This window comes from Capsella rubella, unplaced genomic scaffold, assembly GCF_000375325.1.
Source record: "Capsella rubella cultivar Monte Gargano unplaced genomic scaffold, Caprub1_0 scaffold_6, whole genome shotgun sequence".
Taxonomy (NCBI): Eukaryota; Viridiplantae; Streptophyta; class Magnoliopsida; order Brassicales; family Brassicaceae; genus Capsella; species Capsella rubella.
Window position 1 is genome coordinate 7,900,280 of NW_006238918.1, and position 118,470 is coordinate 8,018,749.

Consider the following 118,470-nt stretch of genomic DNA (forward strand, 5'->3'; position numbering starts at 1 on the left):
AGTATGATTTTCTATTAAAAAAAAGGATAGTGTAACTGTAAAATATTTATATGTATTTCCTTCAAAAATTTGGAAATATATTGAATTCATGAAGACTGACTAGACCAATATTAAATATGCAATAATAAGACAATATTGACTGAACTATAATTTTGTTGCCATATATTAAAAAGCTACTTTAATTCATTTAATTTTTCTTGAACTTTGTTTTGTTTGTATTCTCTTTATTAATTTATTTCCCATACTTCTTAAACTCTTAAAATATCTCAAAAATAATTATAAGAAGGAAAAAAAGAGAAAAAAAGAAAACTTCATCAACAAAATAACTGGGAGAAATATGACTAATTTTGAGAGGCTTCTCGAATGTTCGGCTCCACGTGTCCCAGTTCGGTATTATACCGAGGTACAATTATGTTTAGTTGTTTGTTTTAATCCTTTTACTAAAAATTGTTCAAACGAACATTCTCGAATCTAATTTCGAGAGGTTTCTCGAATCTTCATCTCCACGTGTCTTAATTCATTATTATTTTATATTTAATCTTATATTTGTTTGGTTTTTAATCCTTTTTTAGAACAAATATTTGCGAATCTGATTTCGAGAACGTTCATCTTCACATCTCTATGTTTATTATATTATTTAACGTCAAATTTTATTTGTTTTGAATGAACATTCTAAATCACAAAAAATATATATATCTAATTAATTTCACAAACAGAAATATGAAGAATTTTTTTTTATAAAAATCATTTGTTTAAAAGCAATGAACATTTATATCAAAATCTATTAATAGATCGTCATCTTACAGTGAGCTATATGTACATAGATTATGATATGGATTTACATATAAGTTTACAAACAGAATCGTATGATCTACTTTTGGTATCGATCTGTTCTTCAAATGATCTTCTTGGCTCGTCAATTTTATTGTTTATTAGATCTCTCGTTTCATTTCTCTATAAAGGGTTTAGAATTTGATCTATCAATCTACCATGCATGTGTTCTTCTTCTGTTAATTAATTTAGCTAAAATATTATGTGGATTGGTCAAAGACTAATTATATACGTTTAGTCGTTGATTACCATGATAGAAATATTGATTTTTTTTTATATATAATTATGAGATCTTAGCAAATATTGTCTAGGTTTTATTTTATTTGGGTAATTTATGTTAAATTATAAATATCGAGGGATCAGTGTAAACCATAGAAACAATAAGAGGGCTTTTCTAAGAATTGTTTACAATTGCCTTATTCCAACCCGGTTTAAGGATCCGAATAGTGCAAATCGGGTTATAATGTACAAAGACGTTTAAACCTCAATTTCAAAATCTGATTGCAGAGAAAGGGATCGTCGTCGTCTTCGTCAAGTGCTTCAGGAGCCAAAGTAGGTGATGAAGAAGTCCGAAGGCCTTGCATCGTACTTGACGATATCTGGTCTGCCCTTGAGGAGTGGAGCTCTTTTGGTCGCGAAGTTCGCATTTCCGTGGATGGCTTCGACGAAATGGTTAAATACCACCTTGTTCCTTACCTCTCTGCCATTCAGATCTTCACCATCAAACCCTTCAGTGATGATGATCCAAGGTTCGGTTTTTCTTCTCTCTCACCACCATATTGTGTCTTATTGATTCATGGGTATCAAGTTCTGAAATGAAAGTATGTGACTTTACTTGAAATTGGTTATGAGGGTCTTGTTTTGTCAAGTGTTCGTGATGGTTTGAGAGCTATAAAGTTTATGCCTTTTTGGAGTTCCTCAGTTGTCTTGTGTTTTTTTTTTATCTACATTGCCAATGTTTTGTTCTTGTTTATGATTTGAATTTGACTATTGTTATTGTAGTTCTTTCAAGTAGTTTGTTCTGAATGTAGGAGCTCTGCCATTGGAACGGATGGTACAGTGACAGGATCTGCTGAAACTGACTCTTCAAGCAAACCAATTGTGAATGCTGGATCTGCTGAACCTGACTCCTCAAGCAAGGCAATTGTGAATGATGGATCTGCTGAACCTGACTCCTCAAGCAAGCCAATTGTGAATGCTGGATCTGCTGAACCTGACTCCTCAAGCAAGTCAATTGTGAATGCTGGAGCTGCTGAACCTGAATCTTCAAGCAAACCAATTGAGAATGCTGATCACATGGGCTACCTTTATTATCAGTTTAATGAGACAGAAAAGCCATATGACAGGTTTCCACTTACTCTCAAGGTAATCTTATAGTAATATTTGTTTTCCCTTTTGATGTTCGATTGGTTCTCCATAAGCATTGATTAATGGAAAGTATTTTGTTTTCTTGGCAATGTATTTTTTAGTTTACTGATGATCTAGCTGAGAAGCACCCTGGATTGTCTACTCTGAAGAGTTCAGATCTTTCTCCTTATAGCTGGATTGCTATTGCTTGGTATGTCGAATTTTCTATTATCTTGTTCAGTTTTAGCATGTTCTTACTAATTTCGTGAATAGGTTACAGAGTGATTAGTTAATTGTTCACGGTCTCTCTATGAGACATATTACTATATTAGCCTGTCACGTTCGCAACAACTTGTTTCCATATGATTCATGCATTATTCCCATGATTTATGTTTTGATGTTAGTTGATGTCTTATGCCAAATAAGTAATTTATCCGTAAATCCTTACTGTGCTAATATTAAATTGGAATTTCTTTAGGTATCCCATTTATTCAATTCCATCTGTGCCAAATAAAAAGGGTATGGCTGCCGCTTTCCTGACATACCATTCGCTGAAGCCAATGTTTCCAGGTACTATGGTCATTTGAGACTTAACAATTTATACATTTGCTATCAAAATAAACTTCTGATAAACCATCTTGCATGTGCTTTAGAGTATTCAAGTTTTAGATAGATTTAGGCATATAGTTCCTGTACTTTGTTCTTGTTAGGTTGTATGCTACTTTGGAAATGACGATCTGTAATAGTGATATACTGATACTCATTATCTGGAAATCATCTTTTATATAACTGATAGAAATGCAAAAGATTAAGTTATTGAGGTTGATTGATTTATAATAGTACCTTAATCATGGGAGAATTCTCTCTATTGAATTAGCTTTTGAAGAGCAGTAGGGGTTATGCTTTAACGTGAGTGATAATCAGAATCTTCAGATAGATAGGGGATTAGTCTCTTTATGGTATTATACTTGTTATTGATTACAAGAGATAGAGAAGTTGCGTATCTGGCACAAAGTTGTTACCAATCCTAGCCACTCTTTGTCTGCATAAAAGTCTTATCTTCAGTTTCTAAATACGTTTTCCTGTTTTCACAAGACACTTACTTCCTTTTAGTTGATTATATTATTTTCTTAGAGCAGAATCAGTCTTTTAGTAAGTACAACTAGTTAACTTCTAGTGATTGTAATGGTGGTGTTGATATCATAAGCTCTATGTTTTTTTAAACAAGGGTTTGATTGATTACATTTTCCGTGTTTCTTTATCATTATTATCATAGATCTAAACTATTTTTTTTGGCTTGTGATTTCTCAGAAACAACTGATAAAGATGTTAAGGGGAAAGAAGAAGGAGTTTTAGGTGAAAGGGAAGTTGAACTGCCTGCATTTGCTGCAGTGACTTACAGGGCCGTTGGTGATGTGTGGATCATGCCTGGGACACCAGACAAGCTGACGATAGAGATGTATGAACAAGCTGCGTCCTCGTGGCTGAGAACAGTCAGCTTCTTTCACAACGACTTCAACTTCTTTATGTCCCAGAAGTTTTTTCGTGGAAAGCCCAAAAACAAATGATGTGGTCGCCATATGAAAACATTCTGCCGTTAAGGAAGTATCTCTTTCTCTTTCTCACTCTCTCCTTCTCAGACTCTTTCTCAGACTCCTTCTCAGACTCTTTCCCAGTCTCTTTCTCAGACTTTGATGGTTATGTTTTGCTTCTGCTGTTATTTACTTTGAGGATTTTGTTTCTTTGAAATTTTCAAGTGGATATTACTTGCTAATATTTGGGGGTCAACAGGCTCTATTTGATCAGATTTTCATATATTTAGGTCTAAATTGCTTTAACATATAGGAATTAGGAACATACCATTTTTAATTATCGATGGTCAAACTCATCATCATTTTTTCTGTTTTTTTGTTTTGTTTTGCATGTTAAAGTATTTGCATTATAGTTGGACTAGACTTTGATTTTCATTTTTAGGTCTAGATTGTTTTAGCATATACATATTTGGACTAGACCATTTTTTATCGATGGTCGTAGTCAAGTAATATGTAAATCATCGTTTCTCTAGAACTATAATTGTGCTTTGGATTTCATCTTATTGGGATATACAGATATAGTACTAGTGTAGTCTACGATATTATAATAGTGTATTTCTATACAGGCTGACATGCATAAAATAATGTATTTGTATACATGCATATATTTAAACTAATACCTTAATCTAGAAATGATATAACAATAATTAAGTTGCGTCTGCATTAGTATCAATCACAAGAACGTTGACTATATGAAAGAAATGGTTTTTCATTAGGTGTAGTAGTTTCTTCCTTTTCAGTGACTTTGCCAAATGAAGAAGGGATTGTATTTATCGCGTTAAATAACTTTTTACGCAAATTAGTTATTTTTGATGAAACCAATTTGAGCGACTCATATTTCTGAAATAAACCTGAATCTTACTTAAAATGGAGAAGAACAAATACATAATTCTAAAAAGACAAAAGCATGTTGTCTAGAAAGAGAGACAAATGCGAGTGAGAGTGTCATTTCTTCTTCTTCTTGCCATCATCGGGTCTAATGAGTTGAACAGGAGCTGCTGGTACCCTAAACCACCATTCTCTTATCCGCCTCTCTAACCGGTCACTGCTCGCTTTCCTCAACTCAACTTCCCTCGTGAACCACTCAATAAACGCAATCGTTATTAAGTACTTTACTGGAACAAACGCCAATATAACTGCCATAGCCACAAGCGATATAGCCGTTGTATCCGTAGCCTGGAAACATATTACAGAGACAGAGTTATTATTAACCGCAAATCTATAATATATCTCAAACCAGTCATCATGTTTTAATCACATTATATTTATACCTGTGGAAGAATTGCAAGAGTAATGGCTCTTATTTTGAGGAGACCAACGTTAACTGCTTGGATTAGCGACTCAAACTGGCTAATTGCATCTTGTAGCACGAGTAGCTGCTCCACTGCGTTTTTACTTGGTGGAACTTTCACTCGAACGACTTTTGGTTCTTTCCCTTTGTTGAACTGCTTACGCCACAACATCACTATAGCCACTAGGACTAATATTGACGGAAGTATGAAACCAATCCACCCACTGCACAACATAACAAGATTTTGAGTCTCATCAAGAAACAAATCAAAACTTAGCTTCCTGTGATGGCACTGTAATCAATCTTTTCCATCATGTCTTTAAAGGTGAAATCTCACCTGATGATCAAATAGCTGACTAATATCATGAACACTGTTGACTTATAAGGATCTTTCCAAGAGGCTAAGAGATTTATACGCAAGCCTAGTTTGATGAAAGGTAACAATAGCTCCTGCAATGTAACTATCCGTTAATAGTAACTATGAAGCAAAGAAAAAGGAAAAAAGATGAAGAACGAATCATCTCGTGATACCTTCATAACTGCTACGTTAGTGTCAATTCCTTCTACTTTCACTTGATCCACAGTCGCCTGAGCAGCTTCAGCCCTGTCTGTGTCTAGGATTGACTGTTTCAGAGCTATCTCCAATGGACTCGTCTCCCCAACACAGAAATCTCCTACGATTGCCATTTCTTCACCCATATTTGTCCCAATTTCTAGATTCAAGCCAAAATGCTCAAGCAATTTGAGTGAGACTGGAGATAACTTTGAGGGCCATTTCATGTACTGAACAGAACCGACATCAGAAGAAACATCGGTGGTTATGCGAGAGACACGGCTAGATAGAGCTTCTAAGACCATATCTCCACCAGGGAGACTTTCTGCCAGGTTAAATATAAGCAGTGTTTTGTATTGGGAAGAGAAGACATGGAAAGCTTCCTTTATTGCACGGTACCGGAATATGCCAAGGATTGCTCTTGCAAGTATTTCCGATCGTTGAATCCCTTTAAAGTTGTATCTGCGTATGAACCACTGTACACGAAGGATCTCCAGGCATATTCCCAACCAGTAGTCTCGACGAGCATTGCCTTTAAACTCCGTAAATTCAAAATATACCGGCTCTGGCCTGTACAAACAGAACAAGATAAAGCAAATATAAAAATCTATGAGCACTTATTTTGTGAAGGATCATAAATGGGACAGACATAAGACTATAGTCCACGAGCATACTTACACTAGAATTGATTTGTACATGATGGCTTTATCAAAGATACGAGCACCCAATGGCCCTGTCAACTCAGGTTTGATGACCTGTTTCGTATCTTCAGTGAGATCATATCGCATGGGCTTATCACCACCACCCATTGAATCAAAATATAAAGCACAATTGGTAAGTGTCAGTTTACCTACAAAAGGAGATGTTGATAAATATTCAGATGGAAACGAAACCAACCAACTTAAACCACAATTTCCATGTCTCTACTTTTGCTTAAGGTATAATATAATGCCAATGCAGAATGTTAGAATAAATAAAATGACTATTTGCAGAGATTTCTCCAGGAGTTCACCAGGCCATGCTGAGATTCCCACATGTTTAAGAACCGGTAAAACAGGATTTGCACCATCCATATCAAGAACTATTTCTCCCTTGGTAAGCTGTAGATTCGCAGCTGAAGGTCCTAGAGTGCTTTTTGCAGCCTTGAAAATCCTACAAATACAATAAGGGCAAGAAAAAATAAGAGAATAACCAAATATCTTGAGAAAAGAAACATCCGCATGAAAAATTTGGGCAACACTTTTTTCTGTGGATTTATCTCTTTCTAAATCGAAGCCATGATATCCAAAAAATATTCATTCCTGCTTTGTATACCATTAAATGAGCCACAGAAAACTTAAATGATCTTCAACATTAGAATTTAATATTAATTAGCAAACAATACTCTTCTGACGTAATATTTTGCCAGCAAAGGGATCATTAGGTGTGCTTGAGGTAAGAATAAGTAACTAGATACTACAGAAGTAGACTGAAGTATTCGAAGTACCAAAAAAAGAGACCAAAATTACAACATCGCCAACTTGTTATAACACTTCGACGGCGCATCAAGTAAACAAATGCAGAATAACAAATCGAAGGAATGGAAAAGGTAGAGGTAAGTTCATACTTGTCAAGTGTGCGGATGTATTTGTCATATACAAGAAAATGAAGCCTGTGGCCTGACGAGCTAGTCAGTGCATCAAAAAGATTATGTACAGTTATTGCATCTGCAATGGCAGGACAAACCGGAGCAATTCTTGCAAACGCCTCCTGTCCGACAGACTTTTTTTCATCAACCTATTAAGCATATATTTCAGGAGAAAAATCAGTTCAGTCCTTCTGATCATAAATAATGTATAAAGAAAAGAAGTCTAAAACGGTAATAACCTGCATTGCCATATTAGTGGGACTAGAATAGAATAGCGACCAGCCGTCCTCATCCTCTGAGTCCTGCTTGGAGGGAGATGCTGCATCCTAAACTTGGCAAATTTGAGACAAAAACAAGAAGATTAATCCAAACATTTCTGTTTCAATAAAACACCAAAAATGAAGATCAGATAGATAGATTTCTTACTTTGTTCTCCTGCTCACTAGCGACACTTGGGGTCTCCCAAGCAAGCATCATATCAAACATAAGCTGACGGAACTCTGGATCACTTAGGTAATCAGGTTTTTTCATAACTTGATGAAGTGCCTGAAAAGAGCAGAACTCTAAAAAGTTCCTTGCATATGTCAATAGTTGCTTAACACTCTCGGGCAACTCAACATCAAAATGATGTTGCAGGTCTTCTGTGGCTATTTCAAGGATCCTGCAATTGGCCAAAAAAAATGGAGTTCCTAAATAAATTCACAGAACACCAATTCCAAGTTTTTAATATCCTAAATTGCTACACAGATTCCCGTATCAAAGATTATGCAATGGCAAGTAAAGCCCAGGATCCGAAACGTATATGAATCTCGAAACTGATGAAGAATCTGAGAGAGGGTTACAGAGATAGAGTACTTTGAACAACGGGAGACAACGGAATTGGCGAGAAGAGAGAGCTGAGGAATAGGTTTCGGGGAAGCGATAGGTGACGGAGAAGCATCTCCATCACGACCAGAGGACGATTTTTTACGCTGGAATAAAGATTTCAAGGAGCTCTGCTGCGTCCTCATGAAATTCTCCAGCGCTCCCACTTTCGCACCGCCGGCACCGTCTTCTTCCATCGGAAATCACCACAAATTAATCAGATCAGAATTGGTAAAATCGTAATCCTAGATTGCTTCTCGGGTTCACTTTCCGATTTAGATTCCTCTCTTTCCCATTCTGCTTTCTTCTCGTGCAAGCTTCGCAGACTCCTAGTACGCAACAACTCTATTCACAGAGATCTCTCCTTATCCGTGTTTCGCAGTATTTATTTCTTGACAACGAAAACTGATTAATGCGATTTTAATTAACTAAAAGCCATTAATTTCTCAAATCAAACCGAATTAAACCGTTCGGTTATTCTAGTTTCAAACTTGTATCTCTGTAACTTAACCCGTATGGTTTACTACCATGGGTTGAGCTTTGGTTATCACAGTATAATAACGATTTGGTGTCTTGTTTGAACAACTAAAATCTCAACTTTTTTTTTTATATCAAAAATAAAGAACGATGTTGATCTACAAGACCATTGATTATGGTTCTCTTGAACTTTCTTCTGTCTGTTGTCATGTAGAGGAAGAAATAATAGCTTCTAATGCTGACTCCATTGTTGTTTGATCTTCTAAAGCTTGGATTTGTTACTGCGAGGCGGGTCTTTCGCCCAGAGAGGTGGGATGATTCTATGGTCTTGCACAGGCGGCTGCTCTTCCTTTTTCTCGGTTTTTTCTTCTTCGTCCTCTGTAACTGATTTAGAGAATGCATCCGGGTTGGCTTTGATACAGCTTTGCAATGCTACAAATGGATGCACACAGTCTGATCCCTGCAACAACAACAACACACATACAATATCTTTGTGAAGCTTGCCTTCTAAATGGGACAAAAACGTTTTCATAAAAAACACAACTATCACCAATGTTAATGAGTATCTGCGTTGAGGTTACACTATCCTAAACAATCTAAATATTCAGTATGATTCTTGAAATAACAACAGCACATCCAATGTACTAGTGAAGCTTCTCTTCTAAAGGGTAAAAAACGTAAACGAAAGAGAAACAGCTAACATCATCAATGTGTCAATTTCAGGAGCATTTCGGTTGAGTCTGCATAATACATCTCTAGTGTTTCGAATTCGAGCAGTTTCAGCTGAGGTTACATCATACTAAACAATCTAATAAAGTTGAGTTACAAAATTTACCTTTTCATCAGCAGTGCTTTTTAAAAAGCAAAGGAACGCCTCGGAGAACTGAGAGCCGCAAGAGCCATTACGTAAATCTGCTATGCAAGGACAATCGAGAGCTCTCTGTGCCTTTGCTTCAAGCGACTGATGGATTTGGTATTTGTCAGATAAACTCAAAGAAAAGAGAAAAAACTTGTGCACAACTGAATAAAGAAAAAATTTGAAAGAATAACCTCATTCTCATTCTCATCCTCACCATAAGCGGCAGCTTCTGTGTTATTGAAGTGAGAACAATAATGTCAAACAGCGCAGAGACCAAACAACAAAGAATACATATACGTGTTTCTAGGGGATACAAAGATAGAATTGAAAATCTTTCTTGAAAACCAAAACTGGACTAGAAGGATGTATTCTCTAATAGAAACAATTACATAGACAAAGACTTGAGAATCTCCCTATAAGCAAAAAACGCGATTATGAACTGATACTATGGAGAATCGCAAAATTCAAATGCTATGAACATTTTAGCATCAACCGATCAAGCATATAACCAAAACAATCTCCAATTTCACAAAAAAGAAAACTGCCCACGCAACGAATTTGGGTATTCATTCTCTCAAGCGAGATACAGAACACACAAAAAACAAAAAAAAACGAACCTGCGAGGAGAGAATCCATCGATGGAGACGAATTCGTATCACCGCCATGAGAATCCCGCGGCGAATTCGTAGAAGGCGGAGGAGGAGGAGTGTTCGTCGTCGTCGTTGGAATTGAGTTCTCGTCACTCTGAGCTTGACCCATCTTGAGAAATGCTTCTAAAACCTCCGATTAGAAATTTAGTTAGCCGCCGACGAGATCCCCCTCTAAAGAAACAAAATTAAAAAACATGGCCCAGATAGTTGAATGGGCCGGGCTTTAAATTTAGTTTATTGGGCTTAAATATGAAAGTTGTAATAGTCCTTCTCTAATGATGATTTTTCGTTCTTCGTTTATGATTTGTCCTTATTCTCCGAAAGAACCAAAAAAACTCACAAAGAAAGAAAAGTTCAATTTGTTTTTCCTCTAAAAGATAAAAAAACAACACAGCAAAGAAAGAAGTAGAATGATTTGAATCTTAGGTTGTCAAAGTGAACGTAGGGTCTAAAGCTTTTTAATATAAAACCCAGAAAACACACAAAAATGGCTTTGTGAACCTTATCGACATACATGCATACATATTAACAAGTTTTAACGACTCCCACTACCATTATCATCAATTCTGGCTGTCAATATCGAAATCACTTTTTCTCCCGTTCAAATTTTTGAAGACCTTTCGTTGGTTAATTTATAGATTAAGGATTAATGATAACTATTTTATTAACTTTTCTTGGGATTTTAGTTAGAATACTAATGTAAAGGTTCTAGACTTAGTATATAATGTTCTTTCAACTTTCTAATTTTAAAAATTCATTGGTTAATCTCAATAAAAATTGTATTTAAATAGTTTAGTATTTGTTTTCATTTTTTTTTTGAAATTATAACAATAAATTATTAACGATTTTGCATGTTAATTAAACCCAATGAAATTCGATAATTTGAGAGAGTTACAGAAAAAAAATTAGTCTAGATAATCCATGGTTGAAACTTGAAAGTTAGTTAAGTACTACTAAACTATATCATCATACTCAACAAAGAAAGCGAGTTTAAACTTTCGATAATGACATAGAGTGATCGAGTTATGCCATGGATGTCTTTTAGAGAATCAGCTTCTACATGTCATTGATGAGTTAATTTGGTACATTGACAAACTTCTCTAATCATGTGGTTTGTAATAGTAGATATAACTCAAATTCGAAATGACTAGTGTATGAATGTGTAATGTGTGAGTAATACATAAGATAAGAAAAATGGCTTAACTATATTATATGGTTTATTTATGTCCTACATAGACCATTCTTACATCAAGCCGCAATTGACGCTTTTTATAAAAAAAACAAACACTTGAGAGAAAAAGATATCTATAACAAATCGAAATCAAAGCCTTACAGCAAAGAACAGCAAATAAAGTTTTAGAACAATATTGAACTCTCAAGTCTCAACATTAAATTTTATATTTTAATTAAGCTTTACGTTCTCCAGATTTTAATCATATATGTCCTTAAAAAAAGAAAAACAAATACATACCAAATGATTAGGGGCTGATTTTTCAATATTATTGTTAATAGATGTTAACCATGGAAACGAATATCGTGTATTAATTTGAAAAGATAAAAATATGTTATATTAAAATTTGAAAGTACATATTTCTAAATAAAGTTAGTAAAAAAAATGTAATATGATACTAAACTACAATAAAATTTGAAATCAGAGTTACTATATATATGGTAAACGTTACACTGAAAATACATTAAAAAATAATTAGAATAACTTTCTAAAGGTATATCATATTAAGTCTATTGTAAAAAGTAATAATGATGTGTGGCATAATAAATAGTGAATCAAGTTGTTTAATACTACTACTGAGCTATTTGCACTTGAATTATCATTGCTAACATTTTTATTGGTCTATACAAAGTTGTCTTTGGTGACCACATAATTGATGGGGTTGGGAGTTGTGTTATTGTCGATAATAAAACTAAACTTTTGTAGTGTTTTTTTTTTCTTTTTCTTGTCAATGCATTTAGCAGAAATGTTATACTACTATATTAATGAAGATTTGTTTAGAAAAAAAAAGGTCAAAATTTTTGAGAATGATGGATTTAAAATTTACTCTTTTGATATCCCTAAAATTTTCAACGACCCATAGCTAATGTTTTTAAATACCATCTTGATTTGCCTAATAATCAATTATCATATCAAATCAAGCAAGTTGCTAAAATTAGCATCGCTGTAATACTAACTAGATGATGACCCGCACGTACGTGCGGGTGTATTTTCAAAACATAGTTTGCTGGTTTAGTTTTCTTAAATAATGTAACGTGATTTGGCTTTTTATAAAAAATTTTTATCTTCAACTAATGATTGCATTTGTTAACTGGAGTAGTATAATAGAAATTGTTGAATTGGAAAACCAAAGTTTATAATGAGAAAGTCTTGAAGATGTTATTGAAAGAAATGTAACCGAAGTCATACTTGCAAGAAATGAAAAGAAAAACTGGAGAATTATAATTTAAAGATTCTTGAACACTTCTTTGAAGACCACATTGGTTGTCATTAGTTTCTGCCATTTTTTTGATAGAAAAAATGTCTTTATCGCTAATAATCTTTTGGGAGGATTATACACCATCGATGGATTATTCTCTTATTTATATTAATACTAATGGAACTTAGAATATTCTTGGTATTTTTTATTTTCATATATTTATTTGTTAATGTTTGTTATAGTTTTAAATTTCGAAATTGTTAGGTATGATTTTTGGGTTTAGGAAACAAAATTAATCGTGATTTGATGAATCAAAACTAATGAATAAATTGTTTGCTATATATATTAGGAATGTATTTTTATGAGTGATTATATTATTTAATCATCTCTAGCAAAATTTTCGTTGATGATGACTTATTAAATTTTATAATTTTAATTTATTTATATAATTGTTTCTATAATTAAGGGATTTGAAGTAATGAACAAATTGTTTGCTACATTTTAGCATAACACTAAAATTTCCATCGATGTTGGTTCATTTAATTTTATGAGTTTAGTTTTTTTATATAATTGTTTCTATAATTTAGGAATTCGAAGTAATTCATAAACTATTTAAATTTAGCTATTAATGTTTATTATAGTTTTGAATTTTGAATTTTTTCGGTATGATTTTTTGGTTTAGGAAACAAAATTAATATGAATCTAAACTAATGAATAAATTGTTTTCTATGTTTATTTAAAATTAATTTTTAAGAGTGATTATATTATTTAATCACATTTTAAATTAATTAAATTTTATGAGTTTAATTTATTTATATAATTGTTTCTATAATTAATGGATTTGAAGTAATGAAAAAATTGTTTGCTATATTTTAGCATAACACTAAAATTAATTTATGAGTTTATTTTGTTTCTATTATTGTTTCTATAATTTAGGGATTTGAAATAATGAATAAATTGTTTAAATTTAGTTATCAATGTTTATTATACTTTTTAATTTCGAAATTGTTAGTTATGATTTTTTTGTTTAGTTTAAAAATTAAATTGTGATTTAATGAATCTAAACTAATGAATAAATTGTTTGCTATATATTAGGAATATATTTTTGAGAGTGACTATATTATTTAATCATCTTTAGCAAAATTTTAGTTAATATGATTAATTAAATTTTATGAGTTTAATTTGTTATATAATTGTTTTTATAATTAAGGGATTTGAAGTAAAGAACAATTTTTTTCCTATATTTTAGCATAATCACAAAAATTTCCATCGATGCATGTTTATTATTTTATGAGTTTATTTTGTTTCTATTATTGTTTCTATAATTTAGGGATTTGAAATAATGAATAAATTGTTTAAATTTAGTTATCAATGTTTATTATAGTTTTTAATTTCGAAATTGTTAGTTATGATTTTTTTGTTTAGTTTAAAAATTAAATCGTGATTTAATGAATCTAAACTAATGAATAAATTGTTTGCTATATATTAGGAATATATTTTTGAGAGTGACTATATTATTTAATCATCTTTAGCAAAATTTTAGTTGATATGATTAATTAAATTTTATGAGTTTAATTTGTTATATAATTGTTTTTATAATTAAGGGATTTGAAGTAAAGAACAAATTTTTTCCTATATTTTAGCATAATCACAAAAATTTCCATCGATGCATGTTTATTATTTTATGAGTTTATTTTGTTTCTATTATTGTTTCTATAATTTAGGGATTTGATATTATTAGTTTTCATAAATTGTTTATATAATCACATTGGTTTTGTTTTACTTTTTTAATGTATAAACTATGATTGCTTTATTCAAAATGCTTCCCTTTTAATAGTATAGATTTAAAATCGCTTTTGATTATATATAAGTTGCATGCAGCCTATAATATTTCAACAAAACACATTTATAGGCCACAAATCTATTACTTTATTTTTCCATCTTAAATTTGTCTCTATTATAAGACCAAAAATTAGATTTATCTCAAATCAAAAAAAAGTTGGTAAGTTGAAACATCACTATGAATTATATATTCAACGATCAAAATAGTATCCTATCACAACCCCATCCTCAAATGCTAAAATAGGTCTGGTGCCTCACTGGTTAAATTATTCAGATCCTAATCTATAAACGTACCATATTATTGTTCTACTAAATTAACGATAAGAGATTATGATAAATGTGTGATTTGCTAACAAGTATGTGTATTTAATAGACATCGATAGTTCAACCAACATAAAACAAATTATTTAAATAACTACTACAACATGCACATGGTTAACGTCTATTAATTTCCTTTTTTAGGTTTACTTTGATCTTTAGTTTTTGTATTTTTCTATCAATTATCCACAAATGTAAACCTATTCAATTATCACTGTTTACAAATATGAAATTTTAACAACTTTATTTGAATTGAGAGATAAATAGTGGCCAAAAAAATCACGAAACTTCACATGAATTGAATTAATGATGAGAGCTTTGGAATCAAAAGAAGAAGAAGAATGGTTACAGTAATGTAAAAAAAATAAAAAAATATGAAACCAAGTGTAAGTAAAAACAAAAAAATAAAAAAAAGATTCAAACTGAGTTGCGCTCCAACGTTCGAAAACAAAATTGGGATACTCGTGAAACAATCCAACGGTCACAATTCACCATGTGAATATCTTCAAGAGACCTTTTTTGTGTTGTAATATTTTTCAAACTTCTCTTTTTCACCACTGCTATAAGTAAAGGTTGATTATTTTTCAAGATCCAAGCAAAGACTTACATTTCTCACATTTTTAATCTTTTTTTCTTCTTCTTCTTGATTTGATTAAAAGTGAAAAGAAAATAACTTTTTGCAGCTCTCTTTTTTTTTTTTTTTGGATTGATCATTATAATTTTTTTTTTTTTTTATAATACCTTCTTCCTGTATAAGTGAAGGAACAATAATAATAAAACAGTTTCTGTTCACTTCACTTTATCCCAATTCGAGCCAGAGTTAACTCTTTGTCAGATCTCTCTCCCTCTGTCTGAAAAAGAGAACCAACCAAAAAAGAAAAAAACAATCTTATTTTTAACCATTTTTTTTTCCGTTAAACTGATCAAAATGCAGAATCTAAAAGAATGGGTTTTGAATCTCTTGTTTGTGTCTGCTCTTCTTCTTTGTTTTGTTCACTCATCATCATCATCACAAGTAATCTGTTCGAGCCAAGACAGAGCATCACTTCTGAGTTTCAAGTCAAGCATCATCAAAGACACAACCGGAGTTCTAGATTCATGGGTTGGTCTAGATTGCTGCAATGAAGAATGGGAAGGTGTTCAATGCGATCCAGCCACGGGGAGAGTCACCAACTTGGTGTTACAATCCCCCTTGAACGAGCCTACTCTTTACATGAAAGGCACACTCTCACCTTCACTGGGTAATCTCCGATCTCTTGTGGTTTTGTCCATTACTGGAACCAAATTCATCAGTGGTTCAATCCCCAACAGCTTCTATAACCTGACCAGTCTTCGGCAGCTCGTACTCGATGATAATTCTCTCCAAGGCAATGTTCCTTCTGTTTTAGGCCATCTTCCATCGTTGCAGATTCTTTCTTTAGCTGGAAACCGCTTCTCAGGTCTTGTCCCGCCGAGTTTGGGGAACTTGGGAAGACTCACCATTTTGAGTTTGGCTCGAAATTCTTTCTCCGGTCCGATCCCATTGACTTTCAAGAACCTCCTCAAACTTGAGAGTCTTGATCTCAGCTCCAATCTGTTAACTGGACCAATCCCAGATTTCATAGGCCAGTTTCAGAGTTTAACCAATCTTTTTCTCTCCAGCAACAGATTATCCGGTGGGTTACCTGTTTCTGTTTACAGCTTAGGGAAGCTTCAGGGCATGTCTTTGGAGCGTAATGGCCTGACCGGACCACTCTCAGATCGAATCAGCAATTTGAAGTCACTCACTAGCCTTCAGTTAAGCGGCAACAAGTTCATCGGTCACATACCAGCATCCATTACAAGACTGCAGAATCTCTGGTCTCTCAACCTCTCGAGAAACCAGTTCTCCGATCCTCTGCCTGCTGTTGTAGCCAGAGGATTTCCTTCTCTGCTGTCTATTGATCTTTCCTACAACAACCTCAATCTGGGAGCAATCCCAAGCTGGATCAGAGACAAGCAACTCTCAGATATCAACTTGGCTGGTTGCAAACTGAGAGGAACCTTTCCAAAGCTAACAAGACCAACGGCCTTGACCTCGCTAGATTTGTCTGACAACTTTTTGACAGGTGATGTTTCAGCTTTCCTCACAAGCATGACCAATGTTCAGAAAGTGAAGCTCTCAAAGAACCAGCTCAGGTTTGATCTCTCCAAGCTGAAGTTGCCAGAGGGAGTCGCGTCCATTGATCTAAGTTCAAATCTAGTGACGGGTTCGCTTTCAAGCCTGTTAAACAACAAGACAAGCAGCTTCTTGGAAGAGGTTCATCTCACCAACAACCAAATCTCAGGGAGGATCCCTGATTTCACAGAGAGCTTGAACCTGAAAGTTCTCAACATTGGGAGCAACAAAATCAGTGGACAAATCCCAAGTTCAATATCAAACCTTGTTGAACTTGTGAGACTGGACATCTCAAGAAACCACATTACAGGAGGCATACCTCAAGCTCTGGGGCAGCTAGCGCAGCTCAACTGGCTCGACGTCTCCATTAATGCACTTACAGGAAGAATCCCGGACAGCTTATTGAACATCAAGACAATGAAACATGTGAGTTTTAGAGCCAACAAATTGTGCGGGCTGATTCCACAAGGAAGACCATTCAACATCTTTCCTGCAGCTGCTTATCTGCATAACCTTTGCCTGTGTGGCAAGCCATTACCAGCTTGTAGGAAGACAATGAAGTGAAACAAAACACACGTTCTGAAGTGGCCAGTCCAACGCTGACTTTATCTTAGCCCCTATTACTTTTTACGCATTTCTTCCAAATAGATGATATCTTCTATTTGTCTTTTACTCTTTTCTTACAATTCTATTGTTTCAATCTGATTCTGTTTTCAATTTCATCTCAAATAAATTATTACTACTTTTTACTCCACCTGCAGAACACATAACTTAATCAAAGCACAGATTCTAAGCCAAACGATAACTTTCTATAGCATTGGTAAAACGAAAAACATAAGCTTCATTACTTGTCTAAAGTCTAAACAAAAGGAAGTTACCATTTCCGCGACTACAAAAAACCCACTTGCTCGCAACTACCTTCAGATAACCAACTTCGTCATAATAAAAGCTTAATTTACAATGCATCACAACGATTAGATTTCCATTTCAATTCGACTACATCCCCCAAGAACGAGCATAACATGTCTAGTAGTCATCCAAAATCTCTTCTTCCTCTTCTTTACCTTCAGCATCTTTGTTGTCATCATCTGCGCTCTCAACTTCCTTCTCCTCAGCATCATCAGCTTGTTTCTCCTCAGCATCATCAGATTGCTTCTCCTCATCCTCTTCCTGAAATAGTCATCGAATCATGTTAACACTCAAGATTCCATGTAATATACACAGAAAAATAAAGGAAACCATTAATTATAAAAGACATACTTCCTCATCAGCATCATTGTTCTCTAGTGACTTGTTATATTCTGCCTTTAGTTCAGCAGCTTTATCCAGATAAACTTTCTTCTCCTGTATGATAAAGGAACACAAGCAGAGTAAATACACAATAAACAAAACACCATGAAACTAAGAAAGAAACAAAAAGATAAACAACTCACTTCCTCAGTCAAAGACTTCCACTTTTCACCACCATGCTTTGCAACCTAGAATCATATGTAGATACATAACACAGTTCAGTAAACCACATAAACACTAAGCATAGAGCTCAAATGCAATAATAAGACCAGGTAAACATATAGTCTTACATCCTTAACATTACTAGACGGGTTCTCATCTTTATAAGTTTTACGGAAATCATTCCTGCAGAGTGAAAGCTAACATCAGTATCATCCGTAAGAGAATATTAACTAGCAACAAAAGTAAGTATGGGGACAATTAACATTACATGAAGATAAAGAAGGCAGTAAGAGGTCGTTTAGGCTTGTTTGAGGTAGAAGAGCTCTTCTTATCATCCTTAGCCTTTCTAACTCTCTTTGGCTTAGGTTCATCAGACGCTGACTTCTTCCTGAAAAAAACCCCAAACCAATATAGGAAACTCAAGATCACATTCACATATACAAACATTACATTTCCATTCAATACAAAGGCTAACGAGGTTTACCTCTCTGCAGGTTTCTTCTTAGCCTCAGCCTGTGTCTCCACAACTTGAGCTTCTGAACAACAACAACAATCAAATACACGGAGATTATGAGAACACTGAAACACACAAAATACAATTAAGGATGGGAAATAAAAAAAACCCAAAGAGATGATTATACCTAGATTCACTCTGATCTTAGCATCGAGGCTGCAATTGTGCATGCTAATAAGCGCTACCGCAACATTCTTGTTACATCCTTCACTGAAATCGTTTTAAATCACCAAAACAAAACTCGTAAGAAACCCTAAAAGTCCCAATCGCTAAATCTGATAGAGAAAGGAAATTGAAAAGCCCCCAAAATCGATCAAACACGAATCCGATTCAAAAGTAGATTAAAAGAAGAAGAAATCACCAGCGAGCGAAAGCACTGCCATCTTTAGCACGACGTAAGGTGGTAGTAGTAGAGGCGTTGCTACTAGTTTCCGCTTCGACTCTCTTCCTCGGCTTTGGTGCGTTTGTAGTCGACGATGCTCCAGCCATATCTTTTACCTTTTTTTCTCAAGTCTCGTTAGATCGAAATGTGAGAGAAGTCGATTCGATTCGATTCGATGAGAGAAGAAGGGTTTCAGTGACTCTGGTGGAGAAGAAAAAGAGAGTAACAAAAAAAATTGAGAGGGAAACGAAACATTTTTCCTCAAAGTTATGGCGGCAATGGTTTTTTTAGTCATTGACACGGATCGATGAGCTGGCGCTATAATCCACCGTTGATTTAAAATAAACGGTCTAGATCTGTAGATGGTTTTCATGCTAACAATTTTATTCGCGGGTTTCTAATATTTTAATGGGCTTTAAGTTATAAGGCCCATTTATAACAACCTAGATTACCCGCTAATGGTTCGGCCTGATATAAGTTAAATTTCTTTGTTTTTTGGAATAAAAAGTCTTTTTATATATAGAAGAAAAGATAAAAAGAAATGTTTGATGATAAAAGTAATATAAAAAAAAAGGAATAGTAAAAAGTTTTGGTAACGGTAAAAGTGAAAAAAAGGCTATAGGGAAGATAGGCATGTGGAGTGGTGCAGAGAGGTGAGAAGACTTTTGAAAGGGGTGGATGGGGAAGGTGAAATAACAACTTCTTGCTTATTGTGCCACCCAAGTAGCTCAGAGAATCTCTCAGACTCCAACACTAGTCTTCTCTTCTCTCCTATGTCTTTCAAATCTCTTCTACCAAATTTTTTTTTGGGCAAAAAATTACTAAAACTTATGTTATCAATTAGAGTCCAAAGCTAGCTTTAACTAAACAAACTCAACACTAAACAAAACTTGTGATTTTAACTATCTTCTCAAATCCTATGTTATTTAACTTGAAATCTATGTAGTATAGTTATAAGTAGTATCGCTATGTAGTATTATTATACATGTCTTCATTTTCAAAATATGCTAGCATATGGTTTGTATTGTGACTAATTAATGAAAAAAATTATATTCAACACATGAAAATCTAACAAACATCTTGTAATATATTTTGATACTAATATCAGACTTTTAAAACCAGAGAACGAACATGAAGACATGTATAGTTTCTTTTTTCTTTTAGTTAGAGAGAGTCGAAGTTAAGAGAATAGCTAAGAGGGTCGTAGTTGAAACTGATGTGTTTCTTACTCTTGTTGTGTCTTGGTGATGTTCTCGTCTTCTTCTTCATCTTATTAATCCCTGCTCTGACGCTCCATATAATGCTCTTTATCAGCTTCTTCTTCTTCTTCCCAAGCTCCTTTAAGCATTCCATTTCTTCTACTTCTGTGTCGGGACTTGGAGTTGAGAGAGATAGCTGCAAAGGTAAATAGAGTGAATAAAAAAGTCCAAATATGAAAACAAAGTAAATAAAGAAGAGAAGGAAGCAAGAAGACTAGTTATATAATAAAGGCAGTAGTAGTAGTATCTCCTCTGTCTTTGTTCTTACTTGTTGGAGCTTTACCAGAGGAGAGAACTGATGTTGACCTCTCACTTCTATTATATTATTAGGATTATCCTTGTATACGTGCACTCCATAAAATACTTAAACTTTATGTTACCAATTAGAATCTAGCTTAATTAAACAAACTCAACACTAAAGGCTTTTCTTAACTTGTGTGAAAGATGTCAAAATGACATTACTTGTGGGTAAAATTAAAAAAATTAAAAAAGTAGTAGAACCCTGGAATCTTAAATATCTCTCGAAATTTGGTTTTAGAGAACTGAGTTTGATTTGATTTCAGTCGTTGTATCGGTTGATGCTAGTACTAAGGTTTCAGAACAACATCGTCCTTTCTCCAGTTTGTGAATGCTATTATTCCTTTTGGAGTGGGAAAACATCTACTTTGATTCTAAAATCTTTGGCTTCTGGTTCATATGTGCTATAAATAAAAAGTTCTTTTGCATCTTTTTCTCTTTCTTTGGTTATGTTTTAAAACTTTACTTTCACATTAATCCGCAGTTCAAGTAATCTGAGAAGATGCCCTTCCAATAACAGATGAGGTAGTTGCCAACGCAATTGTCAAACTTCCATTGCTTGAAGACCACGTACTGCTCATTTTCAGGAGAGTCTCTGAGTGTTGTTGGTCAGTCATGTCCACATCTGAAGACATCTTGTGGTGAGTGGAATTGAAGGAAGACATGGGTTTGACCAGAGTCTTGTGAGTTGTGGTTGCAGGGCTAGAGCTAAATGATGGTGAGAGGATGATATCATGTTATGTCTGTGAGGTACAAGAAGCTATGACATTGATGATTGAGATACTTTGCCTCCACTTTTTGTGTGTGTTTGAATTGCTGTGAAGAATTTGCACAACAACAGAGGAAATTGTTGCGGCCAAAATATGAGTTTCCAAGTTCAGAGAAAATGATCCTGATTGAATCTGCAGATGATTTCTATGGGGAATAGAGATCTTTTAGTTTGATCTTTTAGTTTGTTTTAGTTTCTTTATTCTTATTGTTAATGCTACTAAGATAAACGTAAGTGATATACTCAGTAATCAGTATATAAAATCTTAGAAGATTTTGGTTTTTCCTGAGAATGACATGTTATTCAACTTGTGATTTTAACTATCTTCTCAAATCCTATGTTATTGAACTAGAAATCTATGTAGAATCATTCAGAATAATACGCAATCACTTGTTGTTCAATCAAAGATTTATAAAATTCAATATCATCATCATCATCATCAGACATATAGACACATAGACACACAGAAAAATAGAAACATAGAAACATATCATCATCATCAGCAAACCACAAGAGGGTTGTAGTTGAAACTGAAGTGTTTCTTGTTCTTGCTGTGTCTTGGTGATGTTCTCGTCTTCTTCTTCATCTTATTAATCCCTGCTCTGATGCTCCATATAATGCTCTTTATCAGCTTCTTCTTCTTCTTCTTCCCAAGCTCCTTTAAACATTCCATTTCTTCTTCTGTGTCGGGACTTGGAGTACTTGAGAGAGATAGCTGCAAAGGTAAACAAAAGTGAATTAAAACTAATGTAAAGAAAAAGGAAAATAATGAGCAGAAGGAAGCAAGAAGACTAGTTATATAAGTGTCTGCCTCGTCCAGTGAAGTTGTTGACGGCGAAAATGACTTAACAGATCCATATATTGAGTCTTCTTGACCCATAAGAAACTTATGAAGCTTATCTTCCTCTTCTTCCATTTCAATTTCTTCCATGGTATTTGCTTGCAGGGCGCTTGATGCAGCTTCAAAAACGACACTAACACCATCAGTTCCTTGTTGTTGTTGTTGTCGACCAAGCGAGTTTGGTTCCTTATCTTGTGAAAGTACAGTGTCTGCCTCGTCCAGTGAAGGCAGTGGAGTTGTTGACAGCGAAGATGACTTAACGGATCCATATAATGAGTCTTCTTGACCCATAAGAAACTTATGAACCTTATCTTCCTCTTCTTCCATTTCAATCTCTTCCATGATATTTGCTTGCAGGGCACTTGATACAGCTTCAAAAACGACACTAACACCATCAGTTCCTTGTTGTTGTTGTAGACCAAGCCAGTTTGGATCCTTCTCTTGTGAAATTACATTGTCTGACTCTGCCTCGTCTAGTGAAGAACGTGGAGTTGTTGATAGCGAAGATGACTTAACGAACCCATAATATGATTCTTGTAGACACATAAGAAACTGATGATAATTATACTGCTCTCCTTCCACTACAACAATTCCCATGGTATTTGCTTCCTCTCCATTTACTGAAATTTCTTCCACGGTATTTGCTTGCAGGGTACATAATGCAGCATCAACAACGAGACTAGCACCACCAGTTCCTTCTTTTTGCTGTCCACCAAACGATTTTGGTTTCTCATATTGTGAAAGTACATTGTCTGCCTCGTCCAGTGAAAGCAGTGGAGTTTTTGACAACAAAGAGGACTTAATGGACCCATATAAGGAGTCTTCTAGACCCATAAGAAAGTGATGCAGCTTATCTTCCAAAAGCATATCTTCTAGACCCACATTGTCTGCCTCTTCAAGTGAAGGCTGTGGAGTTGTTGCCAGCAAAGATGACTTAACAAACCCATAGTATGATTCTGCTAGACACATAAGAAACGGATGGAGCTTATATTCATCTGCTTCTACTAATCCACCAATTTCCATGATATTTTCTTGCAAGGTACTTGATGCAGCTTCAACAACGACACTAACACCACCACTTCATTCCTCTGCTTGTTGTCCACCAATCGAGTTTGATTTCTCATATTGTGAAAGTACGTTGTATGCCTCGTCCAGTGAAGGCAGTGGAGTTGTTGACAACAATGAGGACTGAAGGGACCCGTGTAATGAATCTTCTAGACCCACAAGACACTGATGACGTTTATCTTCCTCTCCTTCTTTTGCAAACTCTCCCATGGTCTTTGCTTTCAGGGCACGTGAGGCAGCTTGAACAACGAAACCAACACCATTCCCAGTTCCTTCTTCTTGTTGTTGACAAAGTGATTTTGATTCCTCATAATCTTCTGAAAGTACATTGTCTGCCTCTTCGAGTGAAGGCAGTGGAGTTGTTGAATTCAATGACGACTTAACGAACCCAGAGTATGTTTCTGCTAGACACATTAGAAACGGATGAAGCTTATATTCATCTCCTTCTACTAAGTCACCTATTTCCATGTTATTTGCTTCCTCTCCTTCTACAGAAACTTCTTCCATGGTATTTGCTTCCTCTCCTTCTACAGAAACTTCTTCCATGGTATTTGCTTCCTCTCCTTCTACAGAAACTTCTTCCATGGTATTTGCTTCCTCTCCTTCTACAGAAACTTCTTCCATGGTATTTGCTTCCTCTCCTTCTACAGAAACTTCTTCCATGGTATTTGCTTCCTCTCCTTCTACAGCAACTTCTTCCATGGTATTTGCTTCCTCTCCTTCTACAGCAACTTCTTCCATGGTATTTGCTTCCTCTCTTTCTACAGCAACTACTTCCATGGTATTTGCTTCCTCTCTTTCTACTACTTCGACAACGACTGTAGCACCACAAGTTCCTTCTTCTTGTTGTACACCAAGAGATTTTGATTCCTCATCACCCTGTGAAAATACATTGTATGCCTCGTCCAGTGAAGGCAGGGGAGATTTTGACAACGAAGACGACTTATACGACCCATAGAATGATTCTTCGAAACACATAAGAAGCTGATGAAGCTTATATTCCTCTGTTTCTAACGCAGTTTCTTCCATGGTCTTTACTTGTTGATGATACTCCGCTAAACTTTCCAACATCTTCTTAACAACAGATACGACACAACAGATACGACGTGGCTTCTAGACGAAGCAACCAGAAACAGCACAACAGACACGACCTGCCTTGTATACGAAGCAACAGGCTCAACAGAAACAGGGCCTCGCAGATGAAGAAACCAGCGACGACCTAACTTGCACCTGCAACAACGAGACTCAACTTAGGCTTTCAGATAACGTCCTGCAGAAGCAACATATTAAAACAACCTAAAAACCAAAGACATGCACAAGTTAGGGTTCCTTACCGAAAAAAATCCAACAGTAATGGATCTCGACGCGAGCGAATGAAGTGAACAACGGTATCTCAGGTGGTGATGACAAAGGGTTGACGTTACGTACGGTCCGTGACGATCAACCTATATCTTCTCCACTTAGCTAGAGATGATCGAAATACTCAACCACATGCAATAAAACGGTGATTGATGATTACTTGCGATCTAGGGTTGCTCCTATTTATGCCGGACCGGTTAAACCATGACCGGTTCATTATTCCGGTTTGGGGTTAGATTTAAAACCGGCGGTGTTATAACAAACCAAAGTAATGTAATTGTTTATAACTTTGTATACGAGTTTTACATATTCATCACCTAAATTACAAAAGAAAGTTTTTAAATTAATAGAATGTCTTTTTTTTTTTATGTTTTGTGAATAATGCAATAGTAAAAAACCAAACCGGGGGAGAGAATCTAAAACTACATAAAAGAAGACAAAACGAAACTGAACAGTTTGGTGTTGGGTGAAAAGAAGAGTTAAGTTTGTATGTACAGAGCAGAAGCTTCTCTGTTTGTGTTTGGTCGTTGTCTCTCTCTCTCTCTCTCTCTACGTAAGATATGTACAGAAGATAGAGTCATGGGATGATGACGCTACTTCACTTTCAATTTCACTTTTTTCATTTTTTTTTTCCTAGCTTCTTGTAAATTATTTACTTCAGAACAATAAAAAAAAGAAATGAGAAAATGTATAAATAATATGTATAGTTTTTATTACTTTACTTCAATTCACTCTCTGCAATTTTCTATGGAAATATATTCAGACTCGAATGACATATGTATTGAGTTGAGTGACCCTAGACTATTGTGTTTTGTACACAAAATCAAACTTGAAGATGTGATCTTTTAAAGATGAAATAGCTTTGCTTATTTAGTAGTAGCTAGTTTTGATTCCTTTTTGCTCTTGTTTGGCTCATGATTAATAAATGTAGAAAAGAAGATTTGAAGATCGAGATGAAATCCAAGAAAACTGCTAAAAGTTTATATTCCTGTGTTGAGAGAACACTGACCATATCTCTTTTCAGAAGAGCAGAAACTCTAAGCAGTATTTCATATAAGAACAATACACAGCCCTAATGGCTCTCTCCCTCTCTCTCTCTCTCTCTTTTTTCTTTCTCTACACACCAAAGTTAGAACACTGCAGACAAAGATTAGTGACCAGAAGCAGCTAACTTGGGAGGATTTTAGCCTTCCAAACTCTTTTGGTTTTACTTAGTAAGGTATCAGCTTATAGTTTTTGTTAGGACTCCCTTCGGAACCAAATCCACATAAAAAAACAGAGGGTTGGGACTTGGGATGATGCGGGTTCTTCCTGGAGGAAGACAGGCTTTGCTTTGCGTTTTTCCAGGGTTGTAAGGCTCAGAGTGATTACGATGATACTTCCTGAAATGCTAGGTTGAGTTCAAGCACAGACTTTGCCACCAAACCTCCTCTTCTACACAAAGTCCGCATGTGAGCCATATAGATTCTTACACAACTAATGACAACTATGGAATCTTCATTACAGCCGCTTACCTTGATAGAGAGGGAAGGCAAGCTTTGACTTTCTCTAGCTCTACAAAGCAACGACTGTAGCGCTCAATCCTACATAGCAGATAAACATATGTTGTTGAGTTTCAAGAGATTATGCTATCACAATTATGACATATGATGGCTTTGATTAGCACATATGGTTGAAATAAGCCAACCTTCGTTCAGCCTCAATATCTACACCAACAGATGCTGGAGCTGACAGTGATGAGTAAATTGGTGACCCATACAGTCTGACCAGCTTAAGCAGCAAATCCAGGGAAACGCTCAAATGCCTATATATACAATATCGTGAAGCAAAAAATTGTGAAAACAAATCAAGAATCGATATTCTAATGTACTGTATCTATGACCGTAAAGATCAAGCCCATTCAGTATATTATTCCATTGCGTCCAGTGACATTTGATAAGTTTAGCAGGATGACTCTGCCAGAGTGTTTTAATAAGAAAAGAGAATGCTGTGAACAAAAAAAAGATTAAAAGAAAAAATAGACAGAAAGCATGCTTACTGATCCATGTCGCTCCCTAGAAGAGCTGTTAGAAGGGGAAGAAGGAAGGTACAATTATCTAGCGTCAAAATCTCATTTCTCTCGGCTATTATACCCAGTACATCCGCTGTAACCTGTTACCAATGAACAAGAAGAATTGCATGAGAGAATAATCTTTCTCATTTATAGAAGATACAAATAGAAGATACTTACAGCATTATCAGCCATCTTCTCTATCGAACCTACAGAGTTTTTTACATCATTCCTTTCCCAATATCTACGAACTACCTGCAAATTTAGTGAAACGATTTAGGATAGATAAACTAGGCAACTTTCAAATCCATAATAATTTTAAGAATCTACTGGCATCTCAACCACCTATAAAATCCATTAACACTAGTAAGCAAAAACCAAAATTTTCAACCAATCTCCCTGATTTGTCAAGAACAGGAAAACCATGTCCAGCCTTGTACTTCCAGCTAAAACATGCCAAATGTTAAAATAGTAAAATTCTAAGCATGCTAAGCGGTATATGCATGAATATATGGAAAACTCCAATAAGTATTACAGCTACTAGTTATATTATGGCCAAGCCAACAACATTGTCACACCTTGACTAGTTTTCATGTTACCTGTAACTTAGCCAAACGAGACTGCATAGAGCTGACAAATTGATCGTGCTTCCCCATTATGTCTACAATGATATTATCTTCACAAGGAGAATCGGGCCCTTGTTCAACTGGCATATGGTTCCCTCTCTGCTTGAACTATATGAAAGGAAATACAATATGTATTATCTCTGGATCTCAGTAGTTGGAAATTACCAATCACAATATATCATGTCTATTAAGATGCTCTGAAGGGTTTGAAATTATATAAATCAAAAGCAGTAGTTTCCTCTTTTTCCGTAACTATTATTTTAATTTCCCTCTTTTGTTGCAATTTACAGTCAGTGTGTTATTGTTGCATCAAGATCTCAAGTTGAAATGATTTCAGGCTACTATACCATATTTGAAGGGCGGATGTTTGGAACAGGCACATTTCCACTTGAAAAATTCGAAACAGGACCGTCAAAGTTTGAAAATCGTCCCCTTCTCTCCCTGTTTATGACGAGTGACTGGAATCTTCCTGATACGGTAAGACACATGAATGAGAACCAATCAACCAATCCATTTGCAAAGCAACAGATGAAAGCTGGGAAAAAAGAATTACCTCCTTTCTGACTTTCAGTGGGACTTGGGTCTCTATTTGATTTGTGGCTTACCACGTCATCTGATACAAAGACGAAAGCTTAGAACTGAGAAGATCATCTATCAAACTCAACGCAGCTACGAAAATTTACAAGGGCCCAACTAAACAAGTGATGTGTTGCACCTAAAAGCAACCTATTTTCTTAAACACAGGATTCTTTACAGTATTTGCATGTTTCACTGGAGTAACCTCATAAAGAAACCCTATAAAACATTTTAGGGGCCAAAATAGTTTAAGAAACTATGACTATCAGGTGGCATTGTCATCGGCACTCAAACAGGTAAATATTAAAAAGGACAAAAACATACAGTTTTCATCGTGGTTCCGTGGAGGTGACCCCATGTGTGACCTTGAATTACTCCTTCCATATCTCTTATATCTAAAATCATTAATGCTTCGCTCAGTTGCACCCCGCATGCCAACCTTTCCACCAGGAAGTGTACCTCCATCCAGTATATTATTTGGTTCAACTGGCTGAGACTCAGACATTTCAAGAACCGAAGTGTTTGGCGGATCAGGGTTATTTCTGCTGCTAGGTGACCTTCGAGAATCAGCTGCCTGCAACGAATAAGGCATGGTTCTTGCAATTATGTCAAGTTCTGCTCTGGATTCAGTAGCCTGCTCTATTCTAGGGTCTGCTCTTGGGACAATTACCGGAGCAAAATCCGCTGCCTTATTGACAGGATTTGCCTTTGGGTTAGCTTTCATAAAATTCCTCCTTGATGTTGCAGCATTAGAGACAGCTGTTGAAACACCCGAAGTAGCTTTTGACACATTGGTCGCACTGACCCTATGAGGAGTGCTTGGTAAACTTCCCGTGGCTTCAAACAGCAGACAAAACAGGAAATAGCATATCATTTAATCAGTGTTGCGATTAAAGTAAGAAGAGAAGAGAAAAGTAATAAAAGTAAGCATACATGACAACGTCCTTGGCTCTTTTGAAACATCTGAATTTTGAGAAACTGACAACCTTCCGAGAGGCTTTGATTCCTTCATCGAAGAATCTGAATTTTGGGATACTGATGCTTTTCCAATGGACTTTGTTTCTTTTGTCGAAGGATCAGAGTTCTGCAAAACAGATAATCTTCCGAGAGACTTTGTTTCCTTCAATAAAGGATCTACATTCTGGGACATGGACAGCTTCCCGAGAATAGTCTTTGAGTTATTATCATTGAGAATTACTGGATCTCTTCCAGAGCAAGATCTTTTCTCCGGATGACCATTTGATTGTGCAGTGTCTCCTGCCATACATGGCTCAGTACGCTGACCATGCATCCAAAATGAGTGGCTTCGTAAAGCTTACAACCAGCTACAGTAAAACAAACAACAAAATGATATGTAAGGAGAGAGAAATACCGAGAGATCTACAACCCACACGCCTACACAACTTTGATTGTACGAGCAACCAAGAAGCTTGCCCTCGTGAACATTCATATCTGACAATCTTGACCATCCAACATCCACTCCATCATGACATCTAATAGGCTCCCACGAGAAAATCTATGATTTGCACAAGATAAAACTAAAGGAATGAGTTAAAAAGAGTAGGCATGTGTATGAAAGTAAAAGAGTAAACATAAGAAAAAATTCTCAAAAGATTAACATATATCTAATCTAAACACCTAACATATAATATCTAATCTAAACACCTACGTACTGCCTATCAAAGTACAAAAGAATTCACCTTGAGACTTTCTTGCAACCCACAAAGAACAGTTTTTCCATCTGGGTTAAAGCTCAGGCAACGGACCCCAGCAGTCTAGCAGAAAAAAGAATGTTAAACGTAGAGTGAAAATAAAATGTCACCAGTTTGACTTAATATAAAACAAGTAGTACCTCAGGTCCACCAGAACCAATTAGCTCGAATGTTTCCAGATCCCAGAATTTAACAGTCCTATCAGCTGAACCTGTAACACAAACAAAAAAAATGACGACAAAAAAAAAAAAACAAAAAAACAAAAAAAAAACAGAATGCGCTAAATAATTGTAATCATACGAATGTAAGATTTTGGTGAATGTTGCCAAATAGGGGAAGAAGGAGCCATATAATCATGTAAAGGGACCAGAAGGCAACAAGTTGAAACGTTGATACTCAATTGTTATCTACTCAATATATAGTATCATTCCAAAGATACTATGTTACAAAACCCTCTATAACATAAAAAGAAATGAAAAACATCTTTGGATGCATATGTTCTCCAAGGTTTGAAATCAAAAAGCTAAATATATAAGATGGCCACAAGAATTTTAATTACGTAAAAAGAAGATGACGCCATGACACAGGTATCTATGTAATTGGTTGTGCAGAGCTGGTTACCGCAACATACATTTGTGATGAGTCACTCTAAGCCTAGTCTATACATTTTTATTTGTGTTGGTACCATGAATGTCATCCCAAAAGTAGAGCGTTGGTATAAGAAAACTTCAACAGTAAAACATACCTGTTGCCAGTAGAAATTCATGAGGATGAAAATCTAGGCTTTGAATTTGCCCTTCATGGCTCTTAAACTCGGTCAACAGTTTTCCAGCTGTTAAATCCCACACCTGGTAAAGACAAACTACATATCAGATCCATTAACACACAGCAAAACGAAAGTACAGGTTCCTTGTAATTTGCTTTTGAAGATAACTATACAGGCGCACTGAGAGAGGAAAAGAAGCAATAACCAAGAGAGATGAAGCATCCAAAATAACTGGTCAGGTGGTTGTGTTCTAGCAAAATGCAAAATAATAGTACGGTTTCAAAACTGTCCTATTCCATACTCAGCTCAAGTGTAGAGAGGTAATATTACATAGACACAATTAAAACAAAAGTGCAGTTTCATTGCTCCAAATTCTCCCAAAGGTACATCTAACTAATCATGTCAACTAAGCAGATGTGTTTCCCTCCATAGTAAACAAAATAAATGCTCATATCCCGGAATGAAAAATGAGTACAGACATGAAAGCAGCTACCAACCTTCACAATGTTGTCCTCTCCTCCAGATACAACCCAGCGACCATCTGGGGTGAATCTGAGTACATTGACACCTCGAGTGTGACCCTTGTAAGTATGGATGCAACCCTTTTTTCTTATATCCCATATCTTAAGATTTGTGTCTAGTGAGCCAGACGCAAAAAACTCACCAAAAGGATGAAAATCCACCGAGATGCAATTCGAGCGGTGACCAGTGAGAGTCCTAACAACTACTCATCATGGCAAATGAAAGAATGCATAAGTAACATAGAAGTCAAATCAAGTCAAATAAGAAGTGCTTTTTTGTAACGACAAAACTTACTCTTTGCCTCCTCTAAATCCCAAAGTTTTATTGTACCACTAGCAGCTCCTGCTGCAACTAAGACCTCGGATGCATCAAACGTCACTGAATCAATTCCGCTCGAGTGCCCATACAAGCTCTGACAACAAACATCCACAATAGATGAGATGCTGATAATAAACAAACACTCAGAACTAGAGAATCTCCTAGACCACTATACTAACTTATAACTAATACATAATGCATGCAGCAAGACAAGCAAGGAAAGAAGCAGTAGACAGAGAACTGACCAGAATGGCATTGGGCTTACCAATAGCCCAAAGATTGACCTTGTGATCTTCCCCACCTGTAACCAGAACCCTAGAAGACTTCCTTCCGATCTTAAGACAATTGACAGCAGCAGAATGTGCCACAAATTCCTCTTTGAAACACACAAAGTCAAGGCAAAGCAATGGTACCAGAGAAAAGACCCTAGTCAAAACTCAAACTTGACTTGATGGTAAGTCTTAAATTCAAACAGACAAGTCTTAAATTTCTCCACGGGGGAAAAAATGCAAACATCAAAAAAAGATGAAAAACAGATCTCGTGCATCAGATAAAAGCAGCAGATCAAGCACGGCACTTTTATTATACCAGAAAAAAATTAATCAAAAAACCAAACCCTAAAAATAGAATCCGGAGCAAAATCATGAAAAAAGAGTAAAAAGGATACGAAGCTTGTAGGCTCGCTTGGTGGTCATGGTGGAAACGAAACACTTGCAATGGAGGAGGACATTCAAATTACACTCTCAACCATACCCAAAAGGAAGATTAAACAAAACAATCTCGGAAAATCCAAGACAGCGGTCCTCAAGATCTCCGCTTTCTCCGCCGCTGACCCAAATCTGAAACGGGAAGCAGATTAAAGAAACCCAGAAATCATAACTGGGGAAGAAACAAGGAGAAGGAGACACACGAGGAAATGACGCCGTACCCAGTTAATAAAGGGCTAAACTTGCTTATTCCAGAAACGCCTATCTCACTCTGCTCCAATGAAAAGATTTCAAAAAAACAAATTTTGGTGAAGTCTGTGAAATGGAACAGGATTTGTAGAAAATGAGAAAAGAGAAGTTTTTTTTTTAATTTTGAATTAAAAAAATCATTACTTTGTAACGTCGTTGTTGGTATCCCTTAGAAAATAAGAAAAATAAAAGAAGATTGAGAGAGTAGAGGGTTGAAAAGTGAGTTCCCTTTCTCTCCAATGGCGAAGTAAGGAGAGAGAGAGAATGACAGAAGAGCAGAGCACAAGGAAGAAGAGAGAGAGAGGAAGAAGCAACAAAAAGGAGGCGGAGAGAGAGAGAGAGAGAGAAGAAGAGAAAGAGAGAGAGAGAGAGTCTTTTTTAACCTTTGGGTTTTTTGGTTTTCTCCCTCTCTCTATTTCAAATTCCAAATAACAATTTAATTGGCTTCCTCGTATTTTTTCCATACTATATCTATCATATGTAACTTCATTTTACATTTACTACAAAGAATACAAATCATTTAATTATTTTATGACCCACAAAAATACAAATCATTAAAAGAAAAAATAACGAAACTAGCACATAAATGTGTGTTAATATCTAGACTAACCCTTCAAAAATTGTTAGAACTAGAATAGCTCAAAAATTTAAGTAAATGACAAAAGGCCATATGGTTTTTTTTTGTATTACATAACTGCCATTATAAATTTTTTTTTACAAAAATTTAAATATAATATTAAAACCCAAGAAAAGAAAAGAAAATAAAACTAAACCTAATTACAATACCAAAAAAAAGATGATTCTTTGCTCTCAAAGTTCAGCCGCCGGGAAAAAAGAGAGAGGTTTGTGTGCTGCCTCCTTCTATGGTGGAGATAACTGAAGAAGAAGAGCAGTTTCGTTTTCACTTTCAGAATCTTCCCAGATATGTTCTTGCTTTTTTTTCTTCTTTTGAAATTATCCAGATTTGGGTTCTTAATTCGATTCGATTATATGAAGATACTGGTACCCAACCCTTCACCACTTTTCTCTTCTCTTTTGGCATTAGAAAAAGCCATTTATTAACGGTAAGAGAAATTTCTGACTAGATTTGTTTTAATCTTCAAAATCTGAGTTTTTGTTGGTTGTTTTATTGCTTTGTTTCCAAATGATTTGAGTGTAGGCAGTATTAAATTCAAGGTTCAACTTGAACATGAGTAGTGTTTCAAAGAGAAAAGACAAATCTGGTGAATATAGCCAAGCTATGGGGAAATGGGTACGTTTGGTTCATTAGATATCACAGTCTACTTTTATATTCCTCTTTCTTTTTGATTAGTTATTTCCATCTGCCCAAGGAGTCCTAAACTTTTTTGGCTGTTTATTGGCTTACTCCTTTATTGGCTTACTCGACTTGCTTGTTGTTGTCCTTAAACTATGCACTTCAGTCACTGATTAATTGTTGTGTACATGTTTTCATTTCAGCTCTAACTTACTGTGACAGAGTTAGGAAAAAAAAAGGGTTAGGAATGAATTACAACTTCATTTGTCCTTGTTGGATCATTCTTACATGTTTTCTTTTTATCCTCGTGTTAAAGATAATAAATTTTTTTATTTATGTCCTTAGAACAATCCTACACTATGAGATGCTCACTAATGTTGTAAATTGGCTTGTGTTCAGAATGTACAATTTCAGTTTAGGACTGAGCTATAGTATGAACTTTTCTATATTTTTGTGTTTGCTCATGGCTAAACAGTTGTTTTGTGTTGTTGTTGTTGTTGTTGTTGTTGTTGTTGTTGTTGTAGTCAATTTACTTTTGAATTCTTCAGTTTTGTTGCCATCGATTAACCTTTGTATCTTGTAGGGTGGTTAATGTGATTGCAGGACACTATGCATATCCTTTTCAATAAGAAAGTCTAAACTTTACTTTGGTTTTGGTTTTAATATGTGAGATTAGGAAAAAGGCATGTTATGACTGAGACGATTGAGAATCATATCCCAGGAGGTGAAGAAGGACGCAGCAGTACGGCTCTTGTCACTGTACGATGAGATAAGGCCAGCCATTAAAGAGCATGAAAGAGATAGCCAAGACTGGCAACAAGTGTGGCGGAGAAATGGATACAAGCAAGCTGTAATAAACATAGAGTTTGATCTATAATCTAGTGTAATTAAGAATACATTCTTTATTTAATTAAAAAAGTGGGGAAAGTAATATATTTTGAATTTTTTTACTATATAATTCTTATTCAATTTACACAGCATGTTCATATATTCAACTTTCAAAATTTGATATATTTTTCTAATCAATTCTTAATCATAGTATTATATTTTAACTATAACAATAATTATTACTGATTTATTACAATGCTAGTGGCATTTATCTACTCATTCAAATAAAACTAGCCATCCCTATATTAGTAAAAGAGAAGTACAAAAAGTGCTTTCGGGTCGGGTCAATTTCAAAAAATTACCCGAAATTTGTGATTGGATATTTTAAAGTTGGATAAATTAATGGGTTTGGATACACACACCGGATACTTTCCAAATCTAATTTTAGTATTATATTATTTCCATAACTAATTATAGGATTTCCTAATATTTCTCTAACTAATTTAATACAGTCTATTTAAAAAATGTAATTTTGGAGACATAGTTTTTATTAATAAAATATATTATATATCAAACTATGTAAATTTTAGATAATTCACGGGTAGTTTGTTAAAATCACAATTATAATGATAAAGCGAGTTACGAATAATGTTTTTTACGAAATGAATTCTGTTACGGGTCGAACTTTCAAAAAATATATTGTAAATATGTAATTTTTACGTATATTCCTACTTTTACTACAAAAATAGTCAAAATGAATAATTTATCGGCAATATTATTTTGTGATGTTAAATTTTCACCGTGTTTTTAATTGTATCAAAACTCAGTATATGATTATTTACTCGCTTTTTCTTTATTATTTTATTTAAACTTATTATACAAATATATGATTTACCGTAATCGACTGCACTCTAACAAAATTAAAATGTAACATATTCTAAACCAAACCAACACCCCATGGCCATTTATTTTTCAATTTATACTTAGTTCATATTCATGATGGGTTGTGTAGTTACTTGGCCTTAAATCAACACCATAACTCTATCACAACAATACTAGAGTTATAATAATATTGTAAGTCTGTCGTCATTGCTAGGTTTTAGATGTAATATAAAATATTTGTAAGGGCAAAATCGAGATTTTGCCTCATGGTTCGCCCTAACTAAACCCTAGTTCAAATTTTCTTTCCTTAACTCCACCGTACAAGTTTGTACTGTGATGATAGAGATTTGATATACAACTCTATCAGCAGGCACTAACTCTATCAAATTTATGCTATTCTAGTCAGCGTAACTCTATCATCACTACAAGTAAATCTACCATAACGTGGACAAGTCTACCATCAAGTGTGAGAGCTCACAAATACTGGTTTGGCCACTATAATTCTACCACCACTGCAGTTAAGTCTGCTGTCTAACTCTATCATCCTGTTAACTCTCCCGCCACTATCATCAACTCTGTCAGGAAACTATATCGCTCCCATAACTCTAACTATCTTTTGGTCCTAAATCTACCGCCAGTACCATTAGTCCATTACCCTATTTGATAACTCTATAGTTGAGCCAACTCTACCGCCATTACAAGTAACTATACTAGGTACCTCTGTCATTTCAATGAATCTACCACCACTACAAGTATCTCTAACTTACAACTCTGTGTAATATCATACTCTCTACTACAAAACTCTATAATCCTCCTTAAGTTTACCATAACTAAATTGGTAGACTTATCGGTTGGCGGGAGTTTTTTCCACCAAAATATGCTCTCTCTCTCCGACGTGGAATTTCTTTTTAATGGCATCGACCGTAATTACATTTATTCCTGCAACTGGTTCAGAAGGACAAAACAGCCATTTTTCATATTGTTTCTCTCCCATCCAAATCAGTAATAAACAACAATTTAAGAGTTAGTTTCGCAATCCGACCTTTTATTTACCATTTCATTTTTCTTAATGTCACACACCATGCTTGTTATTTTTTTTTTTTGCATATAGTGTTACCAAACAAGAAAACTGAAATACGTTAAAAAATGATAGTTTGGATATAGTTTTTGTGTCATGTACTTTACCAAACAGATTAGATCAAACGGCTGAAATAAAAAATGGTTCACAACGTATATAATGTTGAAACAAAATCGATTTACATTTACTAAATAGCCGGTTTTTTATTTGTTAAAAATCTTTTTATCAACACAAAAATATTAATTCCAAAATGTATGTTTTTCAATAATTTGTTTTAACCAAAATGTATTTTCTCTTTTGCTGCCTCTACATTTATTTCTTAAACTTCTCTTGCATGTCCACTCACAAAGTTGGTTTCTTTGGTTCTCGATGTTTCTCATGCTAATTCCGTTTCTTGGCAGCCGGGTCGTGCTTTGTTAATCTTTTATGTGATATCATTCATCATTTTCTTAGTAGATCACTAATCATCATGGCCTAGGAGCTTTCATTGTATAGTTTTCATCCAAGAACACCAAATGCATTTTTTCTGATATAGATAGATCAAATCAATTCCAAGAACGGTTTGATTCATTATATGGTTTCGTTTCTGATGGTACTTTGTGTATATCCAAAAATAGGTTATGAATCAATGAAAGACTAAAAATAGGGGTGACATTTGCACAAACTGAATTCCCGGTTAGCAAAAAAATGATAATCCTTATTTTATGGAAATTTTTGAATATGAAACTACGTACTGTCGGTGCTATAATGGAAAATGGCGATGTAATCATTAATATGGTGATTATTGCTTAGATGTTAAATACTCTAATTTATTATCATGGACCCCTGTCCAAAACACACACACACACAAAAGTTGTAAAATTCATGTAAAAGATTATTAAATATGTTTCAGTAATATATATACTCCGTTTTGTCTCGATCGCATATGATCATGCATGTCTAAACATATAGGATACATTATTCGTTTGTAATGATATGATTAAATATATAAACATATAGGATAAATTACTCGTTTGTAATGATCATAACGTATCGGTCTATATATGAATCTATCTACTTGTGTTATTTGTGGAAGTATCTAATACGGTTTTATGATAACGTAGTGTAAGGATAAATATATAAAGCGATCCAATACCAAACATACATATAACTGTTGTATTCATAATGAAATAACAGTGACATTAGATTAGATAGACCAACGTTGGATAGACAAAAAAAATAAATAATGGTAGTGATGAAAGGTTTTGGCTTTCTTTGATAATAACGGTATACCTAATTGTATCATGGGGCCATGAGACTTAAGAGATCCCATACACAAGTACACGAACTCATAACATCTCATAAAACTACAAAAGAAACCCATTTTTTCTAACGATATTTAAAAACCCTTTATAAGTTCATTAAAGTTGCATGGTTTTTTATATTTTCAAAACATAATTTATTGCATTGTTTAATACAAAAAAAGTAAGTATCACGTACTACATATGATCTATCCATGGTCGATGTACTTATACAACTAGGGATCTTGATATACTATTGTTCATTTGTTATTTTTATCCTATAAAAGAAATAATCTTGATTTATGGTTGCAATGTTATGCAAGTAGAAGTGACATTTCACATTACAAAATAACTTATATATAGATGATGTTTTCGTTTTCTTTTTGGTTGACGACAAAAAATTCATTAGGTGGTAAAGATCTATACGTAACATCACGAAAACAACTTTACGGATAAATGTTAATTAAATAAACATTTGGTATATAATAAACTTTTTATTTAGGAAGATGATTTGTAAACCAACTTTTAAAGACAAACAAAATTTACAGATCACTTGCAAAACAAAAATGACAGCCAAATAATTTGAAATAGAAACCTACAATTACGGGCGTTAGCGTTTTGACTTTTATAAAGTTTTTTAAAATAAGTAAAGAGATAACATTTGTGTCCCTCCCTCTTCTTACTTAGTTATAATTTTGGCTGATTGCTTTTTTTTGTAAGTGCACAGTGCACTCACTCTATAATTAAAAAGCTAAATTCAATCATTGCCACCATGGCCTTGCCTGGCCTTTGGCCTATATGTGCTGTCACTACTAAATCTGAGTTTTGTTTATCCAATTATTTTAATTTTGAAGCTCGAATCTCCATCCACTCCAGTTTTTTTATTCTATACAATTCTTATAAACCTTGGAAGTTGGAAGACGTGATACATGGACGTGTTAGTACGTTAAGAGTCAAGAAACCAATAAATACTTGTCACGAATTCGGAACATATTCTTTTAAGTTTTTTTCTTCTTCTTCTTCTGCCTCCGAGCGAGAATTGTGTGACAAATTCGTGATATCATCTATGATCAACTTGTTTATTACCTTACGACATCTCTATATAAGTATATTTGACTAAGTTCTCTCTACTTAAAATCATCTTAGCAAGTCTTTCAAGTTATATATGATGTCCATGGGCTGAGAACCTGACTCACGAACGGCCTGACTATTACAAGTACAATATGATCCAAAACTACTCCCTTAAGTCCAATAAGAATGCTATCATTTCAACTACATTGTCCTCTCTTACCGTTTTTAAACCGTCTACCTATCATCTTACTATGATCAAACACTAACTTGCTCAATAGACACATCACTTAATCTTGAATTACAGCACTTCAGCTTACTCTTATCACTAGCAACTAGCAACAAAGAAAGCTTGAAATCCACGAGGTTTCAAAGACTAACTAATCATAGCTCGATCATCTTACTATGGTCAAACACTAACTTGCTCAATATGTAGAGAGTCTATAGATTGCATTCTCCTCTGTCTCACTAGAATACTAAGCAGCATAAAGATCATATTACCAACACCACAACCACACAAGTATATCTCTTATACAAATACTGGAAAAGACTAAGAGAGGAATGAGAATTACCTTTCAATCTAGACCAAATATTTCTTATGCTACCAAACAGAGACTACACATATTTGTATACATAAGGAACTGTTTCCTTAAGACTCATGCAAGTAACTTGCCACCCTATGTGTAGTATCCCCTTCAATGGAAGAGGATATAGTAGGATACTTTCAATGATGTTAGTCAAAAGTGCTAACTCAATCTAGTTTAATCTCCAATCCCATCTCACACTTACTTACCCCTGTGATCAAGATCCAACCTTTTTTTCGTTTCAAGATACTTCAATAAGCTAGTCTTAACTGTAACCCCGCAAATCTAGTAAACTAACAAAGCTATATATTGTCTTGACCTTGGTATGAAAATAGTTTGAAACAATCACAGGCTAATTCACCCTTATGAATCAAGAATCCACATCAAGATCCAACTTTTCAATTCACCACCCAATCTATCTAACAGTAAGAAACCAATAACAACAATGGGTATACACATTCAAGGCAATGGATCAAAAACAACATCAATGGAGGGTCAAAGAAACCTTATGTATATGACTGCTAAAGGGTATACACATCACTAGATACAAATCATTCTCCATTCCCAGATTCCAGTAAACGCAACAAAGACTGAGAAAAGAGAAAAAAATATATTTGCCTGATCGTTTCCATCACTGATCGATGAACTCGAACTCGTCATCTTTAAGATGTGCGACAAATTTGACAGGACCACGACCTTCAATCTCTTTGAAGAACTCAACTTTATAAGGAAGATTAGCTGAGATTCGTTTCCCTTTCCAAACAGAGACGTAATCTTTGAGTTTACCTTCCATACCTTCCAAATCAACCTCCGGTACTCGATTCACATGATAAACCTTCAACGGAGCCGTTACTCTAACCCTAGATCCTATCTTCGCCTTCGCTTCCGCTTCGATTTTGTCTTCCTCCGATGACGGCGAGGACGAAGGACTCACCGATTCGGCTGATTTCGTAGCGACATCGCATCGAATCGTGATTCGAGAAGCTGTTCTTGAGCTTGAGCGTTTGATTCGAGATTTGGAAGTGAAGAGCGAGAGAGGTGCGACGACGCAAGATTTGAGAGCCATGGGGGTGGTGGTGGTAGAAGTTGCGGCGGAAGAGGAGAGACCGTCGTGAGAGTACGGAGGACGAACGGCGGCAACGATCGCCGGTGACAAAGCCATGGTGTTACTCATCTTAGTGTTTAGATAAGAAAATGTGTTCGAAGATTGGGGAAAGTGGGAAAATCTAAATTTGATTCGTTGTCCTTCACAGTCTCGTTCTTTATCTAATAACTTATTTTACTGTTACATTAGTTTTACTGTTTTACCATTACCGCATAGTTATGTTAGATAATATTTTCGGATGATGTATGAGAATATTAGTCATAGACTCATTGGTTTATGTTATTGTTATGCAATTTGAATACGTTGTTTTTTTTTTGCGAATGAAACAAATGAATAAACTTGTGAATGACCAAAATGAAATGGATAACTTAGGATTTGAGGATAAGAGTGAATGAATCATTCAGTAAGAGAAGTGAAAAGGAGAGGCAGAAGAAGAGCAAGCAAAGAGAAAGACGTGTGTTGTCCTTTTCACGGGATGAGAATGAGATGACGAACGTGCGGCTTCTATTTTACTAGATAGAGATGCTTTTAGAGTTCCAAGTCAGACACACAGAATCTATATCAGAGTTTTAATATTTTTTAATATTTATATTCGATATCATCTGTATCGTCCAAGTGGTGTATAGAAGATACATATGTCCACAAATTAGATCACTTGTTCTAGACGAGTTTAGACACGTCACAAAGGGAACCATACACGTTAATATCGTCGATGTATATTTACTGTTGTTAAAGTTATGAATTGTTAACTGTCTTACCATTATTTTCGGATCATAAATACTTATGTTAACGCCTTGACTCATGATGATTCACAGTCGGAGTTTCAATCGAAAAGAAGAAGAAGAAAGAATTGGAAACACACAAATCGTTGTAGGAAACACATACACAGTACATATATAATTCAAAACACACACAAAAAGGGGCAAAAGAATATACAAAGGGTTTTTTGGGTTTTTTTGGGAATTTATGGCACAAAGGATGGATTGAAATGTATACTCTCTCATGTTACTTCTCTTATGCTGCATAGATATACGTACCGTAATCTTGACGCCGACCAAAAACATAAACAATAAAAACGAATTCCATATTTATATATATAAACATCCAAACTCTCTCTCTCTCTCTCTCTCTCTCTCTCTCTCTCTCTCCATCCACACGAATTGATGAGATTAATACAACTATGAATGTTGTCCAGGAGCATTACCGATCAGTCTGCATTGCTCTGGTAGCATAGTCGATATCACTTCTCCATGCAATGCAAACAGCTCTCCGTCTATACCACAACTGTCATGTGTATTTTTTCCCGCCTTTATCTTCACCGACTTCACCTGCAACAGTCATGCTTTTTATCAACTACACTCTCTACTCTAGACTTCTGAAACATATAATAGCATTGAGTTCAATCATATGATCAGCATTTCCTAGCTCATCCCGAGTTTCAGAAAAAGGAGAGCCTTGAGAGAGAGAAAAATTACCTTTACACACTCGACATATGGAAGAGAAAGATGTCGACCTGTTTGCAGAAGTATAAAAAACCTCAGTAACCTCAGTCTTCCACACCCATGAACCAAGATCATGTCCATTGTACCATCGTCATGTTCTGAATTGGGAGCCACCACTTGAGAACTCTGCACGGTCCGACAAGCATGGTTACAAACCATGATGCCGAGGAAATGCCCCTTTCTAGATACCCATTTATCTTCAAATCTTGGTGTCATGGTCTGCTTCCTCAGTCCTGTCTCTATATCCTCAGGAGGACCAGGCAGCTCGATTGAGTTTTCTAAATCCCAAGCAGATGGTTCAGAGTCCCACTTGGGTCCCGCATCCCAGATTGGACCCGGATCAGATACAGTAGATGAGATATCTTCCCTGTCATGGCCACCGGTATTCCCCCACGAACATCGCGTTGGAGGATCCTGCACGGATGTCAACCCCATCCATCCTTTATCCATTCTAGACTTTGACCTTGTCCTTGGCCAGTTAGGGGTTGTTGACTGTGATTGAGGATGAATAACCTCTGTCTCAGCTGTAATATCTTTTCTTCCAGAGGACATGCGTTTCATTTTAGGATCTATTCCACGGACATATTCAGATGGCTCGGTGCTGGCATGTGTGCTGCTACCCGTGTCTACTTCACCTACGCTTGGGGTCATTATGGAGTCGATACTTGACAAACTGGAGGCTCTAGGAAATCCATCTCTGCTTGATCTCCTCATTACATCCGTGTAGAGATCTTGTACATCCACAGCTTCCTTTTCAAGTCGAATTTTGCCTTCTGCATCCTCTTTTTGTGCCGGAAGATATTCCACTTCATAACTATACTTCGGCAAACACATGAACTTGAGGAATCCGGCAACAAAGTAACGCAAAGGACCAAACCGTTTTTGGTATTTTTCAGAGAGCTCCAAAACTGCAAATAGATAATGACAAGCAGAGTTAAAAACCATGGATTTAGTTATAGCAACTGAATGTCACAAACATTATACAGTATTCATGAAGGTACTGATATGTGCAAAGGAAATACTTCAATACAATAATCCTGATAGTCAAACACGAAACAGCATCCATAGCTTAAAAAAATACAAAAAGCACATCGGAACTGTTACGGAAATGGAGAAATATTTCCAGCCTTTTGTACAAGTTCAGTGTATTTTATTTCACTCCTAATATGTTTGAAAAACTAGGGGATTGTCAGCTTCTGACTCATCATCAGAAGAGTGCATATTCTGCAATATGCTATGAAATCAAGTGTCTTGGGAGTCAACATAGTTTCACACTGTTTTGATGAGATTATTTAAAAAGTAAACTCAAAAACTACAGCAAGGTCTAAATTCTCCTCTAAAATGCATGAAAGATCTAAACAGTTGGAAGAGACGGTGAACAAAACAAATTAGCCCAACTGTTTATCACCCATACAAAAAATCCCCACATGTATTCACTTACCATCACTGACAAAACCATAGTAGGACACAGTCATTCCAAAGTGTATAACACCGGTATGAATCCATTCAACAGCAAAGACATCAGTAGCTGTTAGACCACCCTATACAAAAAAAATTCCTTTAAGGTGAGAAAAAATTATTTAGCAGAAGCTAGCTAATGTTAGTGGCTGGTGAAAACAAAGCAGGGACCAATTAGGATTTTAGGTCGGTGTACCTTCACAATAGAGAGTGCTGCAGAAATGGGATCTCTTACACCAAGGACAGTCCAAACTAACGAGTTATCAGAACCAGCAGGTACTATTCCAATTGGGATAGAAACACCTTCTTTCTGATTGCTTCGAGTAAGAAGTCCATTAAGAACCTGCAATGTTGAAAAAAGGCAGGCCATGAGATGAGAGTTCATTCCAAGTAAATAGAATCTAGGAGATTTTAACATCACAAGCTGTATTTTGCATGCATCTTAGTCTACCTAAAGAGTTCTACATCGATTGAAAATTCAATAGTGAAAGTTCTCATGTATTTCAACTCGAGCAAGTGTTTCCCTATAAGATGCATCCCAAAGTCCTCGCTCTGGAGGATAAGAGTTACTAAACTCTTAAAATGGTTCAGAATGCTTGCAAAGTGGTGTGAGCACGCTGAAATAAGCCAATAAAGTCCCAATTCAAAACTAAAATTGATTCAGAAGTACATTAAGGCACCAGGGAAATGTAGTAGAGCAGATAAGAAACGTGAAGTATGGTATAACAAGAACATCACTTCTTGAAGTTAAATCCTAAAGACAATAGAAACAAAAAAGTGAGCATAGTTTAGGAAGGCTGATTATCACACCTCATTGATGATTCCATCACCTCCAACACAAATTATACCTAGAAAAATTATTCAGATCTCATAAGTAATAGTAATAGTAAATATGTAAGAAAAAATTATGCCTATTAGAAGTTAGATATGTGTAAAATAATATTATTCAGTGGTGGATCAAGCAGTGGTACCAACCGTCTGAGCACAAGTTAATGTCGACAGTGGAAGCTAACTCTCTCGCATGACCTGCTTTAGTTGTTTTGACAACCTCCAACTTAATTCCGGCCAGCTGTGACAGTGTTTATAAATATACACCCAAGCAAAGAAATACAAAGTTATTCATTTTAATATGCAAAATGGGATTGGAGAAATGGAAATGTTCTCCAGGGCATAGAAGATGTGGAAAAATTCATTCAAAACCTAAGTTCTATTAGTACCTAAAAGTGGAAAGTATTGTGAAGTTAGAAATGGTACCTTGAAAATTGGTTCCACTATATTGTGGAAAACTTTGATAGATCGTCCGTGCCCTGACCTAGGGTTTAATATGACAAGCATTTTAGGTGCACTCTTACACCTGAAGACCAACTCAGGAGGGGTATCAATTGGGACCGAAAATAACTCAGATGAAGCCTGTTTCTTTGAGACTAAAGGGTGTGGCAAACAGTTGATAAAACATTGTTGATCTCCAAAACTGGCCACCCATTGAACTGCTTCTTCTACTGTAGGAGCGACGAAGCGGAAATCCTTGCGGCTTCTCTTTGGTTTCGTAAAGCAAGAAAGACCACAAGAACCCTTTCCAATTGGGTAAGCATGCACAGTGAAATGCCTAAGACCAACATTATATGTCACCTAAAAAAGTTAACAAAACATAGATAAGTCTGCTGATTCAGTACATTCAATACACAGAGTTAGTTAGTTCATTGCGGGCCAGTCAATTTCAAGAGAAAGAAAAACCTACCGAGACAACATCATCAAGCTGTAGCATGTCAGAACCCCAAACCAACGCCCTGCTCGTAAGCTTTGCATCAGCTGCTTTCTTATTAGAGATATCCGTGGCAGATGGCTGTTGTATCTCTGTAGCATCTTTGCCACTTGTAGATTTTCTCTTATCCAACACAAGCTTCCCGGCATAAACAAGACTACCTAATAAATCAGATTTCTCATCCCCTCCACCGATATCAATCCGATGCTCATCAGGTTTTGGTTTCACCTGTGGATCATTAGTAACCTCACCACGTCTCGAAGATGCCTTCACTTTCTTGCTTCTCTTCTCAGGGAATACAACAGGAGATGACTGCTGAGATCCACCGGTAGCTATCTGAGAGCAAAAACCTAAACGTCTAAGCGACTGTTGTGCCTGAGGAATAGCTACTCTTAAAGAAGAATTCCGGTTCACGCCACTCTTCTGCATATCCGTAAGCTAATAATCTCTCTGCTCTCAAGTTCCGCGGACGAAACAGAGGATAAACAGTGATCGGGAGGCATACACAAAACAAAAACCCCTAAAAACACGTCGATGAGCACCAAAACAGAGAAACCCAATCAACCTCGTTCGAGCTGGTCAACGAACAGATTACAGAGGAGAATTGCCAATCCTATCCGTAGCTACGTACCAGATCTATCAACGCGTTTTTTCAAGAATTTTTTCCTGTAGCAAAATTCACACCATATCTCGATTTATATGCAGCATTTGAATCGGAATTGAATCAAAATAACAACACTACTCAACAGATCATGCGAAATCGCAAGCAAATGATAAACGAATCTGGGGAAGAAAAAAAGGAAACAAAGAGAAGATTAAGAGCTGCTTTAGAGCTATTTTCGTCTTACCTCTTCTAAGCTTCTCGGCGAGCAAAATAAAAATATAAAATGGAGAGAAGTGAAGCAAAAGTAACGCCGCCGGATCGGAGGATCTGAGAAGCGTCAGAATTGAAGAGAGGTGACGAAGAAAGAGATAGAGAGAGAGATAATGGCGGAGATGACTCGACTCGACTCAATTCGATTCGATTTCGATTGGATTCGACTCGACAGCTGAAACCTTATGGCCCCTCCCTTTCGGATTTTATTTCCACTACAGAACCTTTTTTTGGACTTCTATTTTTCCATTCTTTTATATTTTTTTAATTATCCCCCATTATTTTTTATTTGTTTGTTTTAAATTCTAACGTTTTTATTTCTATAGTTTTATTATTATTATACATTACTCGCTTTTAGCATGGTAATTTCTTTTTTACAATTCGTTTTATTTCTAATATAATTTTAATCTTAACATAATTTATTATATTTTAGTCGATAAAATTTTGAGTTGTCAAAGAAAATATAGATTAATTTCATGTTTATAGAAGTTTCAGAGTATCATGTTATTTTAAATTCATATATTATTCAATGCTACTATAAATATCTTATTTAGCTTAATTCAAATATATTATAACTTTTTAATCTTATTTATCATAGGAAACTATAAAAATTGATATGTCACATAAATTAACCTTTTTTTTGGTCAAACATAATTTAACCTCTTCTTATGGAAATGAAATATAAATTTTAAAAATGTGCATATATAAACTAAGCCAAAATCATGAAACGTTTTAGATACAATATCACACGTACATACCTATAAAATTAATATATGCTTTTATCTTGGCTTTTGAAAAAAAAGAGTATATTGGTGGTATATATCTTAAAAGTACATATATACGAAAAATAATGAAGTTACATTTAAAATACATAAACATATCTTAAAATAATATAATTCTAACTCAACTGAGTGACATAAACACTAGTGAATTTGTGATATATATAGAAATTACATAACATAATTTTTTTTGGTGGAAAAATAACATAACATAATTAAGAAATAATATAATTGTATATACAGAAAAATCAACACCTAAAAACACCGACTTTCACATTATATAGACATATCGGATTATATTATTTATATTATTTACAACATAAAAAAAAAAAAGAGAGTAATCCATTGAAAAATTAATAAGAAAGTCAACCACCGTTATACCAAATTTTAGATATGATACAGATATACTAATATTTGTTCTATTCTAACTTCTAAGTGATTGGTGGTGACGACGACAAACTAATTAATACGATATTTTTGTAGTTTACCATGTTTTTCTCACTACTACTACTTAGATAGATGCCGAATATTCTAAAATTATAATTAACAACTCCAAGAACAAAAAAAAATCTTAAAAATGGGTTATAGCTAATTAGCTGTCGATATATTTTTCCTACCTTTGATAAAACAATTAGCTTTCTTAGAAAAGGATGAAGCTATGTTAGTTGATAGTTTAGCTTAGTAATAATAACCTCATAATTTAAAAAGGCTGATTAGAGAAGGATTAGTGGGAGAAGTTGGTACGTAGATGGAAGCTGGCCCCGACCATACGCATAAACAAAAAAAATATATTAAAGCTGAAAGCCTAAAAAAACAAAGAAAAGTTGGAATGATTTGTTATATATAGTAATGGTTTGGTTCATTCAATTTAGAAATCGACCAACAGACAAGTGATGCTTCGTTTAGAAGAATTGGTTAAAGAGCATCTTCTTCTTCTTATTATATAAAAAAAGCTTGGGGGACATCTAAAGCCATTATTGCTTTATTAAGGGGATTATATACTTTGTAATACTAAATTAAATAAAGAATTAACGATAATGATGCAATTAATTCTTGGGTGGGAATATTCATAGCACTTTCATATATACTAGAAGATTGTAACACGTCTTCTTCTGTAGATCTTTTGACAACAAACAAATAAAAACCACACATCTTTTGTAAAGTTATAAAGATGATTAGCTTCTTCTTCTTTTTTCCTTTTTAGTAAGGTCGCTTCATGTTGTCCCTAAGGCCTAAGCTGCAATATCATCCAAACACAGCCTCATCTCTTTGACAAACCTTCCGAGTTCAACGAGTTTGGTAGAAATGAAAAGCGCCGCACACATATTAGCAATTTCAGGCTCTCTTTCCAGATACACAGCTCAGATGAAAGAACCTTGTCAACAATCTAAACTGTAATAAACAAACATTGTATTTGTATGTATCCTCAAGGTGAAAAATATTATATTCTCGTATGCAATAAATCATGTACTATGTTGGTTAGTTGCGAAATATGTAACCAACATCTTTGATTAAGCAAATTAAAGAATAACAAATTAAAATATATAGCATATAAAGGTTTCCACCTAGTGATGATGGGTCATAAGGTTCAAGGCCCATTTCATTATCTAATAAGTAGAGAGGGGGATATCGACAAAGGCAATACAAATTAGCCGGGTCATCTCACAATGCTCTTGGCTTGAAGACAGAAAGCTTCACCTTGTACTTGACTTGGACCACACGCTTGTTCACACCATTAGAGCTTCAATGCAGACCAATCTTGTCCATTTTTCCGAATGTAAGAAGAAGAGAAATGAGAAAGGACCAGATTCCTCAAACGATGTTCACTAAGGGTTCTTTAGTGACTTGGTCGTTAAAAGAGTTGGATTTAGTTGATGTGAGGCCGTTGCTAAAAGAGTCCTCTTATGGATCAAGCGCAAAGCTGAGGCTGTAGTTTGAATGAATTGTTGTTTTTCTGTTTCTTTTTGTATCAGAGGTATATTTAGGCGTTTTGAAATGTAATGTGGTTCTTAGATGGTACTTACAGAAGATTTAGTCACAATAAAGATGTTTCTGGTTCTAACAAGTTTTAGTGAGACGGAAACATATATAATGAGATAGACAAGAGTAAGAAGCATAAATGGGTCGGTTAAGCTCAAGCTCAAGCTCAAGCTCAAGAAATAGACATTTTCATTTTCGGATAAGAACATAACTTTCTAATCCATTTTACTACTACAGTGTTACGTTTATCTAGAAAGTTCTAATGAATTCGGATCGGGTAGGGATGGGGTGACCCGACAAAAACATTGCACGCATTGGCCAAACAAAATCGGATTAAAGAAACAATTAAATCGAACGAAAGAGAAGGACCCAAATATACAAAAAAAGCAAAAACCGTTTCGGCTTTGATAGTGTCCTTCGTCTTTAAAGCAGCGTGTCTTCACCGACCTGCGAGTCCTAAGGATCATACATGGTACCTGGGCTTTGAGCTTTCCGTCAAAATCCTTCTCAAGGGTTGTCACCGATTCGACGATTCTCACTCTTACATCCGAAAGTTTCAGTCTTTTCTCTCGCACCGTTTCATATACCCGTCTCCAAGGTTTTGCATTTCGTCGCTGTAAAGTGTTTGTCTCTGTTCTCTCTTAGTTTTAATCTCCTTTGATGGAAAGTTCGTCGTAGTAAGGATGGTTCTAGGTTAATATTTCCATCTATGGCGATTCAAAGCTTTGACCTATCCTGGTTAGAGAGCATTTTTTTCTAACCAAGAAAAATGAAAGCTTTAACCTTTTTTTGTTTGTTTGGTTGAAACGTTACAGGGTATATAACTCAGAATGGAGGATTCCAATGGGAAAGTGAAAATTTCGGGTAGAAAGAGGTTGAGGAAACCTAAGACTCTGGAATTTGTTGGATGGGGTTCGAGAAATCTCATTGAGTTTCTTCAGTCACTTGGTAGAGATACCACAAACAAGATATCCGAGAATGACGTTACTGCGATTATCATGAGTTATATCCGCCAGAAAAACCGTGAAACTCCTTCGAAGAAGAAGAGAAAGCTGGTAGCTTGCGATGAGAAGTTGCGTTTGCTTTTTGGGACTCCGAGGATCAATATTATCAAAGTCCCTGATTTGGTAGAGAAGCATTATCTAGACTATCAGGACGACTCAGACTTTGATTTTCTATACGCTTCAGAGGATGATAAACAACAGAGGCCGTCTCCTTCAGATAAGGTGGCTAAACGAGCCAAGCAGGTTGTGCAAAAGCCTAAAGGCACCTTTGCTGCAATAGTGAGCGATAATGTGAAGCTTTTGTATTTGAGAAAGAGTTTAATCCAGGAACTAGCAAAGACTCCTGAAACTTTTGAGAGTAAAGTGGTCGGGGCTTTTGTGAGGATCAAGAATCCCTGTCAGCTTGTTCACGTGACAGGTAATTTTCATCTGAATCCTGGTACCTGTACATAGCATAGTTGAACGAGTCAAGCATCAACATGCAGTGTTTCACTCCAAGAACTCAAGTTCTGTAACTTTTTAGATTTGTCTGAGATTGAGTCCTATTCATTTGTGACTTATTTTAACTATGCTACCACTAATCGCATCTCTTAGATTTTCAGGTTCATCAAATATATTTGATCTGTTAACTCCTCTTTCCTTTTTTTGATTTCCTGTTAAGTAGGTGTGAAGGAGGGAAATCCGATTGATGGTAATCTTCTTCAGGTTACAAATTATTCCTATTATCTAGAAGATGTTGCTACCTCTTCCCTATCAGATGATGATTTTTCTCAGGTAAATTCTCAGAACTATGGTTCTACTTTTGTGCTTCTTATCATTGACAATGTAAGGCAGAAATTTAGTCTAGATGAAATTGATTGAAGCTTAATATCCTTATATATTTTCTATGTGATACTGAATAGTGTGCAAGACCTTTCTTTCTCCCTCTGAACCGTAATTTGCTTGTTTGTCTGTTTCAGACAGTAAGTCCTCAGGTAGCCATGTGTCTATAGAAGTGGCTATATATGGACTGATCTAATTTTGTATTTATCTGAAAATGTACATTTACTATCTTATGCAGTCTATCTTGTTTAGATAATGGCTAGTCACAACTTTGATTTTACTTGACAGATACTGCTTCCTGTTTATGATTTATAATAGCTTTACGTTACCTTTTGCAGGATGAATGTGAGGAATTTCGTCAGAGAATAAAAAATGGCTTTGCTAAGAGACCTACAGTTGTAAGTTTCTTTTTCTATTAAGTAGCTAATGGTACCTTATATCGCAGCCTTGTTGTCTATAGAGCTTTCTCTAGAAACATATATATTGCTCGACATTTACTCTTACATTACTCCCCATACTGTTGATGCTATTGCTTCTGATTTGTTTAAGTTCTCTAATCAAAATCCACTTTAACCATGAACAGGTGGATATGGAAGAAAAGGCTCGAAGTTTGCATGAAGATGTGACAAAACATGTATGTTGCTAAATTTACTCTCTATTTGACATGATATCATATATTTTTCCCCATTCATTACCGCATATCTTCTTTATCTCACATTTGGAAGTGACAATCAAAATAACGCTTTAGATGATCAATCAAATCCTGGTTATTGTGTCTAATTGTATCTGAAAGCTGCAAACTTTCATCCAGTAAAAATGGTATCAGTTTGTATTCCCATATCTAACTCTCAACTTTTTGTGGGTGTCTTTTAGTGGCTTGCAAGAGAACTTGTATTGTTACAAAGGCTTATTAATCGGGCTAATGAAAAGGGATGGAGAAGAGAATATCCTTTCATAATCATTATCACTTTTATATATTTCTAGTAAAGAATTACTATTGGGGAAGTATAGTGATCCTCTTTCTATATTTTTCCTTGACTTCTTAGCTATTACACTATCCCAGTATCTGGAAAGAAGAGAGCTTCTTGAGAATCCAGAAGAACAGTTGAGGCTATTGCATGAAGTTCCTGAAGTTGTTGCAGAAGAACTTGAGCCGGAGAGAGTAGATGATGATAGAAATATAGAAAATGACCTCACTGTACCAAACCCTGAGGCTTTCACGGAGGCTCATCAAAGTGTCGAAGAAAAACAACCGAGTGATTCACTCGTTTCTAGTGTCCAGAAAACTTTAGAAAATTCGGAGCTTCTTAAGAATTCGGAAGACCAATTTAGGTTGTTCCGTGAAGTTCCTGAATTTGTTGTCGAAGAACTTGATCCTGAGAATGTAGATGACGATGAGAACAGAGAAAATGACTTCATCGTACCAAAGCCTGATGCTGCCACTGAGGTTAATCAAAGTGACGAAGACAAACAAGTGAGTTATTCACCAGATTCTAGTGTCCAGAAAACTCTAGAAAATTCGGAGCTTCTTGAGAATTCGGAAGACCATTTGAGGCTGTCCCCTGAAGTTCCTGAAGTTGCTGTCGAAGAACTTGATCCTGAGTATATAGATGATGATGAGAAGATAGAAAATGACTTCACTGTACCAAAGCATGATGCCTCCACTGGGGCTGATCAAAGTGAAGAAGAAAAACAACTAAGTGATTCACCAGATTCTGGTATCCAGACAACTCTAGAAGTTTTGAAACTTGGTGATAAAGAAGACCAACCAATATGTACTGCTTCTGAAGGTTCGTCCATCCTTTGTAACTTCAATTTATCTAGAGGACTTATATTCATCATTTCATTCTTTTATTGTTTTGTTGGCTGGATCGAACCATGTCTTTCTGACTTGTTTGTTCTTAATAGTTGACTAGATAGTATCCAAGAAGTTACAGGGACCCGTATTTTTGTTTGTGTGAATTGCAGGTAACAAGGATCTCCATGAAGATGTATTCGAGCCCCCAGAAAATTGCATCACACAGAACAAAGACTGTCTCCCTGAAGGAGAGATAAATAGAAAAGTCACTCAACAGCAGTCAAGTATTCCTGTGATTGATCTGTCTAACCTCCCAGAGATTATCGAATTGAGCAGCGATGATGATGATGATGATGACAAAGACAATCAAGCTTACCAGAACTATGATCCAAAGAAGGTGATGTGGTTCTATGAGCTCCCTAAAGGTAAAACACATGGACCATTCTCTCTCACACAACTCAAAGAGTGGTACGACGAAGAGTACTTTGATGAAGTTCCAGATTTCAAAGTATGGAGGACAGGAGAGAGTGCAGTCTTAGTGGCCAAACTTCTGCCGTACATCAAAACCTAATGGAAGAACTTGTGAAAGCTCAGATTATCAGTTTAGAAAGTGTGCAGTTTCAAAACAAAATTTGTTTATTTAATCAAAAACAGTTGTTGCAGAACTTAGTGTACATGATGCAAAGATATTCTGACTTTTGTTATTAAAAAAATAAATGCCTCCTCTGAAAATCCAATGAAGCATAATTGTTAAATTGAAAGATTCCTTAAAACTATAATGAAGTTTAACAGAAAAAAAAAAACTATAATGAAATCCTAATTGTTGTTGCAAATAGTAACAAAAATAAATAGTGTAGTATTTAATTTTATTTTGTTTGCAGAGTAAAACATATATATAAAACCCAGAGGTCAGCACAACACTTACCAGTCCAGGAATTAAAAAACTGAAAGAGACAGAGAGATAAAAGGGAGAAAGAGAGAGATTGCTTGAAGAAGACGACGAAGACAAAGGAGGAAACTTTCTTCTCATTTCAATTAAAAAAACCATTTTTTTCTGTTATCTCTCTGGGTTTTTCGTTGTCGTGTGATTGCGCAATTGGTTCTTTGATCATTTGCTCGCAATCATTACTAATTTCTTCTAAATCAACACGCTCAATTTCATATTTTTTCTTAGAAATTTCCTCGCTTTTGGGGTTTTGGTTGTTCCTGTTTCATTCGTGAGATTGAATTGCTTAAACGCTCAGATGAGATCATGAGAATTAGGAAGAACAGAAGAGCGGAAATTAGAGTTCTTTGTTCCAGTTTTTGGGGATTCGATTGGGATTTACTCAGCTTCGAGTGAGGAGCTGAAGATGGAGAATGGCCATGAGGAGAGATTGGCCGAGAAGTTTTCTGGTTTTGGACTTGAAGGTTCTTCTTGCTCGCCCGAGAATGAGTTTAAGAACGACAACTTGTTTCAGGTCATCAAAGCTGTTGAAGCAGCAGAAACCACCATCAAGGAGCAGGTCTGGTTCTCTCTTTGTGTCTTTATTTGAAGTTGTTGCTTTTCTCGGTCATTCTATATAGAGGATTCATCTCTCGTTTTGCCACTCCAAGACGATGGTTTTTGTTTGTCACTCGAAGTAATTTGGCAAATCTAAGACTGTGTTTTTCTACTCTTAGCAGGTTGAGGAGAATAGCCGTTTAAAAGCTGAACTTCAGAGAAGTGCTCTGGAACTGGCTAAATATGTAAGTAAAAGAAAAGAGAGTATATGTTCGATCTTTCTGATTACTTGCAATCAGATATATGTATTTGGCAATTAGTGATGAACCTTTTTTAGCTATAATGATAGTTATTTTTTTGATCATTTGGTGAAATTGTGATTTATATGGTTATCTTGCTTTTGTTCTCCATCTTGCCTAGAAATCAGATGAATCCTTACGCCAAACATCTAATCTTGGAGATCAGTCAAATACTACCACTGTTTCCCCTTTGGTTCACCCACCAGTTGACTGGAAGCAGAGTGTGATCAAGGCTTCGGATACTGATTCATCAGGCATGCTGGTTGTTCACTCCCATGTGAATGCTAATGGAGAAGAAGCTACTCTGAGTAATCGTTTTGAAAGCCACTCTGAGGGAAATTTAAGTAATGGCATTGTCAGAGAAACTATAAATGGTGCTGGTCCCTCTCAACTTGATTCTTCATTTTCTCCAATGAGGTACTGAAACTAAATTCACAACTCTGCTGGGTGTTAAAATTACTTGTAAAGCTTTTGGTATAGACGAACTTCCACTGTCACAAAGTGTATAATTCTTGAGATCTGATATCTGCTAGAATGGGGTTGGAAGGAGAGCATACAGCACACATCAACTCATATGCTCATGGATCTATGCCAGTTGATGAAGTTAATAATTCAGGCAGTGCATGGAAGCAGGTATCCATCAGTCTAACCACGTCAAGGTTTTCCTGGTGTAAATAAAAAACTGTTTACCTGACTATGTACCTATTCAGGACCTCATTCACAAAGTCCAGGAGCAGGAACACGAAATTTTGCAGTTGAGGAAATATCTGACTGACTGTTCCATTAAGGTGAGTCCTATTCGACACGGGATATTGCTAGTCATTATTGGGATGTTATGTTACTTACTTTGTGGTTCTTAGGGATTTGTTTGTGATTGAGTCAGGCTTCTTTTGTTGCTTATGTTTTTTCTCTAGTTTTTTGCCCTTTATAAGTGAACTGAACAAGAAATGAAAATCATCTATGGTTTGGATTAATAAAAGTTTGTCATAAACAGAGTAGGATTTTCATGGGAAAAGATAGATTTGCTGCTACTTAGAGAGACCTGCAAATATGTTACCCCGTTTCATCGGAGAAGCGGCAAGCTCCTATTGATCCAAACGAAATATTATTTCTTAAGTGATTTTTATGTTCTCTTAGAAAGGGCACAAAACAAGAGCAAAACCCTAAACAATCAGCTCAATCACTAATAAAGCCAAGGCAACCATAAGAGTAAAATGACATAATAAAATCTGTTGTCTTTTATGTTTGCTGTTGGTTCATCCCTTTGCATTCTTGGTTAATTTTATGCTAAATCAGCTGACTAACACTTTAGGTGTTTTTTAGGAAGCCCAAATTCGCAATGAAAAATATATTTTGGAAAAGCGAATTGCCTACATGCGTCTGGTTGGCCTTTCCTTTTTTCCTTTCTTTCATATATCTGTTTTTCATCTCGCACTCAATCTATTTAATTTAATTTCTTGGAAGCTCAAAGATTCTTGGTTGTGTAACCAGGCATTTGATCAACAGCAACAAGATCTTGTTGATTCTTCATCAAAAGCTCTCTCTTACAGACAAGAGATAATTGAGGAAAATGTACGCCTAACATATGCTTTACAGGTATTACTGTCTTGTGTATGTGGAAATACGACAATAGTTGTCTGTCTTCTGGCATACTCCTTAATTTCTCATTTCTATTTTCTTTGGTAACCTATTTTGGCTGAAGACCATAAATTATCCTCAATTTCCATCAACTTGTTACCAAATGTTCATGGTTCAGTTTTCAGACGACGATTTGTCGCTCGCCCAACTCACGTTCATCATATTTTTTGGATAACTACATAGTGCATTTTGTGTCTGTATATATTTTTGCAAAGTCTGGTTAATTTTAAATCGAAGCCAATGTGCCTTTTTCGTTTTCTTTCCAGGATACACAGCAAGAGAGAACTGCATTTGTATCATACTTGTTACCTCTTTTATCGGAGTATTCTCTCCAACCACAGATTTCTGATGCTCAGTCTATTGTTAGCAATGTGAAGGTCAGATCCAAAATCTAAAGTGCTGTCTCTTCCTATCTTTTATCTTTTTGTTATAACTTGTACTGGATTCTTACCTTTCTTGTTTTTTCATTCAATTGTAAATTTGGACCATCTCTAGCGCCTGTTAGTTTGAGAGATTTTGTTCCATTGTATTAGACTTGACTTCAAAAGAGCGGTACAGCATTCTTCCGTGGAAATCTTTCAATTTCACATCCGTCGAAATTCAGGAACTATGATATATGTAAAAAATATTTCTTGTAAAAGCTCTATTGATGGAATGATGGCCTTTTGTTTTGCCTTTTGCATTGCCTCTCAGGGGGATATTTAAAAACTGTGCTTGTTTTTAGTTCCCTACGGAAATGGCCATGACTTGAAGTCTCTTTCAGTGAATTTATGGGGTATCCTCTATCGAGGATTTGAACTTGATTGACCTATTTTTGAGCTTCATGGATACGGAAGCATACACATTTGTTGTCTTGTCTGTGAAACCTAGAATTGATGTGGAGTCATGGAGAAAAGAACATAGAAAATTGGGATAGGAAGTGAATTGACTGATTAGTTATCATACCCCATTTAATTTAATTGAAATGTAGAATAATCTTGCAGTCTTTTCTGTTAAAACTAGCGAATAACGTTTACAGCTATTGTCTTTTTATTCAGGTTTTGTTTAAGCATCTTCAAGAAAAGCTCCTTCTCACTGAGGTATGTTATCCGGGTATGGGCTTATCTGGTGCTAAATATCAGTGTCTGCTTCATCTTATACTGCAGTTTATTCCTGGCATTCAATCGGCTGAATTGCCTACTGACCTATGATAGATGCTTGTTTCTGACCTTTTCTGGTACTAGACAAAGTTGAAAGAGTCAGAATATCAGTTAGCACCTTGGCAGTCAGATGTGAACCACCCAAATGATTCCCCTTTGGCTCCATTACGCTCAGCTGGTGTAGCGTTTACCCACTCCGTACGTTCATATTCCTCAGTGTCATATCATAAGCTTGAATTGAATCTTAAATTATTTCTTGTGTTTCCACCAGACAAAGGATTCCCTGTATTCCCATGATCACACAGCCTTAGACTGGAATTTGCAGCGCCAGCATCAAGATGAGCCAAGTAATGCAGCTGTGAGGAATTACCATCTTGATGAGTCTAGTACGTTTTCACCTCCTGTTAACAGGTGAGTTTTCCCTGCAAAGACTGCTATCCAAACTATATGCAAACTAAGTGCACCCACTCACAATTTTATGAAGTCTACACATGTAGTTGCTAGAGCATTGTATTTATCTATAGCCCTTTTTCTGTTGTTGACTCTTGACTCTTAAACTTTTCTGACAAGTTATTTGATTTAATTTGGCTATGACTCTTGACTCTGACTATTGGCTCTTGACTGGTAAATCACGCTAACAAGTTAATTGATTTAATTAGCTATGACCCTTGACTCTGACTTTTAATTCTTGACTTGTATAACACGCTGACACATTATTTGATTTAATTTGGCAAAGACTCTTGACGCTTGAGTCTTTCTTGTTGACTCAGAAATTCCTTGTTCTAAGCCAATAGTTGGTATTCATCTTCTGCACTTTTGAGTGTTCACCAGCTTTGCCCTATGCTTACATTTTCTAACTTCCTGTTTGCTCTGGGCGATATGATGATTTCAATTCTCAAAAGTATCAGATTAGTCATAGGCCTAATAAGGTGCTGTTCTTCTTTATGTGTGTTAGTTCTTGATCTCACATGAAGTGCCAGATCATTTAACTTCGTCTTTTTATTTTCTGTTTTTACCTTTTTAAGTATGGTTATATAAAAATTTCGTAGAGCACTCCTGGTTGTATGCATTGTAGTTATTGATAAATATTTTGTTGGAATGTTGAACATAGTTTAATGATTAAGTGTCTCGTGTGTACCAGTCAGTCGGCAGCCTTTGAGATGCATGTGCAACCAGGTACGAGTGTGGACGACTCTCCTGGTATGAAGCAAGTAAATGAAACTCCATCCAAGCATGTCCAATTTCGTGAGCCTATTAGCAAGACGGTGGTGGACGCTGCCCAGAATCCGTCATATGTGTCTGCGTTTGATGATCCAAGCTCCTCGAATTCTCCTCTTTTATCCCCTGTTCTTGAAGAACCTTCTTCCTCCTTCTCTGAGGGTAATGACTAATAATACTATTTTCAATATAGTCTTTCACTTGTCTCAATATTTTGAACCTCTGTTGACAGCTGGGGATGATGACCCGTTACCAGCTATAGAGGACCTCCAAATTTCAGGAGAACCTTATCCTGGACATGAGCTTCAGGCTTGTGGTTACTCCATTAATGGAACAACAAGTTGTAATTTTGAGGTGTGTACTGGATAGAAAATAGAATCGCTTTCTTATTTAGTTGAATTGAATCTAATCTATCTTCTTCTCTTCTTTAATTTTTCAGTGGGTATGTCATCTAGAAGATGGATCTGTGAATTATATTGATGGTACACTACATTCCCCTCCTGCTGACCATATCTTTATCTTCAAATTTGATCGGTCCCTTTTATTTCTTATAACCTTATGTGGAAATAAGAATTTAGTCATTAACGAACTTCTAATGCAGGAGCAAAGCAGCCAAATTACCTTGTCACTGCTGATGATGTTGAATTGTATCTTGCTATTGAAGTTCAGCCTTTGGATGATAGGAACCGAAAGGTTAATGTCTTTTTGAATGAATGAGGTTATGAAGTTATATGTTGAATAGTTATCTTCTGTGGATAGTGAGGATTAGGATTGTGGTATACTAGTTCATGCTAAAATCTTGTCGGGGGACAGATCTGCTTTTGGATTAAGTACGAATATGATTTAAGAACTGTGTTAGATGTGCTTACACTGTTGTTTTCTTCTGCTGACTGTTTTTTTAGGTTTTATCCATGTGGTTTGCATTATTCATTTGCTACTTTCTGATTTCAGGGGGAGCTTGTGAAGGTTTTTGCCAATGATAATCGCAAGATCGCTTGTCGTAAGTTTATCCACTTACTTAAAGAATCATCTTTTTGAGTTCCTATAAAACTAGGCTACTTGTCAGTTTACATCTTGATATTAAGATGTTAAAGTCTTTAATGCTCGCTGAGCTGTCGCTGGTTGGTTGTGTAAGAGAAAGTGGTTCCCTTAAATCTGAAGCATTCTTTAAGAACTTCAAAATATTTATTGTCAGACCTCAAGATAACAGTAATCCTCTTTTATTCTTACAGATCCAGAGATGCAGAGCAATATAGAGAAGACCCTTCATACTGGTCATGCTTCATACAAAGTTTCCCTTGCGGTATAACAGTTGCCATTTCAACTCGTATATTTTTGGCTATGTATTCACTGGTTTATCTTGGATTAATCTTTCACATGCATGTGGCTTTGAACAGGCTGGTTACGTGGATATATGGGAAGCAGCTACGTTATCTATTAAGAGAGAAGGCTACAGCATCAAGTGCAATAGCGATCTCACAATTTCGGAAAAATTCTCAGCTTCCACTGCTGTAAGACTTATGCCTTATTTGCTTCTGTCCTTTTTTGTCATAACATAAATCTCGCTTGTCTGTGAAACGTGTGGTGGTGTGCGTATGGAGGAATGTGCAGCTTTGCATGCCGAAAACGTTCTTTGACAAGTTATGAACTTATGATGCATGCGTATTTCATTTTAATGTTAAGAAATAAGAAAGCTTCTGTAAGCAATAAGGCTTATCCCATTTTATAAGTTAGAATTTTAGAGGCGCTGAATAAATATTTTCAACATTTTGTTACTTCCTAAACAGAATTGTGTCTTACATGCATGTCCATTAAGCATACTGTAGCGAAACCAGTTTTTGTTTTCAGCAGATTCTTCATGTTTTTTTTTTTTTCCAGCAGTTTCTTTAAGTGGTTTTAGATAAATAGAGAAGGCAACGAGTTTTGAACTAATATTAAAAAATCCTTCTTGTGATACCTCTTTAGGTAACAATTCCGTTTGGGCAACCTGCAGACCTAGTTGTCATAGGTTCTGATGGTAGTGAGTATACTTTACGAACAGATAATGGATCGACAGACCTAATTGGGTAAGTAAACTTCGCTTTCTTTCAAAGAGAAATGTAGACCATAAGAATGCTTCGATGTTGATGAGCCTGACAAAACTTATTTCGGTTCCTGAGTCTTAGTGAATTTAAAAGCCCATCTGTATCAATCAGCATATGCATCTTAGCCTGGTCAATTGGGTTGTGAGCTTGTCAGAAACTTGATCCTGATCAATCAGCATATGCTTGGTCCTACGATCTTGTACTAGATTCTAGATCTATGAATCTCAATAGGATTAGACACTAAAGTGTAGGTGATATATATCACACTATAATCCAGTAAATTATATGGTCTTGACTCTTGTGTGTTCATATTGTTTGTTATATGTCTGTTGAATACTCCACTCTAAGCTTTTGATCTTCTGTTATCTTTGGCAGCTCAAGAGATGAAATAGTACTCACCCTGAGATTGTTTATCAAGAGGGTAAATGTTTTTAAAAACAGTAAATTTATTTGATCACTTTAGTTACAATCTCTAGAAGACAAAAATTGTAGTTCCCATAAACTAGAGAAAATTGTACTAAGGCTCCAAGCTTCATGTCTAGAAAAGCAATTGCTGATTAATTTGGTTTGCTTATTCGTTGCAGGCTCTGCAGAGGAAGAAGGGAAAGAAGAGAGTATTTTTGTTTAACAAATGAGACTGTATATAATATATATTTTTTTTTGGCTCTCTGCCTTTTGTTAGCTGCAAATCAGTTAGTTATTTATAAGGCCTTGTGACACCATTTATTCATGAGAAATATCAGTCTTTGTTTATATAAAAATTAAGTTACATTTGATCTCACTACAAATATCACTGTTCTGCAGTCACATTACATTCTGTTTTAAAACACGGAACATCACTCTCACAGATTTACGTGTTAACCTTCCATACAGGGAAATATTTGTAAACGACCGGAGGAGAAGTCACTAACTCATCCTTAAGGCTTAAGCTCCACCCACCAACAGTGAAAATCCTATCTAACATACATCCGTGACCGTGCACCGTAACTATCTTGGAGCTGGTTTGTCCAAACAAAGTAACCATATCTTCTAATTTTGGTCAGATTGGAGTCATCTGGACAAGTGACTATATAATATGAATTTTATCTGTATTTATTCAATACTTTATATACAAGTGTGACGACCATTACGTAAAAAAGTTTGATTATTCAACGGGGGGGATTAGGTGATTTATGAGAAGAAACTTTTTACATAAGGTATTCGTATAGAACAAAACTTAAAAGTCGTTTTAGATTCTAACTTGGTTTCTCGTTATCATCCGGCGTAACTAAAGGAGCTTCGACGAGTCGTCGTTTCTCCGCTTCTGTCCGAAAAAAAGGAGTTAAAGCCACGCTAGGTAAGGAACAAGTTCGTGACATCTTTGCCTATTTGTTTGTCGTTGACTCTTTGACTCTTTAAATGTTTCTTACAAGCGATCTGGTTTTTAATTTGGCTATGGACTCCTCTTGACCAAACATATTTTTTGATGATTCGTTTGTTTCGTGTGTACCACTCAGTCTGCAGCCTTTGAGATGTTTGTGCAACCAGGTACTACAGAGTGTGGTCTAAATACTAATTCCATTATGGTGCTTCACTTGTCTCTCAATATTTTGAACCACTGTTGAAATGACAGCTGAGGGTTATGACTTGTTACCAGCCATAGAGGACCTCCAAATTTCAGGAGAACCTTATCCTGGAAATGAGCTTCATGCTTGTGGTTACTCCATTAATGGAACAACAAGTTGTAATTTTGAGGTGCATACTGAAAAACAAATCGCTTCCTTATTTATGTAGATTGTAGAATTGCTTCTACCTAATCTATCTTCTTTCTTCTCTTCTCCATTTTTTGCAGTGGGTATGTCATCTAGAAGATGGATCTGTGAATTACATTGATGGTACACTACCATTCCCCTCCTGCCACCCATGTCTTTATCCTCCTCCAAAATACTCTTTCTCTTTTGTTTCTTTTAACTTCATATGGGATTAAGAATTTAGTCTTTCATTTCTACTGCATGCAGGAGCAAAGCAGCCAACTTACCTTGTCACTGCTGATGATGTGGGTTTATATCTTGCTGTTGAAGCCCAGCCTTTGGATGACATGAACCGAAAGGTAACATCTTTTTGTATGAATGAGATTATATGTTGAGTATTACTTTCCTGTCGAATGCCAAGATTAGGATTGTGTTATACTGGAATCTTCATCTGGATTTTAGTTTCCTCAGTATTTTTGTTTTGTGGGATAGGTTTTGCCGTTGGATTTAAGAGCTGTGTTAGATGTGCTTACACTGTTGTTTTCTGCTGACTTTTTTCTAGTTTTTACCTATAGTTTGCAATATTCATTTGCTACTTTCCGGTTTCAGGGGGAGCTTGTGAAGGTTTTTGCCAATGATAATCACAAGATCGCTTGCCGTAAGTATCCATTTACTTAGCAGAATCACCATCTTGACTTCATATAAAACTAGGCTACTTGTCAGTTTACATCTTGATGTTAAGAAGTCTTTTATGCTCTTGCTGAGCTGTTTCTGATTGGTTATGTACGAGATAGTTGTTACTGGTTCCCTTAAATCCTCTTTTTGTTTTCACAGATCCACAGATGCAAAGCAATATAGATAAGAACTTTCATACTGGTCATGCTTCATACAAAGTTTCCCTTGCGGTATAACATTTCTCATTTCAACTTTTGGCTATGTATTCTCTGGCTTTTCTTGAATTAATCCTTCACGTGCATGTGGCTTTGAACAGACTGGTTCCCGGGATATATGGGAAGCAGCTACTTTATCTATTAAGAGAGAAGGTTACATTATCAAGTGTAATAACGATCTCACAATTGCAGAAAAGTTCTCAGCTTCTACTGCTGTAAGATTTATGCCTTATTTGCTTCTGTCCTATTTTTTTTTCATGGTGCTTGTCTGTGAAACGTGTGTCGGTGTGACCCTGTGGGTATAGAGGAATGTGCAGCTTTGTATTTTTAAAGAGTTCATAGACAAGTTCTGAACTTATGATGCATGCGTATTTTATTTCAATGTTAAGCAGTAGGAATGCTTCTGTAAGCAATAAGGTTTGTCCCATTTTAGAAGTTGAGTTTTATCCATTTTCAACATTAAGTTACTTCCTGAACAGATTTAATTTGCAATACTGTAGTTTACTGATTTAAACATCTTCTCTACAAGAACACGTAGCGAAACCACATTTCTTTGTTTTCAGCAGATTTCTAATAGTATGATTAGTTGATGTTAGATGTAGTTATTCTAATGAAATTTTCTTTGAGGTGGTTTTAGATAAATAGGGACGGCAAGGAGCTTTAAACTAATATTAAAATCCTTCTTGTGATGCCTCTCTAGGTAACAATTCCATTTGGAAAACCTGCAGAACTTATTATTCTCGGGTCTGATGGTAGTGCACATTCCTTACGAGCAGATAATGAATCAACAGACCTTACCGGGTAAGTAGAAGTTAAGTTTCTTTCAAAGAGGAAGTAGACCATAAGAATGATTGGATTTTTATCAGCCTGACCAAACATAAATAGGATCTAAGTACTTAGTGAGTTCAAAAGGCGATTTGTATCAATCAGTGGATGCATCTCAGCTTGGTCCATTGGTTTGTGAGTTTGTGAGAAACTTGATCCGGATCAATCAGCATATGCTTGGTTCTATGATCCAATCAGATACACCAAATCTATGAACCTGAGTATGATTGGACACACAAGTGTAGGCAATATATCACAATTTAATCCAGTAAATGATATGGTCTTCTGTGTTCATATTGTTCGGTTATATATCTGTTTGATAGCCTATTGTGTAAAATTCTTTAATCTTCTGTTTTCTTTGGCAGCTCAAGAGATGAAATAGTGCTCACCCTGAGATCATTTATCAAGACGGTAAATATTTTTCAAAGCATTGTATTCATTTTATCACTTTTGTTACAATCTCTAGAAGACAAAAATTGTAGCTGTCATAAAATCACAGACAGTTTTAAGTAGATTAGACACGCAGGTGTAGGTGATGTATAATATCCCCTTTGATCTAATAAATAACATATGGTCTTGTGTGCTCATATTGTTTGTTATATGTCTGTTGAATACTCCACTGTAAGCTTTTAATCTTCTGTTATCTTTGGCAGCTCGAGAGATGAAATAGTACTCACCCTGAGATTATTTATCAAGAGGGTAAACGTTTGTAAAAACAGTGAATCTATTTTGTCCAAAGACTTCAAGCTTTATTTCTAGAGAAGCAATTTCTGATTAATTTGGTTTGCTTATTCGTTGCAGGCTCTGCAGAATAAGAACTAAAGAAGAGTAGTTACAACGTTTAAGGCCTTGTGACATAATTTATTCATGAGAAAAATCAATCTTTGTTTATATAGAAATCTCACTTAAGTTACATTTGATCTTACTATAAATATCACTGCTCTGCAGTCACATCACACTCTATGTCAATGACCTGTTCAAGTCACTAAACAATTGGCCACATTTACAAAGAAGAATTTTTTAAGTCTTAAGGAGATATGATACAACAACAATGAAGTAACACAAGTATTTGCTAAATTTGAAATCAATCATATATTCAGCTGTGTCGGAATTTAGGCCACACTGTGATAACTCCTGGTCTTGTCTCATCAAACCTGTACCTGTAATGCAACATTCCATTCCTCAGCTTGTGAATTATACTAATGATTAAGAAAGATATGAATTGGAAGATAAAACAAACTTTTTTCACCTGTTATCTTCAAAGAATGTCTTCACAGCTAGAGGAAGTGAAGCATGTCCGCGGCTGTGTTTACCAATACCTATAAAGGACATAGAACATCACTTGTTAAAGATTTATGTGTGAGCGTTCCATTATATTTCAACAAGGGAAACCTCAGATCACTTTATGCTACTTGCTACATACACAAAATCAACATACCTGTTACAACCTGCAATGAGTTTCGTAGTTGTCTAGAAGAATTTTTTTGACTGCCGAGACCTTCCACATCTAATCTACCAAAAGGCTCTTGTGATGCCGATCTCAGAACTGTATTCTTTGACCTACCTCTATTTGGTGATACTGAACGGTTCACTGTGGATTGACCTTCTATCTTTTGCAAACGTTCTTGTAATGCTTGAACAGCTTCTGTTGCGTGGAGTCCATGCAGGTCCAACTTCCATATGTCGTTATCCTTATTTGTTATGCCTATTATCTTTTTGGCTGCCTCAGCATTTAGCTTCTCAGCTGTTAACCAATCTTCTCTTGCTTTTTCAGAATGCTGCTTGGCAGAAGCATGATCATATCTATGAAAAGCATTTTGGGCAGCTCTTGAATGGTTTGAGGCTGATCTGTTTAAAGAAAAGAAGTAGGATTTCTCAATAGCTGATGCCTGATGATACATGTTCATCTTTTAAGATAAGCGAGGGTTGAAATATGAGAAACTGACTAGTTGTAGCTTGAAATTTTAAGCCTTTAGTTTGGAATTTAAGTTCAAAATATGAACTTCGGATTGGGTAGACAAAAGCGCTCACGTGATATAAACTGAAAATGGACATGATAAATAAGTAAGTATAAAAAGGATACACGCCTTGTGTACCTGATCACTTTCAGTGCATCCTTTCGCTGACTCAAATAGAGATCATCTTCTTCCCATTCAGGCTCTATAGGAAAGGACTGAAGCCGCTGAATGATACTATCTAGTTCAGAAATATCATCAGACAACTTTTGACTGTGAGATGCATCCATCGGAAACGAACTTCCATCACTCTCTTGAAGATCATACTTGCCAGCATCTTCATATGTGGACGTGGCAGCCCTTCTGTTATTTGATGAATAACCCTCAATCTTTGAAGTTGGCACCTCAACTTCCCTACTGTTACCATTTTCTGGTTTATTATTACCAGCAGAACCCATCCCTTCCAAAAACTCTAAAGCCATCTCAAAATTATCTTCTGTGGATAACAATACATCCCTTATCAAGTTCTCATCTGCCCAGCTGTTCATTTCCTGTAACTTCATGAAGGCTAAATCATGACTGTTAACCGGCAGGATCAAAGAGCCAGGTTTGCTTCTAGAACCTCCACCACTTTCTTGGTTTCCGCAATCCTTATTCTCTGTCAATGCCGGAAATTTCGAAGGAGGTAAGAGCACAGACGAAAAAGAGTTATCAGAAGGTTCATGATTTCTTCTCAGCTTTCCTCTAAAATCTAGAGGAGATGTCGTAACACTATTTGAAACAGGCGGGAATGGATCATCCTCTACCTCGCTTTCAAGACCTTGTTTCTGTCTCTGCTTAAGATCAAACGCAGTCCAACCAGATGATTTACCTTTCATCCATGACATCTTTACACCGCACTAGCTCTCAGCATTTGATCATCTCTCATTCACCATCATAGTGATACTTCAAAAGTTTCAGTCTTTGATGTACATAAGGGCGCTAAATAACTTCAAAAAAACAAAAAACAAAAAAAACAGAAACAACACAACTCAAAACTATTTCATAAGGAACAACCATTCAACAACACAGTTTGAATCGAAATTCAATTTAAACCGACAAGACAAACCCACCCATTACTACAATCAAAACATAAGACAAAAGCACTATCCCAAAAATACAAAAATTCAAATCCAAATTTTGACGGTGATAAAAAGGACATGATTTTTAGAAGCTAAAGCGGCCGAAGAAGGTGGACTAACCTACGGCCAAAAATTCGAGCAGTCGCGCGGTTTGAATATGGTCGGAGGTGTACAGACGAGCCGGTGGTAAGATTGACGGAGAACGAAGCGATAAAAATTGCCGGCGGATATAGAGAGAGAGACGCTGCAGATTAGCATTTAATTGCGAAATTGACCTTTTGTCGAGATTTTGAAATTTTGGCCTTTTTTAATTGTCTGACTCGTAGTCGCCAACGAACGATCCATAAAGTCAACAGTAGTGGGCCGTTACGGCAAGGCCCATATTAGTCCGTCAAAATTAAAATTTGTCATATAGAGTTAAAATTGTATTTTAAATTAAGTATTTTCAGTGTAGATATTTGATAATATTTTGAGGTTTATCCATAATTTTTTAATATATTGATCAATATAAAAAAATTTGTATAATATATTAATAATAAAACATAATATTTAAAGGTTTTTTTAATATATATTATTAGTCGAGAACATGATCTTCAACTAACAAAAACAGTTGATTAGCAACTTCAAAACGTGCAATAATAAAAACCATATATGTGAGACTGGGACACGTGACTATATAAATGTAAACAGGTATAGTTGTATCCGTATTTAAGTCAGTCCGACTTTTGAAAGTAATAGTCAGTATCTCCAAGAGAAGAGAGGAACATTTCACCTAAATACCTAATAAAATAAGTGGAAAGGTATGGCTTCAGCTTCACACGCCATTACCATTTTCACTACATAAACGCCGACGGATGAGATATGATGCTAAGCTATTTTGTCGACATCATGAGACGGACAATCCAATGACTCAGCTCAACCCATTATTTATTTATTTTACTTTAAAACAAATCATTTTATTAATGTTTCCTTTACATAACATGCACTAATTGGTATTTAAACAAACAATGTGTGAAAAGCACGAGCTAGCTTAGCTATGTTTTCAACTATCTATCAATAATAATATCCATCTATAAATGTTTCATTATCAAACATGGTTTTATGTGGACACGTACACGTCAAACGCAAATTAGAAACGGTGTTTTCCTTCCGTTTTGGTTTTAGTGATTACCATTTTACAAAGAAATCTTTGTTTTTATAAATGTTTAATATTTTCATGAAGAGTATACAATAATGGAGATACAAGTTACTCAAAGCGAACTCAACCAAAATTAGGATGCATCAGACGTTTTACAAAACATGGAACATGCACATGTCTCCATGTAAAATGTAACATACGTGTACTCATCACTCTCTAAATAGTTCTTCGGATCGAAACTATATACAAAAAAAAACTCAACAAGAGTACTGTTTTTTGACATTTACATCGGGGGCATTAAAGAAGACAAGTATGGAGCATTTAAATCTTTGCTTATAGAAAATGCATTAACTGTGCCTCATTCACCAAAACCAACCTCAACAACTTGTGATGCACTCACCTTCACCTACCCAATATATTCGAGAATCTCATCACCGTACAAACAATCAATTCTATTGTTTCTTATTCGACTCACTTTCATTAAGTACAAAACGAAAGTGTCCTTTGTAATTTGTCATCAAGTTCGAGTTCACAATTTTGAGATTATGTCTCATAAGGATATATTTTTCCTCCAAAGGTTTTGTTTTGCATTTTCACTACAAGTACAGAAACAAGTTCATAAAGCAAACACAAACATTAACTTAATCATACATCGTTTTTAAAAAAAAAACACTAAATAGAACATAAGCATAAACCTTAACACATTATTTTTATTGAGCTAATTTAAGTAATTCCATGATGGTGGTGAATTGGTGATTAAGCGGAGAGTGAAGCCACGCGCTGTGCAACAAAATCCTTAATCCGCATAATTAACTGACCCGACTCCGGTAACTCAGGAAAGATATAAAACGCATGGAACATGTTTGGATACTCGATTAACGTTGCTCCTTTCCCTGATAACTTTATCCACTCGTAGTAGCTTCTCTGCCAATCCTTCAACGGATCAAACCCAGCCACTACCACCATCGTCTCCGGATACTCCAGATCCGATATATCCACTGCGTTCGGTCCTCCTACGTTAACCGCTTCGTGATCCCGGTTTACTCCCTCCGGCAACAACGCTTTCCAGCACCAATCTGTTCTGTTCGGCGATACCAGAGGAGCTCCGGCGAGCTGTTTCTCCGCTTCCGTCCTCTCTTCTCCCCCGAAGAACGGTTGGATAGAGATGAGTCCGATCAGTTTCACGGCGGCGAAACATCCAGGCGGCGAGCGGCAAACTCGGACGGCGACGTTGTGAGCGATGTTTCCGCCAGCGCTGTCTCCGGCGAAGAAGCATCTCGACAGATCAGCGTTCGCCGGGAGAATCTTGCCGCGATTCTCCTCGAGGTACTTCAGAACGTCGAATCCGTCGTCGTATTGAGCAGGATAGCGATGCTCCGGGGCGAGGCGGTAGTTAACGGAGACGACGTAAGCAGGAAGTTTCCTAGCGAACCTCCGGCACACGTTATCGTAAGGATAAGTGTTAGGGCTTAGGAAAGCGAAACCGCCGCCGTGGAAGAAAATAACGACGGGGATTTTGTCGGCGGAGACGTGTGGTGTGAAGAGTCGGAACCAGAGATCGCGGGGTTGATCGACGACGAAATCGGAGGTGGAGACGGTGTTGACAGGTTTAGGATTGGGAGGAGCGCGGAAATCGAAGAGGCGGAGGAAACGGCGGTTGATAGTTCCGTCGGGACGTTGAGCGTTATCGGTGAAGGTAGAGATGACGGAGAGAGCGATTCTTGTTTTTAACGGAATCGTTAGTTTCTGGTTTGGTTGTGACTCTGTCGCCATTTTTTCACGGTTAATGGATTTTTTTTTGGAGAGAGTTAGTACAGTAGTGATTGGTTTTGAGAAGCTAGCTCTATATATATGCTTTATAGGAATATTTTGCCAGCTGTAAATTTATGTTTTTTTATGGTTAGAACAACTAATGGAAATTATAGTATCGTGTGGAACGAGTTTTTTTTTTTGTATATACAAAGGAAAACACGTAAACGAGGATATGAAAGAAATCTCAAATATTTTAGGAATGGCTTTTAAAGTCACTTTTATTTTCTTCTTCTTCTTCTTCCATAGTATTGGTGAAGTCATTTTCACATGGCCAACGCAAATAGAGTAACATAAGAATAGTAGACGTAATCAATGTACATCTTGAAGAGGAGCAGGGCAGAGCAATTTTCTAATGTCAGAAACCTGCAATCAACTAATTTTACAGTCTCATTCAATTCTATGTTAAATTCCATGGGCCAAGTCTGTAAACTGTAATGTGATGATAATTTTCTATAAGTAAAATATCGATATCTATATATATACAATACCTTGTCGGTGGCCTTATATGAGTTTTGTTTTATGATGAATTTGATTTCGTTATAAGCTTATATGGTTTCAAGAATGTGATTTCGTTATAAGGTTTATATGGTTTCAAGGATGATTTCAGTTTCACAAACATATCACGACTACGACCAGTAATTATGGTACCGGTCTCTATTGTATAGTACATAAATAACTAACTTAGCATATGGTGTGTTGTGTCAACATCCAAATAAAGAACCAATGCACTAGTAGGATTAGCATATACTTCAACCGGATATTATATGCAAAGCCAAGATAAAATTCCTAAATAATTTTATACAAAGCTTCAGTTTAGGTTCATGACAAAACCATGCTATTAGCAGTAAACACATTTATAGCTACGATTCACGTCCTTTTAAAGGAGCTATTTTTTCTGAGTTATTAGCTGACTTAACAAATCTGTTCCACAATATAAAACGATTAACGAGTATCAAAATTCAAAAACGTGGTAAATTTCATAAAACAGTACGAAAACGTGTTAGCTACAACAAATACTACTTAACACCGTCGCTAAAGTCAGATTATGTTTAAAACCCATACAAAAAAAATCATTTCTGCAATAAAAAAAATTAAATTCACTTGACATAAAATTAAATTTCATTTTTTTTTTTTTTGTCGGCAACTTGATTTCATTTATCAAGCCCAGTGGGCAGATACAGAAGGGCTGAGCCCAATAGAGGATTACAAGCGAAATAACAGTTTTAAACTGAATCATAATTTAAACAAAAGATAATAATAACATGAAATTATGATTTAGCAAGTGACACGTGGAGAGAGACGTGTTTTCTCAAAGCTACGCGTCAAGATCACAAGCACCACCGTCAAATTCGCCGGACACCGCCAATCTCCGATCTGTTGCTGTTTATCAGCCACAAAGCGATGAGAATCCTCTTCCCTTCTGTCGATCTCATATCCAATGTAAGCGTACGTCGAGATCTACCGGATCAATCATTTGAACCTGCTTCGAAATTTCTTCTAGAAACACCAATTCCGGGGAAGCTCCACCACCGACCACATCCTATGTAATGATGTAGTCTAAGATTCATGTTCGCTCATCTGCTATGAGCAAAAGGAGAGTGATGAAGATATTACTCCTCGAGCAACTGGAGAAGACGGAGAGAATTCAAGATAAACGGAGAAATCAACGGAAAGAAGTAAAGTTGGAAAGAGATCGAATCTCGCATATAGCGAGAAAGGAAACCGGACTTAGCCGGAGTTTATTAAAACTTGCACAAAGACAAGAGTATACACAATCTGGACATAGCCAGAAACAAAGCCGACCGTAGTCGGAGGACAAAAAACTTTGTCGAAAAGCTTTTCCTCTCTGAAAGGTTTTAGCGTTACGATATAGATATACCTTTTTTTTTTTTTGTTTAATGTAATTGTCAACAATCTAAAATGCGGTGTCGTTTCAATTTTCATGACATGAATGGTTTTTTAGGGTTTATCATTTTAACACTCACAATCAGAATACTCCCGGTTTCTTTACCACCGTACCACGAAGCTTCAACGTCGTTGTTTTATCTTCCTCGCTTAGTTCCTCACAAGTAAGCCTTCAAATTCCATTTTCCTTTTATACCAAACTTGATTTTACATCTCCAGTCGATTTCATTCCTAATCGTCAAATTCCCGAAGGTTATATTGTTAATCTCATAGTAGATCGGAATTAAGTACTGAAGTGCACACAGCTTCCACCTAAATTAGTCGGCATTTTCGTTGATTTGGGGTTCTTCATTTCCAATTCACTTAGCCAATTTCATTATCTCTGATTTGGGGTTCTTCATGTAATAGGATTGTGAAAGAAAGAGAGAGTAGGAGCTATGGGTTGGAAAGCTGCTGAGAAACTTATCAGACACTGGAAGATACTTCGAGGGGATAATGTGAGGACACTCTCTTCACCACCCTTGTTCTTCTGGTGGTTCCTTTAGTGTGGTTTCAGCTTTGATGTGGTGTTTAATTTGAATATACAGGTGATGATAATTCGTGGGAAAGATAAGGGTGAGACTGGAACCATAAAGCGTGTCATCCGATCCCAAAATCGTGTCATTGTTGAAGGGAAGAATCTGGTGAGATTGTCTTCAGTCACCGTTGTTCTGGATATCTTCGGTTTCATGCATTTAGAGAATGAGTGTACAAGTTCCGTTTTGGTTTTTTCCTTAATTGCGTTTCTGGAGTATGAACTTGTCTTGAATCAGAATGATGTCCTTAGCTTAACACCAATCATGGAGTTTCAGTTTTCATTTGATTCTTGTCATTACATTCGACTATTAGTTGGTCATTTACAAAAATCATAAATCGCGTCTTGTTTCATGGATACATAATTTTTTCAGCTCTTTTCGTTTTGATTTGTTCAGCTCTTTTTGTTTTGGATGTTCGAGCTTGCCGCTGGGATATACTTTGGCTATGTCCCTGTTTTCTACTGCTTGTATATATTTCTTCAAGATGTTTTCTCTTCTTCTTTATTCGCAGATCAAGAAGCATATAAAAGGAGGCCCTGACCACGAAGGTGGAATTTTCACGGTAGAGGCTCCTCTTCACGCTTCAAATGTCCAAGTTGTTGATCCAGTCACTGGGTATGATTTCACTTTGCTCTACTGTCACTAATTACTCTTCTGCTTAAGTGAGAGATTTCATATGTGTCCGTTATCTTTTCTACCTCAGGAGGCCTTGTAAGGTTGGTGTTAAGTACTTAGAGGATGGAACAAAAGTAAGAGTAGCTAGAGGCACAGGCACATCTGGTTCGATAATTCCTCGCCCGGAGATTCTAAAGATAAGGGCAACACCAAGACCCGCTACCGGTACGTATTATATCAACATCTCTCTAAACATGACGTTTATGCATTGTAAGTTTGGATATATATTAGCTATTTGGGAAAAACGTAATCATAACTTGGCCTTAAGATTTAGATGGAATCACCATTATTGGCTTATTGCCATGCATTTGAAACCTGTGTGATATGTTTTAAATCAAAGGTAAAGTAGTAGCATCATTTATTTCGGCCTTTTCGTCATCGCTAAAACAACTGATATTCTTGACTTTAATCATATATTAAAACTGCTCAATTCGCACATTTAATCTATATAATCAACACAGACTTGAAAGTAGAGGTTTTCCTACAGAAAGATTAATACTCTTTTGTTTGCAGCTGGCCCTAAGGACACACCAATGGAGTATGTATGGGAGCAGACATATGATGCTAAAACGGGAAAGGGCATGCCTGATCTTTGAGTAGCAACCTCTTTACAGTTTCCTTCCAAAAATGTTGCTGCCCCAAAGGATTCTTTTTTTCTTTATACCCCATCCATTAGAGTTTGGGTGGTCAACAGCTTGAGATGAAGTAGGTTTTGTTGAAGAACCTTTGATCCTGACTGAACGGAGTCGTTTTCTGTTATTTTTATTGATCTTGTGAACTTTTCAAAACGCCAAATAAAATCCATTGGGAACAAGTTCACGGTCTCTACTTGTCTACATAGATCGACAAAATACATTTTTGGGGTTCTAGATTTCCAATTCACTTGGCCAATTTATTATTTGTGACTATTGTATGGTTACATTTTTTTGTTTTTGTATTTTACAGCTATAAAGACGCCTAAACCTATACAAAAGCTAGAAAATCATCTAATACTAATTAAATCAGATAAACTAAACCTGATGTGCAACGAAATTAAAAATAAAAAGCAATATTGATTTTTTTGGGGATGTTTTGAAATATTAGTGGTCTAAAATAAACAAATTGGAAATATTGGAGGACTAACATGTAAATAGTTTCGCCTAATCGAACGAGTAAGATCCATCTTCGTCTTGTCTTGTTAATAAAGAAAACTCTTGAAAGAGGTTTTATAAGAAGATCCCATTGCTGTAGCTAGCAAACCCAGAAGAAGCAACTCTCGAAGAAGAACGACTGATTGATTGCATCTGATTATGGAGAGATTACAGCGAATCTTCGGAGCTGGTGGCGGTCTTGGTCACGCATCGCCTGATTCTCCGACTCTCGATACGTCGGAGCAGGTTTACATCTCTTCTCTCGCCCTCCTCAAGATGCTTAAGCATGGTAATAACCCAATCCTTCACTCCAATTACGTTACCTCGTGATTAGTGTCTATGATTTTGTTTCGCTCTTTTGATTTCTCACTTGCCCCCTTTTGTTCTGCAACTCTAGGGTTTTGAATAATTATTCGATCTATTTGTATAACTCCTAGTTTACTTTGTGTTTGATTTAATAGAGATTTGATGAAACTTGTTGGAAATTCGCAGGAAGAGCTGGGGTTCCTATGGAAGTCATGGGATTGATGCTTGGAGAGTTCGTGGATGAGTACACTGTGAGGGTTGTTGATGTTTTCGCGATGCCTCAGAGTGGTACTGGTGTTAGTGTTGAAGCTGTTGATCATGTTTTCCAGACTAATATGCTTGACATGCTTAAACAGACTGGAAGGTAACTAGTTTCTCTCTAAACACATTTACACTTAGTGAGTTTCTCTAGACTGGATCTGATTCTTCTTGTATCATATTTCAGACCTGAAATGGTGGTTGGTTGGTATCATTCCCATCCTGGATTTGGGTGTTGGCTTTCTGGGGTTGACATTAATACCCAACAGGTAGGTTTTGTTTACTCACTTTGCATATTTATCTATTCATTGCTTTGTGAATGCACACGAGAATTTTGTTGTTTTCTTTATCGTCCATACTGTGTTAATGGTTGGAGCAGTATAGAATGTTGTTACTCATTATGCTCTATATATATACCTTGTTGGGATTCACTTTGGATTGAACTGCATTGTGAACATCTTTGTGCTCTTGTAGAGTTTTGAAGCTTTGAACCAGCGAGCTGTGGCAGTGGTGGTAGATCCGATACAAAGTGTTAAAGGCAAAGTGGTGATTGACGCGTTCCGCTCGATAAATCCTCAGACCATTATGCTTGGGCAAGAACCCCGTCAAACAACTTCGAACCTTGGGCATCTGAACAAACCATCGATCCAGGTGATGATCATTTAGTGAAACGTGTGTCTTGTGTTTTTAAATTGGAACACAATCTCTGATGCTGAGTTTTGGATACTATTATGCAGGCCTTGATTCATGGATTGAACAGACACTATTATTCAATAGCCATCAACTACAGGAAGAACGAGCTTGAGGAGAAGATGTTACTAAACCTTCACAAGAAGAAATGGACAGATGGTCTGACACTAAGGCGCTTTGACACTCACTCCAAGACAAACGAACAGACGGTCCAGGTATAAAAAAGGAGGGTATTTTGCAATCTTTTTATTTGTTCAAGTATTTCACTCTCATGTTCACTGATATTGTCTTTATCTGGTGTTTAACAGGAGATGTTGAACTTGGCTGCTAAATATAACAAGGCTGTTCAAGAGGAGGACGAGTTGTCACCAGAGAAGCTTGCAATCGTGAATGTGGGAAGACAAGACGCAAAGAAGCATCTGGAAGAACATGTCTCCAACCTGATGTCATCCAACATTGTTCAGACTCTAGGCACTATGCTTGACACTGTTGTCTTCTAGAGAGCTTCTCACTTCTTCAACGACTTAAAACTATTTGGCCAGAAAGTTGAGCTTTGTTCTTTTGACATCTCTTTGGTTTCTGCTGAATCTTCTCGTTTTATTTCTCATCTCCTAGCATTTACGAGGCTGTATTGTACTCTGTGATTTCGTACTTTTCGTCAAGGCCATGGATTGATATCTATTTCATTTAGTTTATTCTCTCATTTTCAGAATTTATGCTAAAGTACTTTGGCCAAGAATTTTTAGTCTTCCCAATATACACTTGGAGAACCATGAAAGTAAATTATGATGTTAAATCTATGAAAATTTGCAACAAAAATAGGAATCTTTCTGTCAGAAATAAAAATATTCAAAAATATCTAGCTGGTTTATACTTTCGTCGAGAAGAACTCAAAACAAGTAGAGAAAAAAGAGAGGAAGCAACGGCAACCTAATTTACGTTAAATTCCACAGTAAAATATACAACATGTGCTAGGATTTGTGAAAACGAGCTCCAAAGATAAGCAATAAGGCATGGACTAATAAGGCTCTTTCAAGTTCTTTGTGCATCAAACAATTCCAGCTTTGAACACAGTTGGGAGTGTGACCAATCGTTCAAACAAAGCACACTGGTTTTGGGACGCTGTGTGTAGTGTTGCTTAAAACTCGGTGTCAAAACAAGTCATGAAGACCTTTGAGACCATGGTCCTTGCAAAAGGGATGTAGCTCAAGCTATACCTGCAGTTTTAAAGATCAGAAAGATGAATGTCGACAGCTTTTGTGAAGAACTCAGAACCCATCTAAGTAGCATTAGGTACATCATTCAGTCCTAGTTTAGGGTAATAGATGGTTCGATGAGTGAATCATGTCACAACACGCCCAGACCATGTATAAATAACTAGAAATTCCAAGATAAATGCAAGAGTCTGGAACCAAAACTTCAGCATACCATATTAGACCAGAGAACTCAAGAATGATGGCCAGCAGCGTCAGAAGCTTGTTACGAACCTGTATAGAAAGATTGTTGTTAGTCAAACAAGGCATTTTCACTACCTAGTTTTAATCGAAATCTAACAATGGTTACTATATAGTGTATACAGTAAACTGAATTAAATAGAGTTAAGAAACCCACTTACATAAAGAGCACAAAATAAGGCAATGATAATGCTTGCTAGATACAAAGCAGTAGCGTAGATACGAGCAGGGTCAAGCATCATAGTCACCTGCCTCTGTGGGCCTATAAGGAATGCTGTGCTGCCATATAAAAATGACATGAAACCAAAAATCCAAGAACAGAGGAAAAAAGGGAGAAATACTAGTACAGACAGAATCGCACACACCTAATGCGATATTACAAGTTTACAACCCAACATAAAAATCAAAATACGGACCTCCCAAGTGCCATCAAATTTCCGAGAGTAAACGTGATGCCAAACTTGACCGGATTGAAGAAAACAAGCATCGACTGCATTTTCAAACAGGTAAGATATAAATAGATATATCCAAAGGACTTAACTTTCCCAAGTGATAGCTAAAGGGTAAAACAATTCAGGATAGTGAATTCTGACATGGATAAAAGTTGTACTTACCAAAAGTGTACAGGTTAAGCCTGCTGACAAACAAATTGCAAACCCATAGAACCTCTGTTTTCATGAAGAGAAACGACACATTTAGCAGAAGATAAACCCAAACTCAAGAAGACACATTCCACAGATTTCTATAAACAAGACAACACTACAACTTCACAGGATAACCTCAGCATACTAATCAATATAAAACTTAATCATCCTTCTTCTCCATAAAACCAATTATCATCAATATGAAGATAAAACTGCTGAACTGTAATTTCAAATCACTTGAATGTTATTGATCACTTGATCTACATGCAATAGAAACTCACTGACCTCTCTACATCAGTTAGCTTACGAGCCTAACTTCTCTAATTGGACGATTACTCAGTAGTCAGTATGCATTTAAAACCAATCGTTGCGATAAAACTACAATCACAAGAAAGAACGAAATGCAGAGTACTTAATCGAAGAGAACAACCATCTAAGGGTAAATAAGAACCTGTTTGGTAGTCAAAGCGCAATTTCGATTAAGATCTTCCATGAACGAAAGCGAGCTTTCTTCCTCGGCAGCTCGTTGCTCGTCTTCAACCTCCATACCTACCAACATCTTCATCTTCTCAAATGCCTGATTCATCTTATCCATCTCCGCTAAGTCCTCTCTAAGCTCTCTTTATTTTCTCCTAGATCTCTCACGCTTTTCGTTTCTACAATTGTGACAGCAGAACTGAAGTATTGTTGGATCTTCTTCTCTGCACAATTATGCCATTCCTGAAGTGTAAAGATGAAAGAGACGCCTTTCTTCGTTTTGGTTTTGTTAGAAAGGCTTTAGTATTATTGGGCTTCTTTCACGTTAAAATAAACCCAACTCGTGGTCCATTAGAAGCCTATCTACTGATCTAGCCTTTAGCGAGATCCTCTGGTACATTCACTTATATAGAAACTAGAACTTTGACCTGGTCTATTAATCAACACTTGGTCAAACCCTCTTGATTTATATGTAAAATAATTTTTAGCCATAAACGTAAAAACATAACGACTGTCCTCAGACAAAAATCATATGTAACGTAATATTTTTGTTTTTGTTTTCTATTTAAGTTGGTCAATTATTTTTGTGATTTGTTTAGGTAAGTATCTCATGATTTTTGTCTCTAGGTATATTTGAGTCATACATATTAAATATAAAAAATTGTACGCACAAATGATATATGTAACATTTATTTTTGTATATGTAAATATATATAAAATACTAAAAAGTAATGTAATTATGTTTTCTTTGTTATATATAAATTTATCAGTTATATGTAGTCACTAATTTGTCTTGTAATGTTTTTTTTTGTACACTATAGATAATAATTTTTTTATATTATTTGACGTTACTAATTGACAGTCACTCTTCTTTTTAAGTAACGGATCCGGAAAAACTGAAAAATCATCACGATTTCTTCAAACTATTTTGACTTCGACGCTTTGGTTAAATGGATAAACGTTACTAGGTTATATACTCCATACATTATAAACTAGAAATGGGCAAAATTAAGTTTTCCCAAAGATACAGAGAAAAAATAAAAAAGTAAAAAACACACAGAGGTACAGAAGTAAAAATAAAATAAAATTGAATGAAATTTTTGGAGTCCGGACTGGATAAAAAAAGATTTCGTCATTTTAAAGCTTTCTCATTTGTCTCTACCTCTTCTCTTTCATTTTTATTTCTCCGGACTCTCACTCGTCAGTACTCTCAGTCTCCGGCGCTTGAATCGCGCATTCTCCGTCGTTTACGCTGTAAGTTTTCTTCCTTAGAGGCTTCGATCGCCTCTCCATAGACACTCTGTCCTCGATTTCTTGGTTTCTTCGTCGGAAAATTACCCTAATGTTCTCGATTGTCACGGTTTTTGTGCTATGGGTTACTTTTTGTTTTTGCTTTTCCTATTATTTTTCATGGTTTTGTGTAACGAGGTTCTGCGACATACTGTTTGTGTTCGGTTTGTTGTGTTTTCACCGTTTAAAAAATGATCGGAGTCTTTGACAGTGAAAAGTCTTTAGTTTTTATTTTGGTTTTCATGTCATAATATCGGATTGATCTACCTTTTTTTTTTTTTTTTGCTTTGATGTTTGTTTGTTTAGTCTATGTGTTGTTGGGTTGTTGTATTCATCACGCTCATGTGTGGATTTTGAGATTTTGCTGCTGACTGTGGGTTTCTTTTTGATGGCTCTAGGTTCAGAATGAGTTCTAGGGCTGGTCCAATGTCTAAGGGTAAGAGCGTTTCTCAGGGTGGTTCCAAGCCTGAGGTTGAACAGTTGGCGCAAGCTTTGGCAGGGACGAAACTGGCCCCTTCACAAGATGATGGAGGAGATTGGGAGGTCATTTCCAAGAAGAACAAGAACAAACCTGGCAACACTTCTGGAAAAGCTTGGGTTTCTCAGAATGCAAACCCGCCTAGAGCTTGGGGTGGTCAGCAACAAGGGAGAGGTAGTTACGCGTCTGGGAGAGGTAATGGCAATGGTTGGGGCACTCAAGCTACTGATAACCGGGTCTCTGGTCGGGGAAGAGCATTGAACAAAAAGTATGATAACAACTTTGTGGCTCCCCCACCTGTAACTCGCCCTCCTTTGGAAGGAGGATGGAATTGGCAGGCAAGAAAAGGTTCTGCGCATCACACTGTTTTGCAGGAGGTTCCAAACGTGGAGGATGATGAGGATAATGCTTCTGAGGAAGAGAATGATTCTGATGCTTTGGAAGATTCTGATGATGACCTTGTGAGTGATGATTATGACTCTGATGTGAGTCAAAAGAGCCATGGATCACGGAAGCAGAATAAGTGGTTCAAGAAGTTCTTTGACAGCTTGGATAGCTTGTCAATCGAGCAGATAAATGAACCACAGAGGCAGTGGCATTGTCCAGCTTGTCAGGGCGGACCTGGTGCCATTGACTGGTATAACCTACAGCCACTAATAGCTCATGCGAGGACAAAGGGAGCTAGGCGAGTTAAGCTCCATAGAGAATTGGCTGAAGTTCTGGACCAGGATCTACAGATGAGAGGAGCATCTGTCATCCCCTATGGTGAGATCTATGGGCAGTGGAAGGGTTTGGGTGAGGAGGAAAAGGATCATGAGATTGTCTGGCCTCCAATGGTCATCATCATGAACACTAGACTGGACAAGGACGATAATGATAAGGTGAACTTCTTGTATTTCTTTCTTCTTTTATCTTCTTTTGCATTCTGCTGAGATTAGAATCTTACATTTTCAGTGGGTCGGTATGGGCAACCAAGAGCTGCTGGAATACTTTGACAAGTATGAGGCTATTAGATCACGCCATTCTTATGGTCCACAGGGCCATCGTGGGATGAGTGCTCTGATGTTTGAGAGCAGTGCCACTGGCTATCTGGAGGCCGAACGCCTCCACAGGGAGTTAGCTGAGCAAGGGTTAGATAGAAACGCCTGGGCCCGTCGGCGTAATCTGTTTTCTGGAGGTGTTCGCCAACTGTATGGCTTCCTTGCAACCAAGCAAGATCTGGAGATATTCAATCAACACTCTCAAGGTTCTCTTCCCTCAGAAATTTGATTTATGCTTTTAAGTTTTTTCATTGGTGAGTTTTGTTGGTCCTTGTGAATGTATCTGTTGTTTTCATTAAATCAAATCATTAGGCAAAACGAGGCTGAAATTCGAGTTGCGATCTTACCAAGAGATGGTTGTAAAGGAGCTGAGGCAGATCGCTGAGGACAACCAGCAGCTGAACTATTTTAAGAACAAGCTCTCAAAACAGAACAGGCACGCCAAGGTGCTTGAGGAATCTCTAGAAATTATGAGCGAGAAGCTGCGTGAAACTGCAAAGAAGACTCGTATCGTGAGACAGAGTACAAAGATGCTGCATGAGCAAAACAGAGAAGAGGTATGTTTTTTTTTACTCGAAAATCACAGAGTTGAAATTTCGTATTACCTACTGATACACTTTTTGATTGATTTTGTCTAAAAAAATGATGGTGGCTTGAAGATGGATGGACAATACCGGTTTTTCAATGATAAAATCAAGCAGATACATAAGAACAGATACGCAAAGGAGGAGAATTTTGAGAAGTTGCAGCAGCAGGAACGTGCTAAGGTTGTTGAGAATACTAGCAACGACGATTGCCGAAAGAGGTATATGCACTTTACATAACCGCTCTGTTTTTTTTTTTTTGTGTTTCCAAGTGCAAGAGTAACTAAATTGTTCTGGGTTTTTGATTATTCTGCAGAGCTGAGGAGGTGTCAAGCTTCATCAAGTTTCAAGAGAAAGAGATGGAGGAGTTTGTGGAGGAGAGGGAAAAGGTGATTATAGAGCAAGAGAAGAAGATAAAAGAGATGAAGAGAAGGCATGAGGAGGAGGTGCTTGATCTGGAGAGAGAGTACGATGAGGCTTTGGAACAGCTCATGAACAAGTATGGTGGCCTTGACAATGCAGATGACTGAGACCGGGTGTGTTGTTTTGCTTTTGGTATATGTCGGCAAATAGGAGATTTGAGAGAAACTTTATCTTAAGGAGATTATAGACTATTATTCTCCAATTTTAAGTAGACAGATCTAAGGAAGCACTATAGTTCTTGTTACTCAGACCAAGTTTCCTAAAAGTATTTTGTTTTGAGTAAGTTTTAGTTTCCTATGAACGTTTAAGCATATTTAAACAAACTAGAATCTCAAATAGGCAGTGTCACGCTTCTATGCCTGAACATGAAGGAGTACATTTAATATTTTCGTAAAGTTTGGGAAATAATAGTAAATATCTAAAAAAACAGAGGTCTTTGGATGCAAATATACTTTTTGGTTTAAAGAGACGTGGTGGTGCCATAAAACACTTGTACTTGCATCGTATTGGAAGAGCATCGTCACGACTCATACCACCAAGTCCAAAATCTATTTGTTTGTTTAATCTCTTCTTCCTTTCAGATTTTTATATATATAAAATTATAAATTAAAATAAAGGAATCCGATAAATATCTCTCTATCGATCGAACTCTGCTTTAAACAAATCTTCTTTTAGGCGAATTCACATCTCAAAGCTTAGCTTTGGATCCGCCGTAACCAAACCCAATCCTTCTTCTCGATTCGTGAAATATGGCCCCGCCGGCAGGACAAACGGCGGCGGTGGCTGGAGCTGCTGGAGCCGACGGTGCTCAACCGCAGCAGCAGCAGCAGCGTGGATTTGGTTCCACGATTTCCGGAATCGTTAGAATCGCCGTCTTCTGGTACTTTGCTTCCAAGTTCTTCTCACCTAAACAGAAACCTTTGGATCCCTCTGCTCCGTCTCAGCTCATGACTAATCTCTTCCATAAAGGCGAATCATTGGTAATCTCATAACTTCGATGATATATTCTTACTTCTTCTGCTATTGAATTATCTCTTTCCCCTTATTCTCTGTTTTTTTTCAAATCGTATGTAACACGCAGTGTTTGTTCTGTAAACAACTTTTTCTACTGTGTGATTTAGTTATGTATGACCACTGTTTGATTAGATGATTAGGGTTTAAAGATTTGATTTTTCTTTATTTTTTTTAGTTTTGTTTCTAAATGCAGCCAATGCTTTTTTATCTGCAGGATATGTGGTTATATTTGTCAGAGCAAGAGAAGTTCAATGACTATGGCAATGATAAAGCACTCTATTGGCATGAGACGAATATACCTTATGCTGTATGGACACCAGAGAGTATTAGGACCAAGTCACTTACGTATTATCCCTCTGAGGTAATCATCACTTACTTGGCTGTTTTGGTTTCTTTCATATTTCTTCCTCTTATGTCAATGTGCTGAGTTGTATTACGATTTTGTTTTGTTCGCAGACGCTACAGAATAATGGAAGTCTGTATGCGCATGTCTTCTTTGCTCGATCTGGATTTCCCATAGACCCTACTGATCCTGAATACCAACCTCTTAGTAGTTTTAGCAGGACTCATCGTAAGACTTCCTTTTTTAGTAATCTAAACACTTAGCTTTTTTGGATTATGAGGTTTCTGTGGTAGCTGAATTGGACTGGTCTTTTTACTATTGCAGCTGTGGCGACTTACTTTCCAAAGCAAAAGAAAAATAAGAAGAAGAGTCTCTTGGGCAGTCCCAAAGACTCTGATGAATCCGAACCAGAAGTTGAGGTATGCCTCTGCAGAAGTTTTCTTTGAGGAAACTTTACATATATAGTTATGTGTTTTCTTGAACTCTGATGAGTTCGATAGATGTTTAATGAACTAACGCCAGCCGTACTTCACAGAATGTTGGTGATAAGAAATCAGATCTCAAGGTAGAGGTCCCTGTGGAATGGGTATCCCTCTGGAAACCGAATGTCACAATTAACCTGGTTGATGATTTTACTCGGTAAGTTGGTTCTGTTATTTTTTGTAGTTTAAAAAGAATGAAACTCTAGAAGCACTCAATGCTGACTAATGTAAAAACTAAGATAAGATCATGATGGATTCGCTTTCTATGTTGATGTAAGGTGCACTATAAAATCTTAAACAATTGCAGGGGAGACGTTTTAACCTAACTAATTAACATTAACACTTATATGATGACATCTTATCCCTCTTTTCTCTTTGACTGTCTGTCAATATTGAATTTAATATGACTCTATACTGGTAGACTAATATCTAGTTTCACTTTCATGACAGATATTCACAGAATGGTGTACCACCAAACATTGCTCCTCGTATCCTTCAATTTCTTTGACAAAAGAGTGACCTGCTTATTTATTATTTGAATTTTTTCACAACTCTCGCTGCCTATGTTTTCTATAACATTTGAAGGCACTATCCATGGGAATGATGCATGCCTTTTTAGCATAAGCTGGATCAAACTTTTTCTGAAAAAAAGTTGGATCGATAAGTTTTGGGTCCTTGAATGGTCAAAAGTAGTGTCATGTCTCTTACTTTGTTTATGTGTATAAGGTGCTCAATAGAATCTTGTTTTCCATTATTTAATAGGTGGAATGGGAATTTAATTAGAGGGTTGTCATTTTGTTTGTGATTGTCTACTTGTCCAGTTTGTTATATGCTGTACTTAACTTTATATTTGCAGACCTACTGGTAGAACCTACTACAGGAAATTACTATCCTACAGTTTACTTCAATGAGTTTTGGCTGCTAAGGGACAAGTTCATTCCAGTCAATGAGACAGTCTCAGAACTACCACTTAATCTGGAAATAAGTCCCATAAGCATGATGAAATGGCAACTGTTTCAGCAAGTTGATCAGTCTTTCCAGATGCAGCGTAGCTACGGAAGCATGCTTGACGGTGAATCTGACGAACTAAAGGTAAATATGGTTTCTTATATCAGCATCTTCTATCAATGAACTTATGATTTGTGCTATTAACTTTTGAAACTGGTAGGTAGAGAGATCCTACTGGTTATATTCTTTACACGCCTTTGGTTTCTCCCTGGAGCTGATTGTAAATATTCTTTTGTTACAGAGGGTGTTTTTGGAAGGAAATCCCTATCTGTTGGGCATCACTATGTTTGTTTCGATGCTTCATTCAGTGTTTGACTTCCTGGCATTCAAAAATGGTAAGTAAGACCCAAATCTTTCCTTGAGATTGTAGGAAAGATTGTTGAATTTTTACTTATCTTTTGCCTACCGTGCAGATATCCAATTTTGGAACAAAAACAAATCTATGGAAGGACTGTCTGCAAAGTCCGTTGTACTGAACTTTATTTGTCAGTTTGTTATCTTCCTCTACTTGCTTGACAACGACACTTCATGGATGATATTGGCTAGTTCTGGGGTCGGTGTCTGCATTGAATTCTGGAAGATAGGGAAAGCCATGCGCATAGAGGTACTTGTAATATTCACATATTGATTTATGATGTTGTTGCTTTACATATAAACATTGTCTAACATTTAAACTTAACAGGTTGATCGAAGCGGAATGATTCCAAGGTTGAGGTTCCACGATCGTGAATCTTATGCAAGCAATAAAACTAAGGAGTACGATGACATTGCCATCAAATTCTTATCCTACGTGCTCCTCCTCCTTGTCATTGGCTTATCGATATATTCTCTCGCTTATGAACGCCACAAGAGTTGGTACTCTTGGATCCTGTCTTCACTAACAAGTTGTGTCTACATGTTTGGTAATAGCCTTCACCATCCTCAAAAGACTGTTGAGAGTCGCTCATTGTAAATTTATCTTGAGTTTGGGGTTGTGTGTTTTGCAGGATTCATCATGATGTGTCCTCAGCTGTTCATCAACTATAAGCTAAAATCAGTGGCACATTTACCATGGAGACAGATGACTTACAAGTTCCTCAACACCATTATCGACGATCTCTTTGCCTTTGTCATCAAAATGCCGATTCTACATCGACTCTCCGTATTCCGAGATGGTGAGTAATATCCATCAAATCCCTCACTAATTGGATTCGGATTTCAGAAACAGGCCTTTCTAATGGATAGTGTGTGTTTTTTCAGATGTGATATTCTTGATATACTTATACCAAAGGTGGGTTTACCCAGTGGACAAGACACGTGTTAACGAGTTCGGTTTTGGAGGTGAGGATGAAAGTGAAGAGAAGAAGTTGATCACAGAGAAAGAAGAAGAAGACAAGAAAACAAACTAGTCTTCTTCCTTTTTTTTGTGGTCGCACTTTCTAAACCAATTTTATTACAACAGTTAAAATTATAGTTTCTTGATTTCTTTTTGTTTTCACTTATAGAAGTTTTGTTGAAGTTTACTGTCAACTTTTTATAAGACACATTATAAATCAGCTCCTTCGTTTTTCATGAGAGAACGTAACTAGCTTCAAACTGTTAAGAGCATAATTCCAATTACTTACTAGTCAGAGAAAAAGTTGTTAAAAGCAGAAACAGCAAGTTCTATCATATGAAATGTTTTGCTACAGAAGTCTCTAGAATACTTCACAAAAATGAAAAATTTAGACATTCATCGACTCAGCAGGAAGAGCAGTGCCAAAGTTGAGACTGTTCCTCATACTTCTCCGACCAATCCCTCCTCCATTGCCATTCCCTTTCCTCATCATTGCCACAAATTCTCCATAGTCTATTTGTCCATCCTACAAATTCAACAATAGCAACTACCATAAATATTTATTCCAAAGCTTTTTTCATCAAAGAAACAGTAAAATATCTTTTGTACACTATACTACTCACGTTGTCTTGATCAATGTCTTTGATCATTTCATCAAGATTTGAATCCTTTATACCAAAGTCCTTCCATGCCTGTTGAAGCTCGTCGATAGTGATGTACCCGCTTGCATCTTTGTCAAAGAAGGAGAATGCAGCCACCAGATTCTCTTCCCTCTCCAGCTTGTTCAAGTGGATTGTTGCTGCTAAGAACTCTCCATAGTCAATTGTTCCACTTTCATCAACATCAGCCTAACACACACACACACAAATGAAAAGATATTGGACATTATTTTCAGAAAAAACAAATATGCAAAACGTGAAAGTTAATAAGAAAGGTGTTATTAGTTTACTGCACACAAGAGTTCTTGGATCTCTGATTCCATAAGCTCTGATCCCACACGTCTCATACTGTCTTTTAACTCTTCAAATGTGATTGTCCCGCTTTTATCTGTGTCTATCATCTTGAACAGTTCTTTGAGCCCACCGATCTCTTCCTCAGATAGTCTCTCTGCAATCACTCGTAAAGCCATCTTCTTAAGTTTGTTCATTGCAGAGAACTTTTTCAGGCGGGACACTACTGCGCAGTCCAAAGGTTTATCTGGAGCAACCTTATCATCCACAATCCATGGGTGACCTGACAGAAGAACATTTGAATCAGTTTGCTAGGAAACTTCATAACTTTTGCGAGCATGACAACTTACACAACACTTGATGAGCAGTTAGCCGCTTTTTCGGATTGCTCTCGAGCATTTTCTTTATAAGATCTTTAGCACTCTCTGAAATGCTAGGCCAAGGATTGGTCTCAAAGTCCAACTTTCCCTGTAAAATCTTTCTGAAGATACCCATTTCACTTTCTGGATACAAAACAGGACACATGAGACACAGTAAGCACTTGATGCAAAGAAAGAATGAAGCCATTAAGTAAAACCTACCTGCCCAGAAAGGAGGAAAACCACATAATAGAATGTAGAGGATAACTCCAGCGCTCCATACATCACATTCAGGGCCATAATGCTTATGTAAAACCTCAGGTGCCACATAGTATGCGCTACCAACAAGTTCCGAAAATGTTTCGCCTGAAAAAAAAACAAAGATTGTCAGAAACCAAAGCTCCATATCAAACTAATTCTACCAAAAACAGACACACCACCTCACAGTGGTCAATGCGCTCTCTCAAACTATACTAATAGATTTTGATTAGCTAACTCACATTTAGCATCTGGTTCAATCATTTTAACCATCTGGTTTAATCACAGTCTGATGCTTCATTCATATATCAACACAGTACAGAGTAAGTCACTTAAAACAAATGCAGATTCTTTAACAAAATCATCAAGTGATGAAATAATTACTCATAACATCACAACCACAATGATAGAACAAAATTAGAGGAGAATACGAACAAATTCAAACCTGGTTTGCAGAAAACAGAGAGGCCAAAGTCGGTAGATTTAAGAGAAGCATCTTCATCAGAAGAAGAAAACAAGAAATTCTCAGGCTTAAGATCTCTATGTATAACCCCAAGGGAGTGACAAGCCTCAACAACCCCAACAATAGTCTTGATAAGCTTAGCAGCTTCTCTCTCACTGTAATGACCTCTCTTCACAATTCTATCAAACAACTCACCACCTTCACAGAGCTCCATCACAAGGTGAACGCTTTTGGAGTCCTCGTACGCACTTTCTATACGGACAACGTTGGGGTATTCAGACAAGTGATGCATTATCTGGATCTCCCTCAAAACGTCATCGTAATCGTCTTGGCAAAGGAGCTTCCTTTTGGGTATGGTTTTGCAGGCGAGCTTTTGACCTGTCTGTTTATGGGTACAGAGGAAAGTGGTTCCGAATTGGCCTTGTCCGAGGACTTTACCAAGAAAGTAAATGTCTTCAACGTTTTTGGTCTTGTAAGGAAGAACCCATCTGGTTCTTGCTCTGTTTGCCATTCTTGAGAGTTTTTTATTGACTCAGGGTTTCGTTTAAGCAGAGGAAGAAGAAGAGAAACTGTTGAATGAGTAAAGAAACTGACTTGAAGGCATTGAAGAGATAGAGAGAGAGAGGGAAGTCAAGAGTTAGGAGAATGATTGATTAGCTAACTCTAATAGTAGTGCTTTTAAGATTTTTTTTTTTTTTTTTCCAATTTCCAAATACATAAATGTGAAAAATGGGAAATTCAATGAATGCTTTGAATAAATGCTTTGAATAAAACTTCTAGAGTGAAAATATATTTTCTTCTATTTATTTTTATTAATGTTATACTATAGAAATTGTATAATTTTGGTCAAACACATTAATTATGTTAACTTATACTGAAAGATAAATAGATAAAGTTAAAATACAATATTAACACCACTGCAACTTTTATATTTATTCATTTTTGTAAAGTCAAATAAATATAATTGTTTCATATGTCACAATGCAATTAAGAAAAAATCTACTAACTTTAAAGATGTCTAAAAGTATAGACTGATTAAATTAATAACAAAAAAGTGGTTGAATAGTTTAAAATTGTGATAAATAGATAAAGAATATCTTAAAGTTCATAAAAAGAAGTATGTCTAATAATTTGAAGAGGATATGTACGTACTTAAGGCACTAAATAAAGGCAAAAACGTCTACTTCTCTTCAATACGAAGGAAAAACAAACTTCCCAAACCTAAATATATATATTCGTCACACTGTATTTACTGAAAATATCAAGATTTTTTGCAATCATTTGGAAACGAAGATATGCAAAAAGACAAATTCAATTCTCTTTCACACGCAATCTTTGATTTGTGTCTTTTGCCTCTCCTCGGGTTATTGTCAATGTCCACATTTCTATATCCAGTTTCTATCTTCTCCATCTAACAACAGTGATTGAGTTCGCAACAACAAACGACCTGCGTTACGAATTAAAGCTGCACACAGAAACATTTGGTCTTTTTTTTTTTTTCTCATAAGAAATTTTATTGATATCATACAACATACAAACTTAGCCCCAAGAACCATGGATACATCAGCCCGATAACATGATTCGGGATAAGGAAACAAACTTAAGCCTACGATTATGGAATATCTAGATTTCTTACAACCTTCACTTACAGTTGCTTTCCAAAGATTTGAAAAATATAATCGCCAAGAAACTATCAATTTCATATCTGATTCTCAAGTCTTCTTGTCTTCACTTGATAATAAAGAGACTTCGGCAATGAACACTTTTGCTTCCTGAATTGGCATAACGGAACCTCGACTGAGGCGAACTGAAACCGTTTTAAAAAGCCATGGCCGGTTTTGTCGAACGAAACGACATCGGTTGTGAGGAAACAAATAACTATCCAGATATCGATCAATCTGGTTAAAAGTTCTATTGGAAGAGACTACGAGAGGGAGCCGCCCAAACGGCAACACCAAAGCCAAACACACAACTTGTGAACGGCGGTGGATCGAACCGAAACAGAGCCAAGGAAAGCATTATGAAGGATGGAAGAAGAAACATGTTAAACCATAATCCAGCAAAACCACAAACACATCCAAGTTTTAATTATTAGCGCCAATAAGTAGGCGACGGCAAGTCCGGCACACACCGGTAACATAAGCTCGAAGATCGAGACGGCAAAACACGCCGGAAAATTCCGGACAAACAAAAACCAGAATCATTCGAAATCAATTCTTCAAACGAAAGAATCGATAGTCCGAAGATCTGGAGACTAAAGCCGAATCGATGTTGGAGATATGAGAGCCTCCAAACACCGATCGGAAACAAAAACAGCAAGAACTTTGATTGACCTGCTTTGAGAGAGAAAGAGAGCTTTCTGATGCGGAGTAAAAGAAGAATATTATACAAATCCAAAATTGTATCAGTTCGAAAACGACTTGCGTTACAAATTGAAGCTCTCAAGAAGATAATACAAAGCATTTTATAGTGCATTTGTAGAATTAATTGATATGAAACTGAATGTACACAATAATGTATAAGGACGACCACTTTGGTCTCGAAGCAGCTTCATTCTTGAGCATGCTAGCTTAACCCCTCATCATTTTTGGTTCATAGCCGCCTGTTCGAGATGAAAGAAAGTAAGATATGAGAGAGAGTTAAAATGAATGTTTCAGTGAATCAGGTCAACAGGAATATGCTGGGAGTAGAAAAATACCTTTCGGAGTCTTTGCATGACTGCGTCTTCATAAGCTTGATAACCAGCACCTACTATGTTGCTTTGCGGTTCTGCTTCTGCAGACCTCTTAGCGGTCGGAAAATCGGTTTGGGCTGCTTTCTGAAGAGGTACAACCAGCAATGGATTAGAGAGATCGCCACACAATGTCCTCGTCGCTGCAACCTGTAAGGGAAAAAATCCATGATTAGATCCTTGATATATAAGGATAAAAAAGAACCGAAACTAGTAATATACTAGTAACACTTACAGCTCCATCCTTTGTAGCCATTACAATAAGAGCAGAGCATTTCTTCTTGGTACTCCTAATAACAACATCTTCAACCTGACCAAACTCCGAAAACACTTCTCTTAGTCTTTCTGCTGTATACCCTAGACCACTTGTTTCCCATGAAACCTTCAACATTCTTTCTTTATCGAGTTGAACACTAGCTCCAGCACCGCTTCTTTCTTCTTTTCTCTTTTCATCTACACTACTCTCTGAGGTTTCAAAACCACTTTTCTTCTTTGCATGTCTTGCACGTATCCTCTCTATCTCTTCCTTAAGCTTCCTAGCGATTCTCTCTTCTTCATCATAAGGCTTAGCCACAGAATCAGGAAAAAAAGCAGAACGCTCCCTTTCCTCCAGATCTGACATCATCTTACGCCTCTTGGAATCTACTTGTGATTTCTTCTGTTGCTTCTCGCGCTGGATCCTAAGAAGATCATCAAACAGCTTCCGGGCTTTATCATCTTTGAGAACCTCATAAGAGGTCTTGAGCCTCTGAAATTTATCATGAGCATCAGGATCATCTGGACGTTTATCCGGATGCAAGTCCAGAGCTTTCAATTTGTACGCTTTTGCAATCTCCTTCTCGGTAAACTTCAGAGCTTCCTCTCCAGAGGGTAAGCCTAGAACTATGTAGTGATCAACAAACCCCTCCATCTATTTCTTCTTCCAAGCCGCACCACCCAACTGCAGATAACCACAAAGAAGTTAGTATTCTAAAAAAGCTTTTACAAATTTGAAAGCACAATAACAGAAAAATGAAAGGTGACACACAAACTCTGCAAAATATCGTAACAGGCTTCAAAAAAACATTACAAGAATAACCGTGAAACACAACTCAAGGTGTTTCATGCTCTTACCCTATACATCAAACTTAAGCTTGAAAAATCTAACATGAAAACAACAGCCAATGAAAGCAGGAAAAAGCAGATGATGATTTGCATCTTGCAATCACTCTTTTTTCACAAAGGGAAAACCTTTAGACATAGTTAACATAAAACCTAGGATATCTTAAAGACACTTTCACCATTTGGTGGAGCTAATTCAAATTTCAGAGCAATTTGTTCAAAAAATTGAACCCATCAAAGATCATCATGGAACAAGAAGTTCAAGTAATTAAAGGCTATGAAGTCGGAAATTTAACCTAAAACCTCAATTGATGTTTAATTATAATACAAAGCTTTGTTCTTCTTTTACTTCCGGCAATCAAAAACATCAAATTTGACTATGTCGGATAACGTACCTTTCGAAACTGGGAAGACACCCAAATACAACACAAAATCTCCGATGACAATTGAAGTGGAATCCCTACAAACCAAAGCGAAACCCTAGAACTTGGAGGACGCTTCCTCCTCTTCGAAATTAACGAGCAAGAACAATCGGAGAGAGAGAGAGAGAGAAATTAGCGGTTGAGAAATCAAGTCACCACCTGCGAGGGAATTGGTATCTAAGAGAGAACAAGAAGAATCGATTCGATTTCGTTTTAGGGGTTTGGCCAATTCTCAGATTTTTAAAATTTGTATCGAACTAAAACCACGAACCGGCCGGTTCTGTCTGAAATTTGTACCTGTACCGAAATTTGTATCGAAACTTGTATCGAAATTTGTACCAGGAACCGGCCGGTTCTGTCTATCAAACTACCTGTACAAGTCTCCAAAATATTCTATGTAGTAGGTTGGTGAATCGATTCGTTTAGAGCCTAAGCACTGTCACAAAGAGCAAAACAGTGTTTGATAGTTCCTTTAGCTGCTGCCCTGCTTCGGCTTTCCAAGTTACCATTTCTTCAAGGATACTTGTATCAGAAGATGCAATGTTTGGTATATCTTGATACTATATAGTGAAGCAAAGACTGTGAGATAGATGATGGGAGGTGGTGAAATGACATCAACTCAGAAACAAACAACAAGGGTCTAGAGAGAGGCTAGAAGAGTTTCTAAAATTGATCATTCAATTCAAGTGAAACACCAGACCAATGATTTCAATATGTTTTTGACTACCTCACCTGGTTGAGAATGAATAATACTTGGGTCAATATATTTGATCTTTGAAGGACCTTGAGTCATGTCGGCGACAGCTATGACCTGATTGGAGCTTCTAGATTCACCTCACTTATATCTTGTCTATGTCTCTGCAAATATAGCTTTCTTCTCTCCTTTGGTTTTTTTAATCCATATTCACTAAATTTACAAGTCTCAAAACATCACATTTGATATATAGTTACTATTGATATCCCCAATAACAATTCATATCGCAAGATCAAGAGATTTCAAAACAAGGAGAGAAAAGAGATTACTCAAAAGCTTCATTGTTGAATAAGAGTCATCAGAGAGAGAATATACAGCAAAACAATTACCATTTAAGTACCTCTACCTTCAATATCACTTAAAAACTTGTTCTATATGACTTACTTAAGTCCTACCTGTTCCTAAGCTTCTCAGATGCTACTGATCTCTAGTCTCTCTTTGCTTTTTTTTGGTTTAGTTTTATCAGAAACCCTGTACATGTTCTCTAAGGGATTCTATGCAGGTGGAAATCGACTAGTTAGGGCATAACCACTGATCAATTTTGGCCTAGTCTTCACGGGTAACGCCAGTTGGGTTGATTCTGTCCCTTAAGAGCAAGGACAGCATTTGATAATTCCGTAAGCTGCTGCTCTGCTTTGGCTTTCCAAGTCACCAACTCCTTCAAGATTTCCTGTGCAAAGATAATTCTCAAATATTGATTACTTCAAATCAAGTACAGGTAATGTGAAGTTTTGTAAAAACTGTCTAATTAACTGCATGCATATCAGAAGATGCAATTTGTGGTAGTGAATAAAAGCAAAGACTATGAGAAGATGGGCGGTGTTAAAATGGCATCTACTCAGACAACAGCAAAATTCTAGAGGGTAGAGGGTTTTCCAGAATTGATCAGACACCAGACCAATGCTTCCTATATGTTTTACTAACTCACCTGAGACTGGATAGCTGGGTCGTCAATGTCTGATTTTGGACCTAGAGTTATTGAAGAACCCGGAGTCAATTCAGCTTTGTCCTGACTGGAGCTTCTGGACTCACCTCTAGTCATGCAGCTAAACAGAGAAACAAAATATTAGACCATAGTAAACCATAAACTCTACTCTTGGACCAAAACAAACAAATAACTGCTCTAACCTCTCTGTCCTTTGTATATCGATGTTGACCAATGACTGTTCCTCAAACAAGGTATGGTCTTGGAGGGAGCTTTTGCAAGGATTTGGCAGAAGCGCATAGGTATCCGGCCTGACAGCTTCTGGTAAACCATCAATAAGGTCATCCCATGGTTCAAAACCATTCGCTGTAAAATCATCCAAGTTGGCATTCTTCAATATATGTTCCCAATTTTCGGGACCTGGACTGAATGATGTGCTCCCATTTGGCTGCAGATTGCTCAGAGAGTTTGAAATTCCAACCAACTTCTGTTCTACTTTATCTTTCCACGATATCAATTCCTTAAACATGCCCTGTGAAAAAGTGAGACATGGTAGACAAAAGCTTTATCAGTTTACGATCATCCCTATTGAAGAAGCTTTAAACATATAGTTTCAAATTAGTTAATTGTCTCAACCTGAGTTGAAGTCAACGAATTAGAGATCTCCAGAATTTGCTTATCAGTATTTTCCCTCCAACTCATAAGATCTTTGTATAGTTTCTGGGGAGAATGCAAACAAAAATATTTGAATCACTGATATGCTTATCTTAACACATTCCTCTTTATAAAAAAATGATCTCAAAGTCACCTCATTTGCTTCAGCTTGATCTGGTAACTTTTGCTTTGATGCAAGCTCTTTGATATCACTGCTTACCACAAAAGAAATGAGAACTGAAGCACAATCTGAACTCTCAAGGAAAGCAAAAATCGAAGCTCAGAGTATTGCAAGCATATTACCTCTTCATTTGCTCAATCTCTCCCAAAAGGAGCTTTGACGAAACCGCAGATGGATCATGTAATGCAGTCTGAGCCTTCCACCAAGAAGGGGGAACCCAAGTAGGGTCAGGAATTCCGGATTCAAGTTTAATTTTGACAAGGTCAGCACTTTCAAGCCAATACTGCATAGTTCCATCAGTATTGTAACACCTCCTAAACCGATCAGCACCACCAGGTGTAACTTTGCCATCAATATGCTTCAAAGAATGGTCCAAGAGCCCAGTATCACCTATCTTACTTCGAGCAGTAACTCTTAAAAGCTGTCGTGAAACAGGAGACTCAAAGGAAGCACCTTTCTCTTTCATTACATCCGCTAATGTTTGCTCCGCAAACTTAATCCTGCGTATAAAATAAATAAAGAACAATGCTTTCTTCATATAAAAAGATGAAAGAAAAGGGTAAAGCATGATGAAATTAAAGGGGTTTTGCTTACCTTTCATTGTTCCATCGAGTGGTTAACCTTTTCTGAGGTATAATAAGCTGCTTATCCTCTACGCAGCTATCTGAAAATCTTCTAGATCTTCCTCCACGAGTGAGTCGTTTCCGTTTGAGGAGTCCACAGGTAACAAGAGGACCAGCTTCTTCTTCCTTCTCTAGCTTGACTTCAACCAGGGCGTTGTTTTCAGATGCGTTACCTTCGTCTTCTTCTTCTACTTCTTCTTTAACCTGAGTATCTCCGGGTTCGCGCTTGGTAATCACCGTCAATGGACCAGCCATATCGGAATCATTCAGCTCCTTCCGACAAATCTTCTTGCCCGAACGTTTCCGGCGATGTCTGTAAAAAACATTTCACCGCGACAACGGAAAAAAAAAAAAAAAGAGCCGTCACCAGTTAAGCCTTAAAATCAACGACGAGCTAGAAATGATTGAAGAAATTAGGGAGAAGATAAGCAAAACCCAACATGTTATAGATCGCGGCTAGGGTTTTTTCTCTGAGAGGAGGCGACATTATCAACACTGAGGCGGCGCAATTCTCTTCTCACAGCATTAAAATCGACGCCATGGGGAAGAACAAGAAAACACGGATCGCGATTGAAATTGAAAACAGTAAAAGGTTAAACCTAGAAATTTAGGGATCAGAGCGAGCACCGTAGAAGAAGAAGAAGATGATGAAGAATAAGAAGAAGACAAGACAAGAGATGAGCAGAGCGATATGAAAGAAATAAAAGCAGCGCAAGTAGAGAGAGTGAGCGAGTCGAGAGAGAGAGAGAGAGAGAGCCCTAAAACCGCCAAAAATCCCTAGAAACCTTCTCTTCTTCCCCCTTTTCAATTTTGCCGTTAGAGGTAATTTTTTTGTTCTTTATTTATCTACTTGGAAATAAATAGTATAATAACCAATATTATACCGACGCGTGTTCAGGTTTTAAAATCTACTGTGGACTTTCTCACAGGTGATTATTTAATAATAAAGATGGAATTTATTTTGTTTGTCGTCTTCTGCTCTTTGCGCGGATACGCGATACATTAAAGTGTAGTATGAAAAATTGAAAACAAGTAAAAAACAAAATAGTTTTTTAAAACAAGTAAAAAACAAGTAAAAAACAATTATAGAGAGTAATGTAAACCTTAGTTTTATAGGTTTAAGGATATGAGAATGTGTGGTTCCTTTAGAGACTAACAAAATGAGGGAAGAACATTTTAAGTGAAACAAAATGTCTAACCAGAGGAGACCTATTGGAAAAATGCTCATGATGTTTTTACGAAGCTTTCTGCAAAACTAGATCCCAGAAACGAACATCTTTCTCTCAGTTAAAAAATGTGTGCATATATTGATACCTGAACCTAACCTGTTTGGTTCTCTTCAAACTTTCTTCTTCTTCTCCAGATTCGCAGTCACAGCTCTTTGCTTGTGTTTCCAAGAAGATATCTTACCAGGGAAAGCCCACCTGAGCAAACGCTCCCACGAGTAGCAGATGATGAACATTAGTGATGCCCACAGGAGAAGCTTGTCCCTCAGACCTTGAGGTAACGGAACCAGCTTGAGCGAATCGTTCAGATCCCTAAACAGATCAGAGGCGATGACGGTGAAGAACCCTGCTCCAGCAACGAGTGCGTAGAAGAATGGTTTGTTTTCCCTGATACTCTGGTTGAAGGGATGTCCCATGTAGTTCACAGCAAATGTTGCAACCTGAAGCATCATGCTCACCATGTACGACACTGTGTTCACCAGATTAGGATGGAAACTTGCATCTGGTTCTATGCATTCCTCGGGCATGTGTTTCTCAGCTTCCTTCACAGAGTAGATCAAGAAAGTCAAGTGAACAGCAAACTGTCCTAACAGAGAGAGGAAGAGGTACAACGAGAAGACACTCGGGTGGGGTCGCTCTGCAGAGAGGGTTTGAAGCGGCCGGGCATGAGATATGAAGAGGAAAAACGCAGCTGTTAATACTCCGCTGATTGTAGCCTGGACATCACCAAGCTTTACTCCGTCTAAGTACATAACACTTAGCACATAAGCTGTGGCCAGACAGTTCAGACCGAGAATTTTGAACATCTGAAGAGTGGTTACAAGTGTACTACGACCTTGTCTGATTATGTCTGTCACTGGGGCAACTGACGCATGTTTAGCTGTGAAGGGGGATGCCATAGATGCATCCCCAAGTTTGACAAGGGGAGCTGACCGGCCATCACCATCATCACTGTTTAGTTCATCCATCATCTTCTTCAACTTTTGTCTTTGCAATTCCGCAGCAGTTAAGTGGCGATTTTGGGGCGGGATCTTTCCTTTTGATGATCCTTCCCCATTCTGAAGTGCGGTTTTGCTTGCTGGTTCTAATGGCAGTTTGGACTTTTTTGACTTTGACTTGTCATCTTTAGACGAATCCGATGGAGACGAGGGAGGTATAGTATTCAGTAAGGCAACTCCAACATGTGCCTTCAAAAGTGAAAAAAAAAGAAAAATTAAAATTAAAAATAAATTAAAGCAAAGGCATAATTTGCATGGCATCTGCCCAGTGAAAGTCTTATATGCCCAACCTGCTTCAATGCTCCGACATCATTGGTCCCGTCCCCACACATTAGAGTCCCTCTGCCTACCGCTTTGAAAGTTGTCAAGATCAGCTCCTTCTGTTGAGGAGCAACTCTCGCAAAAACCTGAACAGAAAGATAGTCAAAGCTTCAGACTTCATTATTTAAAGATATTAAGAAATACTAAAAGGTGTATAAAAACCTTAACAAAAGGAATGACTTGCAAAACAGCAGATGTAGCCTGTAGCATTTCAATGCTGTCACCTCCAATGCATAAATCATGGGTCTCTGCAAGGGTTTCGATCTCTTTTTCACTGAAACAGTAAAAACAAGTCATACTCTTTTAGTCAGAAGCAGGATAATGAAAGAAACCATCTAAGTTCAGATCTTTTCTACTTGAGCAATCATTACAGCAGAGCAAAATATTGCCAGTCAAAGGCAAAACACCACACTAAGAGGCACACATACTTCAATGACAGTTAAAAACTACAAATGGCAGCAAGGGGAAAGAGAGACTATTGTGACAACGTATACTGCTGGTATCACGTGACTATCTAAGAATAGGAATTTGCTTTAATTCTACAGAATTCTACAGTAATTGTGTTAAAATAAGGCTGCACCTGTAGGGTATGATCTCCTTCTCATCAGGTGACACCCATTTGTATTCATTACCAGTTCCTGATCGACCAAGAATTAGAACTGGGTTTGATACAATATGCACTTGGCCTGCAACATGACAAGCTGTCAAAGCTTGGTCACCTGTTATCATCACCTGGAATCATGAAAGAAGGATAAGACACCCCATATATTAATTAATAAGATTTGAATGAGCATCCTGCTAAACAAAGATGAATACAGAAAACGGAAATCAAAGAACCCAAACCTATAAATATATACTCTGAATGAACAACTGGTAGTGATAGGAGGTCCAGTAATCTATATGTGTGCATTATAAGTTAAACAGAATAATTACCAAATCATGGGATGAATTCTTCAACTCCAAGAGAACGGTGGCTGAATCTGATCTAATGGGGCAGTTGAAGACCTGTGATGCATGGTTAAGCCATTATGAACCAATGTTGGAACCAGACCATTGATTACAATATATGAAGAAAATAAGGCTGCATAAGAGCGAGCATAAAGCATTAACGCCATTACCGCAAACCCAGCAAAAGTAAGGTCACTCTCAACAACATCTCTGTCCATGTCCCTAGCTTCACTGACCTGGTCATCATGATATAGGATATGTGTAAAGTACAACTTAAGAGCATGTGAGCAGAAGCTGGCATAATCCAGAACAACATGATGCTGGCTGTCTATATAGTTAACTAAAAACAGAACTCAAGTGACATGACAAGTGCATATAGCTAACTTAAGAAGCCTCAGACTTCTAGCATAAATTTAGGTTGTACAATAGAATTCACACACAGGTCTCAGCAGTGAAATTCTGCAAGGTGTATTACTGACAGGGTTCTAGGTAAAATGGCATTCATCAAGTTTTTTCAGCCAATAGGTTCATGAGATAATGAGAGCATGGGTAACTACCATCATATCAGGAAGTCGTTTAAACGCAAGGGCTAGGACCCGAGATCCTTGGCGTGTGAATCTCTTATATGTTTCGATATACTGTGCTGGCACATCCACAAGCCGATCTTGGATGGTCTCCGGCGCACCCTGAAAAATTAGTTAAAAATAAGCATCCAATATTTGAATATACTTTTAAAAATTTAGTCTACAAAAATGATGAATTAAGCCAACCTTCACAAACACTAAATACTCCTCCTGAATACGAACGATAACTGACATTCTCTTCAGATGCGAAGCAAAATGGTATCTCTGCATAATCTGCACCGAGTTGCCATTTCCTCTGCAGCGGATTACACATAAAAATAAGAAAGATCTTCTTCGTATGTGCGCAGAAAGCTCTTTAAACCAATAATTAAAAAATTACCAACTTTAAGCCTTGTGGAGGCAAAATTTTCAAGGTTCAGTAGAAATAAAGATTATAAGCTATTCAGAGAAAAATCATTAAGTTATAAGGACAGTATTCACAAGGCTACATAAAAATCAGTAATTACCTTCTAGGCAAGGCCTTTTCATCAGCTTTGTAACTCCAGTCAATTCCTTTAAGTGCAGCCTTCTCAAGTGGATCACCGACCTGTACGTATTAAAAAAACAGAGTAAGACGTGACAGATTATTTTAATGATGTTTCGTGATGCAAAAGTAAAACATACGCGGTTTCAAAAAGATGACTATTAGTAAATGTATCATTATCACATGCGGACTCATACACTGATTAATTTCAAGCTTTCTGAAGTAAAGTACACTACATGAAAATCGCATATCAGAAATATCACCAAATATGTGTGCGTATATCAAAAGAGTCACAATAATGAAGTTTCTAACAGCCGAAAAACAGGAACAACAGAAAAACCTATGGTCAAAAAGGAAAAGACATTGCGTTGCGCATACCAGCTTGTTGTCTACAAAGACCAAAGCATGACAAGAAGCCAAAATCTCCAATGTACGTACAGGAACCTTGCTCATATCAGTCTCTGCTTCTTCACAATTAGACAATCCCCCAACTCCTCGGAATTCCTATGTATAGGAAACGATAATGAATTTATCTTAAGCAAAATCAAGCAAGCATACACCCAGAACTTTCACTTGACCTTACCATGTCATCTGACGTGAGTGTACCAGTCTTGTCAAAACAACATAGATCAACCTGTCAGCAAAAAGGGAAAAGTGTGACACTAGTAAGACAGCAGTACAATCAGGAACAGATACTAATTCCTTGAAGAGTGCCGTAGGCTCAACATCTATAGTACAGACCAACAAATAGCCAAATGAGGTACAGTAGATTATACCTTCCCGGCAAAAGGGATCCTAAAAGGCTCTGTGCAAAATATTCCACGTCGTGCAAGAGCGATTAATGATGTATTGACAGCAATGGATAATTCCATAGGCAATTCCGGCGGAATTACTGATGTGATGATAAGTGAACAGCCTAGCAAAAGCTTATATTTGCTCCTTGTAGGATCCTCGAGACCCTGCAAAGAAGTTTCCTCAACAATAGTATAGATAGACATTTATTTGAATAGGAATCTAAAACAAATATTACCATACCTTTACAAGAACATAACCAGCAGCTATCACAGCAAATACCACTAGAAATAATATGAACAGACCACTCTCCCAGCTGTTTGCAGTAACCTAATTTTTTTTACCAAATAGATCAGAACAATCAAAATTCTCAAGCATTAAGAAATGAAACAACAAATAAAGGAAATATCTCTAACCCTTTCTGTAGAAAATAGAATTGTCCTCATTAGTTTTCCTTGGCTCGTCTCAAATCCAGTTCGGAGAACAACAGCTAGACAACCACCATCAGGGGTTTTCAGAGAGAAGGACTGACCCCAAACATAAGTTAGTATAAAACACAGATTTGGAGAGAGCATGGAAGAAGAAATGGTCGATATTACTGAGATGGAAATACCTTGTCAGGTGAATGTTGCAAGATTTTGGTCCCACCAAATAAAACATGATTCTTATCCCTTTTAATCGATAATTTTTCATCAGATCCTACGCCAACAGTTGGAACCTATAAAAGCCATCATATAATCTCAGTGAATCATAGGTCACTAACCTAATAATAGCCATCATATAATCTCAGCAAAACATAGGTCACTACACATATGAACCTTATAATATAAGGGTCTAATCAATATCACTATCACGAACTAAGTATTGCTCACTAGTTAATAATGATAATTCATAGTTTTAATCAAAGATACTAGAACCTATTACACATATTGTGATTTGTGAGAGAAGCTGCTGAAGCGATAATTTGAATGGCAAGTAAGATGACAAAATCCAAATTATATCCAATGTTATAATTCAGAACTTCCAAATCCCAAAGTTCAGAAAGGAACTTAAAAGAGATGTCATATAAAGTACCTTCCACTGGGGAGTTGATTCGCCTGTCAAAATGGCTTCATTTACAATAGCACTTCCTACCAGTAAAAGCATGTCCGCTGGTACTGTCTTATCCTCTCCTCCAGTCTGAGTTGAAGGTCTCCCAATGGACACAATATCTCCTGGAAGTAGATCCGTACCTAAGAGCTTGACCCACCTAAAATTTAACTTATTTAGACACAGCAGTAATACTAAAACGACCATTAAGGTAAACTCGAGTGTAATTCAATTACATACTTCCCACATCGATACACCATCACAGTCTGACTGTCCACCCTAACACGTCTTAGGTCGGTTAATGTCTTCAAGCGGCTTTTGGCCATTGTTGACTCGAACATGAAAAGCATGAATAGTGTGAACACACTGTAGTACCAAAATTCATCCAAGCACCAAAGACCCACACAGAAAACCTGCAAAATGAGGAAGAAGAACAATACGTAAAGCCACAACATATATATATATATATATATATAGAGCTCTAAGATACAAGCATTATCAAGTAAACAACACCTGAAATACAAAAAATGGTTCCATGCAGTTTTCTTTCATTAGCTTCTGGAATGTAGGTTGCGGGTAATCAAATCTGCAAGACACCAAAATAAAGTATCAAACCAGATAAAAGAAACTTTGAATTTCACATGGAGAAATGTTTTAATTGAGGTTGGTTTAACACATTAAAAAAAACAGAATGTACAAATTAAGAGACTATTAGAAAAAATTTGCAGTAGACTATAAATCTCAATACTCGACGATACAGTGATTAAGTGATAGATAAAGGAAAATAACAAGGCGACTTACACATTCCTTCCCCACTTCTCAGTGGCAGCGGCAACTTTAGCTTCTGTACCATAACCAGTACATTTCAAATAATGACCAAATGTTTCCTTTGTGGGGTAAGGAAGCTTGGAAAAGGCTCCTAGCTCTTTTGAGTAAATAAAACGCTGCTTCCTGAAGTCAAAGTAAATTTCTTCCAGGTCTCCCGAGGATGCTGAACCTGTCATCTGCAAACAGCAAAAGAGTCAAAAATGATAATAACATGAAAAGTAAGACTACTGATAAAATCAAGTATTTCTACACCAAAGAGGATTCAAATAGTATAGGGCTTTAATTCATTAAATTATACGCAGAGAGAAATGACAGAGAGATAGTATTGGTAGTCAAGGGGGAAAACACACTGAACTTTACATATCATGAGAACCAACTAGAATCACAGAAAAACATAAAACTACTATTAATGAAGACTATTTTAGTGACAACTAAACTATTAAACATAAAACAAAGAATGAACTTACTTGGCTACGAAAATGAAGAGGCACAACTTCTTTAGAGCCAGAAAATTTGGCTGGGGTAACTTTACATGCATCTGCTTGATTGATATTGTTAACCTATTAAATCAATACACAGACACAGCGCGAATTAGTAACTGTAACTCAGGATTCATCCGTTAAAGAACCATTGGAGACTGCAAGTTTTACCTTGCTAAAGTGGACAAAACACTTGAAATCCACAGACCACGCAGTGAAAAGCAGGACTAAGATGTGAGAAGAAGCAAGAGCACCAAAGGCAATGAAAGCATCAGTGAAGTCTATGCTAGGAACGATCGTAGTCAACCACAATGCATAGAGAATCGCAAAAGGCCAAACGTCCAAACGCCACGCCCAGTGTTTCTTCCTACACAAATCAACCTTGTCCACTACTTTCCCTCCTACGCGAAAGCTCGACATCTCTAAACCAAAAAAAAAAACCAGTTCTCCCGTCAATCGTCTGAAGTTCTTCTGCCCACAATTACAAAATCAAAAAACAGCTACACATACATTTCCTCATTCCAACAATCGAAATCGCGCATAAGAAGAGAAAACTGCATAGGAAATCATCAACCCTAACGATTGTGAAGCAGATCTAGGGGAGGAGGAGAAGACGAACCTTGAAATTGGAATAGCTTGAAACGAGAGATCAAAAACTAGGGTTTTCCAAATTCACATGCTCAGATGATAAGATCGAATCACGGCGAAACCAAAGAAGGAATCTCCTTTAGTTAGTCTCACCTCACGATTGATGAAGACGATGGAAGAATCGGGTTTTTGATAGTTTTTAGCCGCTTCGGTTTCCGTTCGTAGACTTCTCTCTCTCTCTCTAAATCCCTTTGTTAATTTATACTGTATCATCAGTAATCTTTAATTTTTATTACGTTTTTAATATTATTTCTAGAAAATTTTATTTATAGTACTTTAATTTTTTGAAGATTTTACTTTAACATAAAACGAGAAAAAAAAAACAAATGTTTTTCTTTCTAGATTTGTTATTTACGTTTATGTAAACTATATACTAGTTCAATGTTATGCATTACAGTTTGACCCAAAAAAATGTTATGCATTAGAATGTTTTAATTACAAAAACATTTGATTATAAAAGTGATATAATATACAGTAAAAAATTGAGCGGGTTTGATTTCCATAATCATATACTATCATAGTAAAGCATGTTTGTAAATTATAGTCATTATATGTAATCCAAAGCTCAAAAAAGACTAATGTGGTTTTATTTGTTATTTGTAACCCTATTATATAAATTTTAATGTGTCAATCTTACAAATTCAATCGTGACACGTGTTAGGTGTATTAATTAGAAAATAAGAATACATTTTAATAAATTAAGAAGTAATTATGTATAATTGTATACTATGAAATTTTAAAACAATAAATCTTGTATTTTCTAAATTTAAAAAGTACCAAAAAACAGGTGCTAATTTACATGTATCATTCATCAATTAGATTTTGACATATATTATATATATTTTTAATACTAACTAAGATATAAACTACTAGTATTAGTTGGTTTTAAATATTAATTAAGATATATAGTTGATATGATGCATATGTCATTTTTGTATGAAAATTTTTGCAGTTTAGTGATAGAATAGATGGTAAAATTGTATTTCGAGATTTCGTAAGGTTCAATCTAACTATCAACTTATGCAACTTTATAAGAGATCTCTAAAGAATGCCAAAAGATGAATGGGTGATGCTCATGGATCTGATGATGCATTCAACATCTCTTGGGGTGTCTACAACTTTAGGTAGGAAGCATCAGTGATATTTAACAATTGTGCAATGATAGTTATTTTTACAGTGGTACTAAGAAGTAGGGTAGTTACTTTGTAATAAAACATATGTTTCTTGGGTTCTAATCATGTCTATGGTTCACTAAAGTTCGAAGTCTGATATTTTCAGGGGCTATTTAATTTTTTTCTTACACTTTTTATTTTAGGTATACATATATATATATATATATATATGAGTTGTAAAGTATCAATGAAAATTTGCATATATTTGGATCCTAATCCTCTGAAAAAAAATCTTAGAGTAACTTATTTGATAATCATTGTAAATATTTATTGCTATGATTATTTTAATTAATTTCAGTATTAAATATATGTCAAAATATTATACTATCCCATTATATATAAATATATAATTAAATTATAAATAAAACAATACTCAACCATGACATAACTAAATGATTTGATTTATAACCACAATTAGTACTATATGATTGTATAAATCTGAGATGTTTGAAGTTATTGTGAGACAAAATCTAATTTCACTAAATAATATATGCATTGTGTATGTATATATTTAAAGTTTGAAAAAATCCCCATAAATATTTAGATATGATAGACTTGCACAATTATTTGAGTACTGTTTGAGCATTATATAGTATAAAATATATTTTTTATAGTATATAAAAATATATATATTAATTGCACTATAAAAAAATGGAAAGTTTGAATATTTTTTTTTCTATATGCTGCCCCAAGAAAGAAGATTTATTCTTATAAAATATTTTGCAAAGAATAAGTGACAAGTGGTATTGTTTGCCATCTGTCACATAACACATGCCATCTGTCACATAATACAATGTATTAAGCTCCACATATGGTTAGGAAAAATAAAATAAGGGAAGAAAAAAAAGGAAAAATAATAACAATAATGTCTAAACTTATTTTGTGAAAATAATAATGTATATTAACTTTAAATATTATATAACATGTGTTTTGATATTTTCCATCTTATATTTAATAGATTTTGGTATATCTATATATATATATATATATATATATAGATGTTGATATAGTTATCGTTTGTCTTCACAAGTCTTTCAAAGCTAGTTTATGGATTTATAAAAACAAGATTTTTTATTTCAGATCTATAGTATATCTTTCTAAAGCATTTGGTGTTTTTTTTTTCGGGAGAGTGTTTAGTCTAACGTAGTAGATTTTTTCTTGGAAAATGATTTTGGGAGAGAATGTTAGTGTTGGTTCATCGTGGAGCAGGGATGAAGATATTGCTTTCGAGAGAGCACTTGCAATCTATGCCGATGAAAATGAGAATCGTTGGGAAAAGATTGCTTTAGTTGTTCCAGGGAAAACTAAAGAACAAATTATAGAGCATTACAATGTTTTAGTTCGTGATGTTACGATGATTGAATCTGGACTTGTACCTCTTCCTGCTTGTTTTGGCTTTTCAGAAGAACCAAATCACAATGCTAGTGGTCAAGGCAAAAGCGCATTGGAATATGGCGAATATCATCGTAAGACACATGACAAATCAAAACCAAAGCAAACAAGAAAAAGAGGAATTCCTTGGACATCAACTGAACACAGGTTCCTCCTACTATTCACTTGTTTTTTTTTTGTCGTCTATTCACTTGTTTTAAAATCTAATTCTTGTGTTTAATTAATTAATTTGATAGCATAATTATGGCATTAATCACTTAGGATACTATTTTGTTTGTTTTGTTAATGATGGGAATAGACAATTTCTTCTTGGTTTGGAGAAATTTGGGAAAGGTGATTGGCGTAGCATTTCTCGTCATTTTGTCTTGACAAGAACATCAACTCAAGTTGCAAGCCATGCTCAAAAGTACTACCAACGTCTTAACTCAAAGAACAAACACAAAAACAGGGCAAGCATTCATGACGTTACAGTTGCAGGAGACAAACCAAAACAAAGAGCAATCACATGGCAAACCTTTGCTTCTACTTCCAACAATCAACTCATTCAACCTGCTTCGCAACCATCACTCGAGCTTCCTATACATGGAAGACGAAACATATGGAACACACAAGCCACTCAAGCCATTTCACAACCACCAGCGCTAAATCATCCTACTGCATATGGTGTACCTACTACCATATGGAACGCAGCCACTCTGCAGCCGTCAGCCAATTTTCATGTGTATGGAACGCCTACCATAAGCCAACCGATGGTTGGACCAATGCTCTCACCTTTTGGAACAAACATGAACCGTTTGGCTCAACCTCACATGACTTCTGGAGTTCATTTCGTACCTTCCTACTCGGGTCCTAATGCACCGATCAACATGGGTTCAATCCCATATGACATCAAACCCAAAGATAGGTCTTAATCTTCATGTTTTATGCTTGTTTTAAGGTGTAAGCGGGTTTTTATGGATTATTTGATGTTTTTCTTTATCATATGGTTAGGGTGTAACATTTTTCATATATATACCTATTTTAAATCCAACTAAACCTAAATTAAAATTCAAATTACTTATATTCATCATCATTATATATACTTTTAATAGAATTACGAAAGCACACTTGATCGGGTTTTAAAAGTAGAACCATTACGCCCATAATCCGAAAAAATGTTATCTAAACAAATCATCACTTGTTAAAATCTATTTTCTTTTCCATCTTTTTTTTTTGTCAACAAAATTTTCTTTTCCATCTAAATATCTATTTTAAAACATTATAAATGTCTATTCATCTTAAAATTTTTGTTTAATCAAGAAATATTATTATACAAAATTAAAAGACTAAGAACTGAATGTGAATTTAAATTGAAGTTTTATAATTTATGGCTATTAATTTCATCAAAAAAATATTAAAAAATATATTAAAACGTATGATTTTATTTAGTTGATACTTCGAATTTTACACACATGACTTTGAAATATAATTAAAATTTTCAGAATATATATAAAACAAGTATATTAGACACCATTTGATTTTTATCAGCTAATAAAAAAAATAAAGTAGCGTGAGAAATTGTTTAATTTCAACTTGGAAAATAAGAAATATTTATATCAAACAGATAATTTAATTACATTATCCCATAATTAAAAAAGAAGAAGAGAAAATCAACTCAGGAAAATGTTTAATCCCCCAAGTAAATTAATCCTCGACTTCGCACACTTTTGATATAAACTAAGAAAAACTACGACACCGAAACAAGTACACGTGGACGACAGTTATTGGTGGATATATCAAGAAGAGTACAAAGTCAAAATAAGTCAACAAAATAGCATAAACCTTCAAGTTCAAGTAGCAGCAGCTGTTGCACTGTTTCTAACTAGTCCATGACCATTCTCAATCTCAACCCTCCGATCGTTACAGTTACACATGTTCACCGATCGAACGACTGTGATCCCACATGCTGGTTCTGCTGCGCCTCCTAGCTTCAGCATATCGATGCTTACTTCAGGCAACTTTGCGTTTTCGAGTTCTTTCTCGACCAAATCCGACGACGTTTTGCAGTATTTGTAAACCACGTAAAGTATCATTTGTAGTGCACCGAGAGCAAACCCAATCACGTTAGGGAACTGCGAAATCGACATAAAATATAAAGTTGGGAAAAAAAATTTAAAAGATAATATTATTAGTGCTCAAAGCAATACACCTACCTAGCTAATACTTTAATACTTATATATATATGAACTTTACGCTTTATGAATTTGCATTATTGAGGTTTTTACTTTTCAGAAATTTTTAGTGTAACGATTACGTGAGATATAGATGTAGATAGAACTCTTTTGTAAAAAGATGGAGTATCTTTTAGTGTTTAGTGGGAGATGTTTAAATGTAAAACGACAATAATACCGAACAAAAAAGGTTTTGCTTTTTGTGAATCCATATCTATTCTTTTTTTTTATGATTAACTTCAGGTAAATAGAAACAAAAGCAAAAACACACTTCATGCAAATTAAATAATGATGATTGTGATTATAATGATTATGATGATTGAACTTACGGCAACGTAGATATCTTTAAGAGCAAGACCGTAAAGGAGCCATATGACCGCACTGATGGTAAGAGTCAATGATAAGCTAAACGGCATGTACTCCACGCTTTTCGTCTTTATCACCGTTCTCTGTGAAATTTAATTATTCATATTATTTAGTTATAGTTTATGTAACATTATAGTTAGCTAGAGAGAGTATACTACTATATATATATACTACTTACGATAATGCTAAGCGGCGCAGCGAAAACGCAAACGGAGAAGCCAACACAGATTCCTCCAATGATCTTGGCACGTGTGGCTCCTTTAGCTAAGAATTGGCAGAGAAGAAGAATCGCACAGAATCCTCCAACGTTCATTAGCAACAAGAGCTTCACCGTGAGCATCTGCACCAAAACAATATCATCATTAAACATCATATAATAAAAATATCATATCATATATGCATGTATAGTGGATAATGAACATACTCGGGCGTTCTTGGTTGCGAAGGCAAGGAAGATGGAGATGTAGATGGTTTCAATGAAGCAACCAAAGCTGTTGATGGTTACCAGAAGGAAGACATCTTTCTTCTGAGTAGCGTAGTAGAGCCAAAGCATCGCGCTGAAGAGCGCCACCACGTATGGAATAGATTGAAATCCTTCTGTGGTTTTCTTCTTACAAATCCTGTAGAACGTTGGCCTGCATGCATGGATCCATATATAATCGAATCAATATATCACTCTTTGTTTAAATTTGTCATTTTGGTTTGTATCATATGCTCATTATAGTACTAGCTAGTTAGATATAGTAACATAAGCGTATGTGTTGGACATATCATGAAGAAACAAGAACAGAGTGAGGTAAAGTACTTACACGGGAGAGAGGAAAACAGCAAAAGAAATCAGGTTTCCTGAAAATTACACGATAAAAAATGAAAGTAGTGTTAATATATATTGATATCAAAATCTTGATATTGGTGATATCAGATATATATGAAGAGAGATGAACGTGAGAACTCATACCGAGCAAGCCGAAAACAAAGGCCCATGTGTTATGAGTGTCGAATAGAGCCATGAATGTATAGTAGAAGAAGAAGAAGAAGAAGAAGGTTTCTTTGAAGTAAGAAAAGATATTAAAGAGGTTTGTGAGTGTTTTTCTCTTGAATCAAAAGCTAATGGCACGACCTTAGCATTCTGAGGACTTCAAGTATATATAGAGGGGAGAGGTCTTGAGAAAGAAGGATAGAGATGTGTGTGAGAAAGGAAAATAAAGATAAAAATGTTTGTGTGAGTCATAATAATTTTCACAAAAAGTGACAATATAATTTATTAAAAAGTATTGGTGTCTTTGTAGGTGTACTATAAAAATAAAATTTCTATTAGCAAAATAATTCACAGAAACAATCCAACAACAAAATAACTTTTTTTCATAAATAATGCAAGTCGATTTCAGTTTAGGCCAACTCTTCCTTTTAAAGACTATGTCTAGATTCTACCTATTTCACATATACCTATTTATTTGAATACATTTCACATTCTTAATTTCTATGGTAGTATGATTTATATACTTCATATCCTGATTTATATATAAAAAATTAGGTTTAAATTACGTTTCCAAGAAAATTAGACAATTGGTTCACGTGACATTGTACGTAAGTTATAATTAGCCGTTTTCACTTTTAGCCATCTTTCATCAAAATTTTACGTTTCGCAATTTTAAGAAAACATTTGTTTTTTTTTGTCTTACCTTTTTTTGCCGTTTCTTAATCATTAATTAATATTTGTCTGTACCCTCCAAATTTTATAATTTATAGATCTTCTATTCCAAGTTTAGTCGAATTCACATACATTTCATCATATCAAACAAAAATTATAGAACTAAATGAGATTCATGTTTTGTCTTTACATTTTCAAAGAGGAAAATAAACCGAGCAAATGAGAAATAGACGGCTTAACCAAAATTTGAGACTTGGATAAGAATCGGATAAGATTTATATAGTATAAATTTCACTTCTTAATTCTTAACCACACTTAAGCATATACTATGTAACAAAAGAAACTAAACTAGCTATGGCCCTTCTATTTAACATTTGTCAATAAAGTGTTTCTTGTAACTTGTATATCGAAATGTAGTTAAAAAAATTTCGGTAGATTATATATAGATGCAAGTTTTTCCTATTGGCTCCAACATGAAATAGACACAAATTGCTCATGCACACGACGAGTAAGTGAAGGTAAGGACCTCATATATGGTTATTACTATTAGGGAACACAAATGAGTTTAGTGATGTCACAATTTTTAGTTGGCAAGTTTGCTATAAAATTGAAGAAGACTATGGATATCCAAACTCAACCATAATTTCTTCTACCTGGAAATTTAGTTCTATCAATGGCTAAAAATATTTTATTTGGGTTCATTACATTTTCAAGGATGATTTTGATAGTAGGTTAAACCGTCTTTAGTAGTTTCAAGCGTTACGTATTAGATATTCTATACAAAAATAGTTATAATGTATTCATTTTCAAGAGTAGATCATTTTTATAATCTATATAAAAATGTAGAAGGTGAAAATATAAATAATAGATTGATATATTTTGGGGAGAACCAAACTCCAATAATTCATAACTAATAGGACAAAATAACAATAGCATGAACTGCATTTGAGAAACTTTAGTATCAGACAAGACTTTTATGGTTATTTGAACGTACCCTTTAGGTTAATTAGTAACTTAATATGCTGAATCACATCATTTTCATTTTTCAAAGAGTTCATTTTTTTTGGTGTACCTCTTTATTTATAGTAAAAGTTATAAATGAAAAGGACGTATATATCGATTCAAATATATAATTTCAAGCACAGAATAAGGAGATTGTTCACCGTTTACAAAAAAACAATCAATACTGATTTGAACAATCAATGTACAAACTAAGTAACTATATTGTTTTTTTGGTTACTCAGACTGGTGAATATATCAAAAATTAACTAATTAATATTATTGATATGTTATATTATACTGTATCATATATTTGACCAAAATAAGAAGAAGTTATTTATCATTAAAAGTTGTGATATTATAATTCTACATGTCTCGGGTTAGCACACGTATATAATATATATCATGTTTAAATTTATCGTACTGTATATATATATAATAGTACGTCTGGTGATAAAATTCAGGATTAATTGGGTTTTTAGTACATTTTTGAAACATAATTGTAGAAGTAGTACATTTACTATTCATTATTAGCAAACTAATACATTTTTACTATTTGGACACTATTTAGATACTATTAGAAACCCCATTAAATCTAATAACTAAAAATATTCATCAAAATATATTTGTTTTCTATAAAATTTCAATTACATAAAAATTTATATTTTTTTCTCTATAATTTGATATGCATTTTTTAAAATATAATTTCAAATATTTTTCAAACAAATTTTGATACGTCCAGCTATCCTTATGTACAATTGTGTGTCGATGTACGGAAAATCATCCGTACAGCGGTCTATATATACGTATAATTGTATGTGTACATATATTTTCTTGTCTATATATGTATATCTTTATGTGTAAATATGTTTATATGTAGTTGTTTCTCTTTGTACAAATATTTGATGTACAATAATATGTTACTGTACAGTTGTCTGTCTGTACAGATATCTGAAATAGTAAAATTGTACTATTTTGCTAATTATGAATAGTAAATGTACTATCTTTATAATTATGTTTCAAAAACGTAATAGTTTGCCAACACACCCTAAAATTCATCATATACAACTTGGAAAGTTCGAGCTAAATTAGGTTCACTCACAACACATGTCGTCACGAACACTTAGCTTAGAAGCGCAATTACAAATCGTCTCTGACACAAGCTAAGCTTCATTTGGTCTAGTTTCGGGATTAATAAGCGATATATGTCCTAATACTCTTTCTATATCCATCTTAAAATGTTGGATTGTGTGGCTATATAGACAAGCCCAAGAAAAAACAAACAATGAATCATTTGTTGTTGTTAACTAGAGTTGTTTTTATTTTCTTACGCATGCAACAACGGTTTAGCTAGGAGCTAATCCTACATAAGAATAAAGTTAAAAAAGCAGAGATCAGCTTCTGAGTATAGCAGCAAAGGCCAAACAAAGAAAACATATATAACATAAATGAGTTTAAATAGAAACGTAAACGGTAGGTACTACCCGGTACACTCACGTATTGTACTTCGAAAAGACAACAAATTTATCATTTGATTGTTTCACAAGTTTCAACTATATATATATATATATATATATATATATATATATGAAGAACCAACCATTTCAAGTAATAAATGTATATATATATATATATAGACTATAGTGTTTTGTTTTTCTGTTTTGGACCTCATATTCCCTTGTTCTAGACTTCTTAGTATACGTGTGTCGCAGATCTTTGATCATTCTAAAAATACCTCAAAAAAAAGTTTAAATTAATTAAATTTTGTTGTGGTCATGCTTTAGTTAAAAGAAAACGATTATGAAGTGGTCGGTGGGAGTGGGACTATATGATATACCAATAAATATCTAAATGGGAAAGATATTTTTTCTTTTCTGTAACCTAACATTGCAAGTATATAATATATATAGATCCATAAAATACTTTATAAATTGGTCTCTGTGATATTTATGAGTTATATTGATGATGGATGAAATAAACTAACATAACATTGATCACTTTTAAATGCTGAATTCGATTTTAAATCTTATAGTCCGGTTATACTGACAAAAACTTATAGGTCGCCGGTTTAAGTAGCGCTTGAGACTAGATTATATAACATGTTTTGATCTCGGATTTGAGGGGATGTGTGAGTTTCAGCCTCAATCCTTTTTGATTATTCAAAAAAAGATATATATATATAGGTGTGAATATCTGAGATTATGTTTAAGTAATTGGTTGTAGTGAAAAAGGGTTTACATTATGATTTCTTGTCACGACCACTTGTTCGTGTAGATTTTGTTGTTGTTGTTGTTAAAACTAAAACATATGTGCAAGTAGATTTTTATTATCTCCAACTATAATGGTAATTCATAATATTAAAACTAATAATATAAAATATCTACAACAAGAATATGAATCAAATGTACAGTATTGTTCTTTCCCCTCTTTTAAATTGAGGAATCTCACATTATAACTTTTGACCATAGAAATATCTACCAGAAAAAAAGAAAACAACAATAATGAAACAAAAACTCATATTATAATCAAAAGATAATCATATTATATATAGTATTAGTAATTAGCTTCAGAATTATATTTCTATACAATAGTTAGAATCCACTTCCTTAAACCCTGTACACAAATATCAATTGGATGAGATGTAAAACTATTGTCGTGGCGACAGAAAAACAATTATTTCCCCCGATCCCATTCATAATTAATTAGTTTGTTTTTATAGTTATAAATTGATTATACTATTACAATTTTCCTGGCCACTACGAGCTTTTCTTAACAATAATTGACAATAATTTCTCATAAGAAATGCGTATATATAGAAAAATGAAACAAAAAAATGTTTCCGTTGAGTGCATCAAGAAAACAAAACAAAAAGGACCTAATTATTCGTCTTTAATCTTTTATCAGTACTGACTCATCACCTGATTCAAAGAGTCTCATTAACATATATATAATCATTTTGTCATCAAGTGTACACTTTAAGTGGCAGTAGACTTGATCGGTCTTTCAAATTAAGGAAGTTGAACTTTGTTGCCCTTGATTATCAGTTCGAACTCTCTTGAGATGGATGATTCGTGTTTTAAAATGGATATATAATCAAAGGCTGGTCTCGATCGAGCTAAACAAGAGCATGAGCTTCGGTTAAGAGTTCGGTACATGTTGGCAAACAAACATTTCGTTTTCGTTAGGGCCATTTTATAAAGAAGCTGTAATAGTAATAGATATGTAATATATATTGCATATACACCCCAAACGAAAACGAAAGGTATGCATGGATGTTACAGCTTACAAATAAGTAGTGTTTGGGTACAACCCAAACGAAAACGAAAGGTACAAATACAATACAAATATAAATCACATCATCAACTAGTGAAAATGATATGATTATATATACACGTGGTGTAATTAATTAACTTTGCTTTCGTAGGCTGAAGAACTTGAATGGTATAAGAAAATTAAATTTGGAAAAAGAGATCGAAAGATATAAAATGAATAACTTTTAAGAAAAATAAGAAACAAGAGGGTGGAGCAAACAACAAAACAAAGAAGAAAGAGGAAGTGAAATGTGGTTCTTCTAATGTACCAAGTTGCTCTCACTCTTTTCTATATATCCAATCATCTTCTCTCTACATGTTTTTATTTTCTTCCTATATTATAAATGATAAAAACATATATAGACCAACTTGTGCGTTCTCGAAGATTGATGATATTCATGCATAACTAATATTAAGATTGATTTGTTTGGAAAAGTAAAATACATTTTTATTTTTATATATACTAAAATATACTGTCTATATATATGTATGAATATATTGTAAACATAAAATGCATATGACTTGAATTTTTCTGTCTTCTATTAATTTTGAATATCACTACTGAAATGAAAGTTCAAAAGAGAAAAAATTCATTTATGACGTCGGTGTTGCAATATATATATAGTGATAAAAGAAAAAAAAAATATATATATATATATATTGGATCCAAATACGTGCTGTTTTTCTTATGAGGCTGGTAAAAAAAACAAATCTAATCAAACAAAAAATTTGTACTAAAATTACTACAATGTAATTAAAAAAAATAAAAAAATTCACTATATATTTAGTGTTTTGTGTCTAAATTTTTACAGTTCTAATGTTAACTGTCCTGTATGGCTGTATATTTAATATAGTATCACGACGTAAAAACAACGTGTCTTAGTTAGTGTAACCTAAATGTTTAATCACCAAAAATATAGATTTTGTCATTTTGATATAGTCATGTGTTTGTAACTCTCATCATCATCACTCTCTGACTTTGTTTAATATCTAATAAAGTAAGGCAGTGTGCATCCCGCGTTCCTCTATATAAGAATAATCAAAACCCATGCATGCAAAAGAACCTTCAAATTCATTGGCTAAAGGCAAGAAAGTTTCTTTTTATTTCACAGTCGTCGCAACACCTTTAAACATTTTTTTTTTTGAGTTTTTTTCTTTAATATTATAACAGTTATTTACATTCCCATCAACATTAGTTGTCGAATATATATTTTAAATTATTGTAACCATATATATCTTTTTCCTTTTATATAAATGTTTTTCTTATCTGACCAATGAATGATGCAAAAGAGAAAGGTGCATAGGAGAAATCTCCATCGAGTGTTATGAAGACGTCATATAGGGTAATTGAATGCTTTATATTCCAAACTTTTTGGCAAATCATGGCTAGCCATGTCCATTGTGAATCGTGACCTGGTATTATATATCTCCCATGCAAATATCATAATATATTTTAAAACATGCATGGAGATAACGAGTACGTCGTCGGCTTTATCAAGAGGCCCCTATATAAAAAGAGAAAGATTTAAAAGATAGATTGAAGAGGATATGAAATGATTGGCAGGATTTATTATTGTCACAGTGCCACTAGATATATATCACCATTTTTTTGAGATATATAATTTTAAAGTCTAGGAAAAAAGTTTTGAATGATTAAAAGTTGATGTCTCCTCTTTTAAATTATGAACTTGAATGTGATTACTAAATACTAACGAATGTATACGTATGATCATAAAATAGTTCGACGTTATATCTATGCATTAACCACCAATGAAATCATTTTGTTTTCTTCTAAAAACGTAATTATTTAGGTTTTACAGTCAAAAAATTTAAACCTATACAAATGGTCCTACTGCAGAAAAATAAAAATATGGTAGCATAAATTGTAACAAAATATTATAGTGTATTCACTCGATCAAAACGTTGAAGCTAAAAGAGTTAGACGAAATGATGATGATATTGAAGATTTTTTCTCCATAAGTTGCTGAAAAATAAAGGTGATTTCAACTTGAAAACACTAAATTGCTCTAGACTTTTAACTATAAGTGTTTACCGAAAATTCAAGGATGATTCGTCAAAGGCAGAAACTCAAAGTCCTTGATTACATACTACAAAGCAAGATTTGTGTCTAAAGATTGTTACCGCTGTGATAATAAAGATTGAATGAGTGTTTCTCAATTTCGTTGTGAACTCAAACAATGAATATATACATATCCTATACATATATGATATATCTACATATATAGCTCAAATGCTAGCTTAAGCAACAAAATACTAATGCAGATATATACAACTGAACCCAACTAACCTTTACGTCAGTTATAATATACACGTGTAAGCAAAAAGCCAAATTATTCGGGAACAGATAAAAAGGTTTTACAATATTGAAACAACATATCATGTTTCCTGCACCAAAAATAAAAACAAAGACAATTTTAAGAAAGCTAATCACGTCGAATAATTCATCGCCAGTACATATATTATAACTCTTTATGCTACTGTAATTAAAGTCATGTAGCAGTTTTCTATAATCATCATATATATACTACTATAATTAAATTTAGTTAAAGTTTTATCTGCTAGAAATCATATATATGTCAATGATTCAAGAATTAGTTTCTACTTTTCCTACCGTAAAAAAATTCTATATATTCGACAAAAAAAAAAAAAAAACAATCCTTAAAAAACAAAGTATCATAGTATCAAAGGTACACTGACCATGTCTAACTTACAAGGCCAGGTCATGACGCATGAACAAAAGTAAATTTATGATCGAGTTAATATCGTTTTTTTTTTTTTTTTTTTAAATATGTGCACAAACACGTCTTTTATATCACGATGATTTGTGTCATTGTAAAAGATGTTTACGAAGTGTTCTTTGGGTTTTAGCCAAAAAAAGATGGTTTCTAATCAAACAAAATTATTTTTTTCTTTAATAATCAAAAATGTTCTAATAAAAAACAGGAGATAAGATTTACATGTAACGTGGCGATTTTTTTTTGTGTGGAGTGATATATCTCTAAATTATTGAAAGCTTTATTGGACAATATGTGAGTGATGATTCCACTCCCATGTAAAGAAGAATGAGATAATATCAGTATTTTGTTTTTGTTTTTCCATTTTTTTTTCTTTTTTTTTCGCTCTTTCTCTTTTCACTTTTCTTTATTCTATAATTAAAACTTTTTTAAATTTTTTTTATAACACTATGAATGTACAATGATGTTTGTCTTCCCCAAAATCTGATAGAACCCTTGGCAACTTGTGTAGTTGTTGTATACTTGCCTTTCTTGTTTTTTTCCAATATAAATTACGATATAATGCCAACACACTCTCAACTTTGTTATACTGAATAATTGAATTTGTACATTTTATTTCTTATATTTATATATTATCTTTTGCCATCCACTCTTAAATTGTTTTTATTTTTTAAAAAATATTAACACTAATTTGTCTTATATAAAAATAACAATATTTAATGGTCCATTATTTCTACAGTTAGAAATTAATAACAGACATATGAATATATACGTTTTGCGGGAAAATAGGAATATATGAAGTATATTGTACATAAATAATATAAACAGTTTTTTTATTATTATTACTAACTTGGTCAATAAAAAATTACCGCATATTTTTTATTAATTATGACAAAATTATCTTCTATACGATATAGCAGGCTATTTGAAATATGGTTCGTCAATCATTTCGTCAGACAATTTACATAATCCGATAGAATATGAAATTATGAA

At 35.6% G+C, this 118,470-nt stretch overlaps 24 protein-coding genes and 1 long non-coding RNA gene across 34 annotated transcripts in view; 11 read left to right on the forward strand and 14 right to left on the reverse strand.

Annotated features, from left to right (window-relative positions):
• The window catches only part of LOC17884391, an 8,580-nt gene extending 4,597 nt beyond the window's left edge, over nt 1-3,983 (forward strand). Inside the window, exons 2-7 of the mRNA XM_006287956.2 lie at nt 296-403; nt 1,339-1,580; nt 1,863-2,196; nt 2,301-2,389; nt 2,657-2,748; nt 3,490-3,983. Of these exons, the coding sequence (XP_006288018.2) occupies nt 296-403; nt 1,339-1,580; nt 1,863-2,196; nt 2,301-2,389; nt 2,657-2,748; nt 3,490-3,746 (1,122 nt within the window). The 3' untranslated portion in view covers nt 3,747-3,983. The remainder of the gene's footprint in view (nt 1-295; nt 404-1,338; nt 1,581-1,862; nt 2,197-2,300; nt 2,390-2,656; nt 2,749-3,489) is intronic.
• Nucleotides 3,984-4,573: 590 nt separating this feature from the next.
• Nucleotides 4,574-8,455, reverse strand: LOC17883785. The gene is made up of 10 exons (XM_006287087.2): nt 8,097-8,455; nt 7,668-7,902; nt 7,481-7,567; nt 7,221-7,390; nt 6,627-6,766; nt 6,293-6,464; nt 5,593-6,184; nt 5,399-5,511; nt 5,042-5,285; nt 4,574-4,946 (listed from the first exon to the last, which is right to left on the reverse strand). Exons 1-10 carry the CDS (start codon nt 8,300-8,302, stop codon nt 4,716-4,718), a joined length of 2,190 nt encoding a protein of 729 aa, XP_006287149.1. The 5' UTR covers nt 8,303-8,455; the 3' UTR covers nt 4,574-4,715.
• Nucleotides 8,456-8,691: 236 nt separating this feature from the next.
• On the reverse strand, nt 8,692-10,227 carry LOC17882992 (mitochondrial intermembrane space import and assembly protein 40 homolog). Its single transcript, XM_006288738.2, has 4 exons — nt 10,059-10,227; nt 9,633-9,670; nt 9,418-9,543; nt 8,692-9,042 (listed from the first exon to the last, which is right to left on the reverse strand). Exons 1-4 carry the CDS (start codon nt 10,198-10,200, stop codon nt 8,845-8,847), a joined length of 504 nt encoding a protein of 167 aa, XP_006288800.1. The 5' UTR covers nt 10,201-10,227; the 3' UTR covers nt 8,692-8,844.
• A 5,156-nt stretch (nt 10,228-15,383) lies between these two features.
• Nucleotides 15,384-17,569, forward strand: LOC17883200 (DNA damage-repair/toleration protein DRT100). The gene has a single exon (XM_006287278.2). It carries the CDS (start codon nt 15,609-15,611, stop codon nt 17,379-17,381), a length of 1,773 nt encoding a protein of 590 aa, XP_006287340.1. The 5' UTR covers nt 15,384-15,608; the 3' UTR covers nt 17,382-17,569.
• A 69-nt stretch (nt 17,570-17,638) lies between these two features.
• Nucleotides 17,639-19,395, reverse strand: LOC17884548 (high mobility group B protein 7). 2 transcript variants are annotated; one of them, XM_006288506.2, is made up of 8 exons: nt 19,145-19,380; nt 18,911-18,993; nt 18,754-18,805; nt 18,538-18,657; nt 18,398-18,452; nt 18,251-18,295; nt 18,078-18,161; nt 17,639-17,987 (listed from the first exon to the last, which is right to left on the reverse strand). In XM_006288506.2, the coding sequence occupies exons 1-8, from the start codon at nt 19,270-19,272 to the stop codon at nt 17,844-17,846; spliced, it is 711 nt and encodes a 236-aa protein (XP_006288568.1). In that variant the 5' UTR covers nt 19,273-19,380; the 3' UTR covers nt 17,639-17,843. The 2 variants fall into 2 exon arrangements, with proteins under 2 accessions (XP_006288568.1, XP_023636870.1); XM_023781102.1 differs by lacking the exons at nt 18,078-18,161; nt 18,251-18,295; nt 18,398-18,452; nt 18,538-18,657 and having other exon boundaries at nt 19,145-19,395.
• A 6,314-nt stretch (nt 19,396-25,709) lies between these two features.
• LOC17882669 (katanin p80 WD40 repeat-containing subunit B1 homolog) lies at nt 25,710-32,605 on the reverse strand. 4 transcript variants are annotated; one of them, XM_023780531.1, is made up of 20 exons: nt 32,426-32,605; nt 32,254-32,303; nt 31,993-32,164; nt 31,571-31,701; nt 31,302-31,419; nt 30,983-31,209; nt 30,465-30,567; nt 29,860-29,930; nt 29,708-29,782; nt 29,380-29,523; nt 28,941-29,286; nt 28,332-28,844; nt 27,985-28,044; nt 27,779-27,900; nt 27,405-27,539; nt 26,986-27,060; nt 26,794-26,906; nt 26,443-26,559; nt 26,270-26,338; nt 25,710-26,189 (listed from the first exon to the last, which is right to left on the reverse strand). In XM_023780531.1, the coding sequence occupies exons 3-20, from the start codon at nt 32,018-32,020 to the stop codon at nt 26,123-26,125; spliced, it is 2,514 nt and encodes an 837-aa protein (XP_023636299.1). In that variant the 5' UTR covers nt 32,021-32,164; nt 32,254-32,303; nt 32,426-32,605; the 3' UTR covers nt 25,710-26,122. The 4 variants fall into 4 exon arrangements, with proteins under 4 accessions (XP_023636299.1, XP_023636301.1, XP_023636300.1 ...); XM_023780533.1 differs by having other exon boundaries at nt 28,332-28,581; nt 28,678-28,844; nt 32,254-32,605; XM_023780532.1 differs by having other exon boundaries at nt 25,710-26,186; nt 32,254-32,605.
• Nucleotides 32,606-33,065: 460 nt separating this feature from the next.
• LOC17884042 lies at nt 33,066-34,478 on the forward strand. Its single transcript, XR_002833451.1, has 3 exons — nt 33,066-33,345; nt 33,441-33,533; nt 34,213-34,478. It is a non-coding gene; the product is annotated as an uncharacterized LOC17884042 (long non-coding RNA).
• Nucleotides 34,479-39,645: 5,167 nt separating this feature from the next.
• On the reverse strand, nt 39,646-40,499 carry LOC17883164 (ferredoxin-thioredoxin reductase, variable chain, chloroplastic). The gene has a single exon (XM_006288697.2). The coding sequence runs from the start codon at nt 40,428-40,430 to the stop codon at nt 39,888-39,890; it is 543 nt and encodes a 180-aa protein (XP_006288759.1). The 5' UTR covers nt 40,431-40,499; the 3' UTR covers nt 39,646-39,887.
• Nucleotides 40,500-41,256: 757 nt separating this feature from the next.
• LOC17884649 (sphingoid long-chain bases kinase 1) lies at nt 41,257-46,167 on the reverse strand. 2 transcript variants are annotated; one of them, XM_006286390.2, is made up of 9 exons: nt 45,932-46,167; nt 45,060-45,749; nt 44,576-44,950; nt 44,297-44,390; nt 44,132-44,169; nt 43,518-43,664; nt 43,305-43,404; nt 41,837-42,771; nt 41,257-41,689 (listed from the first exon to the last, which is right to left on the reverse strand). In XM_006286390.2, exons 2-9 carry the CDS (start codon nt 45,510-45,512, stop codon nt 41,540-41,542), a joined length of 2,292 nt encoding a protein of 763 aa, XP_006286452.1. In that variant the 5' UTR covers nt 45,513-45,749; nt 45,932-46,167; the 3' UTR covers nt 41,257-41,539. The 2 variants fall into 2 exon arrangements, with proteins under 2 accessions (XP_006286452.1, XP_023635985.1); XM_023780217.1 differs by having other exon boundaries at nt 41,648-41,736.
• A 2,904-nt stretch (nt 46,168-49,071) lies between these two features.
• LOC17881660 (uncharacterized protein At5g08430) lies at nt 49,072-53,077 on the forward strand. 3 transcript variants are annotated; one of them, XM_023781873.1, is made up of 8 exons: nt 49,072-49,339; nt 49,532-50,138; nt 50,385-50,494; nt 50,881-50,940; nt 51,126-51,176; nt 51,416-51,486; nt 51,596-52,332; nt 52,511-53,077. In XM_023781873.1, the coding sequence occupies exons 2-8, from the start codon at nt 49,547-49,549 to the stop codon at nt 52,909-52,911; spliced, it is 2,022 nt and encodes a 673-aa protein (XP_023637641.1). In that variant the 5' UTR covers nt 49,072-49,339; nt 49,532-49,546; the 3' UTR covers nt 52,912-53,077. The 3 variants fall into 3 exon arrangements, with proteins under 3 accessions (XP_023637641.1, XP_023637639.1, XP_023637640.1); XM_023781871.1 differs by having other exon boundaries at nt 49,072-49,332; XM_023781872.1 differs by having other exon boundaries at nt 49,072-49,314.
• Nucleotides 53,078-53,302: 225 nt separating this feature from the next.
• On the forward strand, nt 53,303-60,977 carry LOC17882567. The gene is made up of 21 exons (XM_006287088.2): nt 53,303-53,845; nt 54,006-54,068; nt 54,244-54,539; nt 54,656-54,755; nt 54,833-54,910; nt 55,446-55,505; nt 55,614-55,718; nt 56,027-56,137; nt 56,798-56,839; nt 56,984-57,097; nt 57,171-57,310; nt 58,041-58,279; nt 58,350-58,471; nt 58,557-58,599; nt 58,719-58,810; nt 59,069-59,117; nt 59,350-59,420; nt 59,515-59,628; nt 60,083-60,183; nt 60,577-60,622; nt 60,786-60,977. The coding sequence occupies exons 1-21, from the start codon at nt 53,693-53,695 to the stop codon at nt 60,834-60,836; spliced, it is 2,190 nt and encodes a 729-aa protein (XP_006287150.1). The 5' UTR covers nt 53,303-53,692; the 3' UTR covers nt 60,837-60,977.
• A 417-nt stretch (nt 60,978-61,394) lies between these two features.
• LOC17882993 lies at nt 61,395-64,670 on the forward strand. 2 transcript variants are annotated; one of them, XM_023779989.1, is made up of 12 exons: nt 61,395-61,537; nt 61,698-61,728; nt 61,814-61,935; nt 62,033-62,075; nt 62,199-62,290; nt 62,541-62,589; nt 62,766-62,836; nt 62,923-63,036; nt 63,522-63,622; nt 64,012-64,057; nt 64,300-64,345; nt 64,448-64,670. In XM_023779989.1, exons 2-11 carry the CDS (start codon nt 61,713-61,715, stop codon nt 64,309-64,311), a joined length of 666 nt encoding a protein of 221 aa, XP_023635757.1. In that variant the 5' UTR covers nt 61,395-61,537; nt 61,698-61,712; the 3' UTR covers nt 64,312-64,345; nt 64,448-64,670. The 2 variants fall into 2 exon arrangements, with proteins under 2 accessions (XP_023635757.1, XP_023635758.1); XM_023779990.1 differs by having other exon boundaries at nt 61,838-61,935.
• LOC17883496 lies at nt 64,504-66,988 on the reverse strand. Of its 2 annotated transcripts, XM_023779987.1 has the most exons (5): nt 66,843-66,988; nt 65,743-66,590; nt 65,085-65,494; nt 64,896-64,965; nt 64,504-64,806 (listed from the first exon to the last, which is right to left on the reverse strand). In XM_023779987.1, the coding sequence occupies exons 2-5, from the start codon at nt 66,486-66,488 to the stop codon at nt 64,743-64,745; spliced, it is 1,290 nt and encodes a 429-aa protein (XP_023635755.1). In that variant the 5' UTR covers nt 66,489-66,590; nt 66,843-66,988; the 3' UTR covers nt 64,504-64,742. The 2 variants fall into 2 exon arrangements, with proteins under 2 accessions (XP_023635755.1, XP_023635756.1); XM_023779988.1 differs by lacking the exon at nt 66,843-66,988 and having other exon boundaries at nt 65,743-66,813.
• A 1,400-nt stretch (nt 66,989-68,388) lies between these two features.
• Nucleotides 68,389-69,769, reverse strand: LOC17882716 (probable carboxylesterase 18). Its single transcript, XM_006288076.2, has one exon. It carries the CDS (start codon nt 69,631-69,633, stop codon nt 68,617-68,619), a length of 1,017 nt encoding a protein of 338 aa, XP_006288138.1. The 5' UTR covers nt 69,634-69,769; the 3' UTR covers nt 68,389-68,616.
• Nucleotides 69,770-70,793: 1,024 nt separating this feature from the next.
• On the forward strand, nt 70,794-73,725 carry LOC17882148 (50S ribosomal protein L24). The gene is made up of 7 exons (XM_006288762.2): nt 70,794-71,525; nt 71,636-71,741; nt 71,986-72,074; nt 72,165-72,260; nt 72,664-72,767; nt 72,856-72,992; nt 73,341-73,725. The coding sequence occupies exons 3-7, from the start codon at nt 72,015-72,017 to the stop codon at nt 73,421-73,423; spliced, it is 480 nt and encodes a 159-aa protein (XP_006288824.1). The 5' UTR covers nt 70,794-71,525; nt 71,636-71,741; nt 71,986-72,014; the 3' UTR covers nt 73,424-73,725.
• A 314-nt stretch (nt 73,726-74,039) lies between these two features.
• LOC17884329 (26S proteasome non-ATPase regulatory subunit 14 homolog) lies at nt 74,040-75,901 on the forward strand. Its single transcript, XM_006288228.2, has 6 exons — nt 74,040-74,246; nt 74,450-74,627; nt 74,709-74,790; nt 74,996-75,172; nt 75,259-75,426; nt 75,520-75,901. Exons 1-6 carry the CDS (start codon nt 74,117-74,119, stop codon nt 75,709-75,711), a joined length of 927 nt encoding a protein of 308 aa, XP_006288290.1. The 5' UTR covers nt 74,040-74,116; the 3' UTR covers nt 75,712-75,901.
• Nucleotides 75,902-76,017: 116 nt separating this feature from the next.
• Nucleotides 76,018-78,054, reverse strand: LOC17882503 (vesicle transport protein SFT2B). The gene is made up of 6 exons (XM_006286604.2): nt 77,761-78,054; nt 77,280-77,333; nt 77,082-77,155; nt 76,827-76,944; nt 76,640-76,698; nt 76,018-76,428 (listed from the first exon to the last, which is right to left on the reverse strand). Exons 1-6 carry the CDS (start codon nt 77,902-77,904, stop codon nt 76,350-76,352), a joined length of 528 nt encoding a protein of 175 aa, XP_006286666.1. The 5' UTR covers nt 77,905-78,054; the 3' UTR covers nt 76,018-76,349.
• Nucleotides 78,055-78,932: 878 nt separating this feature from the next.
• Nucleotides 78,933-81,896, forward strand: LOC17884613 (protein SUPPRESSOR OF GENE SILENCING 3). The gene is made up of 6 exons (XM_006287230.2): nt 78,933-79,040; nt 79,475-80,435; nt 80,509-80,800; nt 80,907-81,151; nt 81,254-81,399; nt 81,495-81,896. The coding sequence occupies exons 2-6, from the start codon at nt 79,482-79,484 to the stop codon at nt 81,706-81,708; spliced, it is 1,851 nt and encodes a 616-aa protein (XP_006287292.1). The 5' UTR covers nt 78,933-79,040; nt 79,475-79,481; the 3' UTR covers nt 81,709-81,896.
• A 255-nt stretch (nt 81,897-82,151) lies between these two features.
• Nucleotides 82,152-85,997, forward strand: LOC17884208 (cleft lip and palate transmembrane protein 1 homolog). The gene is made up of 12 exons (XM_023781368.1): nt 82,152-82,581; nt 82,830-82,976; nt 83,072-83,186; nt 83,283-83,377; nt 83,494-83,597; nt 83,891-83,928; nt 84,297-84,532; nt 84,690-84,783; nt 84,862-85,052; nt 85,131-85,350; nt 85,435-85,602; nt 85,688-85,997. Exons 1-12 carry the CDS (start codon nt 82,351-82,353, stop codon nt 85,834-85,836), a joined length of 1,788 nt encoding a protein of 595 aa, XP_023637136.1. The 5' UTR covers nt 82,152-82,350; the 3' UTR covers nt 85,837-85,997.
• Nucleotides 85,998-86,026: 29 nt separating this feature from the next.
• On the reverse strand, nt 86,027-88,443 carry LOC17883590 (calcium-dependent protein kinase 12). The gene is made up of 6 exons (XM_006287547.2): nt 87,776-88,443; nt 87,295-87,438; nt 87,064-87,216; nt 86,713-86,996; nt 86,387-86,611; nt 86,027-86,289 (listed from the first exon to the last, which is right to left on the reverse strand). The coding sequence occupies exons 1-6, from the start codon at nt 88,302-88,304 to the stop codon at nt 86,152-86,154; spliced, it is 1,473 nt and encodes a 490-aa protein (XP_006287609.1). The 5' UTR covers nt 88,305-88,443; the 3' UTR covers nt 86,027-86,151.
• A 724-nt stretch (nt 88,444-89,167) lies between these two features.
• Nucleotides 89,168-92,267, reverse strand: LOC17881418 (dnaJ homolog subfamily C member 17). The gene is made up of 4 exons (XM_006288297.2): nt 92,021-92,267; nt 90,760-91,464; nt 90,492-90,674; nt 89,168-90,395 (listed from the first exon to the last, which is right to left on the reverse strand). Exons 2-4 carry the CDS (start codon nt 91,432-91,434, stop codon nt 90,375-90,377), a joined length of 879 nt encoding a protein of 292 aa, XP_006288359.1. The 5' UTR covers nt 91,435-91,464; nt 92,021-92,267; the 3' UTR covers nt 89,168-90,374.
• Nucleotides 92,268-93,041: 774 nt separating this feature from the next.
• LOC17884639 (protein DYAD) lies at nt 93,042-95,964 on the reverse strand. The gene is made up of 8 exons (XM_023781408.1): nt 95,625-95,964; nt 95,156-95,497; nt 94,684-95,061; nt 94,535-94,592; nt 94,363-94,446; nt 93,930-94,258; nt 93,730-93,847; nt 93,042-93,471 (listed from the first exon to the last, which is right to left on the reverse strand). The coding sequence occupies exons 1-8, from the start codon at nt 95,669-95,671 to the stop codon at nt 93,355-93,357; spliced, it is 1,473 nt and encodes a 490-aa protein (XP_023637176.1). The 5' UTR covers nt 95,672-95,964; the 3' UTR covers nt 93,042-93,354.
• Nucleotides 95,965-96,217: 253 nt separating this feature from the next.
• Nucleotides 96,218-103,791, reverse strand: LOC17884450 (probable manganese-transporting ATPase PDR2). The gene is made up of 22 exons (XM_006289835.2): nt 103,592-103,791; nt 103,144-103,394; nt 102,961-103,053; nt 102,467-102,669; nt 102,179-102,251; nt 101,906-102,078; nt 101,651-101,825; nt 101,190-101,294; nt 100,993-101,103; nt 100,820-100,906; nt 100,561-100,743; nt 100,368-100,418; nt 100,163-100,288; nt 99,768-99,847; nt 99,448-99,556; nt 99,235-99,363; nt 98,848-98,913; nt 98,663-98,734; nt 98,310-98,461; nt 97,892-98,003; nt 97,699-97,815; nt 96,218-97,597 (listed from the first exon to the last, which is right to left on the reverse strand). The coding sequence occupies exons 2-22, from the start codon at nt 103,390-103,392 to the stop codon at nt 96,524-96,526; spliced, it is 3,540 nt and encodes a 1,179-aa protein (XP_006289897.1). The 5' UTR covers nt 103,393-103,394; nt 103,592-103,791; the 3' UTR covers nt 96,218-96,523.
• A 2,136-nt stretch (nt 103,792-105,927) lies between these two features.
• LOC17881806 (transcription factor SRM1) lies at nt 105,928-107,095 on the forward strand. Its single transcript, XM_006289610.2, has 2 exons — nt 105,928-106,331; nt 106,483-107,095. Exons 1-2 carry the CDS (start codon nt 105,958-105,960, stop codon nt 107,093-107,095), a joined length of 987 nt encoding a protein of 328 aa, XP_006289672.1. The 5' UTR covers nt 105,928-105,957.
• A 693-nt stretch (nt 107,096-107,788) lies between these two features.
• LOC17883287 (bidirectional sugar transporter SWEET12) lies at nt 107,789-109,882 on the reverse strand. The gene is made up of 6 exons (XM_006288316.2): nt 109,719-109,882; nt 109,570-109,606; nt 109,185-109,395; nt 108,939-109,100; nt 108,724-108,843; nt 107,789-108,295 (listed from the first exon to the last, which is right to left on the reverse strand). The coding sequence occupies exons 1-6, from the start codon at nt 109,768-109,770 to the stop codon at nt 108,014-108,016; spliced, it is 864 nt and encodes a 287-aa protein (XP_006288378.1). The 5' UTR covers nt 109,771-109,882; the 3' UTR covers nt 107,789-108,013.
• Nucleotides 109,883-118,470: the final 8,588 nt, after the last annotated feature.

Coding starts and splice junctions, on each gene's coding strand:
- LOC17884548 (XM_006288506.2), bottom strand. CDS start 19,272: ATGGCTGGAGCATCGTCGACTACAAACGCACCAAAGCCGAGGAAGAGA. Junction 18,453..18,537: donor ACTGCCTTCTTTATCTTCAT/GTAATGTTAATT, acceptor TTCACTCTGCAG/GAATGATTTCCGTAAAACTT. Junction 18,296..18,397: donor CGTCTAGTAATGTTAAGGAT/GTAAGACTATAT, acceptor ATATGATTCTAG/GTTGCAAAGCATGGTGGTGA.
- LOC17882567 (XM_006287088.2), top strand. CDS start 53,693: ATGGAGAATGGCCATGAGGAGAGATTGGCCGAGAAGTTTTCTGGTTTT. Junction 53,846..54,005: donor AAACCACCATCAAGGAGCAG/GTCTGGTTCTCT, acceptor TACTCTTAGCAG/GTTGAGGAGAATAGCCGTTT. Junction 54,069..54,243: donor CTCTGGAACTGGCTAAATAT/GTAAGTAAAAGA, acceptor CATCTTGCCTAG/AAATCAGATGAATCCTTACG.
- LOC17884208 (XM_023781368.1), top strand. CDS start 82,351: ATGGCCCCGCCGGCAGGACAAACGGCGGCGGTGGCTGGAGCTGCTGGA. Junction 82,977..83,071: donor TTACGTATTATCCCTCTGAG/GTAATCATCACT, acceptor TTTTGTTCGCAG/ACGCTACAGAATAATGGAAG. Junction 83,598..83,890: donor CTGGTTGATGATTTTACTCG/GTAAGTTGGTTC, acceptor CTTTCATGACAG/ATATTCACAGAATGGTGTAC.
- LOC17883164 (XM_006288697.2), bottom strand. CDS start 40,430: ATGAGTAACACCATGGCTTTGTCACCGGCGATCGTTGCCGCCGTTCGT.
- LOC17882992 (XM_006288738.2), bottom strand. CDS start 10,200: ATGGGTCAAGCTCAGAGTGACGAGAACTCAATTCCAACGACGACGACG. Junction 9,544..9,632: donor AGGATGAGAATGAGAATGAG/GTTATTCTTTCA, acceptor CAAATCCATCAG/TCGCTTGAAGCAAAGGCACA. Junction 9,043..9,417: donor AAAGCACTGCTGATGAAAAG/GTAAATTTTGTA, acceptor TTGTTGTTGCAG/GGATCAGACTGTGTGCATCC.
- LOC17883590 (XM_006287547.2), bottom strand. CDS start 88,304: ATGGCAAACAGAGCAAGAACCAGATGGGTTCTTCCTTACAAGACCAAA. Junction 87,217..87,294: donor TTTTCCTCCTTTCTGGGCAG/GTAGGTTTTACT, acceptor TTTTGTATCCAG/AAAGTGAAATGGGTATCTTC. Junction 86,290..86,386: donor AAGACATTGATCAAGACAAC/GTGAGTAGTATA, acceptor TTGAATTTGTAG/GATGGACAAATAGACTATGG.
- LOC17884613 (XM_006287230.2), top strand. CDS start 79,482: ATGAGTTCTAGGGCTGGTCCAATGTCTAAGGGTAAGAGCGTTTCTCAG. Junction 81,152..81,253: donor ATGAGCAAAACAGAGAAGAG/GTATGTTTTTTT, acceptor GGTGGCTTGAAG/ATGGATGGACAATACCGGTT. Junction 81,400..81,494: donor AACGACGATTGCCGAAAGAG/GTATATGCACTT, acceptor ATTATTCTGCAG/AGCTGAGGAGGTGTCAAGCT.
- LOC17882716 (XM_006288076.2), bottom strand. CDS start 69,633: ATGGCGACAGAGTCACAACCAAACCAGAAACTAACGATTCCGTTAAAA.
- LOC17884450 (XM_006289835.2), bottom strand. CDS start 103,392: ATGTCGAGCTTTCGCGTAGGAGGGAAAGTAGTGGACAAGGTTGATTTG. Junction 102,670..102,960: donor CTCTTCATTTTCGTAGCCAA/GTAAGTTCATTC, acceptor TGCTGTTTGCAG/ATGACAGGTTCAGCATCCTC. Junction 102,252..102,466: donor GAGAAGTGGGGAAGGAATGT/GTAAGTCGCCTT, acceptor GGTGTCTTGCAG/ATTTGATTACCCGCAACCTA.
- LOC17881806 (XM_006289610.2), top strand. CDS start 105,958: ATGATTTTGGGAGAGAATGTTAGTGTTGGTTCATCGTGGAGCAGGGAT. Junction 106,332..106,482: donor TGGACATCAACTGAACACAG/GTTCCTCCTACT, acceptor TGATGGGAATAG/ACAATTTCTTCTTGGTTTGG.
- LOC17884329 (XM_006288228.2), top strand. CDS start 74,117: ATGGAGAGATTACAGCGAATCTTCGGAGCTGGTGGCGGTCTTGGTCAC. Junction 74,247..74,449: donor CCTCAAGATGCTTAAGCATG/GTAATAACCCAA, acceptor GGAAATTCGCAG/GAAGAGCTGGGGTTCCTATG. Junction 75,427..75,519: donor CAAACGAACAGACGGTCCAG/GTATAAAAAAGG, acceptor GGTGTTTAACAG/GAGATGTTGAACTTGGCTGC.
- LOC17882669 (XM_023780531.1), bottom strand. CDS start 32,020: ATGACCACCAAGCGAGCCTACAAGCTTC. Junction 28,045..28,331: donor ACGGAACCACGATGAAAACT/GTATGTTTTTGT, acceptor TCTTTGTATCAG/ATGACGTGGTAAGCCACAAA. Junction 26,560..26,793: donor CTAGGGAGCGACATGGATCA/GTAAGCATGCTT, acceptor TTGTATATATAG/GCATTTGAGCGTTTCCCTGG.
- LOC17882148 (XM_006288762.2), top strand. CDS start 72,015: ATGGGTTGGAAAGCTGCTGAGAAACTTATCAGACACTGGAAGATACTT. Junction 72,075..72,164: donor AGATACTTCGAGGGGATAAT/GTGAGGACACTC, acceptor TTGAATATACAG/GTGATGATAATTCGTGGGAA. Junction 72,261..72,663: donor TTGTTGAAGGGAAGAATCTG/GTGAGATTGTCT, acceptor CTTTATTCGCAG/ATCAAGAAGCATATAAAAGG.
- LOC17882993 (XM_023779989.1), top strand. Junction 62,837..62,922: donor CATACAAAGTTTCCCTTGCG/GTATAACATTTC, acceptor GGCTTTGAACAG/ACTGGTTCCCGGGATATATG. Junction 63,623..64,011: donor GAATCAACAGACCTTACCGG/GTAAGTAGAAGT, acceptor TTTCTTTGGCAG/CTCAAGAGATGAAATAGTGC.
- LOC17884649 (XM_006286390.2), bottom strand. CDS start 45,512: ATGCAGAAGAGTGGCGTGAACCGGAATTCTTCTTTAAGAGTAGCTATT. Junction 43,665..44,131: donor GTGATGGAATCATCAATGAG/GTGTGATAATCA, acceptor TCAACATTGCAG/GTTCTTAATGGACTTCTTAC. Junction 43,405..43,517: donor CAGCACTCTCTATTGTGAAG/GTACACCGACCT, acceptor TTTTTTGTATAG/GGTGGTCTAACAGCTACTGA.
- LOC17883287 (XM_006288316.2), bottom strand. CDS start 109,770: ATGGCTCTATTCGACACTCATAACACATGGGCCTTTGTTTTCGGCTTG. Junction 109,101..109,184: donor TCGCAACCAAGAACGCCCGA/GTATGTTCATTA, acceptor GTTTTGGTGCAG/ATGCTCACGGTGAAGCTCTT. Junction 108,844..108,938: donor CTGCGCCGCTTAGCATTATC/GTAAGTAGTATA, acceptor TAAATTTCACAG/AGAACGGTGATAAAGACGAA.
- LOC17884639 (XM_023781408.1), bottom strand. CDS start 95,671: ATGTCGCCTCCTCTCAGAGAAAAAACCCTAGCCGCGATCTATAACAT. Junction 95,498..95,624: donor CTAGCCGCGATCTATAACAT/GTTGGGTTTTGC, acceptor TGTTTTTTACAG/ACATCGCCGGAAACGTTCGG. Junction 94,447..94,534: donor ATCAAGCTGAAGCAAATGAG/GTGACTTTGAGA, acceptor CATTCTCCCCAG/AAACTATACAAAGATCTTAT.
- LOC17881660 (XM_023781873.1), top strand. CDS start 49,547: ATGGAGGATTCCAATGGGAAAGTGAAAATTTCGGGTAGAAAGAGGTTG. Junction 50,139..50,384: donor TCAGCTTGTTCACGTGACAG/GTAATTTTCATC, acceptor CCTGTTAAGTAG/GTGTGAAGGAGGGAAATCCG. Junction 50,495..50,880: donor CAGATGATGATTTTTCTCAG/GTAAATTCTCAG, acceptor TACCTTTTGCAG/GATGAATGTGAGGAATTTCG.
- LOC17882503 (XM_006286604.2), bottom strand. CDS start 77,904: ATGGATAAGATGAATCAGGCATTTGAGAAGATGAAGATGTTGGTAGGT. Junction 77,334..77,760: donor GCGCTTTGACTACCAAACAG/GTTCTTATTTAC, acceptor TCATGAAAACAG/AGGTTCTATGGGTTTGCAAT. Junction 77,156..77,279: donor GCTTAACCTGTACACTTTTG/GTAAGTACAACT, acceptor TTGAAAATGCAG/TCGATGCTTGTTTTCTTCAA.
- LOC17883785 (XM_006287087.2), bottom strand. CDS start 8,302: ATGGAAGAAGACGGTGCCGGCGGTGCGAAAGTGGGAGCGCTGGAGAAT. Junction 5,286..5,398: donor GTCAGCTATTTGATCATCAG/GTGAGATTTCAC, acceptor TATGTTGTGCAG/TGGGTGGATTGGTTTCATAC. Junction 4,947..5,041: donor CTCTTGCAATTCTTCCACAG/GTATAAATATAA, acceptor ATATGTTTCCAG/GCTACGGATACAACGGCTAT.
- LOC17881418 (XM_006288297.2), bottom strand. CDS start 91,434: ATGGAGGGGTTTGTTGATCACTACATAGTTCTAGGCTTACCCTCTGGA. Junction 90,675..90,759: donor TGGCTACAAAGGATGGAGCT/GTAAGTGTTACT, acceptor TTTCCCTTACAG/GTTGCAGCGACGAGGACATT. Junction 90,396..90,491: donor TCATGCAAAGACTCCGAAAG/GTATTTTTCTAC, acceptor CATCTCGAACAG/GCGGCTATGAACCAAAAATG.
- LOC17883200 (XM_006287278.2), top strand. CDS start 15,609: ATGCAGAATCTAAAAGAATGGGTTTTGAATCTCTTGTTTGTGTCTGCT.
- LOC17883496 (XM_023779987.1), bottom strand. CDS start 66,488: ATGTCATGGATGAAAGGTAAATCATCTGGTTGGACTGCGTTTGATCTT. Junction 65,495..65,742: donor GATGCACTGAAAGTGATCAG/GTACACAAGGCG, acceptor TTCTTTAAACAG/ATCAGCCTCAAACCATTCAA. Junction 64,807..64,895: donor ACATTCTTTGAAGATAACAG/GTGAAAAAAGTT, acceptor GTTGCATTACAG/GTACAGGTTTGATGAGACAA.